Raw genomic sequence first — 141118 nt, forward strand, 5'->3', positions numbered from 1 at the left:
TAAAAATTTCTCCTTTCAAGAGAGAGAAAAAGAAGTGAGGGCAATACTTTCTTCTTGCCTTTATGTGACCCAAAATAACTAATGATTGGTAAAATGTTAGTGGAGGGAAGTTGGAAAGAAAGGTTCTGCGTCTTCTTGAAATCCCAAATGGCAATGGATGACGAGGTCTAGTCTTTTCAGGTATTGAGCAGGGAAACCACAGATGGCCCAGGGTAAATAGAAGGGTGGTTCCAAGGGCAGACACTCTCAAAGGGAACTTAGCTCAGGAATGGAGAGAAGTAAAGAGTAAGGTGGAAGGGGCGAAGAAGACAATGAGCTCAATAGTTAAAAGCTCAGGCTCTTAAATTAAGAGTAGACCCTTACTTTAAGGTACTCTAATGGAAAGAATAAATGCTAGAGGATAAAGTCAAAGAAAGAATGAGTAACATGGGCTGATGTTCCCAATATGTCACTCTGAACACAATTGTGAGAACTATGGAAATAAATAAATGAAGGATTTGTTAAGAAACTCTGGCTAAAGCATGTGTCTAATAGGAGTTCCAGAAGAAAAGCATAGAGGGTATTGCAAAGAAGCAATTTTCATTCTGAAGCACACATGGAAAATCCTGTTAAGGAGAAAAGAGATACCATGAGAAGCCAGCATGGCTGATGGAGGAGGGAGCCGTGGCTAAGGGCAAACCGAGAGCAGCTGAAGTGCTCGCTTACTGGCTGACCTCAGAGTGAACAGAAGTATGCGGGAGGGGGGGTGGGGGAGGGCAGACAACAAACCCAGTCTCTGCCGTTCACTGAGCTTTTCTCTATGCAGACACCACAGACAAGCGGACAAGCCCACTCAATCCTGTGAGACAGGCATTTTTATCAGGATGTTTGTTTGCAAGTAATATTTTTTTTTAATGAAAAATGGTTTAAATACCAACGAGAGCCTTCCAGCCAAGATGGCACTGTAAGTTCAGTTCCTGCTTTGAGTTCTCGCTCTGATCCCCATACATGGCACTCACAGATAAAATGCAAATAGTGAGAACTGAAAAGATATAGCCACTTTCAAAAGTAAGATAAATATCTTTCCAGACTAGGAATGGTAGAAAAGAACAAAGAATAAAGGCTGACTGAGTTACAGGCAGAGATGGCTGGGAACTCTATGATATGAGCTACAAGGGACAGAAAATGCCCCAACATGGGTTGAGTTTTCTAACCCACATTCACCGGGCCTGGGATGGGGCTTCCCTTCCAGGGAAAGGAGCTAAAAGACAAGCTGCCTGGAAGTGTGACTTACCTGTGATTAAGAAGGTGGGAGGTAAGCCACCAGTCTTGGGGGTTATTTAAATGAAACTTAACCCCACAAAGGATAGGTCAAGTCTACTTAAAATTTAGGCCTATGAGTCACCCCCTAGAGAACCTCTTTTGTTGCTCAGATGTGGCCTTTCTCTCCAGCCAACACAACAAGCAAACTCACCACCCTCCCCCTGCCTATGTGGGCCATGACTCCCACGGGTGTGGATCTTCCTGGAAAAGTGGGGCAGAAATCCTAGAATGAACTGAGACTCAGCATCAAGGGATTGAGAAAGCCTTCTCAACCAAAAGGGGGAAGAGTGAAATGAGACAAAAAGGGGAAGAGTGAAATGAGACAAAGTGTCAATGGCTGAGAGATTCCAAACAGAGTCGAGAGGTTATCCTGGAGGTTATTCTTACGCATTAAGTAGATATCACCTTGTTATTCAAGATGTAATGGAGAGACTGGAGGGAAGTGCCTGAAAATGTAGAGCTGTGTTCCAGTAGCCATGTTTCTTGATGATGATCGAATAAGGATATAGCTTTCACAATGTGACTGTGTGATTGTGAAAACCTTGTGTCTGATGCCCCTTTTATCTACCTTGTCAACAGACAAGTAGAACGTATGGAATAAAAATAAATAATAGGGGGAACAAATGTTAAAATAAATTTAGTTTGAAATGCTACTGATCAATGAAAGCGAGGGAGAAGGGATATGGTAGGTATAATCCTTTTTTTTCTGTTTTCGTTTTATTTCTTGTTCTATTATCTTTTTATTTCTTTTTCTGAATTGATGCAAATGTTCTAAGAAATGATGAATATGCAACTATGTGATGATATTGTGAATTATTGATTATATATGTAAAACGGAATGATCATATGTTAATGTTTTTGTTCATTTGTTGTTAAACTTTTTTTAATCAATCAATAAATAAATTTTTAAAAAAAGAAGATGGGAGGAAGCCAGTGCAACCTCCCAGCCAAGAGCTGGGCTAGCCATCCATGCTCTTGGGCCTTTCACTTCCTGTCTTTCCTCGCAGAACCAGAGCCCCAGCTCCCAAAATGAGGTCAGATGCTTGGCTGGGGGCCTCGGTGACTGGCTTAGAGATGACTACAAAAGGTGAGTGTGGGGTTGGGGTCATCGGGGGCTCCCCATTCAAGATAATCTTACAAAACTGGTGCTCCAAAGCATGGGATGACATCTAGCAGTGGGAAAGACAGCCAACAAATCTCATTCTCGGAGATTAATACCCCCCAGGCCAAACGAAAAGAATAGAGCAAGCAGAAAATGTTTTTGGATTTAAAAAAGAAATAACACGGATAATAACAATATTTAACAAAAGCCAGTAGAAATGAAACAAGGTCAGATGGATATTTTTTAAAAGAATCGGTTAAAAATGCTGGGGAAAAAAATACATACAGGCCCTTAATTTGAGATATTTCAATGGAAAGAATAAATGCTAGAGGATAAAACCAAACAAAGAATGAGTAAATAGGTTGATGTTCCTCATATGTCACTCTGAACACAACTCTGAGAACTCGATATATGAAGAATCTGTTAAGAAACTCTAACTGAAGCATGTGCTTAATAGGAGTTCTAGAAGAAGAGAAAAGAGGGGATTGCAAAGAAGCAATTTCCAAAGAGAAAAGAAATCCAACTACATGTTGCTTACAAGAGACAGAGAAAGTTGGAATAAAGGGATGAAAAGAGCCATACCAGGCAAATATTAAAGGAAAGCGGGTATAGAAATGCTAATGTGAGACTAGACTAAATATGAAGGAGAAAAAAACAACAGTAAGAAAGACCAAGAGGGACAATTCACAGTGATAGATGGAACACACGTCACCAAAGAGATATCTCATGATCATGAACATCTGCACATCTAAAATATCTTGTCTCAAAAGGCATAAAGCAAAATCTGGTAGAGTTAGAAGGAGACACTGACGACCACTCAGTCACAGAGAAAGAGTTTAGTGTACTGCCCAGAAACAAATAGATCAGTTGGTAAGGATATAGTTTATTTGAACCATGTAATTTAAAAACTGGAACCCTATTCCCAATAGGCAGGGAATAATAATTCTTTTCAGGGGCACAATTTATAAAAATTGACTACGCCCTAGGTGACAAAGTACAAAGAATTCGTATCACACAGATCAAGTTCTCCAACCGATGCAATGACATTAGAATTCAATTAATGAGAGTAGTTTTAAAATGCATTTAGAAAAGAAAATCACATTCTCAAAAACATAGGTTCAAAAGAAATTTACAATGGAAACTTATTTAGAACTGAATAGCAATACTTATATTTTCATGTAAAATTTGTGGGACAATGCTAAAGTTGTACCTAGAAAACAATCTTAGTCTTAAATGTATTTGTTAAGCCAAGAAAGATTAATGAGTTATAGTTTAACTCAAGGAGTTAGGACAGGGCATGCAAGTTGTAGAATTCTCACCTGCCATGAGGGAGACCTGGGTTCGATTCCCAGTGCATTCACTTCCAAAAAACAAAAACGCAAAAAAAAAAAAAAAATTCAACAAACAGTGCTGTACTAATGGGATAGTCACATGGAAAAAGAATGAAATGTGATGCCCACCATACAGCATGCCAAAAAAAAAGTGATTAAAAAAAAGTTTAACGTGCTGCTACAAAAAGGAACGAAGTCATGAGGCATGCAATGATGTATGGGACATTTGGTGGCATGTGGGACATTTGGTGAGGCAAAATAAGCCAGAAACAAAAGAACAACAATGGTATGGTCTCCTTTAGAAAATGCTTATAAGAAAACAGGGACCTAGATGTAAGCTTTTATAGCAGACACACTAAGTCTGGGGTGGTGATTATTATTTCTGGATTTCAAGAGACAGTTTTATATATATACATACATATATATATATATATATATAACCTGATGTTTACAGAAAAGAACACAGCCAATCAGGTTGGGGTTAAAGTAATTCAGAACACAGGGGTAAGGAAGACATTGTCTATATTTTAGAACCTCATCTACTCTTTGAGACCAAAGGAAGAAAGGTTTATTTCATCTGGAACTGAAATTTTCAAGCTATCTGGATAGCTCATTTGAACAACTGAAATACAGGGAGCCCAGAATAAGAAAGAGGTCCTTCAATCCTGTATAGATTAACAGAATGCCTGAATGCATCCTGGCATATATTAAGCAGATAATCAAAAAGTATTGGCAAAGTCCCTTGAGGGATGTGAGCAAAAATATGGAACTATTAAACTGCACCATCAGGGAATCACCTGATACTGTGTCAACTTTAGGGACACCCAAATCAATAGGCCATGCCCTCAATCATGAGGCTTACTCTTGTGAAGTTTATGTAGGTAGCAGAGAAGTTTAGCCTACCTATATGTGTGCCTAAGAGTTACTTCTGAAGGACCTCTTTGATTGCTCAGATGTGGCCTCATTCTCTTTAAGCTCAACTCTGCAAGTGAAATCACTGCCCTTCCCCCTTTGTGGGACATGACATCTAGGGGTGAAAATCTCCCTGGTGGATGGGGAGATGATTCCCATGTATGAATCCGGCACCATGGGATCAACAGTTCCATCCTGACCAAAAGGGGGAAAAGAAGTGTAACAAATAAGGTATCAATGACAGAGATTTCAAATAGAGTCAAGAGGCTACTCTGGAGGTTGCTATTATGCAAGCTTCAGTCAGATCTTGCTGCCTATTGTAACCTGCCAAATCCCAACCAGGACCATTCCAGCCAATCCTAAAGAACACCTAGGGCAATATATAAGATTCCACAAGGGTTCCAGGCACTAGCGTAACTGTCCAGAAACCTACAACCTCCAGATGGGTCCCTGGGCCAGATAAGTTCTGAAACTTAGAGGGCCCAACCTCTCCAGAACATCAGATAGTTCCATCTCCCTACTCCAGATTATTGACAGAACCTTTCAACATGAAAAAGTTAGAATGACCATGGCCCAAACACCCCTAAAGAGAGGCATGGAAAGATCAAAGGTGATGGTGGAGTTACACAGAGAAGATAGGATTTAACAAATGAATATGAATGCTGAATCATTAAATTGATATTTCTTTTAGTCTCAGTATCTTAGATTAGCTAAAAGTAAAAACCTAAAATTGTGGAGTTGTAACCCATGTCAAATTCTGGAATATGTTCTACAACTAAAAAAAAAAAGAGAGAGATTAACAAAATAGACAAGATGCAAACAAGAAAAAAGATACAATAAGAATTTGAACTCATAAAAGAAAACTAAGGAGAAAAAGGAAACTATGAACAACTTCAAGCCAGTGATGACATGGACAATTTTCTATGAAAACAAACTCAAAAAAACAAGACAACTTAATTAAACCAAAACATTTTTAAAAATATAATGAAGAATCAAAAATCTTCTTTCTCTCCGCAAAGTCACTAAGCCCAGACAGTCACAGACAGAAATTTTACAAAATGTTTAGGAGACAGATAATTCCTACTTGGTACACTCTGTTTCAGAGACGTGGGAGTGGAGAGAGAGAATTATCCTCATTTCATAAGGCTGGGGTGATCATGCTGCCAAAACTGGACAAGGACAATATAAAATCATACCCCAAATCTGTTTATTAATATAGATATAAAAATCCTAAATAAATATTGGCAAATTAATTCCAGCAGGGTATAGATTTAAAATAACCAAATACAAAATTTATCCTAGGAATACAAATGTAGTTGAATATTAGGAAATTTGTCAATATACTTCAACATACAGATTAAGCCATGATCACATCAGTTATATGATCATATCAAGCAATGTAGAAAAAGCATTCAATAACCTGCAACACTTGTTTATGATTTTAAAAGAATGAAAAAACCTCTTGGCAAAATATAATTAGAAAGTAGCTTCCACGATCCAATAAAGGGTGCATACCAAAAACTGACAGTAAATATCATATTTGATGAAAATTTCCTTCTCAGTCAAATCAGGAGAAAGACAAGAATGTCTGCTATTGGCGATGCTATTCAAAATTGTACTGGAATTCTAGCCAATGCAACTGATAGAGGAAGATGTAAATATAAATGTCATTATTTTCTAATGACTTATTTATCTGTATAGAAAAATATTCCACAGATGCTTGCTGAATGAATGCATGGTTGAATGAATGCATATAGCTTGATTCAGGGAGAAACAGTCAAGCAATTTTCTCAGTTCCCTGGAAACTCTAAGCTATGGAAGACCAGTTGATCTGTTCACAGGGCTGTGTCTCTTACAAGTGAGGAAAATACTTTCTATCCTACTGATCCTGTCTTTCTTTACATTTTTAATATTTGTTCATCATGGGTCTTTGCATTAATTTTGGTTTTAAGTATTGAATTAAAATATTACTCATCTTGATTCTTGAGTTTGTTGGTGTCTCCTTCACTTTTGCACCCGAGGCCCATGCCTCTCTTGCCTCACCCTAATTTCCATCCTCGCAGAGGTTGGTGAGTTCTCAGGCAGTGAGGCCGCCCCAGCAGAGTGGATATCAAGCCTCAGGGCTGAGAGACACCTGATCTGTTAAGGGGCCCCCTGCTTTCGTGCCTCCTACACACATACCATCATTGTCGTTCAGTCAGACAGGACATGATGAGGCTGACAGCCTTTCCGACTAGACTGAGAGGATGGGAGGCAGAGCTGCGCCCAGGACCCATTTTCTCCCCAAACGCGAGGGGGAGAGGGCGGTTTCCCTCAGCAGTTGGGGCAGTCCCCGCTGCTCTTCTGCCTTCTGGCTGGCGAATGCTCCAGAGAGACCCAGAGCATAGGACTGTGATCCTACCACTTTCTGAAAAACAGATACACAGAATTCCCAGCTCTCCAGCTCCCTCTCTCCTCCTGACCCCTGCTTGTGCTAAATAGGCAGCCTTGATACCTTGGAGACTAAGAGCAGCCTCAGTTCAAGTCCCAGCTCTGTCCCTCACTGGCTGGGTGGCCTTGGGAACATTATGTTGAGCCTTCCTGAGCCATCGTGCCCTCACCTGTGAAATGGAGATCGGAACACCTGCTTCCCAGGGCTTTTGAAAGGATTAAATCAAAATAATAGCCAAAAAATGCCTGACACATACTACGTGCTCTGTAAATGGTGGCTATTGCCAACAACCAGCACGTCATCAGAGGTATTAAATAAAGACACAAGCCATGTGATGAAAGAGGTGACTGCTTTGCTACGGACAGGAGGGTTTGGCAGAGGAGGTGGCCCTGGAAGTGGATCTGGGGAAACAAGAGGACCTCACTGGGTGCAGAAGGGGCAAAGAGGGTGTCCAGGCCAAGGCTGAGCGCGTTGGACCTTAGGAAGCAGACTGGAGGAGGGAGGGCAGTCCCAGATTGGCAGAGGGATGCACAGGTGTGCTTAGACAGCCGGCTGAGAGTCAAGGGGAAGGGCTTAACGTGTTGTGCAAAGGAGTTGGACTTGGGCGTGGGTTGAGAATGAGGGCGCATTGCCATTTCTTAAGGAGTGTGGTGGGTTGAAAGCTGTGTTTAGGAAAATAACTTGCTAGCTGTTCTGGATGGGGGTGGGGGACAGTTTTCCAGAGACCATCCTGGTTTTCTCTTCCTGCCCACACCTCTCTTCCTCGGGCGTGAAGTAGAGACTGGCCTGATTCATCTCGTGGTCGCCAGTGTCCAGAGTGTGCCCTGGCTCGGTGTCCAGTGAATGGGGATGGAGTCTGGCTTCCAGAAGGCCTAAACCTCCTCCCTCCCGAGCCCTCTCTCCCCACAAGTGTGAGTCAGAATCAAGGGCGAGTAGGAAGAAAGTTCTTATACCCTAAGGGAGAAGAGGCATGGTCTGGATTTCAGAATACTGATTATTAATTTTTCTCAGGACAGCGTTTTCCGTGGATTTTAGTTTCTCTTGCACGTTGGCTGTCTTGCTTCGTCTCTTTGAACCCTCGTTCCTGTGCAGCAATGAGGCTCAGAGCCACTGCCCAGGTCTGGAAGGGCTGGGAGAGGACAGCCTGAGTCCATTACACCCTAGGATTTAGGGGAAATGCTCTCAGGCTCTTGCTCTCTAGATCACCCTACCCCACCCCACTGGTGGCAGTTATCCTCTGGATTAGCCTTTCTTTACTTTGTGAAAATGAAGATTTAAGATTTGGGTTTGACAAATGTTAAAATAAATTTAGAGCGAAATGCTGGTGATCAGTGAGGGGAAGGGGTGGGGGTATGGTATGTATGAATTTTTTTCTGTTTTCTTTTTATTTCCTGTTCTGAATAGATGCAAATGGTCCAAGAAATGATCATGATGATGAATATGCAACTATGTGATGATATTGTGAATTACTGATTACATATGTAGAACAGAATGATCAAAAGTTACAAATGTTTGAGTTTGGTGGGGGTTTTTTGGTATTTTTAAAAAATTTAAAAATTAACAACAACAACAAAAAAAGATTTGGGTTTGAGCATTAAAGAGTGAAACAGACGGTGTGTCTCATGCCTAACTGGCTTAGAAGAAAGAAGCTGTTCAGAGGAATGCAACCAGTTCGATTGAATTCTGCATCAAGGTTTGAGGATCAAAACTGCAGCTATTTTTAAAAGGGTTGCTTTGCTTCTGTGGCAGATGGTATTTTCCTAAACGATGCAACAAAATCTCACATTCTACATGCCCTTATTGCAATGTGACTTCAACATTCCCCCCATTGAGAGGTGGCTTGGGACTGCTCCAAGCAGCAGAGAACAGAAGCGATGCTGCATGATTTACAAGACTGGTTTATAGAGAGGTCCCAGCTCCCACCTGGCACACACGGTTTGGGGCATGCTTACTCTGGAGAAGCCAATCGTCATGATAGGAGGAAACTCAAACTAGCCCACCAGAGAGACCACATGCAAGGCACTGAGACCCTCAGACAACACCTGGCATCGACCACCAGATGTGAGTGATGAGCCTTCAGATAACCTCGGGAACCTTAAGGACAGAATGAAGTTCCTGGGTGTGCTGATGTTAATACCTTTGCATAGTATTCCAAACTCCTCATCCCTCCATCATGTAGCAAAGGAGAGAAGAAAAAAAGGTCGGGAAGCACATGGGATTGCAGCACAAACTTTGCAGTCACCCAAAGCAGCTGTAATGAAAAAAGCCTGTTCTTTGGATGTTTATTGCAGCACTCTACCTGCAAGAAGTATTGGAAACAACCTAAATATCCAGCAGCAGGGGACAGAAAATATTATGCACTGGTATCAAATCTTTGGACAATCCTGATGCCTGTCTGAGAACATCTTAATTCAGCCTGTGTGGTGGCTTGGAACTGTGTCTACTCCAGAAAAACATGCTCAATCTTAATTCAATCCCGTGGGTGTGAACCCATTGCAAATAGGACCTTTTGATGAGGTTTCTTTAGTTAAGGTATGGCCCAGCTGCATCAGGATAGGTGTTAATCCTGTTTTTGAAAGCCTTTAGATGCAAGATGAAATTCAAACACAGGGGAAGAAAGCCATGGAGAAGAGCTAGAAGTCAACAAGACCCAGAGAAGCCAAGAGACGCCAGCATGTGCATTGTCATGTGACAAAAAAGCCAAGGGCCAAGGATCTCTGGCAACCAGACCAAAAATGCCAGACTTCTGGGACAAAGCATCACCTTGCTGATGCCTCAATTTTGGACTTCTCCTAGCTGCAAATTTATCTCCTAACCAATAAATTCCTGGTGTTTAAGCCAATCCACTGCAGCCAGGAAACCAAAGCAGCCCCAACAGTGGCACACAAAGTAGGGGAGCAAGCTGAACAGATAGAACTCTCCTTAAAAAACAGAATGGAAAGTTCTGATTGCTCAATCTTTGTCTTGTCATATATTTAAATCACAAAGTCTTGAAAGACATCCCAAATGTTAATGGATGACTTTATAGTGTGCAGGTTCTTAAAGTCCCACCCCACCCTATTGCTTTTATTTTCTGATTCTTCAACAATAAACATGAATTACTTTTGTAATTAACAGGAAAATCAAAGGCATTTAAAACTTAATTTTTTTTTAAATGCCTGTTCTTTGCCTTCTGAAAGGCTGCACTTTTAGTATTAGAAGACTCTTATCCAATTCAGCACAGAAGTAGCTTATGACATTGATGAATGGGTGAAGTTCCAATATGCATCTTCATTGTTTCACTGTTATCTTCCTTGTTAATGTACACAAAAATATCAACCAACATTCACATTGAAACTAAATCTGGAGAGCTGGTTTTAAACATTTACAGGCACACTGAAGGTTGGAACCCAGGAGGACAAACTGGAACCTGTAGATGTTTCTCATTGCTTCTGGTTTTGGAAACGAGGTGACTTGGAGAAGATGCTGGCGTCCTTTACTGCAGAGCTGCACACACGCCTGGCCTAAGACATGAAGAGGCTGAAGGAGACCCAGCAGGAACTGGAAGAGGTACAGCCCAATTCTTTCCTGTGGGCTGCAACCCTGCCTGGTGTCTTTTACTGACCTTCTGTGCTGGTTTGAAATGATGTATGGCCCCTAGAAAAGCCTTGTTTTACTCCTAATCCCATTTTGTAAAGGCAGCCGTTTCTTCTAATCCCTATTCAGTATTGAATGTTTGAAACTGTAATTAGATCATCTGCCTGGAGATGTAATTTAATCAAGTGGTTGTTAAACTGGATTAGCTGGAGGTGTGTCTCCACCCATTTGGGTGGGTCTTGATTAGTTTCCTACAAAAGAGGAAACATTTTGGATAATGAGAGAGATTCTGAGAGAGCAGAGCAGAGTGACATAGCCACGAGAAGCAGAGTCCACCAGCCAGCGACCTTTGGAGATGAAGAAAGAAAATGCCTCCCGGGGTGCTTCATGAAACAGGAAGCCAGGATAAGAAGCTAGCAGATGATCCCATGTTCACCACGTGCCCTTCCAGATGAAAGAAAAACCCTGACCGTGTTCACCATGTGCCTTTCCACTTGAGAGAGAAACCCTTAACTTCATCAGCCTTCTTGAACCAAGGTATCTTTCCCTGGATGCCTTAGATTGGACATTTCTACAGACTTGTTTAATTGGGACATTTTCTCGGCCTTAGAACTGTAAACTAGCAACTTATTAAATTCCCCTTTTAAAAGCCATTCCATTTCTGGTATATTGTATTCTGGCAACTAGCAAACTAGAACACCTTCTGAGAGTAATGGCTGATGCCTCATTGCTGTCTCCCAAACCTTGTCCAAATTTCTCTTGTGACCACCTGAATCTGGAAGCATGTAGGAAAGGAAATTCTGAGAACTGTCATTCCAACTGAGCTAAGCTGACATAGCCCCACACCTTCCCTTATCTCTAAGACATAATGTAAGGCTGGGCTGTGGACTTAACTGGGTGAGACAGCTATCCCTGGGCCTTGTAGGTCCTATGCTGCTATTTTCAGCATGCAGGTGGGTAAATGCACATGTCCAGGGCCACACTCAGAGCTCTGGGACTGGGCCTGCCCTCCAGACCTGCTTTGCCATTAGTTCTAGAATCTGGGAGTGGGCCCTTCTGGGCACTGGGCTTCTTCAGGGACAAATGGAGTGACCCATATTATGGGTCTTTCCTTGGGGACCTTGTATTAAATACCATGATAGGTATGACAAACTGTCTGAGCTGAAATGGTGAAGATGCTTGGGAAGGAGACAATATGAAGAACTTCCTTCAGTGGGGAGTTTTGGAGTGAGGGAGAGCAGACTCCCTTGCGGGGATCAGCTGAGCACCGTTCATCAGGAGGGGAGGAGTGACTCAGTGGAAGTGTGTTTTTACTCCAGCTGCCCCTCATCAATTGGATGTGAGCTGATGCCTTGACTCCGCTCCATTGGCTGGCTTCCAGGTTGCCTGCTGGCACCTGCCAAGGCTTCCATAGGCCCTGGCTGCTTTGCTGAGCAGATTCAGGGTTGTTAGGGACCAAATCTTTATTTGCTTGGCTGTGAGCTCAGTCAGATGGGCCAATGTCTGCTCAGGTGTCTGAGCTGGGGGCTTGGCAACTCTCCTCCAATGGCTAGGCTGAGAGGCTTCATTCAAGCCAGGCTTTGGCCAGCTGGTCCTCTCACTGATGTCCAAGCCAGCCAAGCCAGCCAAGTAAGGAATGGGGGAAATAGTTCCTAAAGGAGGGTCCCTTGAAAGGGCTGTGAAGGTGACAGGAAAGGGCACTTAGCCACCACCATCATCACTAGGGTTTGGCTCACCTTATTCGTCATTGAAAGGGCACTAGAACCTCCTCCTGAAGACCCCAAGCCATACATAAAAAGATGATGAGGATAACATCAGCCCTTGCCCCATGCCCAAGGCAGATGCCTCTTCACCAGCATTGCCTCTGCGAATTGGTCAAAGTGGGGCAGCTGGGGGCATGGGCAGCCCACCCAGCCCCCTCCTCCCAGACCCTGAGTGCCTCACCTGCCGCTTGCCCATGTCTGTGGATGATCTGGCTTCCAGCTCACCGTGACCCTCTTGTTCTACCTTTGCCCTGGGGTTCCAATAATAGTTTTATTTTCCTGCTTTATTTCCCTGTCTGCCTGGCATCTTGCACTTGCTCTGTGTACGATCTTACAGCTGAGCACTCTGGTCCAGGCTGCCCATCCTGCTTGTGTTTTGCCATTGGAGGATGGTCATTAGAACACAGAATGCCTTTCTGACAAGCCTGGTTCTGTTGTTCGACCAAAATGACCTTTCCACTAGGGCAGGCAGGGAATCATTCCTCCATAAGCATGGGGTCAGAGAAGGGAGAGTTCCCAGGTACCAGGTGCAGCCTTTCAGAAGGCAAAGAACAGGCATTTTAAACAAAAAATTTAAGTATTTTCAAGTTTAATTGGCACTATTAACATATCGTCCTTTACTTTCTAAGGTCTAGACCATCAAAACAAGCCCTAGTTTGTTGTGCTTGCTGATTTCTGTAGGGTAAATACTCCTACCAGGGTGAATTTCAAGTTCCTGAAATGATGTCACTGAACATGGAGCTGGCAAGAGATGTGCAAGCAGAAACCTAAATTACATAGTATTTCCATCATATAGATACAATAGATGCCAATAACCCCAAGAGCACAGATAATAGTGAAATAATTAAGAATTAATAAGTTTTGAGTATTTATTACCTTTGTTTCTAACATAATTTATGTCCTTGTAAATTTATATAAATTTCAGTAATGACTGTGACTAACAATTGGCTTGCAAAATTCCTGACAACTTAACAATCAGCTCTCAGAAGCTGTTATGAGCCAACTCAGGCACACCCCCGGTTCCAGTCATCATCACTGTCACCAGTTTGTCTTTGCTCTCCCCAACTTCACATCCAGCTTTCCTTTCCAGCAGTCAGCCCCCTGAAGGAGAACAACTTCCAGCCAGAAACAGAGGCAACAACCTTTCACAGACCTCCTAACCAGCCTAACCAGCTCCCACAATGGCATAAAGACTGGTTCCTTTAATAAATCCCTTTTTCTATAAAACTCATTGCGTTTCTGTTTCTGCAGACATGGGACGGCAGGACGCAAAATCCAGGCTTGGGCCATTATTCTCAGCCTGGCAAAGCTGCCAGGGGGACAGGGTCGGGGTGGGTCTGACAGGTACCCAGGGGCTGCTCCAATAGCAGGTTGACCGACTCTCCAGTGGCTGGACCCCAGTGCACCAACACGGTCTTGCAACATGAGCAGGCAACACAGCCATGAATCCTAACGGCAACGAGGCAGGGTGGAAGGCTGGACCTGTCCTTTGCTAGCTCCTGTTCACTCATTCATTCATTCACACACTGCCTGTTCTGTATCAAGCCTTGGGCTTGGCTCTGGGGGGTGCAAGTGATAAAAACAGAGGCTTCTTACATGCAATGAGCCCTGGAATGGCACAAAACAAGAGTCCAAAACAAGAGCATGAGTAGAAAATCTAGTTAATAGTGTTATACCAGTATTAATTCCTTAGTTTTGACAAACGTACCATGGGCACATGGCATGTTAACACAACAAGGAGCTCGGTAAAGGATATGCAGAAAGTCTCTGTACTGTCTTTGCAACCTTTTTGTAAATCTAAAATTATTCCAAAATAAAAGGTCTATTTTTAAATGTAAAAGCAAACAAATGAAAAAAAAGATGACTGCTCAAGGTCAAGGCTAAAAGAGATGGGAAACAGGCAAGAATACGATCAGGCTTCCCTTCTAGGAGGGACTAAACTGTTCACCGTAATTCAGATCAGAAATCAAGCCCAAAGCTGTACTCGGGCCCTAAGCTCAGGAACTTGTCAGAGCAGAACAAGGAAGCTCAAAAGGTGAGAGCCTCTCCTTGGGATCTAATGCTGCCTCTCCCTTCTGATAAACACAGTGGGATACCTCATTAGGCAAAGTCAAGCATTTTTAGGGAGCCATACTACCATTTAAAAGAAGCAGCTTCTCTGTGTCCATGGATTGTCCTGGGAAAATTCTCTGTGTGTTCCTATATAAAAAGACAAGTCGTACCCGGTGGCCTTGTCCGAGAGGGCTGCAACTGGAAACTGCCCTGCCTAAAGGCTTCTCCTGGTATACCCCTTGGCAAGCAGAAGGGGGTCCTGTCTCAAAGATTGGGTCCTCAGACAGCTTCCTTACTATCAAGCCAATGTTGCCCTCTTCCATTTAGAGGTTCAAATCTTTTGTCATCTCAGAGGGACTTTGGTGATCCCAACTGAGATCGACCAGCAGGAAAGGATCCTCTGGGGAGCTAAGACACCCCCCCAAGGACAGAGGAAGTCTGGAGAGGTGACAAAACCTAATGTCAGAGAGTTGGTCTCAGCCCCAGGTCTGGCTGACGAGGGTGGAACCCCCATGGAAAAAACATGTGGCTGAGAAGGAGACTTAGAATGAGGGAACCGTTAGGTCGGAAGTCCCAAGGTGGAGCACCCTGGGCTGAGGGTAGCACTGAGGAAAGAGGATCACCACCCGCAAAGAACCATGTTAGCCAGTGCAGGCATCTGCATCAGCTGGAGCTCCGTCAGCACCATGGACAGGAGACATCACCTCGCGCTGGACCAGTGTGCAGCGAACGTCCCCCTGGGGCAGCAACGACAGCGCTGGGAGCTGATCGGATTTCCCACTTCTACAGCTCAAGTGCGTGGAGGCTGGACTGACCCTTTAGGACTAAAGTAAGCCCCGAAATTTTTGTATCCTTCACGCGTCCGAAGAGATTTGCTGAGACTTTTGAAAATCTGGCAAGTGGAGGGGCCGCAGCTCACTTTTATTTGAAGGTATGCGACGTGACCAGACTCACACCCTGCACTTAGGAAGCTGGATGTCCCGCTTGCAGAAGCTCAACTCAGCTCACCGAGAAGCCTTCCCTGATGAGCCTTCCCGAAGCCCCACTTATTCTTCTGTCCCAGGAGGTCTGTGCTTGGAGTTTTGAACCCAAGTCTTGCAAAGCACAGCTGGTTTCTTCAAAATAGAAACAGGGGTCATCACTCGATGAAGGTGGCATGAGCTGGAAGGAGAGACAGCTGATGGAAAGAGGGAGAGGGAGAGTTCCGCTGCTGCTGAATCCTCAGCCCATGCTTTTGTTCCCAGTGGGAGGAGCTGCCCAGACTCTGAGTAGCTCTTTTTTCAGACACAACTCTGATCTCTCTGGGCAAATAAGGGAGTGGACACCTGGCCTTCTTAACCCCTGTTCCCCAAAAGCATTGGTGAAAGGTAATTGATCTGAGAGCACTTGGAGCAGATGGCTCCTTCCCTGAGGTAAGGAAATCCATAATCCTTGCCTCCGAGTGCCCTCCAGTTAGTCCAAGGTGAGCATCTCAGACATCTCAGGATGGATCTGCAGACCACCAGGCCATCGGGACCCGTCAGGCCATCGGGACCTCAGGGCTACAGAGACCTGAGCCACAGCTTATTCTCTGAGACAGGGGCAGAGGACAGGGCTCAGGAAAAAGACAAGAACTTTGGAGTAGGGGAGACCTGAGCTCATTTCCCAGCTGCATCTCTCACCAGCTGAGGGACCATGAGAAAGACACGGTTTCCTCAGCCCTTGAGGGGCACTGACCTCGCTAGGATTAAATGAGACAATGCCTGGTAAGCACTCAGCGCTCAAAACAACCTGAGCTCCTGGCATGTGAATGACACTCAGTGTCCCAGTTCTCTCTCCCTGTCTGCGATTTTATCTACACCACAGCAGTGTGAGGAGGTTGGGACAGATATTTTTTTGGTCCTGCATTTCAGATGAGGAAACTGATAAATCGTTTGCCCAAGACCACACCAAGTGGGTGCTGGTGCCCGACTGAAGCTTTGCATGCCTGCTTCAAGCCCGGGGCTCATATTTCACCTTCCCCTCCCGAGCCCTTCCCCCAACCCCTCACCTGCAGAAAGCGGTCAGGAGATGAAATCCCAATGCCCTCGTCGTCCTTTAAGTCACTTTAAGTGGCATGAAAGAAAGCTTCTCTGAGCGATCAAGTGGCCCGGCTTTTTGCCACTCTTCTCCTTGAGAAGAGAAAGTGCCTGTGCTTCCAGAAGGGCCAACCCCCAGCTCCCTCCCCAGGGAGCTGCTACAGGCGGTTAGAGCGGGAGAAATAAATCCACCTCCAATCTGCTCTGCTGCAGCCCTGAGGCCAGGAAGGCCCTGCTGCTCCGACTCCTGTGGAGGCCATATGGGCAGGCAGGATGAAGTGTGCTTGTGGGAAGGGGGCAGAAAGGCAGCGGCTCTCCGTCCTGTGCGCTGGAGGAAAGCTGGCCCCAGGAAGGGAAGTTCTTCTACCTGCACCAGCAGATGGAGAGCCCTTACTGACTGGCTGCTCAAGGAAAACCATTGCCCTCCGTCTCTGTTTCCTAATGAGGGATGGAAAAGGGGAGGGACAGAGGGAGGGAGGAAAGGAAAGAGGAAAGACAAGCAGACGGGTAGGGGGGGAGGGAAGGGGCAAAGGGAGAGAGAGAAAGACAGAGTCAGAGTGAAAAAGAGAGAAAGTTAGAGACACTGAAAGACAGTGAGATGAATGAATAAACTTTTTCTTTCTGGGACCAAAGAGTATTGGTCAGATGCTGCCCAGGAGCCAAGATCTTAAAACTAGAAGACAGGGTGGGGTGCAAGGGTAGTTCAGTGGTCGAATTCTCGCCTGCCATGTGGGAGACCCGGGTTCGAGTCCCGGTTCATGCACTTTCCAAAAATACAAACAAATAAGCAAAACAAGCAAACAAACAAAAACTCAACAAAATGGTGCTGCAATAACAGGATACTCACATGGAAAAAGAATGAAATATGACCCCGCCATACAGCATACAAAAACAAGACAACTAGAAGACAGCAGTTACATCCAAAGTCACCCCTCTCCCCTGGGGGCATCCACCTCCAATATCTGGTGAATATGTGAGTTACAAGAGGTCTCAGTCCAGGGGAGTGTGGGGGGGCCACGCCTGCTCCCGACCTCCCCTTGGGGTCAGCGGAAGCCTCTACGGCAGCTGCCGCACAGCTCTTGACTCTTCCCTTTGCTCAGACGTGCTTGTTTTAAATCCCCCTGACCCCCAGGGAGTGATCTAGAGGGGACTCCCTAATAAACTCGGCGCCTGCAGGGATCCATCTCAGAGTTGTTTCTCAGGACCCCTGACCTAAGGCACCATAACTCCTGAGAATCCCGTTCCCTGTCTGGGCATCAGTAATGAAGAGAAGGTTCTTACTCTGGCCAACCTGAGATGCACCCTGCCATCCTCTGGTCCCAGTTCTTTCAGGCAGGTCCATCCCTCTGCTCCAAACACTCCTCAGGTGGCTGAAACAGGCGGTCCGGGCTCCGGAAAGCTGTCCCCAAGCAAGCCGCCCCCTCCCCCTTCCACCACGCTGACATGGAACCCAGATCTTCCTGCTTGGTTTCACTGATGTGTCCACTCCCCCCCCCCCCCCCCCCCCCGCCGCAAGCCCCTACTGAAGGGTGTCAATTCCAGAAAGGGAAGGTGTCCCGTGTTCGTGTCAACCCCCTTTTCTCCCACCACAACCGCAAAGCAGCACCCTGACACCAGGGGCAAAGAGACCCACAGGCTTGGATACATTTCTCTCCCATTTTGGTTACTTCTCCTAAAACCTGAGTTCTTTCCTTTGGAAAATGACAAACGGAAGCAGAACCCCCCACCCGCACCCCCAAATTGGGTAATAAAATCACCAATGATTCTTTCCATCATAGACTTTTCTCTATTTTTGGCCAAAAAACAATCCAGCTTTTGTATCACCCTACAGGGGTAATAGCCGAGGACTCTCCCTGGTAGGTAAAAGTCCTTTTTTTCTCCCCTTCTCTGACTCTGATTGAGTTGCAAATCTAATGAATATTGCACCGCTGGGAGGGAAGGAGGAAGTACGAGACCACATCGTAAAATAGGCTGTTGTTTTTAGGAGGGGGGGGGCAATGTCGTATTAACAGGCAAAACACACGTTACTATGACTACAATTTTTAAAAGATCATGAGCAAGCCAAATGTCTTCTATTATTCATAAAGAAAAGATAATGTTTTGCCATCACGGAACGATGTGCCCTGCGTCACAATGCGCTGCCTTTTATCTGGATGTGTGGAAGGCAACAGCAGCTTGATGCATTTTGTCAGCGTTGTTAGCTCCTCCGGAGAGAATATCGGAACACTGTCGACAATGGAGCATCCATAATGCCGCAGACAACTTCTTTCCAAAGCACTAATTTTCTCGGCATTGTGCAATCTAACTCACACGTCAGCTCTGCACATCAGCGCCGCTGTAATGCGATAATCAGCTCTAAGTGTCCTACTTCAGCTAAGACAACAGGCTGGGAGAGGCACCATCTCATGTAGATTTACACACTAGAGCCAGAAGGACTTTTGACTGCCCCCAGCTCCAAGATGCCAAAAAGGAGTGTGGAGGGGGTGGCAGGAAAGTGGAGAGAGGTCAGAGTCAAGAGCTGCTTTGGAAGAGCTCCAGCCTGGAGTAGAACATGAGAGGAGTGACTCAATCAGAAAGGAGGCAGGGTTCAGAGCTGGTTTGGGCTCGTGCTGTGGAGAAGACAGTGGAGGTTTAGTGTTTGACCCTCACACCAGAGAAAAAGGCTGTGGAGACCAACGCACTGACCCCATAGATGGACATGAGCTCTCCAAAAACCCACCACTCTTCAGTTCTGACTTCATTCCATGGGCATTTGAGTCTGGAACCTTCTCTAATGGGAAGGAATTTTCTGATTGGGCATTGAAGGGTGAGTAGGAGTTCTCCAGGTTCAGAGTTTAAGAGGTGAGAAAAAGAGAAAAGGCTGACAGGCAGGGAAAGCTCTGCATGCAAGTGCCCATGGGTGTGAACTAGTGTCTAAGTCCAGGTTCAATGCAGTAGAGAAGGGGTGTGTGGGGTTCTGGTCAGGCTCCTCTGGTTGATCTAAATCAGGGTGTGAGGGGCAGAGATAGGTCACAACCTAGGCCACAGGGACAGAGAAAGGAAGCATGGTTTTAAGAGCCAAGATCATCCTAAAGTGATCACCCTAAAGAAGGATCACCCTGAAGAAACTGGAAGCACAAAGTAGTTGCAGCAGCTACTGGAGACTCCAAATCAGAGACGGTGGGGCAAAATATCCTGGTTTCTACGTTCTCCCACCCCCAATCTTCTGCCAGTGACTGAACTCCTCTGAGCACCACTGATGCCAAAGGCTGGGAAATGCCACCTGCAGGGGTCAGCCCTACCTCCATACCGAGCAGAGCAGATAAAGGGGAAGAACAGACCTGAGAGCAAACGGACCCAGGACAGGCACAGTTGTCCAAGCCCTCTATTCTTTCCTTCAACAGCTCCACACCTGGCCCTGCCCTGGGTGCTGGGGGAAGAGAAATGAATCAGATGCTGTCCCTGCTTCGGAGCAGATGGGAAAACTACACAGAGCATGCCCTGCAGAAACCTTTCCCAGGGAACACTTTCCCCATAGAACACCTCTTGATTGGTAAGACTCAAACATAAATGTCTCAGAATACAATATTTGTGGATAATGTTTAGGTAGAAAACAAAATTGTCCCCAAAACACATCTCCTATTTTAACGAAATACTGCAGGACGACTCCACCAGCCCCCTGTGTGGTCTCCCCACCTCACCTCTTTCCCCTCTCCCCAGTCCATCTTTTCAAAATACAGACCTAATCATTCTTTCCCTCCCTAAAATCCTTTGAGTGTTTCCAGGAGAAAGACTAAAACTCCCCAGTGTAGCCCTGAATGGATGACCTTTTCCTACCCCGCTAACCACCCCTGGGCCCATCTCTCCCCAGCTCTCTGCACTCCAGTCACACCAGCTGCCTTTCGCTGTGCATTCGTAGCGCCTCCCTCCTCCTGCGTCTTTCTCCCCTGCTTTACCAAGTCCACTCCTCATCTTTCGGATAGCAACTCCAGCTCAGAATTCTTCCCTATCTCCCCAGCTAGGCTCAATCTCCAGTGACAGGTTTTTGTAGCATCACCTACCTTCCCTTAATGGCATTTGTCTGTCTTACTGTCTGTCTCCCTCAGGCACAGGCTGCTTCTGTTTCTCTCACCCTTGTGTCCTCAGGCACCAAACAGGGTGCCTGAAGCATGGTAGACATTTAGGAAATACCTGTTGGATGGATGGAAAGATGGGTGGGCTGGTGGAAGAGGCGTGGTAGCACGTGGATGTGGGCCTTTGCAGCGCATGTCACCCACTAGGAGAATTCTGGGGTGGGGCTCTTTTGGGGCTGCTCTCTGGCAGTGTGTGGTGCTTCCTTTGGTTTTTGTCCCACTCTTTTCCCACCACCTGAGGGAAATATCTCTCCCTGTCGACGGGCAACCCCTGTACAGGCCTTGCAGGGAGTGTGGTCTCTGCTTGAGCTAAGAAGGCGGAGTCTGCAGTCACCTTCCCCTACAGAGAGATGTTTGAGCAGGGATATGGGTTCCAACCCATAGGAATCCGTTTTTAATCTGTTGGTTTGCGCAGGAGCCAAAGAGGCTAAATTGGATTCTTCCTCCTCCATAACGTCAGGAAATGAACCTGGTGGAGAAGGCGCGGCAGCCGGGGCCCTAGAATAGAGGCTGTGAACACAATCAGAGGCCTGGGATACTGCTGGGATGAAGAGTCACGTGCACACCCCAGGATGTGGAAATCCCCCAAGCAGAGCCAGCGGGCAGCGTCCTTTTTGGACGTGAGGATGCCCATAAAGGAGGTGACTCACCCCCTCCCCTCAGCCCCAGCGTGCGGCCTGAGGTTGTTCCCAGTCCACAGGACCCACTCTCAGAGGGGCCGTGACTCCTTAAATGGCTCATGGCCCTGTGTCCGGGAAACACCAAGAGCCTTTGCATAATGGCAGAGCTGGATGGAGCCTTTCTCTGGGACACTTCCCAGCCCTTTGTTACACCTCACCCTGCCTGTCTGGAACCGAATTCCAGACCAGCCTGGAATTTTGGGTCCCCATTTATCCTGCCAGTCAACTCTTCCCCCAGACCGTGGCCTCCCCGAGGTGGAATCCTCATCTCCTCCCTGCCTCACAGCACAGCAAGCCCAGAGCTGGGGACCCGGAATTGTCTGGGGACCCTCCTCGTGTGGCAAGTTTACCATAAATGGCTGAGCCTTGGTTTTGCAGATGACGCCACTGCGGTCTCTGTCTTTGAACTGCTCACAGCCTAGTGGTGCAGACGGATGATGACACGCGAGGAGATGGCAATGCGCTCAGGAGGGAAGCCAGAGTAGGCGGAATGATTCAGAAAAGTCAGGGACGTTTCCCCAGGCTTGAGGATGGAAAGCTGAGGAGCAGTCCACCTGGGAATGCTAATAATGAACTTTCTTTAATATAACTTCCCCTTGGCTGCGCATTTTTCTCAGTGATGTACACGGACTATGTCTAATCCTCATACAGCCTCAGTAGAGATTTCTCAGTATTATATCTTTTCTATGGTTGAAGAGACTGCAATACAGAGGCATTAAAAAAATTTTCTCCAGATCACGTAGCTGGTGAGAAGTGGTTCCAGGATGTAGAACCAAGGTGGCTTATTTTTAAGCCCCTGCCTTAGCCACTAGCCCAAGCTGACTAGACAGGAGAAGAGGTGGGGGGCATTCCAGGTCAAGGGGACAGAAGCGACACAGGTGCCCTGCAGAACCGTGGACACAAAGCCCACTTTTTTCCCATAACAGATGTTGAAAATATTATTGATGCGTTTGCTTCCATCAAAGCCAGGAAAGTGAAATTATAATGAATTCTGGTTTTGGTACAATAAAATATTTTAACTTAACGGTGTGAGTGCTCACACACCTCCTTTTCCACTTTCAGTATTTTTCACCTCTAAGGTTCTAGGAAAAGTAATTATTTGAAGGAAATGAATAAGAGTATGTATGGAGAGGTGTGCATTTTTCTTTTTGCTTCTGGCTCCGATATGGCTTTGACATGGAGCTATTGGATCCTGCCTTGCTGTAAAGTTTTGATACTGTGTATCAGGCATGTTTCTGCATTCATTGTGAATTTTTTAAATATGATTTACTTGATTACTGAATTTTTTTACAGCCCCTTCAATTTTACACCCAAGGCAAGTGTCTCACTTACCCAACTCTGGCCTCTGCCCCATGAAGAGCTGTGGATGGACAGCTTCTGGAGCAGCTGGCGTGGGGAGTGTGTGCAAAAAGGTCAAAGGAAAGGGCACTGGAAAGATGCCTTTGGGATCAGATCACAGAGCACTTTCTTCACTGTCATTGGGAGTTTAGATTTCTCCTGCGGGCAATGGTGATCAAAATGAACTGCTTTAATCAAGAAAGTGACAGGGTCAGACTTGAACCATAAAAAGATCATCCTGGCTCTTTCTAAGAGCCAGAGGCAGGCAGACCCTCAAGACACTGATGTGCTGGGCAGGTGAGAAGGGATAAGGCCTGACCCAGGGAGGGCAGGGGCGGGCAGGGGCTGGGGGCGTGCAGACCTGGGCCACAAAGCGAGGGGCATTGCCAGGGCTCCAGGACCGCGCGGCGGGAAGCTGGCTCTGTTGGGCAGACACAAGAAACTGTCCGGGTTCTGGGGGTCTGCACTGCAGCTGACGTCAGGGAAGCTGGATATCCACTGGAAAGAGGCCAGGAAAGCAGTGAAGTTAATCCATCAGAAAAATAGTAAATAAATAAATAGATAATGGATGAAAGAATGGAAGGAAGGACGGGAGAAAGAAAGAGAGAAAGAAAGAAAGAGCAAGAAGGAAAGAAAGGAAGAGAGCAAGAAGGAAAGAAAGAAAAAGAGAAAGAAGGAAAGAAAGAAAAATTCCTCAAAGTCCTGACTGTTCTACACACGCAGTGTTGAATCCATTGGGAAGGGCTCTAATGGACACCAGCCAAAATCAAGCATGGAAACTTCTGAACCGTGTGGGGCCTTCTTGAGCAGAAGAGGCCATCAGAGACAAGTGCACTGCAGACCCTCCTCTCCTAATTTCTCGCTACCGGCATCCCAGTCAGGCACTTCTCATTCCCATCTCCAGGCTCCCGAGCACCGCCCTCCCTCCATCTTGCTTTATGTGAAATGTATGATTTGAGACCATGGTGTCACATGTAAACCCTATGCAATAACGTCACCGAGGACAAAACCCAAGGTACCAACCCATTGTTCAGCCTTCGGTGGATCGGCTGCAAGTTTTCCTTTTGGTCCTCTTCTTGGCTAAATTTTGCACTCACCGTCCTCCTCACCCAACCCACAAGTCAGAGAGGCTGAGCTAAGGATTTGCCTTCAAATTCTTATCCAGGAAACCCCCGTTCAGGTCAAAGGAATAGAGTATCCAAGCAAGAAAGTCTTTAAAGATCATATTAAAGATGGAAAGAAATATCACAGACACTTGCAAACAAGTCTCATTGCAAACAGTGTCCATCAACAGGTAAATGGATAAACAAATTTTATGCATATACATGTATATATGTATGTATTCATATATACATATATGGATGGATGGAGCATGACTCAGCAACAAAATAGAACAAACTATTGATACATGCACAAGGTGAATGAATCTCAAAAGCATTTTGCTGAGCAAAAGAACCAGAAGCAAGAATCCACACTGTAATTCTACTGATGATTTTAAGTTTGCAAACTGCATATCTGATAAATATTACTATTCAGAATATTAAAATAAATCCTTCAACTCAAGAACAAAACGACAACCCAATTAAAAAATGAGCTAAACACTTGAGTAGACACTTTTCCCAAGAGGATATACAAATGGCCAGAAAGCACATGAAAAAATGCTCAATATCACTAGCTACTAGGGAAATGCAAATCAAAACCATGAGATCATCTTTCACACTAATTAGAATGGTTATTATTTTTTAAAAAATTACTAGCATTAGAGAGGGTGTGGAGAAATGTGAACACTCACAAAAAAAAAAACAGATAAAACTAATCTATGGTGATAGATTACAAAGTTGGGGTTACCTTGGGGGCTGGGATGGGGCAGTGAGGCAGAGGATGTTGACTGGTGAGAGGCATGAGGGACCTTTCTGGTGTGATGGAAATGTTCCACGTATTGATTTGAGTGGTAGTCACACTGGTATATGTATATCAAAAATTGATTGAGCTGCATACTTGAGATTTGTGTATTTTACTATATATAAATTATACCTTGATTTTAAAATATATAAAAATAAACTAATTTTAAAAATAGGAAGTGATTGATGTGTGCATATATAAATCTATGTAACGATGTTAAAATGCAAGTTTCAAGTTCAAACTTAATGCCATAGATCAACACTGTCCAGTGGAATTTCCTTCGAGGATAGAAATGTTCTATATGTCCAATATGGTAGCCAAAGGCCATGTATAGCTAAGTAATACCTGAGCTATGACTAGGAAACTGAATCTTTTATTTCCTTTGCATTAATTTAGATTTAAGTTTAAATAGTCACATGTGGCCAATGGCTATATTTTTGAACAGCACAGCATAGATCTTAGATACTAAACTGAGAAGCAAAATCAAGACATGCAAATTTTCCACACTGAATCAAAAGAGAGGCCCTTCACCACAGCCATTCAGGAAGTCTGATGTGTTCGGGGGCAGAATGAATGCTTTGGCAAGGAGAGGTGTTTTATAATTTATCTGCTATTCTCTAATCATCTCTGTTTCCTCTGAGGTCAACTTTTCTATTTATCTTGCTCTTTCCCTTGATTAATTCAGATTCCCCTCAAATGCTTGTGACTCTTTGGTCATCCATTTACTTTCATGAATAAAGTGATTGGGAGACTTGCCCTGAGCTCAGTATCCAAGGGCAGGGCTTGCCATTTGGCAAGTTCCATGATCAGGTATTCACTATTACTCTAAGGGAACCCTCCCCCAAATGCCAGGAGATAGATTACCTGTCTCTGGGGCCACAACTCACACTAGCACCCTAATTCCTCCTAGACATTTTATGAAACTTGTTAAGAAATAATCACTTAGTTTTGTCCTGGGGGTACCTTACAGGCTGACATCTAGTCCACATCGGGGAAACAGAGAGAGGGTGGTGAGAATCAACTCTTTGGGGACAGATTTGGAATTATTCCTCCTGCTTTCAATGCCGTGATGGTTAAGTTCAGATGTCAGTTTGGCCAAATGATGGTGCCCAGTTGTCTGATCAGGCAAACATTGCAAGGATATTTTGTGGCTGGTTTATTAAATCATCAGTCAGTTGATTGCATCTGTGGCTGATTATATCTATGCTCAACTAAGGGTGTGTCTTCTGCAATCAGAGAATCCAATCGGTTGGGTTTAATTCAATCAGTTGAAGGCTTTTAAGGAAGAAGGGAGAATTCACATTTCTTCATCAGCCAGACAGCCTCTCCTGCAGAGTTCATAGAGTTCACTGGAGTTGCCCGTCTCACAGCCTGAGTCTTCTGGACTCTTGCATCCCCACGGTTGCATGAGACACTTGAGAAATCTCATGTTTACAGATATATCTCCCGTTGGTTCTGTTTCTCAGGCAAACCCTGACTGGTACAGATGCCAAGGTTCCAAGGTGGACCTGGAGTTGAAGTAGTACCCCACCAAGGTATTAAAGCCTTGTGCCATGCAGGTGTCACATGCCACTGTCCCACTCAAGACAGCTGACTAGCATGGCACAGGCACCAACCCTTCGGAGTGGGCCCTGACCTTAATATCCAGTCCAGCCAGAACAGGTGCTGCCCATGGGTCATGCTCATGCACATGCCCAGCCTCGGCCAAGTGCTGAGCTCCGCCACCTGGCTGCTTAGCCATACCTGGCACCTTCAGCCCATGTTGGTTGCTACTTTACTCTGGAGATCTGTATTGGGGGAGTCTCTGGGGAAAGTCCCTTTGGGGCCCAGGTGACCCTTGCTTCTGCTACTTTGTACTAAGGTTTTTTTTTTTCCTTTGGTCTCCTGACTATTCCTAAATTAGTGAGATGCCTATACGTAAGGGCAGGCTGGTGCAGTGTTATAATGATGCACCAGTTTAAATTTAGGCACAATGCTCTTCTGAGCCTAAATGAAATCAAACGAGGTATTTGGTTTTTAGTAATAGACCTTTAAAATATTGGTGGGTTACTTGGGCTCAGCCCACCCCACCCCTGGCTATTCTTACTATACCTAGATATTGTAAGAATCTGTGACTATACCTAGATAGCTTCATTTATTAGGAGTTAGAGTCAGAAATTGGTAGTTGAAACTAGAAATAATTTATTTCATGCTCTCATATAAAAGAAGCCCTGAGATACGCGGTGGAAACTGTTCCATAGTAATTAGGAGCGAGGATCTTAGATCTTTCTGCTCCACCACCCTTAGAACATGCTTTGGATCCTCAAGGCCACCTCATGGCCCAAGACGGCTGCTGGATCTTTAGCCATTATGTCTGAGTTCCAGGCAGAAAGTAATCAGAAGGAGAGAAAGAGGAAAATGTCACATGCACTGTCCCTTCTCAAAGTACTTTCCAAGGAACCCTTCTCAACCACTTCTGTTCACAACCTATCAACTAAGGGGCCTGAAAACTTAGGCCCAATGCCACATGGAATAGAGTCAAGGTTTGTTTGAAGGAAAAAGCAGGATATGGATATTGGGGAGGCAACTAGCATTCCCTGTCACGCTCCTATGACAAAGCCCCACAACTTACTCTGGGGCCATCTGAAATGAGAAGAAACCACCCCCAAAACCTACCACTGTGTTGCACCAGCTGAAGCCTTGCAGAAGAATTGCTGACCCTCCCCTGGGCAGCTAATGCAGACCCTGTGCCCCAGGGGCCCCATTCTGGGGACTGGTGAAAAGCTCTAACCTTTTATTGCCTTTCGGCCTGGATCTTCCCATCTCCCCCTCACTGAGTGGCAGGAGGTAGCACGAAAGCTTGGAAATGTGACTTTATAGTGAAAAGTTTCTACTGGGAAGAGAAACTGCTGCTCTCAGCTCTACCTTGAGAAAGGAAAACTAGCCTTCAGATTAATAAGTGGCAATCGCCGTCCTCCATCCCAGGTGCCTCTCTCAGGATTTACTTGAGGAGAAAAGAGTGAGCCCAAGGGTACGGGTGGTGGAATTAGATACTACACTTGAACAATCTGGAGACAGGGATGTCTTCAGGCCTCAAAGAAGTTACATCACAAGGAACTTACTAAATCCCAAGTCAGAATGTGAGAAAAGGGGTTCAGAGGTGGACCTCAGAGGGAGGTGGTCAGATGAGGGAGGCTATGCTAGTCTGAATCTGTGGTGGGCCCCAGAAAATCCATGCCCTTTGATCCTCATTCAATATTGCTGGGTGGGGGCATTTTGATTGTTTCCATGAAGATGTGACCCACCCAATTACAGGTGGTAACTTTTGATTAGATGATTTCCATGGAGGTGTGTCTCCACCCACTGATGGTGGAGTTGCTTGCTGGAATCCTTTAAAAGAGGAAACATTTTGGAGAGAGTCCCTTTTGGTAGAGCCACGAGAAAGCCAGCAGACACCACCATGTTTGCCATGTGCCCTTCCAGCTGAGAGAGAAGCCCTGACTGTGTTCACCATGTGCCTTCTCAACTTGAGAGAGAAACCCTGAACTTCATTGGCCTTCTTGAACCAAGGTATCTTTCCCTGGATGCCTTTGATTGGACATTTCTTTAGACTTGTTTTAATCGGGAGATTTTCTTGGCCTTAGAACTGTAAACTAGCAACTTATTAAATTCCCCTTGTTAAAAGCCGTTCCGTTTCTGGTGCATTGCATTCCGGCACCTAGCAAACTAGAGCAGAGGCCCATTCCCAGTTTGGGGTTCAGAGAGGCTAAGGGGTGTTTAAATTATTTTTTAACTTTGGGGAAGATATGGCTGTGGAAGATGGGACAGCAGCCTTCCAGATGTCAACACAGCAAAGACAAGAAGACACCTTGGTGGCCTGATGCATTGACTCTTTGTCCCTCCTTTTCTCACTTTTCCCTCCTTCTCCCATGGCCCTTACATTTCTTCCCGGCTTCCTAAGGAGGATGGATAGAGGGCTGCCTCTGAGGCTAAGTCAGCTTCAGGTTGGTTCTGCAAGCAAGTGGCTGCTGGTGCCTCTTGCACGCAGCCCACAGCCTCCCACCTGGATTCTGCCTGCACATCACGGGCGCTCAGTAAAAAAAATTTTCAACCAATTAATTTGTGAACAAATGAACAATTGAACGGGGCCACCCGAGCAGCTGAACTTGCTCTTTGAGGGACATTCTCCAGGCTGGGAAGCCACTGATCTACACAATGGATTTCCTTCGGGTCCACCTGGGACTATGCCTCAAAGGTAAAAGCAACCTATAAAATATGTTTGTGCAGTAAAACGAATGATCTTGGTGTCAATTATTTAGAAACAAGCCTCTAATGTGAACAACCAGAAGTGAAGAAAAATCAATACACTTTTTCTCATTGTGTAGAAGTGGAAAACAAGTCTCATTTCACTCTAGCCCCGGGAAGAAAAGGGGGAACTAATGGCTCCTGTCAGGAGCACCTGTCCTGTCTTTCTGCCCAGGATCTGGCTCTGGAAGGCTCTGGTTAGAGGGGTTAGGTGGGTTCTGACATCAGGCCTGAAGTCCCCAAGTAAATCCAAGGGGCACACACATGTGCATACACACATACACCGTAAAGAGGCGTGCACAAATGGTGTCATATGCCCTGTGCATGCATAGACATGGACACGTGCCTATGTATATTCATACACATACATGACCTGTCTACACACACGCATGTGCGAAGATGTCATGTGTGTATTCACACCTGTGCACATATGAAGCGTGCTGGTTTGAAGATGTTATGTTTCCCAGAAAAGGCCTTGTTCTTTTCATCAATGCCTGTGGGTGCAGACCTATTGTGGGTGGGACCTTTTGATCAGGTTGTTTCAATTGAGATGTGACCCACCCAGTTCAAAGGAGATCTTAATCTTTTACTGGAGTCCTTTGAGAGAATAAAAGAAAGAAAAAGTGAAAGAGTGCTGTTCTAGTGTGCTAGCTGCTGGAATACAATATACCAGAAACGGAATGACTTTTTTAAAAGGGAATTTAATAAGTTGCAAATTTACAGTTCTAAGACCCAGAAAATGTCCCAATTAAAGCAAATCTATAGAAATGTCCAATCTAAGGCATCCAGGGAAAGATACCTTGATTCAAGAAGGCTGATGAAGTTCAAGCTTCTCTCTCAAGTGGAAGGCACATGGTGAACACAGCATCGTCTGCTAGCTTTCTCTCCTGGTTTCCTGTTTCATGAAGCTCCCCAGGAGGCGTTTTTCTTCTTCATCTCCAAAGGTGGCTGGTGGACTCTCTGCTTCTCGTGGCTATGTCATTCTGCTCTGCTCTCTCTGAATCTCTCACTTTCTCCAAAATGTCTCCACTGTTATAGGATTCCAGTAAACTAATCAAGACCTACCCGAGTGGGTGGAGACACATCTCCACGTAATCCAGTTTAACAACCACTCTTGATTGAGGCACATCACCAGGGAGATGATCTAATTAGTTTCAAACATACAGTACTGAACAGAGATTAGAAGAAAAGGCTGCCTTTACAAAATGGGATTAGGATTAAAACATGGCTTTTCTAGGGTACATACATCCTTTCAAACCAGCACAAGTACAGAGAGAAAAAACCTCCAGAGATGCTAAGAGAGGACACACAGAAACTCAGAGAGGAGGCCACTGGAACCAGGAGCTGAAAGCAAAGAAATCCAGGAGAGAAGGACCAGCAGACACCAGCCATGTGCCTTGATATCTGACAGAGGAATTCCGGATGTCGAGGACCTTTCTTCAGAGATGGTATCCTCCTGTTGATGCCTTAATTTGGACATTTGTATGGCCTTAGAACTGTAAATTTGAAAGCTAATAAATTCCCATTGTAAAAACCAACCCATTTCTAGTATATTGCATTCCAGAAGCTTTAGCAAACCAAAGCATGACTGTTCACACTCATGTGAATCCATGAGCCCAGGTGCCTAATTGAACACTTACCTTTGGCTCCTCTGACATATAACACTTGCTGAGTTAAACTGCAGGGTTGTTGTTAAAATAAATTTAGCAGATTGAAATGCTGGCGATCGGGGAGAGGGAGGGAGAGGGGGCAGGATATGTATGAATTTTTTTCTTTTTTCTTTTTATTTTTTTTTCTGGATTGGTGCAAATGTTCTGAGAGGTGAACGTGGTGATGAATATACAACTATGTGATGACATTGTGAGTTATTGATTATATACCAAGAATGAAATGGTAAGAATATTCATGTTTGTATGTTGTTATGTTTAAAAAAATGAAAATAAAAAAAGTTGCAATGTTGCATTGGATTGTAGAAAGCTAACAAAAAATCAGATGGAAGGTCTGCAGCCTTGCCAGGAATCTTCTTGTTTCTGCACCCCCATTTGGCCCAAAGGGATTCCCTGGCTTGAGGACACTTAGTCCTTTAGAAAAAAAAATACATACTTAGAAAAGCTTATATAAATATCCACATAGAGCACTCATCCAGGGATACGCACTGTATTAATTTCGTATAGCTGCTGCGACCAATTACCACAAACGGAGGGACTTGAAACACAAGTTTGTCTTAAACTTCTGGAGGTCAGAAGTCCCCACTGGGTCTTACTGAGCTAAAACCAAGGTGTTGGCAGGGCTGGGTTCCTGCTGGAGGCTCTAGGGGAGAATCGTTTCCTTGCCCTTTCCAGCTTCTAGAAGCCACGTGCATCCCTTGGATCACGGAACTTTCCTCCACCCTCACAGCCAGCTGTGTAGCATTTTCAAGTCTCTCTATGGATCTGTTCTGCCTTCCTCTTCTACTTATAAAAGATTTTTGTGCAGGGAACCTTAACGTAAACCGTTGACTATAGTTCATACTACAGTTATAATAATATTCTCGCATCAATTTTTAGCAAATATACCACACTGATGAAAGGTGTTAGTAATGGATGGCAGGGTCTATGGGAAGTCTGTATTTTCTGCATGATTTTTCTATAAACCTACAACTTCTCAAAAAGAGAAAGAGAGAGAGAGAGAGACCCTTGTGGTTACATTGGACCCACCCAAATAACCCAGGATAATCCAGGATGTTCTCTCTTTCAAGGTCAGCTGATAAGCAACCTTAATTCCATATATAATCTTAAATCCCCCTTTCCATGTAACATAAATCATTCACAGTTTCTGGGGATTGGGATGTGGGCATTTTGGCAGGCCATTGTTCTCCCTACTACCCTCACATACATTCACAGCACAGAGGAGAGACCCTTGCAAAGCAGCTTTCTAGATAAGCACATGGGTTGGAGTCAGCTCCATCGTGGCTCTGTTTTCTAAAAATTGTGTGACTATGGGCATGCTTCAAAACCTCTCCAAGCTTCAGCCTCACCATCTGTGAAACAGAAATAATAGCACCTACATTATGGGATCATTGTAAGGCTTTAATGAGATAACACACGCAAAGTGACTGGTAGTGAGTAAGCTACCAATAAGCCATTGTTGTGAAACAACTCACAAAAATCTCACAGGCAGAGCCCGGAATTTGGTCTCTTCCCCATGCTGTAATGGTCACGCCTTTGCATTTGGTAAGAGATCGTTTTCTTTTCCAGCCCTGCAATTTCTGGGCTCTCTATAGTTCCTTGAAATTCTGCTTGCTAACTGGTTGATTCATTCCCCAAGTTTCTCTCTTCCAAATGCAATTAGCAGCAGCCACTCTTGCTTTCAACATCCTGTCTCTAAATCTCTTCACCCAGCTGAACATTTTAGCCACATTTTCTAACTTCCAGGTTGCTGCAAGCAACAGTTTTGCCAAATGTTTCACCCTTACAAAAAAATGAGGCCCTCTCACCAGCTCCTATAACACTTTCCTCACCTCCTCCCTGAGGCAAAGCTGAGGGGAGTGACATCATTGGCTGGGAGGGGGCTAAAAAAGCAGGGACCTCTCAAAGAGATGTGATCCTCTTACTACCTTTCCTACAAAATGCACAGTCTTCATTCAAGCTGCCTCACTCAATGTCCCTTCTTTATAGTCTTGAGAAACCTTCATATCAACATATGAGAGCAAATTCGTTGCATACCACCAAAAGCCTGGAGAGCAGGGTGAGTGAGTGCTCAGACTGCGAAAAAGTATAAACACTCACCCGATTGTGGAGAAGAAAAGAATGTAGACATGATCTAGCAAAAACGGGTGCCCAACCCAAACAAGATGGCCAGCTTACCACGCGATAGAACACCACAGATTTTTATACCCTAAACCTTGCACGCAGGTCCCTCCCCTGCTTCTCCGCTGATTGGATACTCCAGAAGTTACAGCCTACATGGATAATCTAACTCAAATTTCCCACTGAAGTTTCCCACTTTGGATTACGCTTTACATTTCAGTGACCCTGGACTTTACTTACATAAACTTGTTTTTACCTATAGAAGGAAAATAGATATTCTAGGCTGAATATATATATATATATTCAGCCAATTACAGGCTGGCGTCAGAGGCCCTCCCCTTTCCCCCGCCTGCAAGACCAGTCTGAGCCATTTTGCAACCCTTTGTTGGCTTAGTTCCCCTTCTCTCATCCTGGGTCACCTTGTGTGAAAACTAAACAATTTTATTGTTGCCTGTGTGATCCTGGAAGTCACAAACCACTTATAACTCTGTAAACTGTCAGCTAGTACTATTTTATTGCCTTAAAATCGGGGAAAAGGCACCCACTTGCAAAGCCATGCTTAGTGTAGCCCAGCTTCTCCCAGCTCGCTGCCCTCTCTGTTGCCTCACTGAGTTTTAAGGTCTATTTTAGTTTCCTGGCTGCTCAAATAAATACCTTGCAAAGGGTTGGCTTCCACCATGAGAATGTATTAGCTCACAGTTTTGAGGCTAGAAGTCCAAAATTGAGGCATCAGCAAGGCGATGTTTTCTTCCTGAAGAATGGCATCTCTGGGCAGGCTACCAGAGACCCTTGGTCCTTGGCTCTCCTGTCACTTAGCAGTATACACGGTGGGTCTCCTGGCTTCCCCGGATTTCATTGTCTTCTGGTTGCTTCATGTGGCACATTCACCTCATCCCCCTCTCTCTCTGAATTTCATTCTGTTTATAAAGGTCTCCAGCAATAGGGTCAAGACCCATCCTGATTCTATTGCCCACACCTTAACTAAAAATAACATCATCAACCCACAGGAACGGATTGAGATTGAGAGCATGTTTTTCTGGGGTACGCACAGCGCTCCAAACCACTACAAGTCCCACCGTCACCTCCAAGACAGCACGCTTTCTTGTACATCATACAGACCTAGGCGGTGAGAGGGGCTCCTGAGGGAAAAGTCTTTGACCATTCAAGGAGAAACTGGGACTCGATTTTTAAGAAGGGCTCACATTTCTCAGAACCTGCCTTTGGCAGGAAGAAGCTACGGAGTCAAAAGTTTCAGAAGTCTTTTGTTTTGGTTTCTGTGACTCATTTAGAGCCCCGGGTGATAAATGAGGGAAGGTAGTGGAAGCTGGGGAAAGGCAGCAAATTCTCGCTTCGAGGAGGGGAAAGAACAATGCACCACTATTTGCAATGGATTGCCGGAGGAAATTCTTCTTGCTTGTGTGTCATTTGTAATTAACTCAACCTGGGATGAAAAATGTTGTGTATATGGAAATGTTATACTACCCGTATAATAATAAATCGTTAGCAGATGCTACAAGGATGAAGACGGTTATTGATGACTTTGGAAGAGAAGGTTTGTGGGAAATGTTTGATTCAGAGGGAGGACACGGTTCTTCAAATCCCACCTGCTTGTCTGGCACAGAGGTTTCCAGGACCACGCTGAGAAGGTGAAAAGGGTGGTGGGCACTGGCCCACTAGTGGTCCTCTACAGTGGACTTCAATCCGATGAATCCAAGCTGATGGGAACTCTCCTAGAACGAGGAGGTCTGGAGCCCTCACCATGCCCTCCTGCAGGGAAACTGAGTCAAGAGTTCTCACTCTTGATGAAGTCCTGAGTCCTTGGAGGTCTGGGGCCTCGCCCCTCCTGTGTACCCTGGAAGGACACCTGGGCCTAACTGTCCAGCTCAACCAGGAGGAATCAACATTTGATTCGAGGCAGCAATCACTTCTGGTGATCACTCAGTGCCAAATTCTCAAGTCTCTCTCGGGAGTATTCCAAAAATTCAACCCTCGGGCGTCAACACATAAACCTTAGCCTGCAGCTACCCAGCAGCCCTTCAGGTAATTTAGGATCACATCACGTCCCACCCACAAGAGCTTTTGCACAGAGGTCAAAGGGCTCCATTCCTCTGTGCCCTGCCCACATGGGACGAGATAGCACTTGAACCCCCACCCCCACCCCCACCCTACCCCGGCCACCAAATAGTTTAGGAAAGGCACGTGACCCAATGCAGGCTAATGAAACACAACGAGAGGTTTGCTGGAAGACACCGAGAAAAAACCTTCCTCATTCTTATGCAGAAGCCTTCTCTTCCTCTGGACTTTATAATGTGTGAATGGGAAGCCAGAAACTGCTATCTCTTTTTTGCCTCCATAAAAGCAGCAATCTGAAGACAAGGATAAAAAAAGGGGAGCGCACAGGTGAGGGAACTGCAGAAAATGGACATTGGAGCCGTTAGATTAAGCTGACCCTAACGGCGCCTCTTACCTGGACTTTAAGTTATACGAGTCAATAAATTTCCTTATTGTTTAGGCCAGTTCAAGTCCGTTTTTCTCTTATTGCAGCCAAAGTCATCCTAACTGATATATCTCCTCTCATAAAATGAAGAATAAATTTCTCCCGAGTGACCACACTTCCCACCCAAATGTCTCCAGTTGCCAGCTCTTTTCCCTGCTACCTGAGGACGAGTGGGGGACCCTGGTCCACCAATGAGCACCTCACTCCCTCCGAACCCACTTCCCCAGGAATTTTTTTATGTATCGGGTATGTCTCTTTGGTGTTTAAATCTATGACAAGTAAGACTCAGAGCTGCCATGAATCCTGTCACATGAAGAAAGCTGTTCTTAATTGGCACAGCAAACGAAACCAACATGCCCAAGAGGCAAAGACAAGCTTTGGGGAGAAAGAGAGACTTGAGAGCGTTTCCAGCCCCTGGTGCCAACTTTTCCTGAAACCTAGCTGCTTCCCTGCCTTCCCCACAGCTTGACTGATCTGCACTTCCTGATTTTCTGCAAACCCATAAACTGTCCTTTAATGCTAAATCTTGTTTGAAGTCGGGTTTTGTAATCTTACGTCCAGAGAATTCTTAAAAACGTACTCTGTGCCCTACCCCGTGCTATCACCCTTTATGAATTCAGCATCCATGATGATGCTCCTCTAATATCCTGGCCTGACAACTCTCCAGCTCCCTAACTCTGATGACATCCCCTCAATTCCGCTGCCTCTCAGGCCCTTACCTTGTCCTGACCCTCCACCTCCAGTGTCTCAGTCACAGCTGTGCTTGTAGTCACAAGTACATAGTCACAAGTCTTGGAAGCAGAAGACATGAATGCATCCAAGCTCCAAAGAGTGATTTGAGCTTGGAAATCCAGACCTGCCTATTTGCCTAGGCCAAAACCATCCGGCTCCTGTTGCACTCATCTCCCTATGAATTTTGGACCAGTTGCTGCACTCAGTGGTACCCTGGGGTCCCTGGAACCCAGGCATTACAGGCCCTGCCCTTCATGGTCAAGGGCCTTACCCTTTGGTCCATCGCTGGCTTCAGGCTACTGAGCTTTATTGGAAATTAAATAAAATGGGGCTGGTTATTCATTCCACAAACATTCATTGAGCACCAATAATACAGCACAATTTATTGTGCTCAAACATTTATTGAGCACCAATAACTGTCAGAGATGAATAAAACCCAGTTCCTGCTTTTGTCCAGTTCTCATTCTATCGGGGGGATGTGCAGTATTAAAAAATAACATCACAAATAGGCTACTCTGGAGGTCACTCGCAAACTTCAGTTAGACATTGCTACCTACCATAACCTGCCAACCCTAAAGAACATTTAGGGCATTATATAAGATTCTACAAAGGTTCCATGCACTAGGGTAACTTTCCAGAAACCTAAAGCCTCCAGATGGGTTCCTGGACCAAGTTAAGTCCTGAAATGCAGAGGGGCCAGCCTCTCCAGAACATCAACTAGTTCCATTCCACTATCCCATATTATCAACAACCCCTTCCAATATGAAAAAGTTAGAATGGGAAAAACCCAAATACCCCTAAAGAGTGGGAGAAACATCAAAGGTGATGGTTGAGTTTTACAGAGAATATCAGGTTTAACAAATGAGTACGAGTGCTAAATCATTATACCGATATTTCTTTTAGCCTCCAGCTAGAAATAAAAACCTAACATTATGGAAGTGTAACCCATACCAAACTCTGAAATCTGTTATACAACTAATTGTTGCAATGTACTTTGAAATGCATTGCTTTTATGTATATATGTTATTTAAAGAGAAGGAGGAATATAACAGAGAAGATAGGATTTAACAAATGAGCATGACTGCTGAATCATTATATTGATATTTTGTTGATCTCCAGTGTCTAGAAGAAAAATCGTGGAACTGTAACCCATACCAAACTTTAAAAATCTGTTCTAAAACTACTTGCTAAAATGTACTGGGAAATTTATTGGGTTTTTTTTTTTTTTGTATTTATGTATATTTCACAATTTAAAAAACGTCAAAAAAAAAAAACATCAACGCAGTATAATGAATTGTATTTTAAACCTAGAGCATTACAAGAGTCCAGTGGAGAAGCCACATGGGGTTGTTGACTCCCGTCTTTAATCTTGAAGAGTTAACAAGAATTTGGAGGCACGGATATTCCAAAAAGAAGATAAATGCAAGACTGCTAGAGTATTCATTCATTATTCAACAAATATCTATTGAGCACCCACTAAGTGACAGCCACCATTGCAAGTGCAGAGGATACAGCAGTGAACTAAACTCTGCATATCCCTGCCTCTGCCCAGACAAACCCCTAAGACCTCAGCTGCAAGAAACCATGGCACATGCAGAGAACTAACACCTTAGTGAACCTTCCTGCTCCCTCATCCCAGCCACCAAGAGCCATCCATCCGCAGACCCCTATATGAGAAACCCTTCAAATTTAGCCATGTTCAGTGTCATCTTGTTAGTCTCAGGAAATTCTCCCACCCTATTGAGATCTTTGCATATCCTGAGAAATCACTCAACAACGTCATTGTCACTTCCAGGTTTGCACCACCTGCAAAATCGGGAAAGCATCTGCCCCCCTGCATCTTCATCCAAGTCATTTGCAGAAACATTAGACACACTGTGCTGGAAATTAAATAAGCATCATGTGTCAGACCCCTTGTGCTGACCAAGCACAGCTAACCTCCCACTGGCCTCAAACCACTCCATCACCTCCCTCACTCCACATCCTCAAACTCTGACAATGTGCTTCATATAGTTCCGTCGCCACACATGCAGAGTCACCAGCTCTGCCCTTGATGGGTGCAGTTTCTAGCCAGATTTACAAAGGAGGCAGAACAAACCCTGACAGCGGAAGGGAGGAAATATTTCTGAAAGAAGAGGGCATTTAAGTTGGCTCTTAGCAGACACATAGGGGCTTTCAGGGTAGAGAAACGGAAAAGGAATTCTCAAGAGAAGGGCTGGTAATTGCAACACAGGATGCATGCAGGAATGTGACTGCCTGAGTGGGGCTGCAGCTGGGGGGATCTGGGGGAGTTGTAAAGGTAGGTAGGGGCAAGTGGTGGGAGGCTGTGTGCCAACACTCCCTGAGGGGCTATTTAAGCCCATATCATCCTCCAGCATGTCCACAAAGACATCTTAGAGAACTCATCCCTTTGTTGTGGGGCTGAATGAGCCTGAGGTCCCAAGTCCATCACTTCTTGGTAAATAATTCAAAGCCCTGTCTTCATGGGGCCACATCCACCTTTTCATTCTCGGAGCAATGATTTATGGACACTTAGCTCTCTAACACAAAAGACTCGGATTCTGATTTTTTAAAGCAGAAGCACTCCAGATTTCGTACACTGATGGCCATGTATAGAAAATGAAAGCAAGAAGCAGCTATGGGCTCTTTGAAGTAAATATACAAAGACGCTAATGTCATCTAACAGAAGAGAGGAATTAGGCTGCCATCTGCCTCCCATCTCTCCATCCTTGGGGGCAGAGAGGGACAAGAATGCTTTCTGATGAACCTGGGGTTTCCCTATTATAGCTGAACCTCTTTGAATCCCAGAGAGGAAAATTGTCCAAAATCATGCAGGAAGAGTGACAGCATCAAACCACTCAGAGCTGGGTATCCCAGGCTGGTGCAGTTTCCACTTCTTTGAGGCCTCACTAGTTTCCTCAATATCTATTTTCTTTGTTATTAGGACCTGTGATGGCAGCATGATTCAACAGAGCAGATTCTGCTGAAAGGGAGATGTAAGTTCAGCTTCTGGTTCTGCCACTCACAGCTGCCTAGTTTTAGGCAAGTTTCTGCATCTCCCTGTGCCTCAGTCTTCTCATCTCTAAAATGGGGGCAGTAATGAAATGATCTCATAAGGATTAGAGAATGTTTGAAGAGTGCTCCTTGCACACACTCTCACCTTTAATTCACAAATGTGGTGAAGGGACTTCATGTCTTTTGCCTTCTTTTCCTATGGGTTTTTTTGTCTCTTTTATGTTGTACGTGTATGTTTATGAAGCAAAACAGAGACCTAACTTACTTTTTTGTTGTATGTTGTATGATGGGGGTCACATTTCATTATTTTTCTATGTGAGTATCCCATTATTGCAGCACCATTTGATTTTTTTTTTTTTTTTGGTTTGTTTTTCGTTTGTTTTGCTTGTCTGTTTGTTTTTTGGGAAGTGCATGGGCTGGGAATCGAACCAAGGTCACCCCTACGTAAGGCGAGCATTCTAGCACTGAACCACCTGTGCACCCTACAAATATAAAATTATATTTTAAATATATATACCCTAAAATCCTGCCATCTCCCTCCTATAACACCATATTACAAATACTAAGCACAAGCAAGAAAAGCCCAAGATTACAGTATTGTTTGTAATGGTTAAAGAAAGTGGAAATGATTTAAATATCTGTCCATTTCTGAGTGAATAAATCATAGTGCATCCACACAAATGAAGTTCTACACAACCATTATTTTTTAAAGCGTATCATATGTACAGACTTGGAAGGAAGGCCACATCATATTGTAGAGTGAAAAGGGAATTTGCAACACTGTATGTATAGCGTTAATACTAATTTTGACCTTTAAAAGTCATATATGATAAGGATAGCTAATGATTTATTGAATGTTTCATCTTTGCCAGGTACTTATCTAAATATTTAATCCTTAGAACAACCTCCTGAGATAAATTATCCAGTACTTCAAATGAAGAAACCGAGGAACAGAGAAGTGAAACCTTTCCCCTGGGTTCTAGAGCTGGTCTGTGGTAAAGCCCAGAATCGAACCAGATCACCCGGCCCCCACAAAATAAGAGTTGCGTAGGATTTCATTTGTATGGATGTATTATAATTTATTCATTCAGAAAGGGACAGATACTTAAATCACTTCCACCTTTTTTTTAACCATTACAAAGTTATAGCCTTGGGCTTTTCTTGCTTACGCTTACTATTTGTAAGACAGAGTTTCTCTGTGCCTTGGTTTCCATCACCCTCTATACCACTTGTCATAAACATAGAGAAAGGTCTGGAACTGCAAGGAGGAGGACTTTCTCTGCTTCCTTTACTCACTTCTGTATTGTTTGGATTTGTTACAATGAGCATGTAATTGAAAAATAAAAATTTCGTAAAAGCACCCAACCATGCGGAATCCTTGACTGGGACAGGAGCCAAGATGGGGTGGAGAGAACCACAGTGCTTTTCTCAGGCTGGGCTGAGCTCAAACCTGATTTTACATGGATCACCCCATCCTCACCCTCCTTACCAGCCAGGAGACATAGGGGCACCAACTTTGGCAGAAGACGACCTGCGTTCAAATCCCAGCTCCACCCGTACCACCAGTTGGACAGGACTAATGCCACCACTGTGGACTGACCTTGAGGACTGGAGAGAGTGACTGGAACATAGCAGGGGTCAGTACATCCTGGTTTTTAGGGCACGTGGCTCCACACTCTCTGCAGCTGTCATCCCTAGGGACCTGGCAGCTCACGAATGGCATCAGAGGTCTTTGGGCTGACATCATCTGGGGAGATTTTTTTTTTTTTTTTTTTTACATGGGCAGGCACCGGGAATCGAACCCGGGTCCTCGGGCATGGCAGGCAAGCACTCTTGCCTGCTGAGCCACTGTGGCCCGCCCCATCTGGGGAGATTTTATTGTGTCATGGGGTCCACTTCCAATGCTCAGGTTCAAACTCCATTCAGAGACAGAGAAGGATTCACGATGGTATTATAAGTTCATAAGCCTGGTAACTCCCCATGTCTACCCTAATTCTAATCCCCCTCCCGTTCCAAGGAACAAAAGGGACAAGAAAAGAGCTTTCTGGTCCCATCTTGCCCAACAGTCTTGTCTCAGAGTTTGGTGGTCCAAGTCTGACCTTGTGCTTACATAGAAAAAGCAATTTGCCTCCGGTTTCCTTCTCAGTGGACCAGGAAACCATCAGGACCATCGAATGCAAAGCTGAGGCATGCACAGAACAAAGTCATGACATCGGCGTCCAGTACTTTAGAACCTGGATTTAAAGGTATATTGGTGAATACGGGAGGGAAAGGGCTGGGAAGTTGTTTTGGTTCCTTTGAAGTCTTTATTTCAACTTTACTTTAATGGGACTTTGACATTAGTCCTCCAGACCTACCAGGTGATTACCTGGGTCTCCACTACCCCCAGCCCCAGCCCCTAACTGCACACCTACCTCATGGCTAAAGTAGTCTTCATCCCGGAAGGCCCTTGTGAAGTCTGAATGATGGTCTGTAATCTCCCAAGCAGCTTCATTTTTCACTATTGTGCATTTCCACAGATTCTTAGTTGAATGGCACCCTTTCTGAAGCAGCAGCAATGGTGCCAAATGGCACTTGCGTTTCCAGGAAAGCAGCCAAACTCATTAAGTTAATAAAGGAATTTAGCTGTATAGAGATGCCTCCTTCTCATACATTCCCGAGCCCACGCTCTCGAACTTCATCATCAGCCGTTGAAGCTCCTCCTCCATCTGCAGAGTGCTTGCTTCACTGAGTCACCGCGTCGGGCCCCACATCAGGTTGTGGAGGTCAGAGCGTGCCATGTACGAGGTGGGGATGCACACCTCCGAGCCAGGCCAGTGACTCCTCTGCCTCTTCTGCTACCAAAACAGCTCTCCAAGGCACCACTCTCCAAGCCAGAGTGGCTGGCAGTGAAACCTCACAGGTCCTGGTCAGGGTGAGGGACAGGCCCCATCTATCCACCTGGTTGTTAGAGCTGGATTATTTGGATTCACAGCAAGCCTGGGGTAGCAGGTAAACCATCATAACAGCTTCCTGCATGGTCTCCCCACCTGTCTTACCCCTCTCCAACCACGCCCCTCACGGCAAACAGGGTAATCTTTCTACAACACAGTCTGATGGTGTCACCCGTCTGTCATATTCCACCATCAGCTCCTCACCACCCACAGGAGAACAGTTCAAACTCCAAGTTTCAAACTCCCCCCAATACCACTGTACTGGCTTGAAACTGTTAGGCACCCCAGAAAAACCCTGTTCCCTTAATCCTAATCCAATTTTGTGGGGGGCAGACCTGTTGTTTAGGGTGGGACCTTTTGATTAGGTAAAGCTCTGACCCCGCCCACTCAAGGTGGGTCTTAATTAGCTTACTGGAGTCCTTAGAAGACCCGACATGGAGAACAGAGAGTTTAGATGCTTGGAGAGCCAACACAGACGTCTGGAGATGCTAAGCCAAGACGCGAAATCCAGAGTTCGCCCCAGAGAAGCTAAGAAAGGATCCACAGATGCTTGGAATCCTGAGGAAACAGGAAACCCAGGAGCAAAGGGCCAACAGATGTCACCATGTGCCTTCCCCTGTGTGTTAGTTAGATTCAGTTGTCAACTTGGCCAGGTGAGCATACCTAGTCTTGTTGCTGTGGACATAAGCCAGCGGCACGTGAACCTCATCTGTTACCAATTACATCTGCAGTCAGCTAGGAGGCGTGTCTGCTGCAATGAGTGATATTTGACTTAATTGGCTGGTGCTTAAATGAGAGATTGCAACGTAGCACTGCTAAGCAGCTCAGCATTCCTCATCTCAGCACTAGCAGCTCAGCCCAGGCCTTTGGAGATGCAGAAAGAAGTCACCCCGGGGAAAGTTGTTGGAACCCAGGGGCCTGGAGAGAAGACCAGCAGAGACCATCTTGTGCCTTCCACGTAAGAAAGAACCTCGGTGGAAAGTTAGCTGCCTTTCCTCTGAAGAACCAACAAAATAAATCCCCTTTTATTAAAAGCCAATCCGTCTCTGGTGTGTTGCATTCCAGCAGCTAGCAAACTAGAACACCCTGTGACAGAGGAAGCCAAATGCTGTCTTTCCTCAGACGAGGGATCCTTTTGTTGGTGCCTTATTTTGGACATTTTCATGGCCTTAGAATTGTAACTTGTACCTTAATAAAGCTCCTTTATAAAAACCAGCCCATTTCTGGTGCATTGCACTCCGGCAGCTTTAGCAAATCAAAGCAACCACTTACCTCTTGATGTCCCCTCTCAGCACGCCCCCACTTCCCTACCCCTCACTGCAGCTCCCAAAACATGCCCCATGCCTCCTCATTGCAGGCCTCTGAGTCTCTCTCTCCAGGAGCCTGCAGTGCCCTTCCCAGCCCCACTGCTCCCTCTTCTCCTGGCCGATTGCCAGCCACCCTTCAAATGCTCTACTCAGAGATCCCTACCCTGTTCCCCTAGGCTTCCTAGGTCAGGTGCTCCTTAGTGATAGGTACGACCTTATGTCAGAGACCTTAGTACACTGAATTGTAGTCATGAACTCCATTGTCTGTCTCTACAATAGAGTATGGGTTTCCTAAGAACAAGAACTTTGCTCTTTTCACATCTGCATCGCCACAGACCTGGCCCACTGAGGTACTAAGTAAGGGAAGCCAAAAGATGCTGCCTGGTCACCAGTACCTTACCTGCTGGGATCCTGGCATTCCTGACGTCTGTCTCCTTGTGCCCCCTTGAAATTGTTGTGTAGCCCAGAAAAGCCATGTTCTTTAATTCTCATTCAATATTGTTGAGTGGAATATTTTTGATTAATTTGTTTCCATGGAGTTGTGACCCACCCAATTGAGGGTGGTAACCTTTGATTAGATGGTTTCCATGGAGATGTGTCTCCACCCATTCAAGGTGGGGTTGCTTACTGTAGTCCTTTAAGAGGGAACGATTTTGGAAAATGCTTTAGAGCCAACAGAGCCCACACAGTCAGAGACTTCTGGAGATACAGAAGGAAAACACCAGATGTCACCCTGTGCCTTCCCAGGTGACAAATATGTTCTGGATGGCATCAACCTTTCTTAAGTGAAGGTAACCTCTTGTTGGTGTCTTAATTTGGACATTTTCATGACCTTAGAACTGTAAGTTCGCATCTTAATAAATCCCTTTTAAAGGCCATTCCATTTCTGGTATATTGCATTCTGGCAGCTTTAGCAAACTATTCGATGAACTTTGTAGAACTGTCCTTTTCTTTTCTGGGGCCCATATCTCTTCCTCTACCCCCTCTCTTAGCTCTCTCGCTCGTTCTCTCTCCTTGCTCAATGAGAGTCATATCTACTTGTCAAATTGAAGCTTTAAATAGTTTCATTTCTCTGCTCCAAAGGAAGCTTGCACCTGGCTCCATTCACTTCCCTCAAGTGGCCCATCCATCTCCTCTCCAGCCCCATGCTCCTTGTCTCAATTCCTAAACTTTGACTCCACCAGTGATTGGAGAGTGTCTCTTCACCCCCCTCCCCCGACCATCCTGAGGAGGGGCATGGGGACCACCCACGGGGCCAGCCTCTGGTCCATCCCACCAAGGTCTGGCCTCCCACAATGGGATGTCCCACAACTGACTCATTTCCCTTAATAACCCTACGCAGATCAGTCATCTGGATTCAGGCCTCTCATGAAGGATTCTATATTCCCCACTGAAACCAACTCTTGCCATAAAGATTCCTGAAGTTTCCTACTCTCTGAGTGTGTTTCAGACATTCCTTTTCTGAGTGTCAAGATGCAGACAGTAATCAGCATCCTGAAATTACTAACCCCATTTGGGTTGTGGTCTTGCACCACTCCTTAACCCACCCTGTCAGGATTCAAGATCCTTCTTCAGAGGATGTGGAAGGATTGATTCAGCAAGGATCCACTAAAATCACCTCATGGGACTCCTAAAGGCACTGGACAGCAGGAGGCTGAACTGGCTTTTATAGGGAACACCAATAGCTGGTCTGCAGGGATAGTGTGGCCAAGGCAAGGAACCCCTGTGGATAGAATCAAGGACAGAGGTTGACACAGGGACCCCAGGACTGAACCTTCAGCTGATCAAAGCAAGGAGATTGTTACAATCATGGTCCAGTCGGTAAAACTGAAACCATTCTAGTATTTCAAGCACAGAATTTAATACAGAGGATTGGCCATAGCAGGGAAAGAGAAAGCTAAGAAGCCAATCAAGAGTGGGTAAGCAACTCAAAAATAAGCAACAACAGGAAGACAGTGTTCCCTCCAGGGCCGCAGGACACAGGGGTTGATGATGTAACCAAAGTCCAAAAGCCAGGGCCATCCAACAGAAACTAAAACCACTACAGAGCCTTTCCAGCAGGAGAGAAGACTACAGAGGAGGGGCTGTCCACCAGGGAGCTGAAACACCAAGCAGATACACCATTGCCAGAAAATGTCCTTCCCGGCTCTATGGAAACGGCTCTACGGGCTCAATTAATTTTATAATTCTGAAAACACTTCATATGCACCAAATATGTACCAGGCACTCTGCTAGGCAATGGGAGGAAGAGAATATCAAAAAAGACATAAGATATCATCTTATTCTCAAGGATCTCGTGGTTGAGGGGTGGGGTGCAGGAGAGACAGACAAGTACACAGATACTATAATAAGAAATGAACAATGCACTTGAACCCAAAGAAGGAAATCTGCCTGGGAAAATGGGAGAAGGCTTACAGCAAAATGTGAATCTGAACTGGGTCTCAGATGAGAAGGAGTTCATCAGGTGGGAAAAAGTCATCCCAGGCAGAGGGAACAGTCTGACAAAGACCCAGATTAGTGACAGAATGTTGTGGTTTGGGGGACATTGAGGAAACAAGGCTGGAGCGTAAAGTGCATGGGGAGAGAGGTAGAGGTAAGGCTTGAGATGTGGTCTGGGATCATATTATGAAGAACTCGGAATGCCACATGGGCAGAGGGAGACACTGAAGGGGTTTAACCAGAAACATGAACTAAAAACTCTGTGGATACAGATGAAGAATGAGCCATTTAACCTGTTTGGTTCTGTGCATTAAGAACCACTCTTTTGGTCCTGAGTCAGCCAGATCTTGGGTGGCCAGCAGGGACACAGTGAGGCTCCCAGAGGGGCACACAATCACTAAACATGTGTTAGGGACATTCCAGGAACAAGGTCCTGCAGGTTTTGTGGCAAAAACCTGGGAACAAGACAAGAAGGCAAAGAACTCCAAAAGAAGCCAGTTACTAGTAAGCACCCTGGACAGCTCCAAAGACAGCAATGCTCTTAAACTGCTATTCGCTTATGCGAGTCTCTACTACATACAACTAATAAACTATATTAGATGCTCTCTTGTATCTACAATATAGAGATGATCACATGCTTCAGAGGAGTTATCATGTAGGACTAGACAGGCAAGAACAAAAAAAGTGGCATCTGTGGGTTTTATCCTTACATCCATAGACCTCTTTTTTGGGCCCAGCTCTGGGAGAAATGCTGCAGATCAAAAGCACTTAGTCTGATTGTTCCAGGCCACTGCTTCTTTGAGAGAAAAGACCCACCCCATTTGTCTGACATCCATTGGGTGTCAGGCTGTGTCCTACGATCTGCACGAAAGAGATAATGGTGGGAGCCCAAGAACTCCCTGAGAGACAGAAGAAATGCCAATGGGGGGTGGTTTCTCCTTTTCCAGAGTTTTCATCCCTCAGAGTTCCTCTCTAGGTCCTGGACAAGAGTCAAGGAATATCTAGAGACTTCAACCTCCAAATTGCACCTCAACCATCCAACCCTGTGGTCCCTCTGGTTTCACAGAGAGGTTTCTGAGAGCTACGGAGTTCAGAACCAGATTCTCTCTTGTGCCAGAACCCTGTAGATTGCAAAGTTAGAATCCACTGGTTCTGCGTGTGTGTACTTGTGTATTTTTTTTTAATGTACCCTCTTGGCTTGAAGAAGCCCTGCATTGTCTTTTTTTCTGTTGAATTATCACCACCTGGTGGCCCAAGATGAATTTTTTCAAAAAAAAAAGAGAGAGAGAGAGAGAGAGAGCCTGGAGTAATGGGATTTAATGACAAGCTGATACCGTGGATTTGTAGTTTCTAAGGAGGCTTAAGGGAGCTGTCACAAGAAGTCTCGTTAATTCTCCATGCTTAGCCCCAGATAGCTGAGGATTTGACCTGTTCTTAAATTCCATAACACATTCCTGTCTTTAGCACCTCCCACTGAGTAGAAGTTCTACCTCACAGCTAGCCCTAGTTCTTCCTGCTGTAGTTAAAACCTCTTTGCTTTACATATATACACTCAAAGATTATCTGTCCTCTGTATTTTGCTATTCAGAAACTTTGGGGTGAAGATAAGCAGGCTAAGAATCCATTTAGTGCAATAGACATAGGTGTGTTCCAAATTGGCATTGGCCCATCCCAGTTGTGGAGACCAGCACAGGCTCAAGGTAAGCATGCATCCTTTAAAAAGCAGGCTTAGGAGTAACAACAGGACAGCTTGTTAGGGTGGGCCACAGTGGCTCAGCAGGCAGGAATGCTTGCCTGCGATGCCAGAGGACCTGGGTTTGATTCCCAGTGCCTGCCCATGTGAAAAAAAAAAAAAAAAGGAGGATAGCTCCTTAGAGGTGGGTGGGTATACTGGCCAGTCACCCTGAGGGCACAACTTTCAGCAATGTGGGGACAGCGTGCTACTCAGAGGTGAAGGCATGGGCTCGAGTCCTACAGCCTGATTTGGAGTTCTGCGCAAGTGGCCTGTGATAAGCTATTTTCCTTCCCTGAACAGAAGCTACACATTTGCAAAGATGGGACGATGACCCGAATCTTACAGGATTATTAGGAAGAAGAAGGGAACTGGCAAAGTGCCTGGAATGAACCAGATCCCACACAATGGATGTCAATATCTCATCTATCCCTCACCCTATTCCCAGGACTGTCGTGAAAAATTTCAAGTCAGCCCACCTTCTTCTAGAAGGACTCCGTCTATAAATTTACCTACATACCAAGATAGAAGATCAAATCAAAAGTTTATTATTAAGTTGGTACACATATCAAAGGAAATTAATAAACTACGGTAGGAAGGAGATTATATGAAACCAGGAGTGAAGATAATGCGCGGATCGTGGGCTTTCAGTTTGTATTTTGTATGGAATTGTAAAAGATGGCCAAACGTTTGACTCAAAAATCTTCCTAGAAGACGCACCAAAAAGGCACATAGGACCAGTTATCTGCTGCAGCACTTGAAAGAAAAAAAATCTGAGTTGCCAAGAAAAGCACAATTTCTAAACCAAAATATTTTAGTGCTAGTTCCCTTCAACCTGGAAGTTCCTTTTCTAGGACTCTATCCCTTAGAGATGCTCACACGTGGGTACAAAGTTGAGCACTGCAGCCTAGATGGTAACCAGCAAAAAGGAACTAAATTTCCACTAAACTAGACTAATGAATAAGTTACAATACATCTAAACTATGGAATATCATGAGACTACAAAGAAGAAAAATAATGACTTTAGATAGTTATAATAACATGGAAGGATCTGCAAGATACTTGAAGAGAAAAGTATCAACTTGCAAGAAATGGTGTTGACATATGCACAGAATATAGAGAAGTATAATCCCACTTTATGTAAAAACATTAACAATACTTCTCCCTAGAGAGTGAATACAATGTGGGGAGTGTCCTACAGCCATGTGTACTTTTACTCTGTAATATTTCTATAGTGCATGTTTGTAATCATAAAGAATAATTTAAAGAACAAAGAAGGAGCTGCCATTTTAAAAGTTACTTGTAATTAGATAGTATTGTATCCATGTTAAGTTTTCTTAATTTGATCATCGTATGATGGTTATGTGAGACAATTTTCTTGCTGTTAGGAGATGCTTGCTGAAGTTGTTAGAGATAAAAGATGGTGACAAGTGAAACTTATTCTCAAATACCCAAGCAAGACATAAAAATAAAATAATATTATATGGGATTTCACTGCACTGTTCTTGCAAGTTTTCTATGCATTTGAAATAATTTCAAAATAAAAAGCTTTACTAAAAATTTGCAGGTGATTTTTTCCTTCTAGGGCGGAGACTTTGGGGTATGGCGCCAGCGCCCTAGGAGGGCCCCCTGGTGAGTCCTTTTATGCATGTAAGGCAGGAACTGATCATTCTTCTTGGGTGAGACTGAAATACAATTAAGAAAGTCCAAGGAGAATGTTCAGACTAAGAGGTCATGTTCTAGTGCAAATGCCATAAATTATGTTTTTTGCAGGGAACGAGAGGGGAAACAGGGACTTCAGAAGCCCTCGGGGCAATCCCTGGGAAACCCTCAGAACTCTCTGGGAAGAGGAAAATTTCGAGGAGACCAAATTCCAGAAATGACCCAGGTTTGGATTCATGTCACATGTATCTGAATAGAAAAAGAAAATGTCACTTTACCCGGATGAATGTGAGACATGAAGTTAATTTTTAATAGACACGACATTTAGTTGAATAAAAGTAGGTTCTGAGTGTGCTCCTCAAAGCCCCGGAAGCATCAGGAAGGGGATGAGGCCCCAAAGCACCAGAAACAGGCACAAAACTTTGAAAATCCGGTCTCAGAGGGCGAGCGCTGATGGGTCCTCCCGCCACCAAATTCCCTGCTGTTTAAATGCACAGAAAGCACTTGAGTGCCATCTAATGGTCAGGACGAGTAGCTGTTTAGAAGAATTGACAGGAAATCGTTCAACAGACATTCAATGTGTGCTGCATTTATTGTGCTGATATTGTAGGCCAGGCACTGCTACACGAGCAGGTGATACGATAATGAACAAAATAGGCTGAGTCCCTGGCCTCAGGGAACTAACAATCTATTGTCATGCGGGGTGGGGGGCAGGGGGTAGAGGGATGGACAATAAACAAATAAACAAAAACGTCCAGTGGTGATAGTGTAATGGAGAAAACTAAAGGTGGGTAAGGGAGCTAGTGGGAGTAGGGGGTGCTTCTTTATAGAAGGGGAGGAGCAAGCTCTCTGGCTCTCGGAGAAATCATTCCAAGAGGCTGGGAAAGCCAGTGCAAAGGCCCTGAGGTGGGTCTTTTCTTGGTGTTCAAGAGGAAGGAGATGAGGGGAGCCAGAGCAGAGGGAGGAAGGAAGACGGGGCAGGAGCTAAAGTCAAAGGTACAACAGGGAACAGATCATGTACGGGTTCATGAGCCACGGTGGGGACTTTGGCTTCTATTCAGAATGAAATCAGGAGTATTGCAAGGTTTGGGACAGAGAAGTGCTTTAAATAGTTAACTCTGGCCATAGGACTGGGCACTGATAGTAAAGGGGTGACATCAGAGCATCTGGGGGAGCAACTAGGAGGTTATTACTACCCTCTGGGTAAGAGATAAAGGTGGGCTGGACGGGGAGGGCACTCATTGTTGGTGCCAGGTTCCAGATATATTTAAAAGATGACTTGCTCACAGATGGATGGGAGGCTCGAAAGAAGGAAAGTCAAATATGACCGCTGCATTTGGGGCCCAAGCAGCAAGGAGAATGGAGTTATTAATAACTGAAAAAGAGGCTGGAGGAGTGGGCGGAGGTGGTGGGATCAGGGTTCAGATCTGGAAGTGTTGCACTGGAGATAGCCGGACACGCCCACTTGGAGATATTGAGGAGGCCATTGGATAAAGGGCCTTGAGTTCAGGGGAAGGGTCTGGGCAGGAGCTATAGATGGAGTCATCAGCCCTTGGGTGGTGTGGTAGTTAGGTTCAGGTGTCAGCTTGCCCAGGTGAAGGTGCCTAGTTCTATTGCTGTAGACTTGAACCAATGGCATGGGAACCTAATCTGTTGCTGATTACATCTGCAGTCAGCTAGGAGGCGTGCCTGCTACAATGAATGATGCTTGATTTAATTGGCTGGTGCTTAAATGAGAGCACAACCCAAGCAGCTCAGCATACCTCATCTTAGCACTCGCAGCTCAGCCCAGGCCTTTGGAGATGCAGAAAGGAATCACCCTGGGGGAAGTTGTTGGAACCCAGAGGCCTGGAGAGAAGGCCAATAGAGATCACCCTATGCCTTCCCACATAAGAAAGAACCTCGGTTGAAAGTTAGCTGCCTTTCCTCTGAAGAACTATACATTAACTAAATAAATCCCCTTTTTATTGAAAGCCAATCCATCTCTAGTGTGTTGCATTCCGGCAGCTAGCAAACTAGAAGAGGTGGCATTAAGGCTCGGGGACGGGATGAGGTCCCCAAAGGAGTGAAGTGTAAAAGGTACATGGCCTCTAACCCATGAGCTCTGCACTAAGCTTCTATCGCCGGCAACTATCCCAGAAGGCAGGTGCAAGGATGCTCACTGCAGGATTCTTCTGTCCATATCAAGTACGATATAACAAAAAAAGACTTAAGAATGTTGTGTAATGTTCACTACAAAGTGCAGCTATGTAGATATGAGGGTGCACGCACGTGTGTGGGTGTGTAAATGCACAGAGAATGATCTGGGAGGACATACAACGTACTGTGAACAGTTACTTCCATGGAAGGGCCTGGGACTGGGAAGGTGGGAGAAGCAATGTCTGTATTGCTTGAATGTAACGATGACACTATGTTCATGTATTATTTGTGAAATTAAATTAATGGTTGCAACTATTCAATTAAACCTTTAATCTGAACACTGGTCCTGTGCAAAGCACTGTGCTCCTGTGACAGGTTGAATTGTGTACCCCACCAAAAAAATTGTGTTCTTATTCTTAATCCACTCCTAGGGGTATGAACCCATTGTAAATAGGACGTTTTGAAGTTATTTTTAGTGATGATGTGGCCACGTGAAGCAGGGTGAGTCTCCATCCCAGCCCTGCTTCTGAAGGCTTCACAGAGGTCTCAGGGAGAAGCCAACTCAGAAGAACAAGAAGGCAAAAGCACATGGAACCCAGAGGAAAAAGAACACGGCTTTGGCATGTGCGATGTCATGTGACGGAAAAGAAAATGACCAAGGACCATGGGCAACTGGCCCTGGGAGCCCACAATCTTTGGGGAGGAAGCATCACCTTGCCAGCACCTCGATTTCTGGACTTCTCCTAGCCTCAAAACCGTGAGCCAATAAATTTCCGTTGTTTAAAGCAACCTAGTGTATTGGCTTTAGCAGAAGGGAGGCTAAGGCAGCTACTTTTCTAGAGACAAAACTTGGTACTGGTCCTCAAGGAACTCATGATTGCAAAGAAGGAGAAGGGACCAGGTAACGTGTTTACTTGCCCTAATAGCTAGGTCCCAGCTCCCGTGTTAGGCATATTTATTTATTCATTCACTTATTCATTCATTTATTCATATTTATGCATTCAACCTTCCCAACCACTTGGGATGGGAATTCCCTTTTTACAGATGAAGTACAGAGAGGCAGGTGGTGCCCAAGTCACACAAGTGACAGATTAAGGGCTGGAACCCAGGCTGACCAGGTCCAAAGCCCTTGTACTTCCCATTGGACTACCTGGCCTCCAGGTATGGGTGGCGAGCTGCAAGCCATCCTAGGATATAAGCTGTGGGATGGTAGATCAAAGCAGGAAAGGCTTTGTGGGAGAAGTACCATTTGGGTTAGCCCTTAAAGAATGAGTAAGATTTGGACAGATGAAGTTTTTTTTAAAAGACTTGCTTATATTAAGAGCCCACTAAGTGCTCTAGCCACTGTGCTTACTGCATTTGCATGCATTATTTGGCCTATGAAATAGGCCTTATTAGCCCCATTTTACAGATATAGATGAGGCTCAGCTAGTTTAATAACTTGCCCAAGATTACAAAACTGCTAAGGACAGAGCTGGGCCTTCTAACTCCAAATTCCATGTCTTTCTCTCCAAATCCTGCTGTCCTAGAATTAAATGGAATGTTCTAGAAAAAGAAAAGCTTGTTCTGGGAATCCGAGATCTGGCTTCTGCTCCTAGCCGTAGCTTGGCCACTGACCTGCAGTGTAATCTGAGCAAGCGCTCTTGCTTTCCTGGGCCTCTCCTGGCTTTGTGGATTATCCTGAGATTAAAGGTTTAGTTCCAGGATTCCCAAACCCCATGCTTGGTAGCTCAAGGCCAGTGAAGCTTACATGCTCACTCCACAGGCTTAGACACACCCAAACAGAAATGGGGGCAGGTGACCAGGCAGCCAAATTTTCTGCTTGGCTGGGGAGGTGGGCCAGGAGACAGGTACTGGAAAGCATGTCTCTGCTGCTGTTCTATTCCTCTCAGCCTCTCTCGGCCTGGCCTTGACCATCAAGGCCGGGGGTTTCCCACATTATCCAGAATTCTAGGAGCCCCCTCTTCCATGCCAATCTCCCCACCACACAGACAGTCTCAGGATCCTTCATTTAGGGCTTAAATCCCACTGACACCTGAGGGTAGTGCTTTCTGCTCCTGATAAATCTCATTGTTAGAATGTTCTAGGTTGCTTATTGGCCACCAAAAAAAAAAAAAAGACAGTTATATAACATTTTTAAAGGTTACTAAGAGCTTTTGCTTAATTTGCTCCTCTCTGCAAATCTGTGGTGTCCCATTTAATATATGAGCAAACTGAGGCTCAGACAAATAAATCGGCCACACAAGGATCCAGTGTCCAAGGAGGCAGGGGGCGGAAGCTCCGGAAACCTGCCTCCTGCCTGGGCCAGGGTTTCTCCATAACCTCCTGATGCTCTTGCACAACAGACAATGAGTTGGGCAATGTCATGCTTAAGCTGGAGTTCCTAAACTCTGCCTCTTTTGCAAAAAAAAAAAAGCCTGTATCTCAGCTCCCTGCGACAAGCCAGGGGCTGTTCCTCTTTCGGGAGACAATGTTACTAGCCAAGCACTGGGCTTCGTCCCCGTTCCCCCCCGCCCCCCCCCCCCCCACCTGGGCCACACACTTCAGTGCCCCTCGTAGCACAGCAGGGGGCGCAATGGAGCTTGGGAAGCCCCCAAATCCAGGATTTTCAGGGAGAGGTGTTCCCTGGCCCACACTGTCTCCCAATCAGGAGCTGCCCGGACAGGACACGCTGTCCACCTTCCTAGAGAGTTTGCACAGGCCCGGCCCGCAGGCTCAGGTGAGGGCCGCAGGGCTCCGCTTGCCTACCTGGGTGGCCCGCTCCCGGCTCGCCGCAGCTGCCCCAGTCCCGCCCCAGCTGCCCCAGTCCCGCCCCCGTCCCACCTGTGCTCAAAGGCCTGGCCTGGGGGTGTGGCCCTGCTCTGCCTCTCCTGGTCCCGCCCTCCCCTGGCCACGCCCCCACGAGGTTTCCTCTCTGCCGCTCGGTTCCTGCTCAGGCTGAGAGAGGACGCTTCTCCCTGGTGGGTGTCCCAGGGCCAGGCTAGCTCTGAGAAGACCCCAAGAAGGAGGAGGTCCGAGCTGGGTCCTGCACTCTGAAAACCTGAAGGTGCCAGGAGCCCAGGTCCCAGGAGAGGGAAGAACTGAGGAGCACAAAACAGTGAGTGCCACGCACACACTCCATTCACCCATCCTCCCAACCCTTTTCACCTCTTCCCCTCCCTCCCTGGACCCCACCCCAGCACCCCGGTTTCCCCAGGTTTCCCCCAGCTCACCACCACCACCACCATCTACTGGCGCACGCCCTGGGGTTTACCAACTGGGTTGGGAAATCTGAGCAGAAGTTTATCAAGCCAGAGGAATGGTCCCAGTGGGAGAGTTGTACTGGGAGATGGTAGGGGCCAAGGCAAAGGGAGAATGTTTCTCTGCCTGCTTGATGCACCCCCTCACCTCCCCCCAACATCTCCAAGTCCCCTGCAGCAGAGATGTCCGGTGAAGCCCAGCGGCAGTTGGCCAGGTACCCGAAGCTTCTGGAGGAGGAGGAGGAGATGAAAGATATCTGGCTTCGGCTGCCCAGCACGGTGCTCAGAGAAGCCTCCTTCGATGCCACCCTGGATCAGCCAAAGAAGACAGGTGGCATGGAGCTGGCCTCGCGCCTGGCAGCTCAGTGTGGGGAGCAGCAAGCCTGGGACCCAGTCCTCGACACCTGGGAGCAAATGGGCCTGGACAGGCTGTGCACCCACGCCCAGACAGAGGTGAACCGGATTTTAGGTGAGTACACATCAGCCCTCTGCCTGCTACAGAGCTCCCCATCCTCCCCTTTGAAACCCCCACCCTCTGATCCCAAGCCTTCCTCTGGGCAGTGACCTGGGACCCCCCTGGGAGGGGTGAACCCTGAGCCCCAGGCTAAGCAGGCGCTTGGGGTCCCTTTCTGGAGCTCTATGCCCTCTTCTATCCAGATGCCTTCCCAGGACCCAGTGTGGTCCTCAGAGCACCTGGGAGGGAGCACTCCCGGGGCCAGAAAGGGAAGAAGCCCTGGGAGGGACAGGTGGGTGTCCCACACTCTCCTCCTGAGCAAGGAACTTGCTTGCGAGGGGACAGTGTGGCATTGGAGTTATAAGCCCAGAGTTGGGAGTCAGGCAGAAGCAGTTTCCAGTCCCAGCTCGGCCTCACTGGGAAAGTCTCTTTGCCACTCCCTGCCTCTGGACCTGTAAAATGGGTGAGTAAAGCAGTGCCTGCCTCCTAGGGCCCTGTGTAGGTTAAAAGAAATAATCCATGTAGCATGGGGCCTAACATATAATAAGTGCTAAATAAATAGAGTCTTTTTACATTTCTGCTGCCGCTGCCACCGTTACTACTATCCCCAGCCCTGGGAGGCAGAAGCTCTTCACCCTCATGGGCGGCTGAGCTCAGGAAAAGTGACTTACAAAGGGAGAGTCAGAACCAGGACAGTGATGCAAATGTCTTGGAGCCCAGACCCAGACATTTTTGCCAGGCAGTGCCTGTCATTCTCCAGATGAGCCTGAAGAGGTAGCTGTGAGGGGCTTCTAGCAGGCTTCCGGTTCACCCTGAGCTCTCCCAGGGGGATAAGAGACCTGCCTAATATGAAGACTCCCAGCCTCAGTCCCCTGGCTGCTGCCTCTACCCCCTGACAAGCCCCCAGCCTCCTCATCTCCTTCCCACAGACCACGCTTTCTGCTTCCTAGGGTCCCCACATGCACCCAACCTGGAATCCCCCAGCCGGCCCACCCCCACCAACGTGCTGAGTTTCTGCAGCCCTGAGCAGCAGACCCCTCAGGACTCAGACCAGGGGAGGGCTTTAACGTACCTGCCTGACACGTCCAGACACAACTGGAATGGTAAGACTTGCTGAGCAGGCCCTAGGGCCTGGGGTGGGGCTTTGAATCAACCCGTGGATCCCCGCCAGGGCAAGCATGTACCTGCATGGAGAGTTGGGCTAGGGGAAGGACGGAGGAGCCGGGATGGGGTGGTAGGAGCAGAGGGCTCACAAGCGATCTTTCAGAGACCTCCCAACACTGCGATCGCAACTCTGCCCATTTGACAGATGGAGAAACTGAGGCCCACGTAGGGCAGGCAATAAGTTCCACCCACACCGGGTGCCATATGTGACACAGTCCCTGCCGAGGCAGAGCTCAGCTCATAATCTTGGGGAGCTCAGAAGAGCCTTGAAGTCAAGGTCATCCTGAAAGCTCCAAGGAGGAGTCTGTTCCTCAGCCCAACCCGGTTCCTTCCTCATCTTCTCTTAGTTCAGTCTCTCCTATCTTGAGCCACCAAGGCTGCAAACCTCAGCCACTTCCTCTTCCCATCCTAGCATCAAAGCGGCCACCTCTTCCCAGTATAGTACGGCCAGAGAGGGCAGGTCACTAGTCCAAACTCACACAGCACTCAGAGGCAGAGCCAGGGCCAGAGCCTGGAACAACCCATTGCTATTATAATAATTGCCCTCTCCACCTCAAGCCTTCCCCTCCCCCTTGCCTCTTTCCCTTCCTCCTGAGCCCCTTCTCAGACCAAGCCCTGGCAGAGGTGGTTACAAATTCAAGCTCAACTGCCCTCACTTTTCACACTGCCATGTTTTGCTGTGTCACTTCATCCCTCTGTGTCTCAATTTCCTTGTCTGAGCCTTCATACTGCTCAGTTTTCACTCCTCACACCAGCTCCCAACCCTACTGTACAGAATTTACAACACATAAAAAAATCTGTTTACACAGGATGCTGAGCATACAATGTAAACTCTCCTGAAGGTACAGCAGGAGGAGAGGGTTAGATCACTCAGCGGACCACTCACAGCATCTGTCTCCCAATGGAGATCTCTTCTGGTACCCCAGCAGGGTTCTCTCTCTGCCCTTCCTCTATGCCTAGAGGCCTTTCCCTTCTCTTTGAGGCAGAGAAATTCTGCTCAGCCCCCAACTTGCATGCCCTGGTGAGTTTTGTACCTAGCAAGACAGTGCCAGAAATAAACAGGACCCACCCTCCTTAGAATGCCGCTTAGTAATTATTTGTCACTACTTGAAATTTGTTTTTACTTAGTAACTGTTTGTTGTTACTTAGGGGGAAATTTCTAAGCAGTTTATCAAAATCATTCTACCTAATATCCACCGTACTCCCCACCAAGTAGGAGTTTCAGACCATCTAGTAAAAGAATAAGATTGTGTCTTTAGCATTTCATGATTTTTAAAATAGAATTGGTAACACCTGTTTCACAGGATTGTTGTGAGAATTCAAAATGTATAAGCCTGAAACAAAAGGGATGCTCAATAAAGGATTCTTCCTTTCCTCTCGTTCTCCTCCAGAAAACCCATGCTCGTTCCTGGACTTCTCAAGCTCCCCAAGCCATGTGTCTCCGAACCAGGATTCGCCCAATGCCCCGACATCCACAGCAGTGCTGGGAGTCTGGGAGCCGCCATCTCAGCCCAGTCTAAATCCTAGAGAGCAGACGGCTTCTCAGACCGGGAGGATTCTGTTGGAAGGTCCTCAATACGTATGCATAGGTGAGGCCCTGCTGGACTCCTGGAGAGGGGTGGCTGAGGCAAAAGCAGGATAAAGAGTCCCCAGGGGGCTGGATTGGCAGGCTGAGCACAGGGGGCCGGCGAACATCTGAAACATCTCTCCTGGAATCCCACCATAGAAGTCTCCCTGTTGGGTGAAGTTACTGTTTCCATGGGGCCCCTGTTTTAAGATGCAAGTGTGTTATCCGGTATTAAAAAAACACTTCACCTGGTTTAGTGGACAGGGCACTGGCCTGGGGTCAGGAAAGCTGGAGTTAGCTCCTCACCCCCTAGTCAGAGCTAGAAAAGTTTATTAGGAACTCACTGTGTTGGGCCTGTATGCAGCGTTTCACTTGCACATTCTACTTAAATGTCACAGCCGTTTCACGAGGTGGATATTACCCTACCTCGAGATGAGAAAACAGGCTCATGTATTACTCACAGTTGCACAGTTAGTGATGGCAGAAATGGGATTCAGCTCCACTGTCTCTGACACCAGCTCCATATCTTTAACCCCTACAGCCCATTCCATCCTCCATCTGGGCAGCAGGGACAGTCAGACAGAAGACACAGGCACACAAGCTCCTTAATCCCACAGTCTTACCCACTAACCAACACTGCCCTTCAATATTAGGAGAGGCCCCCGTTAAGTCCAGAGGTGTTAAGTTAAAGGAATTCCTTCCAAACCCAACTAGGAATAAACTCATGGAAATCATGGTCCTGAAATGTGGACCAGGCCCATAATATTTTGATTGTCTGGCACACCACCTCATTCAGTAAAGGGAGAGGGAAGAGGGGAAGGGAGAAAGAAAGGAGGGATTATAAACATCTTACAGAAACAGGCAGATGTAACCTTACTAGAACCTTAATAGCAAATCAGAGTCTTAAAAATGAGCAAACAGGGCGGGCCGCGGTGGCTCAGCGGGCAAAGTGCTTGCCTGCTATGCCGGAGGACCTCGGTTCGATTCCCGGCCCCAGCCCATGTAACAAAAAACGGAAAAACAAAATACAATAAAACAAGAAAATGTTTAAAGATGTTTCCCTTTCTTCCTTCCTTCCTTCCTTCTATCCTTCCTTCCTTCTCTCTGTCTTTCCTTTAAAAAAAAAAAAAATGAGCAAACAAATAAGGAAGCAATGCAAAGTAATTAGTTGCTATAAATAAACATGCCATTTGGTTTTGAGCATCCTAGCAACCAGGGCAAAAAGGGAAATATGCTGGTTACATAATATACATTACTCAATAGAAGAAAAAAAGACCAATTCAAAAAAAACACATTTTTCCCTTGTTTTAAATTCTAAGGGAATTCTTCAAATGGGGAACTTGAACAAAAAAAAAACTTGAATCACAGTATCATAGCAAGTATAAAGATCACATAGGATGCATTTTTAAATAAATCAAGAGTGAAGGTTGGCAAACATTTTCTGTAAAAAGCCAGACTATAAACGTTTTAGGCTCTGTGAACCACGTGGCCTCTGTTGCACCTACTCAACTCTGCCTTGGGTAGAGTGAAAGCAGCCAGAGACAATGCATAAAACAATGGGTGTGGTTGTATTGCGATGAAACTGTAATTATGGACACAAAAATTTGAATTGTGTCTATAAGGCACATACCAAGAAATATTCTTCCTTTGATTTTTCTCAACCATTTAAAAATGTAAAAGTCATTCTTAGCTTGCAGATCATATAGAAACAGGAGGGCAGGCCAGATTTGGCCTGTGGTCTAGAGTTTGCCACCCTAGTCAAGAACAGAGTATCAAAATGTAACTTGGTAGAGGTATTGGGCGTGGGGAATTTTTCAAGTATAGCGTGATTCAGGAGGATTTAGGTACATGGCTCAGTAACAGAGTCCTGATTTGGGGACTGGCATTGAGAAGAGCCAACCCCCTCCTGGTGCCCCAGGCAGACCCGGACTCCTGAGCAGGGCCAGCTGCAGCACTGACCCCCGGTGACCACTCTGATGCTTTTAGAAAATCTTCCTGTTGCCAGAAATGTTCCTACAGGACAGAATAAAAGAGAATCTATATATTATGATTTCGGAAGTAGAGATGGCCCCCTGATACCCCATTGGCCCCAGTATTGGAAGTGTAAATTGATCCCCCAAAGCCCCAAGTTTTCTTAGATGCCCACTGTTCTAGTTTGATAGCTGCCAGAACGCAACATACACGAAATGGAATGGCTTTTAAAAAGGGGAATTTAATAAGTTGCAAGTTAACAGTTTTTAGGCCATGGAAATGTCTATTTCCACAAGTCTATAGAAATGTCCAATCTAAGGCATCCAGGGAAATATACCTTGATTCAATAAGGCCGATGAAGTTCAGGGTTTCTCTCTCAAGTGGAAAGGCACATGGTGAACACAGTCAGGGTTTCTCTCTTGGCTAGAAGGGCGCATGGCGACCACGGCGTCATCTCTCCAGCTCCCCAGAATGGTGTTTTCCTTCTTCATCTTCATCTCCAAAGGTCACTGGCTGGTGGACTCTCTGCTTCATGGTTCTGTGACATTTTCTGTTGTGGCTTTCTCGTGGCTCTGTCACTCTTCTCTGCTCTCTCTGATTCTCCTACTTTCTCCAAAATGTTTCCTCTTTTATAGAATTCCAGGAAACGAATCAAGACCTACCTGGGATGGGTGGAGACATGTCTCCACCTAATTCAATTTAACACCCACTCTTGAGTGAGTCACATCTCCATGGAGATAACCTAATCAAAGTTTCCAACATGCAGTGATAGATAGGGATTAGAAGAAGCGGCTACCATTACAAAATGGGATTAGGATTAAAGCATAGCTTTTCTAGGGTGCATAAATCCTTTCAAACTGGCACGCCCACTAAGGTAGGACATGTAACCACCCTGCACTCTGAAGGTCCACCTGGCGTCTCCAGATAAAGTGGGCTTTGGAATTCCAGGTCCATCCTCTCTAAAATTCAGCTAAGTGGAGAGGTATCAAGCACTCAAAATATTTTGAAGGGAAGAGGGAAGCGGTTGGAACAGTAATTCTATGTGGAATCTAAGGGACAATCCTTTACATGTGCTCAGCACCTCCAGGTTCTCTTCTGTCTCCGGTTGGATCCCCCAGAAGCAGACCTAAAACAGAATGATGTTTATAAAGTACATCAGAGATGATTTCCTGGAAACACTGGTAGGAGAGTGGTGAAGTGAGACAGAGAAGGGAAGGAAGCCAAATGAAAGGTGCATTATGGGGCAGGTCAGCCCTGTGGCCCCTGAGGTTGAATCCTCCTGGGGACCTCGGGAAGAGAGTATAGAACATCCAGGTTCTCTCTCCTGGGGAAGAGGGACTCCCGTATGTCATTGCTGGAGGGTCTGCCTGGCCTGTGGCCCAAGAGAGAGCCCTCAGACAGAACCACAGAAGCTTGCAGAAGGACGACGTCAGCATGTTCTGAAATGGTGAGTGCTGAGGCGCCAACAGCATCTGCTCCACCATCCATTTTCTCATTCAATATCATGAGTCCCAATTCACAGATGAGAAAACTGGGGTTCAGTAGGGCTGTTTGCCCAAGTTGTGGGCTTAGTGAGGGTAAAGAGTTGTGTCTGTTTAGTTCACTCTTTATCTCCAGCCCCTAGAATGATGTCTGGCAGATAGTAAGCAAGTGACGAATATTTGCAGGGTAAAAGGAAGTCATGCAGGGAGGATGATTTGGTAGCATCAAGCTCTCCTACCCCAAAGCCCACATTCCTTCCATTGCATCAGAGAAAATATACAGCATCAACCAGCAGCACAGCATGTGGCTAGGAGTGGGAGCCTAAAAGAATTGTTGGATGGGTAGATGGATTGATGGATGAATGAATGAACCAGTCTATACTATACTTTTACGTTCCATCTTTCCTCCCTTACTTAGGAAACTGGGAAAGACACCAGAACCAGAGGAGAAAGAGGTCCTGCCCCACACAGGGTCAGAATTCTCAATCCTGGAAAAAAGAGAATTTGCACCAAAATTTCGTGGACGTGATACTTCTCCACAGACCTCATCCCCCAGGCCATGAGCCCCTGGAGGTGGTGGAGGAGCAAGGACGTTTTATTGAGGTCCAAGACTTATTTGGCCCAGCCCTGGGCACCCAGAAAGAGCCTCACACAGTCATACTGCTGGGGGCTGCCGGAATTGGGAAGTCAACACTGGTCAAGCAGATGAGAGGAGCCTGGAAGTCTGGCCAGCTGTACAAGGACCGCTTCCAGCACGTATTCTACCTCGACTGCAGAGAGCTGGCCCAGTTCAACGTGGCAAGTCTTGCTGAGCTCATGGCAGAAGACTGGGCCACCCCTTTAGCTCCCATTGAGCAGATCCTGTCCCAGTCCAAGCAGCTGCTCTTCATCCTTGATGGTTTGGATGAGCCCAGATGGGTGTTTGAGGAGCAGCATTCTGAGCTGTGCCTACACTGGAGAAAGCAGCAGCCAGTGCACACCCTGCTGGGCAGTTTACTGAGGAAGACCACCCTCCCTGAAGCATCCTTGCTAATCACAGTTCGGACCACAGCTCTGGAGAGACTTGCTTCTTCTTTGGAACAGCCACGTTGGGTGGAAGTGCTGGGGTTCTCTGATGCCAGCAGGAAGGAATATTTCTACACATATTTCACAGATGAAAGTCAAGCAATCAGAGCCTTGAGCCTGGTGGAATCAAACCAAGCCCTCTTGACCATGTGCCTCGTGCCCTGGGTATGCTGGCTGGTCTGCACCTGCCTGAAGCAGCAGATGGAGCAGAGAGAAGATCTCCTACTGACCTGCCACACCACCACAGCCCTCTGCCTGCACTTCCTCTCCCAGGCTGTCCCTGCCCAGCCCTGCACGACCCAACTGAGGAGTCTGTGCTCTCTGGCTGCTAAGGGAATCCAGCAAGGAAAAGCACTCTTCAGTCCGGATGACTTCAAGAAGCAGGGGTTGGATGGGGCCGTCATCTTCACCTTCATAAAGATGGGTCTTCTTCAAAAACACCCCACTTCCCTGAACTACAGCTTCATTCATCTGTGTTTCCAGGAGTTCTTGGCAGCCATATTTTGTGTCCTGGGAAATGAGGAAGAGACAGGCAATCATCCCAGTAGCATCCAAAGGGTGAAGGAGTTGCTTCAAGTGTGTGGAAGGCATGATGCATTTGAGGCAATGACCACGCGTTTCCTGTTTGGCCTTTTAGGTGAACACGGGGCCAGGGAGTTAGAGAACATCTTCAACCACAAGCGGTCTCGGGGTGTGGAGGGTGAGCTGCTGCGGTGGGCAGAAGCGGAAGTCCAACCCAGGGCGTCCTCACTGCAGCCATGCTCTCTGGAGTTGCTCTACTGCTTGTATGAGATTCGGGATGAGGAGTTTCTGACACGAGCGATGGCCTGTTTCCAAGGCATGAGGATGCAAGTTCAAACAGACACAGATCTCCTGGTGTTTGCTTTCTGCCTGAAATTCTATGGAGGCTTGAAGACGTTTCACGTGAATAACAGTAGACAGCATGGACCAGCCACGTGGGACCCCAGTGTGGCTCTGTGAGTACCTCCACCCTGCCCTCATCCCGGCTCCTCTCTGTCGGCGCAGGGAGTAGGAACTTCCTGAGCCCCAGAGGCACACTCGCTAAGCCTTCTGCCAGGCTCTAAAGCCACCAGTGACATCTATTACTTATTTGTTTATTTATTTATTTATTTGCAGTCCTGCCTTGGGTCTTCCAGGTAAGCTTCTTAAACAAAAAGATTACATAAATTGTTTGTGATTGGTGAATATTCTGGGTGTTCCAAATCTCCTTCAGATTAGAGAGTTTACACAAGTAAACAAATCACAAGTTTATCTTGTGATTTGTTATGGTGTCCAGATATCCTTAGGATTTTTTAAAATATATTTTAATGCAATTTCATTGAGATATATTCACATACCATATGTTCTAGTTTGCAAATTGCCAGAAAATGATATACCAGAAACGGAATGGCTTTTAAAAAGGGAAATGTATTAAGTTGCAAGTTTACAGTTCTAAGGCCGTGAAAATGTCCAAATTAAGGCACCAACAAGAGGTTACTTTCACTCAAGAAAGGCCAGTGAAGTTCGGGGTTTCTCCCTCAGCTGGAAGGGCACATGGCAGCATCTGCTGGCTTTCTCTTCGGGCTTGTTGTTTCATGGAGCTCCCCCAGGGACGTTTTCCTTCTTCATCTCCAAAGGTCACTGGCTATGTGGGCTCTAAAGCTCATGGTTCTATCTTAAAGGGCTCCAGTAAGCAACCCCACCTTGAATGGGTAGAGTCACATCTCCATGAAAGCCATCTAATCAAAACTTACCACCTACAGTTGGGTGGGTCAATCTCCATGGAAACAATGAAGAAGCCCCCACCCAGCAACATCGAATGAGGGTTAAAGAGCATGGCTTTTCTGGGGTACACAACAGATTCAAACCAGCACACCACATAATCATCCAACCTATAGAATTAATGGTTCACAGTGTCATCATATAGTTGTGCATTCATTACCACAATCAATTTTAAGATATTTTCATTACTCCAAAAAAATAAAGACATGAAAATAAAAAAGAACACCCAAAACATCCCATATTCCTTATCTTCCCCTACTACTTATTTATTTGGGTCATCATTTTTTTACTTGTCTGCCCACACACTGGATAAAAGGAATATCAGTCACAAGGTTTTCACAATCACTCGGTCACACCAGAAAAGCTATGTAGTTATACATATCTTCAAGAGTCCAGGCTACTGGATTACACTTCAACCATTTCAGGTATTTCCCTCTAGCTATTCTAATGCACTAGGAACTAAAAAAAAAAAATCTATATAATACATAAGCATAACCTCCAGAATGACCTCTGTTCAATATTCCACTGTATGTACACACCACAGTTGACCTTCTGCTTCTCTCTCAATATGCCCTTAGGCCACCTCCATCCACTGCAAATCGTGAATACTGCTGTCATAAACACCAGTGTGCAAATGTCCGTTCCTATCCCTGCTTTCCGTTCTTCCAAGCATATACCTAATAATGGGGTTTCAGGATCAAAAGACAACCCTATCCTAAGCCTCTGTGGAACCACCACCCTCCCCTCCAGAGGGGTTGCACTATTCTACTTCCCAACCCGTGTGGAATAGGTACATCTCTCTCTCCATATTTTCTCCAGCATTTCTAACCTTTCGTTTATGTAAAAAAAAAATTTTTTTTATTGTAAAATATAATATACAAAGCAAAGAAAGGAAAAAGCAATGCTTTTCAAAGCACACGTCAACAAGTAGTTACAGAACAGATCCCAGAGTTTGTCATGGGCTACCATTCCACCATCTCAGATTTTTCCTTCTAGCTGCTCCAGAACGCTGGAGCCTAGAAGGAATATTAATATAGTGATTCAGCAGCCATGCGCATCCGTTAAATCCCATTTTCTCTGTTATACCTCCTCCTTTTCCTTTAATCTTCCTCCTAGTATGTAGGAATTTGTGGGCACTGTTCTGACCTTTTCATGTTGCAAAGGGGTGTCCACACTAAAGGATGGGGGGATGCAATTCATTGATAATCCTGGAGAGGCTGGTCCCTTTGGGTTTCAGGACTTATCCGGCCTAGGAAGCCTCCAGGAACTATGCGTGCCAGGAAGGCAAACCTAGTGCATTAAACCTTTGTATAGTCTCAGTGCAAGGCCTACGTGTTTTCTAAAGAGACAGCAGAAGTGATGTTGATTGGGTTTTAGCAAACCGTGGCAAGTAGCACTGAAGCTACTTGCTTCAGTAAGTACTCAACTGAAGCTGACGTAGAGTAGCCTCCAGAATAGCCTCTTGACTCCATTCAATCTCTCTCAGCTATTGATACCTTATTTTATTACACTTCTTTTCCCCCTTTTGGTCAGAAAGGCATTGTCGATCCCACAGAACCAGGACCAGACCCATCCCTGGCAGTCACACCCCACCTTGTCAGGGAGATTTTCACCCCTGAATGGCTTATACCACATAGGAAGGAGGGCATCTTTTATGTTTATTTTTTATTTTTTAAACGGTTTTATTGATATATCATTCAATCCATCCTAAGTAAACAATTAATGGCTTCCAATATAAACACATAGTTCTGCATTCACAACCACAAAACAATCTATATAAGGACATTTCCATTCCTTCCACAAAGAAAGAAGAAGAGGAAGAAAACGTGAAGAATAAAAAAGAGAAACACCACCACCACCAAGAATCCCATATCCCTTCCTTATCTTCCCCTCTTATTGACATTTAGCTTTGATATGTTGCGTTTGTTGCAATTAAGGGAAATGCATTACAATGTTACTGTTAACTATAGACCCTAGTTTGCATTGGTTATATTTTTTCCACATGCTATCTATGTTAGTTTGCAAGCTGCTGGAATGCAATATAGCAGACATAGAATGACTTTTAAAAAGAGGAATTTAATAAGTTACAAGTTGACAGTTCTAAGGAAGTGAAAGTGTCCAAATTAAGGCACCAACAAAAGTGTACCTTCACTCAGGAAAGGCTGATTGGTCTGGAGCCTCACTGTCTGGGAAGTCACGTGGCTGGCATCTGCTGGTCCTTTCTCCTGGACTCCACTGCTTTCAGTGTCTGTACCTGTGGGGGGTTCTCACTTTGCTTCCCTAGAGCTGGCTTTCTTCTCTTGGCTTCCCTTGGCTCTGTCCAGTTTCTGGCTTGCTTAACATCTCATGGCAACATCTGCTGGACTTCAAGAATCTCCAGACACTCTTGTCTCTGTTCTCCAAGTGTTGGCATCTGTGCCAGCTCTGCTGTGAAGTTTCTGTCGGCTCTCTCTCTGTTGACTCTGTTGCTTCTGGCATTTCTCAGAAATGTTTCCCCTTTTAAAGACTCAGGTAATTTAATCAAGAACCACCTAGAATGGGTGGAGTCACATCTCCATCTAATTAAGAGATTAAATCCACAATTGGGGCTGTCACATCTCCATGGAGATAACCTAATCAAATCTTTCCACTCAACTACATTGAATCAGGATTAGAAGAAATGGCTGCCTCCACAAATTAAATCAGGATTAAAACATGGCTTTTCTGTGGTACATAATACTTTCAAATCAGCACACCATTCCATTTTCAACACCTTGCAATGTTGACATTCATTTGTTCTCCCTCATGTAAAATCTTTCTTACATGTGTACATTTAATCATCATCATTTCTTTTCCTATCTGCCTGTAGTGTTCCCTTTAGTATTTCTTGTAGAGCAGATCTCTTGTTTATAAGCTCTCAGTGTCTGTATTAAAATATTTTAAATTCTCCCTCTTTTTTTTTTTTTTCATGGGTAAGCACCAGGAAGTGAACCCATGTCTCTGGCATGACAGGAGAGAACTCTGCCTGCTGAGCCACCATGGCCCACCATCCCTCATTTATGAAGGACAGTTTTACCAGATATAGAATTCTTGGTTGGCAGTTTTTTCTTTCAGTATCTTAACTATATTATACCACTACCTTCTTGCCTCCATGGTTCCTCCTGAGAAATCCACACAGTCCTGTCAAGCTTCCCTTATGTCTGATAAATGGATTTTCTCTTGCTGCTTTCAGAATTCTCTTTGTCTTTGACATTTGCCAATCTGATTAGTGTCTTGCAGTATGTCTATTTGGATCTATTCTGTTTGGGGTATGCTTCACTTCTTGGATCTGTAATTTTGTCTTTCACAAAAGTTGGGAAATTTTCAGTGATTATTTCCTCCATTATTTTTTCTGCCCCTTTTCCCATATTTCCTCCTTCTGGGACACCCGTAACATGTATATGCATCTACTTCATGTTGTCGTTTGATTCCCTGAGACTCTGCTTATACTTTTCCATTCCTTTCTCTATCTCTTCTTTTGTGTGCAGAATTTCTGTCCTCTAGCTCAATAATCCTTTCTTCTGCCTCTTCAAATCTGCTGTTGTATGTCTCCATTGAGTTTTTCATCTCTTCTATTGTGCCTTTCATTCCCATAAGTTCTATTATTTGTTTTTTCAATATTTCATGTTCTTCTTTATGGTTACCTAGTATCTTCTTTATATCCTCCATCTCTTTTGCCATGTCTTCCCTCAACCAAAGAATGAAGTGGCTGAAGTAAGTACTGTCTTACAGTAATAACGTGAATATAATGGATTAAACTCCCCAATCAAAAGATGCAGATTGGCAGAATGAATAAAAAGCATGATCCAACAGTATACTGCTTACAAGAGATTGACCTTACACACAAAAACCACGGTAGGTTGAAAGTTGGAAAAAAAATATTCCATGCAAATAATAAAAGAAGAGTTGGGGTAGCTATACTAATAGTGGGCAAAATAGACTTTAAATGCAAAACTCTTTGTGATAGTTAGATTCAGGTGTCAACTTGGCCAGGTGAAGGTGCTAGTTCTATTGCTGTGGACATGAGCCAATGCCATGTGAACCTCATCTGTTGCTGATTGCATCTGCAGTTAGCTAGAAGGCGTGCCTGCTGCAGTGAATGATGTTTGGTTTAGTTGACTGGTGCTTACATGAGAGAGCTCAAAGTAGCACAGCCCAAGCAGCTCCACATACCTCATCTCAGCACTCGCAGCTCAGCCCAGGCCTTTGGAGATGCAGAAAGGGATTACCCCATGGAAAGAAGATGTTGGAACCCAGAGGCCTGGAGAGAAGGCCAGCAGAGATCTCCCTGTGCCTTCCCACGTAAGAAAGAACCTCAGTTGCCTTTCCTCTGAAGAACTATATGTTATCTGAATAAATCCCCTTTTATTGAAAGCCGATCAGTCTCTGATGTGTTGCATTCCAGCAGATAGCAAACTAGAACACTCTTATAAGAGAAAAGAAGAACACTGAATATTAATAAAAGGGACAATCCGCCAAGAAGAAGTAACAATCCTAAACATTTATGCACCTAAGCATGGTGACCCAAAATACATTGGCAAAACTGATGGGAGACGACCAACATCACTCCTGTTGACTCTTAAGAACACCTAGGGTTCAAACTGAGATGCTGTAAAGGTTCAATGCACTAAGTTTGCTTTCCTGGAAATTATAATTCCTGGAGGGTTCCTAGACCAGATAAATCCTGAAGCCCAGAGGGACCAGCCTCTGCAAGGTTATCGATTAATCACATCTCCCCATACTTTAGTATCAATACCCCTTATGAATATAAAAAAGTCAAAAAGGGCATTACCCAGAGATCCCCATAGTTTGGGAGAAGGATCAAAGGAAAAGGAGGAGTTTTAACAGAGAGAATAGGATTTTAAAAATGAGTATGGCTGCTGAATCACTATATTAACATTCTTTCTAGTTTCCAGTGTTTTGGAGCAGCTAGAAGGAAAAATCTGAGATGATGGAATGCTAGCCCATGACAAACTCTGGGATCTTTCTATAACTACTTGTTGAGGTGTGTGCTTTGAAAATTATTGCTTTTTTCTTTCTTTGCTTTGTATATATATTCTATTTTGCAATAAAAACATTAAGAAAAATTGAAGGGAGAAATAGATGTCTCTATAATAATAGTTGGAGACTTCAATGCACCACTTTTATCAGTATATAGAACATCTAGTCAGAGAGGATCAATAAGGAAACAGAACACTTGAATAATATGATAAATGAATTAGACCTAACAGACATATACAGAACACTGCACCCTAAAACAGCAAGTCTGCATGGATCTTTCTCCAACATAGACCACATGTTAGGTCCCAAAACAAATCTCAATAAATTTATAAAGATTAAAATTATACAAAGCACTTTCTCTGGCCATAATGGAGTGAAGCTGGAAATCAATTACAGGCAGAGATCTGGAAAATTAAATATATGAAAATTAAACAAGATACTCTTAAACAATTAATGGTCAAAGAAGAAATTGCAAGGAAATCAGTAAATATCTCAAGATGAATGAAAACAAGAACACAAAATATCAGAACTCATGAAATACAACAAAGGCAGTTCTGGGAGGGAAATGTACAGCCCTAAATGCCTTACATTAAAAAAGAAGAGCTAGAATCAAAGACCTAACTGCACACCTAAAGGAACTAGGGTGAAAAACAGCAAACTAATCCCAAAGTGAGCAGAAATAAATAAATAAATAAATCTACAACTAAGCTTACTAGAGCTAATAAATGAGTTCAGCAAAGTGGTGGGATTCAAGATCAACATGCAAAATTCAACAGTGTTTCTGTATACTAATGATGAGAAAGGTGAGGAGGAAATCAGGGAAAAAATGCCATTTACAATAGCATCTAAAAGAATCAAGTATCTAGGAACAAATGTAACCAAAGATGTAAAGGACTTGTTCATGGAAAACTACAAAAGATTGCTAAAGGAAGACCTAAATAAATGGAAAGACAGTCCATGTTCATGAATTGGAAGAATGACCTGAGTTTCATCTTGAAGGATCTACTTTTTAAACCTTCCGTCCCCTGTAGTTAACAACTCTGCATGTATTAGGCCTCTGGGGTGATTTATCCTGACTATCAGGGAAAATAGGACTGCAACTATACAATGGAGGTAGAGTTTTCCTGGAATACAGGACATCCCCTAGGGCGTCTCTTAGTACTACCATGCCCTGTGATTAAAGTCAACAGAAAACTGCAACAACCCAATCCAGGCAGGACTAATAATGAAGGTTTGGGTCACCCCATCAGGCAAAGAACCATGGTCAGCTGAAGTGCTTGCTGAGGGTAAAAGGAACAAGGAATGCTTAATAGAAGAAGATAGTAATAAATATGAACTACAACCACGTGACCAGTTGCAGAAATGAAGACTGTGATTGTGTGACTGTTTCCTCCCTGTTTTGTTATGCATGCTTGCGTTTGACCTAAACAAATATCTTGTTTTCCTCTTATCATATGACATAAGTTGGATTGTTCATGTTGTACAGGATATGATGTTTAAGAGTGAACATTACCTACAGGACTTGCACCCTTTTCTGAAGAGATGTAGTGCATTTCCAGTTGTACACAGGACAGTTGAGTATTGTTAGGCAAAACGTATGTCTGTTATTATGCTCTATTTGGAAATTAAGCGCACTTCAAGGTGAAGTGTATAGCTGTCAAGTTGACAAGGGGTGGACTGTGATGGTTGGGTTCTGGTGTCAACTTGCCCAGGTGATGATGCCCAGTTGTCTGGTCAGGCAAACACTGGCCTGACCACTGCCGCAAGAATATTTTGTGGCTGGTTAATAAACCAGAAGGCTGGTATTTTACATCATCAGTCAGTTGATTGCATCTGTGGCTGATTACATCTGCTATCAATCAGACATGTCTCCCACCAATGAGATAATCCAATCAGTTGGAGGCTTTTAAGGAAGAAGAGAGACTTTTTCACTGCTTCTTCAGCCAGTGAGCTTCTCCTGTGAAGTTCATCCAGACACTTCCTCAGAGCTGCCAACTGCGCAGCTGGCCTTGCAGATTTAGGAACCTTCATTCCCATGGCTGCATGAGACAAATTTATGAATCTCATATTTACGGATATCCCCTATTGCTCTGCTTCTCTAGAGAACCCTGACCAATATACAACAGAACCAGGAACAGGGTCCAGCAGGTGCTACCACATACCTTCCCATGTGTCAGATATTGGCCTTTCTTGAGTCAAGGTATCTTTCTCTGGACACCTTGACTTGAACATTTTTATGGCTTGTAACTTAATAATTTCCCTTTGAAAAATCCATTCCATTTCTTGTATATTGTATTCTGGCTGCATTTAACAAACTAAAACATGGATGATGTTCTTTCATGAACTATAAATGTATGACACTAATACAAGGTATTAATTATAGGGTGGTATATGGGAAATAAACACATCTAGTGTAAACTATGGACCATAGTTAATAGTACTATTTTAATAGTCTTTCATCAGTTATAACAAAGGTACTACACTTTTGAAAAGTGTCAACAATAGGGGTATATGGGTATGCTGTGGGTTTTTTTACAGAACTTTTCTGTAAACCTACAACTTCTTTAATTAAAAATAATAGTATCAGTTTAAAAAAAACATTCTGCTAAGTAAAAGAAGCCAGATGAACAGTTCTGCATGCTGTACGATTCCATTTATTAAAAATGTACATATAAATAAATCTGTAGAGACAGAAATAGATTAATGGTTATGAAAGTCTATGGCAAGATGGAGGGATTGAGAAGTGGCTGCCAAGGGGGTTGAGGATTTTCTTTTTGGAGTAATGAAAATGTTCTAAAATTGATTGTGGTGATTAATGCACAATTCTATGTATATACTAAAAGCCACTGATTGCACACTTTGAAAAAAAAAAACTCCCCTAAGATTTTGGAGACACTGTGTAATATCCTTTAATCCTCACAAAGTCCTCTGGAGAGGTATATATAGTAGTACATACAGTTCTTTTTACAGCTATGGAGGCTGGATGAGGCAGAGAAAAGTGGAATTCATTGCAGGCATCTGGATGCGGAGCCCCTTCGCCTAACCTCTGCTGTCCTCCACAGGCTTGGGGGAAAGACGAATTGAGCTGTGGACATTTCGGCACTTATTAGGTCTGAGGCTTGAGGTGGAAATATCTGGCAAGAAAATAGAGATACCAGTTTGGAACTTGGTCTAGAGTTGGTGTAGTTGAAGCTTGGAAGGAGATGAGACCCCTGAAGTAGTGTGTGAAAACTGAGAAATTAAGTGGGCGGGTTATATGAGACACTCTCCGATGAAGCCATCATCCTCTCCCACTTCAGGTTTTCAAATGTCCCTGCCTAGGACATTCCCTTTCACCATATCCCTTCTGCAAACCCTCTCTGTGTCTTTGCTGTCCTTGGAAGGGAATAGGGTCTTGTGCAAGCCAACCCAAATGGTCATATAAAATTTTCCCATCACAAAGTCATCCTCAATCCACCTCTCCGTGGCTCTGTTCCATCCCCCATCTCCACCTTTCCCTTCTGGGCACTGAGAATCCAGAAGGACTGTGCAAAAGCAGACAAGTGTGCCCGCACTGAAAGAAGGAAGGCTGCGCAAGTCACTGAGTTCCTCCTTTGTGCCAGGCCCTGGCTGGGCACCAAGGCCAAAAACATGAACAAATCTGCCCTGCCTTCAAGGAACTCCCAGGTCGAGGCAGAAAGACACCCAAAACAAATGTTTCAGAGTAAGATGTGACAAAGTGTGATGGTAGAATGAAGAGCCTCATGGAGAGGTGGGGTGCGGGGGCCACTGTGGAGATGGCACTGCCCATTGCACCCAGGCCCTGTACACACAAGTCACATCTCACCTGTCCCTCTCTCCCTCCCTCAGGTTCATGGTGGTCCCGATGACAGATGCTCATTGGGAGATCCTCTTCTCTGTTCTCGGGGTCATTGGGAGTCTGCAGGAACTGGACCTGAGTGGAAACTCCCTGAGCTGCTCTGCAATGCAGGGCCTTTGTAAGACCCTCAAACACCCTCATTGTCACCTGCAGACCCTGCGGTGAGTCTGGCCTGGGTTCTGCTCTGAAGCAGGGGTAGGGAGTAGAGCCAAAGGGAAACTGAGTAAAGCTTTGACAAATACTCATTGAGTCCCTCTCTGGCCATGAGTCTCTGTCTGGCCGTGCACTGTGCCAGGTGCCAGATTTACTTCAGTAAGCAAACACAGACATGATTCTTTCCTCACAGAATTTGCAAGTGGTTGGTATTCAAGGAATCACACTAATGAATATGTAATTACAGCCCCAGATAAGGGAGGCGGTGGCAAAAACTTCTTTGGCATAGTGAGGCATGGAGGAGATCTGAATAAGGCAGAGTTAACTAAGTGAAGCAGGAGAGAATAGTCCCAGGCAGAGGTATCAGCACATGCAAAGGCCCTGTGGCTAGAGGGAGAATGGGGCATTCAAGGAATTAAGACCAGCCAGTGTTGCCAGAGAGTAGAGAGCAAAAGACAAGATGGGGCTACAGAGGCCAAGAGAAGCCAGACCATGCAGGACCCCGTGGGCCATGTTGGGATTTAGGAGTTTTTTTCCCAAATATGATGGGATTTTAGGCAGAAGGCTGGCATGATCAGATTTACATTTCCAAGGTAGAAACTGGGGAACCAGTTAGTCAGAATGCTATAGTCTCTGTGAATATGGTGATAAGTTGGACTAAGGAAAATTGCAGTTGTTACTGCAAGAGATGGGATAGCTGGGACTGCAGAGTTGGGAGTGGAGAGGAAGAGAAGAGGATGGCAAAGAAGAGCCAAGAGAGAAGACTAAGAAGAAGCAGGTAGGGAGGCAGGAGGAAAAGCAGATGGGCAGTGCTGAGGAAACCAAGGGAGAACAGGTTTCAGGAGGCAGGGTGTGTTTGGTGGGAGCTATTGGTTCTGGGAGGTCAAGTAAGATAAAAAGGGAAAACTGCCCATTAGATTAGTGGTGGGAAAGTCATGGATGACCTTCGCAGGAGCAGTTCTTATGGAGTAAACAGGCCAGAATCAGATTAAAGTGGACTGGAGAGGGAGAAGGAGGGGACGAATGAGACCACAAATACAATGTTTTCAAAGACTTTGGCAATGAAGAGGAGGATGTGGGGCTAATTAAGGTGTGTGGGTTTGCTTACATTTAAGAAGGAAAAGACCCAAGTTCAAATCAGTGGAGAGGGGGTTATGGAAGATATAAGAAGGAGAAGGAATAATTGATGTTCTCTCTTTCCTCGGAGGAAGGGATCCATTCAGAAGCTGAGGTAGGGAGACTGGCCTGAGAGCAGTGGAGAGAAAGGGGAACAGATGCCTCTTGCTATGCACATTGGGGAGATGGGGTAGAGGAAGGTAGACACCTCGGTTTGACAGCAGGAAGATAAGGGAGTCCCACCTGATGGGACTTCATTTTTCTCTAAGAAGTAGGAATTGAGTTGTATGCTGAGAGTGAGTTTTTAAAGATTTGGGGAAGGTAAAAGTTTGAAATGGCCATGGCAGAACAGGGAGAATGCTGCCTGCCGGTCAATGTTGAAGGCTATATGAGGGTGGCGAGTGTGCTTCCTGATGGTCCCCACCTGGTACACAGGTACAGAAGGAGTAAGAGAGTGGCAGAGTTAGGGGTTGGCCAGAGGGATTAGAGGTACAGAGGGTAAGAAAGTTCATGGCACTGACATGAGCGTTATTGAAATGATGGGTCATGAATTCAAAGCTAGATTCCAAAGGAAGCAATGAAAAGAAAATGGCGAGTGATTGGGAGAAGGAGAGGATCAAGGGGTTGCTAGTTGGAGAAGGGTCTTCATGGGAGAAGTTGAGCACACAGAGTAAGAAAGCAAATCCAGCCTCGTGTTGTAGCTTCCTGAATCCACGTGAGGCTGTTACACTCTCCTAAAATCATTTCCAAGACCTCCAGAGTAATAGAAAAAGCTTTTGAATGACACTCAGAAATCCCGGTCCTATCTCAAGCTTCGTATCCTAATAGGAAGACCCTAAGCTAAAGACTCCTTACATTAGTATAGAACTTCACACACTCTCCAAAGTGTCTCCCTATGCATTATCTTCTTGGCCCTTCAAGACAGCTTGTGACAATGGCAGAGCAGGGACAGTTCTCTCCATTGATCATTGGAGGCTGATAACAGCTGAGGCTCAGGGAGGTTAACTGACCTGCCCAAATTTCACATAGGTAGAAGTGGGAGAATGGGACATGAGTCCAGTGAGTGGGTGGCCCAGCCCAGATCACACCTTCCTGCCAGGGAAGCTGGGGTCTGAGGAGTCCCAGCTCATTGGGGAGACTGAGGGAAGTTGAGGGTTGGGGGACCCACAGAAGCAGCATTTGTCAACCACTAACCACTAACCATGTGCTAGGCACTGTCCTGAGTACTTGGCATGCATTATCTTCTTTGGGGCTTGCAACCACCTTGTGCGATAGGCATGGTGAATCCACGTTATAGATGAGTAAACTGATAGGTCCCTAGTCTTCAACTAGTAACTGGCAGAGGCAAGATTTGAACCCAGGTCTGCCTGGCTCCAGAGCCTGGGCCCTTCAGCACTCCCTACATTCCCCAAGTCATGGCCTCAGCCTCTTTCCTGAAGAGATCTCAACTAATCTCAGTTGAGGAAAGGAGGTGGAGTCCACCTAGCCCAGCTTTTAATGGTGAGTCATCTGGGGATGAATAAAGCAGCTGTCCCAGGGGAGATGGGCAAGTCAACCAGCAGGAAATGCAACGGGCCAGGAGGGTGGAACCCATCAGCCAAGGAGGGGTGGCCATCTGGGAAGTAAGCCCGCAGCTGTGAGATGTGACAGGGAGGGGCACAGTGCCATGTCTGCAGGGACATCTGCCAGCTGGATCCCTGACTTTCTCAGGTCACACTCTATAGCTGAGGGTTGGGAGCAAAGACGGAAGACAGACATTGTCCAGGGAGACAAAACCAAAGACCAAGACCACCCTAGGAGAACTCCCAGTGGAGGGGCACATCTTTGATATGACTGACCTTGGATTCCAAGCTGGGTAAGAAGTCCAGAAGGCAGCCAGAAAAAAACAAGGGGTAGAGGGAAGGGAGAAGCAGGCCTGTGAGAACAAGGAGTGGCTGGGATTTGAGAGGAGGGCATCTTTGGCATCCAACCACAAGACTGACTGGGAGCCACCTTCTCCTCCTCCCTCCTCATGCGATGTGAAGTCCCCACTATCATCTCCAAAAGCCCCTTCCTGCTGGTGCCTGCTGAGCCTCCATCTGCAGCACATGGCCCTGACGATACCATAGTTCCCTTCCCACCACCCACCAGTCACTCATACCATACCCCAAGGGTAAGTCACCCCAGGCATCTTCCCTTCCCAGGGCCCCACCACCCAAAACCAGGGCAGACACACACCTATCTCCATCAGGAGAAGAGGCTTGCTCCAATGTGCCATCAGGCTCTTCACTAGGGACAGAGGGTGGCAGAGACCACTGGGCAGGAGAGAGGAGGCAAGGCTTTGCAGGGCCTCATAACCCATCTCAAGAGCTTTCATTGGCTCTTCACTGCTGCCTGAATACAGTCTAAATATCTTATAATGACCTTTGAGGCCTACCACTATCCTGATATTTTTCTAGCATTACCCTCAAACTCCCTCTTCCCCCCATGTAGCCTTCATGCCAGCATTGCTCAACGGAGCTCGTGCTGTGATTACACATCCTTCCTGCCAGCTTGAAACGTCCCACCCCGCCCCGTCATCTTGGCAAACTCCTACTCTTTCAGGACCCTTGTGTGTCCTCTCCTTCCCCATTCTCCCCTCTTCTTATCGAAATTAATCACTCAGTCCTCTTCCTTCAGCTACACCATACACTCCCTCAACTCTTGTGCCTGTCATGAGAGCTCCCCTTATTTGTTCCCCCTGTACTGTAAATGTCCTGCATGTTGAAGCCCTACCATAGGATCCCAAGCCAGCTGACTCCGGGCGTTCGGGATTAACAAAGGCTGATATGGTTGACGATTAGACATAAGGATACAGGTGGAACCTTGAGTAAATTAATCACATGAGGTTGATCTGGTGGGTGGGCGGGATTCATGTAAGTCGCACAGGAGAGAGAAGGGGAGGGGTCCTCGGCTAAGTGAAATTAGAATCGCCCAGGTTACTGCAAGCCAGGCAAGTCTTTCTCTTTCCTTTAGTGTCACCCCAGGACCCTCAGAGGACCACAGCTTCTAGAAAGAGTGACCAGACCCCAGTTACCCAGAGGAGGGAGCCCTCAGGACTATGACCTGGGGCCCGTGTGCATCTCTCCTGCAGGCTGGTGGGCTGTGGCCTCACATCCAGCTGCTGCCAGGATCTGGCCTCCGCACTCAGCACCAGCCCCGGCCTGAGGGAGCTGGACCTGCGGCAGAACGAGCTGGACGGCCTGGGCTTGGGGCTGCTCTGCAAGGGGCTGGGTCATCCCGCCTGCCGCCTCAAGGTCCTGCGGTAGGTTCCTGTGGGTCTTTCCCGGGCAAAGGGCTTGGGAGGGGAGGGTGGCAGGGTAAGGGATGGGGGGTGCCGTGCGATTGGACAGGGGAAGGAAAGGGAACAGGGAAATGGATAGTCAACCCAGGTCATATCCCGGCTCTGCCGCCTACACTGTTTGACTCAAGTCATTGTTTTCTCCGGGACTTGACTTTTTCGTCTGTGCAATCGGAATACAATATCCACCTCATGGGTTGTAATGAAATAAAATGCACGTGAGGATGCTGTGAAGCACCGTCCAGATCCCCCTGCAGAAGGGAAGACATAACACCCAGCCACTGGCAGCCCTGCAGCGATTACTTCTGCCCAAGAGAACTACCTTCTCCAAAGTCCCATCCCCTTCCCAGGTGGCCTGAATCCAAAGACTGACCTGTATTGAGGTATCAAGGCCAGTGCCCTCATCCCAAATCTGGACAGCTCTGGAGGGCCGTCCCTGCTTCAGAACTGCCCTTAGAGTGGCTGAGGTTTCCCCTGAGACTGCACCGCAGCCTGACCTCCCCACTGCCCCATCCTGCTTTCCTCCCTCCCCTTCCACTGATGTTGACCCAAGACCACTCCCTAATAAGCACCCTCACCCTAATCTCTCTCTCAGAGCCTGATTCCCGGGGAATGCAGTGGGTTCCAATCAGAGGTGGCAGATTCCAGGGTCCTGTGCCCTGAGGACCTCAGGAAGGGGGTGGAAGGGGACTCCTGGGGGGACCAGGCTTCCTTGTGCTTGCAGGCTAGGCCAGATTCCACGAAGTGACGAGGTGAGCCGGATGTTGAGGGCCCTGGAGGAAGAGAAGCCTCAGCTGCTTGTCCTCAGCAGATGGTAAGGGCTGCACCCAGAACTCCCTCCAGCTGATCCAGGCTGGTCCAGACCCCAGGAGGTCTCCCCCCGATTAGGGGTCGGGGGGAGACACAGACAGAGCCAGGGAGAGATCAAGCTTCCTAGAGAGAGCACAGCAGCCAGAGTGAGGTTTGCTTTTATGTTAGTTTAGTGCAAATACAGTCATGTCATTCCTCTGCTTAAATTCTTCCAATGAGATCAATACAGAGATGAACAAATAAAAGAGTGAGTGAGTAAGTGAATGAATGAATCCTCTGTGCCCAGCATAGTTAGAGAGAGTGGGTGCTGGTACGTGTTGTTCAGCAAAGAACAGAGATGGTTTGGAAAATGGCCACAAGAGGGAGACAAAGACACAGAGAATGCCCAGGAAACACCACCACTGCCCACACCACCCACACACCCCGGGCAAATCCAACAGCACACACGCATAACCCACGTGCACACACACCACACATGTGCACACCCCACATATACCCCATGTGCACGTACATACACACCCACCAGGCACCACACACACACACACACACCAATCAACATGTGTACATCACACACATACAGTGACACACACACACATCTCGTGTGCACACGCACACACACACACCATTCCAAGCTTAAAGGCAGAGCCCAGGGGCAGGAGGGTTGATTGCCGTCCCCGCTGCAGATCCCCCTGGGGTCCCCAGACTCTCCCAGTTAAGCCCATTTCAGCCTATGACTGTGAAGCACCGCTCACCATCTGTCCCCAAGATCCCAGTTTCTGTCTCTCCTGAAATGGAAGGGAAAGGGCTCCCAGGCCTAGAAGGAGGATTCATTCATTCACTGAACAAATATTCCCTGCAGACCCACTGTGTGCCGGGCACCGTGGAGGGCTCTGAGGACACAGCGAAAACAAGTCAGACACAGCTCCAGCCTCCAGGGGCTTGGTGCAGTGGGAAGATGGGCACAAACGACTTACCCCAGGAACCTGTATAGTTAGAGCTGGGGCCAGTGAGTTCATCACCAAACCTACTGACTCTGTCCCAAGTAGCTGAGCTGAGCTCTGACAGGTGGGAGGGCTTAGCTTGGGCCAAGAGAGGGTGGAGTCCAGGCAGAGGCTGTGACAGAGGAATGAGCTGAGCTCCTATGTGAAACTGGGAGGAGGCCAGGGGTCCGGAGCAGTGCTACTCAGTGTCCTGGGGACCTGCACTGCCAGCATCACCATCATCTGGGACCTCATTAGAAATGCAACTTCCCCAGCCCCTCCTGAGACCTGCTAAATCAGATCCCTGGGATTCTGTTTTCAGCAGCCCTCCAAGCAATTTTTAAGCACACCAATTTGAGAACCCCTGGTTCTAGGGGTCAGTGAGTGGTGGGGGCTGGAGGGTAGACGGGGCAAGGCAAGGTCTTTGGGACCCCATTAAGAAGGTGTCTTATCTTGATAGCAATGGGGGTGCTTTTAAACAGAGCCATGTGCCAGCTGCAAACTCTAAAACCAGCTGCTGCGTAGAAAATGGACTGGAGAGGGACAAGAGCAGAAGCAGAGAAACCTTTGGGAGGAGGCCCAAACCACTGGATGACAGGGCCTGGGGCCGGGGTGGAGGCCATGGCAAGGAAGAGAAGGGAATAGAAGAAGAGCTCTTTTGAGGAAGCCCTGAGGTGGGGGGGTCAGCTCTCAAGGTGGGAGAGGGAGGAGCAAAGGGCATCGTGGGTTCTGGCATGGCTGGCTGGCTGGAGAACCGTCACTGAGATGGGGACCAAGGAAAGGTCAACAGGGAGGGGTCGTGGGTTCACATTCAGATGAGTTGGCTTTGCAGTGGGAACATCACTGGAAGGGAACAGCCCCCTCCTAGTTCTCTGGGGCAAAGAACATCTCTGTTTCTAGGCAGCAAAGTGTGGCAATGCCTAACAAGGACCCAGATGGGGGAGAGCTGGGTGATAACACGTCATCACTCAAGCGGCAGAGATCAGAACCAGGTAGTTCGAAGGGGCCGGGCTGGCAGCAGCAAGACTGGAAAGGAGCCGGTGGGAGGGGGGCAGATGTGGAAGGTCATCCCCTCTATTCCCCTGCCTCTGGCATGAGGAGGAGATGCCTGGTTCCCATCCCATGAAAGAACTTTGGCTCCTGGAATCTGGTGGGGAATCCTGCTTCCCTTAGAGGCTGGTGCCGCCCCTCTCAGGCATGGCTATAGCACGCATCAGACTCTAAACCAGAGCCCAGTTGCCCACGGCTCATTCTGGGCTGCCAAGGCCCGGAAACCACCTTTCCCATCCCTGCCCCTGCATCTTTTGAGCCGCGTTCCCCTCTCAACCTGCCCACCAGGGGAGGTAAAGGGAAGAGCAGCACTTCTGGACCCCAGGGGAGGGGAGACAGGTGGAGGCTGGGACAGGGGGGCCCAGGAGCATGAAAGAGGCTGCAGAGGCGCTCCCAGCCTCCGTGGTCCAGCCACAGGGGTGCCAGAGACCAGGCAGGAGACCCTAGAGCTGACCACGGCCTCGCCCGTTCCAGAGGGATGTTCCCCACGAGAAGCGCAGGTGGAGCCCCCCCGGTGGACTGGTCCCGTCCTTTGCAAGGACCTGCACGCAGAGCCGTGGGAGACTGAAGATGACTTCTGGGGTCCTACGGGGCCCGTGGCCACCCAAGTGGTTGACAAAGAGAAGAGCCTATACCGGTGAGCAGGGGCTGGGGGGCTCCGCTTGCCCCCAGGCTGGCCTCCTCCACCCCACTCTGGGTCCCGCCCAGTCAGCACCACACTCACCTCCCACCTGGCCCCCTCCCTTTGCCAAGCAAGCAGGCAGGGTCAGAGCAGAGCTACTGGGCCTGGGCCTTTTATTAGTTAAAAGAAAAAAAAAAATAGTTCTGTTATGAACATTTCCAAAACGGAGTGCAAGAAACCTCCACGTACCCCTTACCCAGCTTCCACAACCATTTTGCCAAACTTGCTTCAATTATTCGCCCTCCTCATGTACTGTTGTAATATTTTATAAATAAGGCATCCAGGGAGCTTCTCTCTAAATATCCCATTATGTGTTTCAGAAATATAGCAAGACGTTTTCTCCCATAACTACAACGCATTTATTACATCAAACAGAATTAATGCCCTTCACATCACCTAATACCAAGTCCATATTCAAATTTCTTCATTTATCTTCTAACCGTTGGTTTGTTCTCATCAGGATCGAAACAAGATCCATGCAAATAGATTTGCTATGTCCTTAAATCTCATCTGCATCTCATTTAATTCATATGCTCCTCTTTTATTAATACTATGGACTAAGCACTATTCTAGTGATTGGGACACTAAAATGCAGAAGGCCTTCTGAAGGCTCCAGTCTCATGATTAATAATGACTAAATCATAATTATGGTCTCTGATACTCATATAATACTTCACCATTTGCCAAACAGTGTCACAGATAAGTCTCAGCCGGGAGATCATGACACTCCCAACTTATATCCACAGAAGCCAGCATCCAGGGACCCCACCAGATCCAGGGACCTCTACCAGATGGGAAAACTTGGGGAGACTTGATTTTCCAGATGGGGAGATTGGAAGCCACTTAAAATCTCTGTAAAGTATGCCCCCAGGTCCAGGGGATAATCACTGATGTTAGCTTATCGTCTGCTATTACTTCGTGGAAAATGGCCCCTTAAAAAGAAGGCATGCTTGCCTATTTCATCATCAGCATCATCGTAAAAAGAACTGACCATCCCCTGATGCATCCTAAGAAACTGTCAGCATACGTTCCCTCACTATTTTCTCACAGTCCTACGAGGCGGGTGCAATCATTAGTCCCATTTAGAGATGAGGAAACTGAGTTTCTGAGGTTAAATGACTTGCTCAGGGATCCACAGTCAGAAAGTAGAAGAGCCAGGACTCAAACCCACACATCCGCCTGACTCCAAAGGCTGGGATTGTAGCCCCTCTACTGTATCCGCAATGCTCAGCACAGGGTCTAGCACAGCAGTTCCGTGCGTCTGGGCCGTGTGATTTAGTATCTGCATCTCCCTGTTCTCCCCAGAGCTCACTTGCCTGTGGCTGGCTCATACCACTGGCCCAGCACGGGCCTCTGCTTTGTGGTGCGATGGGCAGTCACCCTTGAGATCGAATTCTGTGCCTGGAATCAGTTCCTGGACGAGACAAGCCTCCAGCACAGCTGGATGGTTGCAGGGCCTCTGTTCGACATCAAGGTGGAGCCAGGAGCCGTGGCAGCTGTGTACCTCCCTCACTTTGTGTCCCTCCAAGGTAAGCGAGAGGAAGGGAGGGGAGAGAGGAGGCAGTAGTGGGCCTGAAAGGGGCTATAGGATGTGAACCACCAAAGATGGTTGGTGACTAGCCACAATGAGAAGCCATTTCTATCACTGTGAGCAAGAAGAACGAATCCTAGAAGAGGAGGTTTGTGGCTTCATTTGAAAGACTGAGAGAGAGGTATGGAAGTAGAAACAGATTTTCCCTCTTTCCACAGTGCTCTAAACATATCTTGTTTGAAGCACATGTCTCCCGGCCTCAAATTAATTTTGCTTGAGCTTACCTGTGTCTCCCTAAATAGAAAGTTATCTCCACCATAACAATGAAAACGAACATTTATTAAGTTCTGTCTACATAGTGTGTAGCAGTCAAGGTCCCAGTAGGAAACAGATAATATGGTCAGTTGGGATATTTGGGTAAACTTCTCAAACACAGTTTGAGATGTAAAGCTACTCAAGTAAGGCTAAGTGAACTAACAAAGATGGTTGGTGACTAGCAACAAAAGGATGCCATTTCTATTTCTATGAGCAAGAAGAAAGAGTGTCATGGAGTACAGTTGAGAACTGGAGCCATGAACAAAGGAGACATGGTTATAACGGGTTGTGCCGTTATCCTGACCTCTCTCTGCTCCATAGATTTCCCACAGCTTAATTTTCAAAATATAGGCTCGTGAACAAAAATCTCACAAACAGTACGCAAGTGAGAGATAGCAGAAACTAAAGGCACCAGAATCAGCCCGATAATGACTTTGTACAATGGAATTATAAAACAAAAACATAAAATAAGTGTGTTTCATATACTTAAATACATACATAGTCTTCAAAATATAAGCAAGAAACAAGATGCTATTGAAAATAGTAAAGCAGATGTGGAAACAAACAAAATTGACAGAAAATCTGAAAAACGCATGAAAAGAAAAGAATGACATGGAGGGTAGTGTGAGAAAACCTAACATTCATCTCATTGGAATTGAGGAAGGATATGTTAAGAAGAATAGAGATGTATTATCAAAAAAGATCATTGCCAAGAAATTCTGAAAATTGCGGAAAGAGGTAACTTCTTAGAATCAGATACCCTGATCATCCAAAGTAGGAGAGAGAGGGGGAAAAAGTCTGCACTAGGCCCATTATAGTGAAACTACAGGATACCAAGTCTAAAGAAAGAGCTTGACAGCAGCCAAAAAAGAGAACAACTACCTCAAAGGTACTGCAGTTAGGCTGATGACTGGCTTTTGAAGATCAACAATGGAAGACAGAAGACAGTGGAATGGTATCTTCAATGTACTAAGAAAGTAAATGTCAAGCAAGAATTGTAAACTCTGAGAAATTACTATTTAAGGAGATAAAATAGGCATTTTAAAACCAAGATTGTTTTCCATAAACAAATTCTTGCTGAAGAAAATTCTAAAGAATATACTTTGGCCAAAAGGAAGACGATGTGAAGGTCTCAGCTACCTAAGATGGCGTGATAAGCAAAAATGCTGATACATGTATAAATCTAGCAAAACATTGACTGGATAAGGCAGAAATAATAATATCTAATATGTGGGGATTAGAGAAAGAGAGAGGAGAACTACAATATTAGCAATAAAAAGCAAATGTCTGAGAAATCTGAGATCTTTATCTAATTCAAAAGGCTGGTGAAGACAGGGCTGACATTTAGGCATATAAACAGGTTTGACCATCCAGGTTGTTAAAATACTGAAATGCTTCTGAAAGCTTCCTACTTACTGAGACCACAAATTATGTGACAGTGTTATCCACTGTGGGCCACAGAGGCAGGTAATGGGGCCTGGTGTGGTGCAGGCTGACATGGGGTGGCCGAGGCAGCATTGCTCCAACCCAGCCCAGGGGAGCTAGGAGGGGCAGAGCCCTCCAGGCAGCAGGGCAGGGGTTTCCAGAGCTGTGCTGTTGACATGGATGGTGGCTCAGGCTCTCCAGATCTGGCCAGATGACATCGCATGCAAGTCCAGCCAATGCTGAATGCCAGGGACCTAACGTTTATCAATTTAATGGAAAAGCCATCAAAAGAATCCAATGCAATGCTCCAGGTCAAATGGTGACTCAGGCAAGGGCTTCATTTCATCAGTTAATGATTTGATAGACAGTATGTTACCATTTATAGCAGTGGTAAGCACTTTCATAATAGGTACAGTTTAGATAATAAAGAAAGGTAAATTTTTCATTTATGTATTGATTTATATGTTTACTCATAGTGCTGTTCCAATAATTAATATATTTAATATCTCCTCTAGGTAAAGATGCTGACTAACTTTAGACATTAAGTATACACATTAAAATATTAAGGTAATCAATCAAAGAATAAACGTAGGAACAATAATTTACAAACCAGCAGAAATTTTAAAAATGGAATGAGATAGATAAAATGCAAGGGCTTGCCCAGCACTCTGGACCAGGAGAGGCTCATTTGTTGGGGTTACGGAAGCTCAGGAAACAATTCAAGCTGCACGCCAGGCAGAGAGCACGGGGACAGGGGAAATGGAGGCCAGAACCAAGGGGAAAGTCGTGGCATCCCAGCCGAGGTAGAGGCAGTGGGGAGAGATTTGGGAGCCCAGAGTATCCCAGAGCATCTGGCCTGACAGATGGGACTATGCAAGCGTTCACTAGGGAAGATTCCAGAGACAAGCAGGGAGTGAAGGAGGGAGGTGCAAAATGAGTCCTGGGGGCTGCAGAGGCCCATTCATATGGGAAGAAGTTGGGGTGATGACTCAGACAACAAGCTGGGACAAATTATTCTACCCCACCTTACCATTCACAGAGTGATGAATAGAGTCCCTACGCCACCCTCTCTGCCTCTTCCACAAAGCAAGACCTTGACCCAGGGAGACCTCTGTCAGGGAGAGAGGGGCTTGGCTGCTGGAGTCAGTGGGTTCAATAATGCCCTCACTCTGCCTGTGTCCAGCAGTGAGAGAACTTGGTCCACCCTTGGCCTAGGATGCTCAGGGCTGCACTGCCATTCTCCACTCTCCACCAGGTATTCCAAGAAGAAGCCTGGAGCCCAGAGGCGCCAACACAGTGCAAGAGAATATTGTTTGGAAATATTAAAAATTTCAAGATGGTGATAGCAGAGCATTAAATCCCGAGTGTGGAGCAATTTCTGAGCACGGGTTCCCTTGTAACTGTACGGGCGGCATTCCCCATTGTTTATCTCCTTCAGCTCTCACAGATCCCTGTTCTCCACCTGCCCTCCTTGCAGGAAAATGGGTTGGTTCCCCTTTTCTCTGACCCCTTCTCTCTGGGCTACCACTGGGAATGAGGAGTTTTCACACAGCCGCCTCCAGGGGCTTGTCCCCCAGTGCTGTCCCCACCCTGTCCCAGCCCTCTCACCCCCACCACTGCAGTGCCTGGGCTACACTGCAGGGAACCAGTGATATCCCAGGCGCCTCGAAACTGTTGCGTCTGTGGAACCCACACCTTCTGAAGCATACAGTAGACAGTCCTGAAACTCCTCCGGTTGAGCAAAATGTGTCTTGAAAAAATATTAGGACCCATTTTTCCCAGATGCCAAGGGTTGCCAGGAGGAATTGGTCAAGTTGTCTGAGGAAGGAGCAGAAAGAACCCACCAGGCAGTTCGTGAGGCGCTTAGTCAAATGCATTTTATCCATAATAATAGCAAGTAGCCCCTACCATTCCAAACGCTTTGCAGACACGGGCTCGTTATGGCCAGGCACCGTCTCGCAGCTGCTAAGTGCTTTTCCTGGGAGTTGAACTCACGCTGGCAGACTCTATGTTAACTACACCGCTCTCGAGCGCCCCCGCCTTCGTGGGATGTGGGTGCTGGTGTCCCTCTTTGGGCAAGAAAGTAACTTAAGCCCTCGACAGGTCACTCAAGCCTGGAAGGTATGGAGGACACTGGGCAGGGAGGGTGTTAGACCAAAAGCCCAGAGGCAGGGTCTGCGGGAGAGAAGCCCCCGGGCCACTGGGTCACGAGGGCAGGAGTTACCAAAGGCCTCCCCATCAGAGAACCTGTTATGCTTTGGGTCACTGTTCTACTGGCTCTTTGTTTTCCTCCTTGGCCATGGACTCAAAAAACTTCTGTTTGATAAAAGGATGTAGGACCCTGGGCCCCAGACCCTGCCACAGAGACACTCCTACCCCTGGATGGGTTGTTCTCAACATTTCATGTTCAGAGAAGGTTCCAGTCTTTCAGCAGTCATACCTGCCCAGTCACCACTCAAGCTCCCGACCCTTCAATTGGGGAATCTTCCCTGTTGCTTCCCTTCTCTTTCTGTTCCCCCAGCATGAATATACGATTAGGCAGTAGGTTTAGAGAAAGCGATTCTCCTACAGTCTGTGCGAGAAGGAGGTGACCAACCCATCTCAGTTTGCCTAAGGCTTTCCTGGGTCTAGCACTGAGAGCCCTGCATCCCAGGAACCCGCTCAGTCCCAGACAAACCGGGACAGTTGATCATCCCAGCAGGAAGGTAAATTAGAGCTGCACAGCACCTTCCAGAATTTAGCCAAAATTAGCTTGACACAGAGCCAGGGACTGTGATGGGAATGCCCGGATCAAGTCCCAGAGCTGGTGCTGGTTGGGTGACCTCAGAAAAATCACTTCCCCTCCAGGATTTCAGTTCCCCTCTCTGACAAATGAGGACGTTCCAGTGCCCTGGACGGTGAAGCAAGATCAGTCAACTTAACATGGCCCTGCAAAGCAGCACTATCTCTTTGAGAAGCAATTTGGCAAAACATGGCAAGCCACAACATCCCTCATTTCCTTTCATGCACTTTTCTCATCCCTTGGTATTTATTAATTCCAAGGCAATAACCCAAGGGTAAATAGCAAAACTCTCCACAGAAATATGTATGATTGCAGTACTGTTTATCATGGTGAACAATTGGAACAAGAGTCTGAAACAAGAGGTGTTTATAGGATTATAATAGGATAATGCATCCACTAGCAGGGATCATATGCAGTCATTAGAAAAGTCTGATACATGCTTGTGGCAAGTTAAACTGACATGGAAAAAGCAGCATACAAAGCTACATGTACTACAATGGAAGCATAAAAATGTGTTCCTGCAAAGTAAAAGCTGTAATGGGAAAGAGGAAGATGGTGATGCTTGTATTGTTTGGTTAGTGAGCCCGTGAGTGAATTCTTCCTCATTGTTTCAGACTGTGTGCACCGTTAGTATGTTATTTTTCATACAGCAAAGGCAATTAATAAAGAAGAAAATGTAAGTCACGGACTCCATGGCCTCTTCTGAGATTGCCATCACGCTGCAATGTTCTGATCGGTACCCACACAAGCTGAATACTTTGTCCGGCCTGCTGGATGCCCCTGCGTTGCCCAGAAACCATCTGTACTGCAGCAGTTGCCTGGCGATGCACGGATGGAGCCAGGACCCCTGCCTCGAGTCCATTATCCCTCCCACTACCATCCTTCATTGCTCAAGCCCTCTCTTGTGGCTTCACAGTCCCCACCTGGTGCATTGGCCTACAAATGGAGAAGCCTATTCTGGCTGATGTAGGCAGAAAGGAATATACTGGAAGACTGTTGAGTAGCTGATAGACTTAACAAAAGATTAGGTAACCGGGCTAAAAAATTAAATTAAATAAAATAAAGGCAGTGACCAAAGGATCCTGAAAACCCAAAGACACAGCCAAGATCATACCAAGAAAAGTCGGGAGAGACCCCTACTGCAAACACAGCCTCTGGGCTCCAAGCTGTGGTGGCCCCTGGACTTCTGCCCCCACCTCCACTGCCAAGATAAAATCTCTGGTCTTTCATTTTGCTTCATCCTCCAGGCTCAAGGTCCTGGTGGACAGCATCCATTTAGTCAAGTCTTGCTCACAGGCCAGGGAGCAGCAGTTTCCTGCACAGGAACCATAGCTTGCCTCCTGCCAAGACCCACAGAGTGGCGGGGGAGGGGTTCTTCCCCAAAATAAGGATTTGAAGAGTAGGTGGCCAAATATGTAATAAATCTACAGTTTCCTTGGTCACTTCATTTTCCACTGCTCCTCCCTCCTCGTTCTCAACAGCTCCTTGCTGCTACAGACTCCAGGACAGCACACAGAACCATAGACTCAGCATCTTTTCCAGCCCCAGGCCAGGGTCTGGGCCTGTGTATGAACCTGGATGTGTATGGTTAGGCTCAAGGGGGCTCTTGTGGTGTGTCCACCCTAGAGTCAGTATTGCCTGCAGCCTCCAAAAGCCCCAAACCCATGGTGGGTTCTCCCAGGAGTGCTGCTGAGCTAAACCCTGGGATCCCATTGCCCCAGCCAGAGCCTGATCCGGTGAAGGCTCTAAATTCATGACTATTGAATCCATTCTTTGACAGAGAGCCACATAGACGTCTCTCTGTTCCAAGTGGCCCATTTTAAAGAAGAGGGGATGCTCCTGGAGAAGCCAACTAGGGTGGAACCGTCTTACACTGTGCTGGAAAGCCCCAGCTTCTCCCCCATGGGAGTTCTCCTGAGAGTGATCCATGCTGCCCTGCGCATACCCGTCAACTCCACTGTGTTACTCTACCATCACCTCCATCCTGAGGAAGTCATCTTCCACCTCTACCTGATCCCAAGTGACTGCTCCATTCGGAAGGTGACACTGAGAGCTGGAAGGGCCAGGTCAGGGTGGGTTGACAGCAAACATGAAATACAGCCACACAGCTCCCTGGACCGTTCCTAAAGTAGGAATAGGGATGGGCCTTGGATAAGTGGGTACTTAATGGAAGTGTCTTCCCAGTGCTCAGCTAGGGTCTGGTCCCCTGGTTCCCCAAGGTCTCCCCAGGCTGAGTTCCCACCTCCACTGCTCTGGATGAGCTTTTGAAGACTCTTTTCAGGAGTCAAAGGATGGGAGGACTCCAGGCCCAGAATGCTAGCTTTTCCCCCTATTCTCCCTTCTTCTTTAGCAATGACCCTGTTCCCACCCTATTCTGGACAGCCAGACTCTGTATATAGCAGAGGCCAAGCAGGGGTGCTCTCTGTATAGCAGTGCATGGTGTCAGGGGTGCAGGGATGGTACAGCCCCCTCCACCTATACAAACACGCTGAAATACGCCTCACCTTATTCAGACCAGACTCCATAGGTGGAATCTCTACATCAGGCGGCCCCCTTCCTACCTGTTAATGGTTGCTTCCGTATGTTCCTTAGGCCATAGATGATGAAGAGAAGAAGTTCCAGTTTGTGCGATTACACAAGCCACCCCCGCTGACCCCACTCTACATAGGCTCCCGATACACTGTGTGTGGTTCAGGGAAACTGGAAATAATCCCTGAGGTGAGCAACCCAGAGTTCACACCACCCAAGCCCCAGGGGACCAGAAGCCAGGTGGGGCAGGTCTCAGAGCTTTCCAAGGGACAGGGTGATTTGGGGATGGGCAGAAAGCAAGTGGGATTTGGGTTCCAAAGATTGGGGGAAAGCAGGTTAGGAGGGAGGATCACATCCAGGATGGGGAGGACAATGGGGTTTGACTTGGGAGCACTGAGAAGTGCTTGAATTATAGGGTGTCAATGCCCTCCAGTCAAAAACCAGCAGGAACACACTTGTAGTTGAAGTTGGGTTTTATTATTCTTGCAGGTTGAGAGAACACACACCACAGGGAGCCATGGGGTATCTCAATAGGAGGGTGTTAGAAAGAACCCATTATAGGATTTGAGCTTTGACTGGGTAATTGGGGGAGGGTTTAAGGAAGCAATGATTTGCTCTAGATTGGGTGTTGTCAGAAAGCATGAGCAACTCGGTAACTCAGAATCTCAGTGAGTCTTATCTATAGGGAGGGCAGACTAAAGCAAGGATAAAGCTGTAATGGCTAAAGAAGTAGTAGTCATTCATTTAGCAAAAGGCAGATTTTTGGTATACTGTAGGTTGCACAGTGACCTTGTCTGAAGTGGATTTTCCATAAGACTTGTTTATCTATATGTTTTTGAGGAAAAAACATGGATTAGCTATAAGCATCAGCGCAGTTTGTAATAAATTGAGATCTGGCTATGAGCATTAGATCAGTTCCAGGGTGTCAGGGGATGCTTTTCTTTCTTTCTCTCCTTTTCTCTTTCTCTCTTTCTTTCTCAGTCTCCCCATTCAGCCAAAGTCAGATGAAGTTGGGCCACTGGACATTAATTTGTGATATCCAGATCTTCACCACTGCTGAGATTTTGCTGATTAGGATCAGAGATTTGCCCATGGAATGTAGTCTTAGTTGAGCCATGATTAATCCTTCTTTTTCCTTCTGTTGCAAGATAAGTTGTTGAACTTATCTGACTGACAATGGCTGTGCAGTAGCCTTTAGGATTCAGGACAGGGTACATGGGCCAACTGTAATGCAGGCAATTGTCAAAAACAAATTATTACTTAAAGTCTCAAAAGCAGGGGCCAGATTATGAAATTCAGGCAGTGGAAACATGTCTGGAATCCAGGTGGCTTGATTTTCCCCCTAGTCACAAATTGTTCTACTGGTCCTGTAGTATTTATAGGTGCAACTAGAAGTATTCACTATAGTATAAAGTCTCCTTTGGACAGCTTTTAATTTTGTCTGCAGGGTCAGGTGGGGGGTGATAGAGCCAACAGTCAGGTAAATTCAGAGCAGTAGCTCTGGTCTAGGAAAAATATATCAGAGAGTTAATTGGTAGAAGAAGACCATAGGGAGTCAGAAATAATAGAATAAAGATAAAGGAGATAATATGTTAGGGGGTGTAAAAGTGGAATGCCAGACAAGATTTGTAGTAGGAATAAAGGGAAAAGAAAAGGTAATAAGAATCAGAAAATTAACCCATTCCATCCTTTTGGATGGAAGCTGTCCATCTCTGAAGTCAGTGCCTTCTAGAAGATTCCTACAAATCCTTTCCTTAGTTTAATTCTCCAGCTGGATAGATGACCAGTAGAAAAGAAGAAGATTGTGCATCTTCTTAGGTGGGAAACATGAATCCAAGGATCAATACCTTGGCGTTTCACTGCTGTGTCAGTTGTTAGCAAAAGAAGAGAGACATGATTCAGTTACTTGGCAAATATTTACCAAGTGCCAAGTCTGTGCTTTCTTCGATGCTGGAGACAGTTCAGTGAACAAGACAGACTAATCCCTGCCCTTGGGAAGACTACAACCTGGTGGGTTGAGACCTACAGTAATAGTGACCAAGTACCATGAAGTGCTGTGAAGAAGAGACACAAGGCCATGTAGGAGAGTGACATGGGCGACAGCCAACTGGGTGGTCAGGAAAAGCCTCTCTGAGGAGGTAGTGTTTGAGCCAAGACATAGATGATGAGAGGGACATGGCATGGAGATCTGTGGCAAAGGATTTAGAGGCAGAAGGAATGTGTGCAGAGACACAGGTGGGAGTAGGCTTAACACCTTCCAGTGAAAAAAAGGAGACCAATGTGGGAGCGCTTAGTGAGTGTAGCCAAAGAGAGGAGAGAGATGGGGTGTAACAAGAGGCAGAGGTCTTACAGGGCTGGTCCGCTTTGTCAGCCCTGGTTTGGAGTCTGGATATTGTTCTAAGTGCAATGGAAGCCCTCAGAGGTCTTAAACATAGTAACAGCAAGGTCTCATTTACTCTCATAAATATGCCTCTGGCTGCTGGGTGAGGATGAATGATAAGGGGGCAAGAGTGGAAGCAGAGAGAGACAAGGAAAAGACGGTTGAGGTACTCCAGGCAAGTGGTGACTATGGCTTGACTGGAGAGATAGCAGAGGAGCTGGAGAAAATTCAGGGTATGTTTTGGAGGTAGAAGCCAACAGGACTTGATGGATTGGCTGTATATGGGGAGATAAAAGAAGGATTAAAGGTGATGCCTATATCTGGAATCCAAGTTCTCAGTGGATAGTGGTGCTATTTACTGAGTTTGGGGGAATTGGGAAAGAAGCATGTTTCAAAGACGGTGGGAATTAAGAGTTCTGTCTTGATGTGATTTAGGGAAGAAAATGGATATAAATTTTCTGTTGATTGAAAATGGGTCAAGTTTAGGATCTATTGAGAAGACAGTTTTTGGACTGGGGAAATGAGGGTTTGGGTTCAAGATGAAAGAGATGGAGGAAGAAGGATCTGATTTAGGATGTGTGAGCACTACTTTTAAGGATGAGCCCTGACTCATGCATGCAGTATCTAGCTGTCTCTCCAAACTTCTGAATCAGGACTGTGGGGAATTAAGGAAAAAACAGTACCTGAATGTACCAATTGATTTCAGTCTGGGAGATAATCAAAGTGTCCCTATGGGATTGGGGCATTACTAGGAGGGCCAAGGTATCAGGAGGGAAAAGACGTTACTTGCAGGATGGACAGGGGCTTCTCACATGGTGATTCTTTCTCTTTTCAGGAACTGGAACTCTGCTATCGGAGCCCCAGAGAATCCCAGCTCTTCTCTGAGTTCTATGTTGGCCAGTTGGGGTCAGGGATTAGGCTACAAGTGAAAGACAAGAAAAATGGAACTGCGGTATGGAAGGCCTTGGTGAAACCAGGTAAAGCCAGGACGAGTCCAGTGGACTCAGAAGTGGGAGGGAGAAAGTCAATAAAAGTATGTGTGTGCATGTCCATGTCAAGGAGGCCATGTGTATTATCACAATTCATGGATGAGAAGAAACAGCCCAGAAAGGTTAAGTAACTTCAAATTATGGAACAGTTGGTATGATCTGAATTTGAATTCAAGTCAGTCTGACTCCAAGCCCCGATGCTCTTTCCCATGTACCATGCTGTCGACACCCTGCATTGGAATCAACAGATTTTGACCTCCTAAAATTCTTACATCATGGATTACTGAAAGGTTGAGGCCTCTGACAAATCTCTCATGATAGGCTTGGATGTGATATGAAAGAATATGAACTTGATGGTTATACAGTTAGGTGGCTTAAGCCAACTTTGGCAGCATCAGATACTCTCACTGGTATTATTCAGATATATTTGAGAGGGAATCAAATAATAAACTTTCAGGAAAGTCAAGAAAGCTCACACTCTCATAGTCTAGCACTGTCACCCCCAAGAGCCAAAATTTCTTAAATACTCTTTCGGGGAATGGCCAGCTCTTATCAGCTATTGAAATATGATAGGGCTGCATCCTGATCTGCTCCAAAAAGGCTTCACAGTGGGATGGAGAGAGGATGGGCTTTGCTCCTGGGCATGGGTTAACCACGGATGGAGAGCTAACCAAGCCTCAGCATCAGGCATGGGTTTGAATCCCACTCTGACACTTGCTTTTGTTTGCTCTATAACCCATGGGAAAACCACTGATTTCATTTGAGCCTTGGGTTCCTCATCTGTAAAATGAGGATTGTGATGCCTAACCTTCAGGATTGTTGGAAAGATCAAATAAAATGATGTGTGTACATGTCTCAATAAAGAGTAGCAATATTATTCTTTTCCTTCACACTAAGTCAATCTTTTTTTCCTATCAATCTTAATTCTGTTCCTTGGAGCTCACAGAAGTCTAACTCCGTCCCCATGGAGAAGCCCTTCAGGTACTGAAGGTGTCATCACGGCTTCCCTCAAGTCTCTTCTTATTCAACTTAGACATCTTCAGTTCCTCCTGTCATTTCTCTTATATTTTCGATTTTTTTAATTCTTTGCATCCAGTAGACTTCTTCAGTACATGTTCCTTCGTGAGTGGAGTCAGAACTGAGTCCAAGACTTTCCAATGAGCAGGAAGGAATGTGGAACACCCTCCTCCTTCCAGCCAAACAGACCCAGAGTTCCCAGTAATGAACCTGAGCTCCTGTCTCCTCTACTACTTCCCCAGGCTGTGAGGTCACACTGAATTTGGGATCTGCCCAAACTTTCAGGCTTTGTTCCTGTGAGCTGCTAGGAACTTCTCCTTCCTCTCCTTATGCAAACAATTGTTTAAGCCCCTTTATGTTTTGTTGTTTATTTTTCTATTAAAATTCTCCCATTACTCCCACATGCTAAGATTTGCTCGACCCCAGATTCTGACACGCGAATGTAGAAAAACAAATGAGGTCTGCTCAGAATAAGGAGATCTCAACCGGTTTAAGCTATCTAGCAAGGGACTGGCTTGGTTCCCCCACCAGGGACTCTGTTCAAGCCAACCCTGGATAAAACCATACCTAGGGTGTTGTGGGAGAAATCACTGTTGCCTTTTCTGTATATATATATATATATATATATATATATATATATATATACACACATCAGTCTATGACCAGTACCTTTTGGTCTCAGTTTCCCCATGGGCATAGGAATGAATTCACCTAGAAAATCTCTAAGGTCCATCTAGACCCTTGCTCCCAGATTCTATCAGAACTTGTCTGTAGCTTCTTCACAGAATGCAAGTTATCGCAGACGTGGGGAAGAGGTTTATATCGTGTGTGTTAATAACTGGCACCACTACAGATGCTTCTTCATCTCTGTTTTCCCCTCCCCAGGAGATCTGAGACCTGCTGTCATGCTGCTCCCTCCAGCCCTGACAGGTTAGTAAAAACTGTTAGGGACTACAGGAGCCAGTGGCAGTTCTGGAATGTTCTGTCTGGTCCTGGGGGGATGGCAAGAGAGAAAGGAAGAGATCATCAGTATAAACCTCACAAGGGATTAGGCCTTGGAAAGTGGGTGCATGCCATGCCCCCATACTCCCTGCCGAAGGAGACCCTGGCACCTCCACTGGATAGCCTCAGATGGCCCCATCATGGCCACCTCCACCTCTCCTCCATGTTTAGGCATGGAGGCTGCAGACTGCAGTGAGGAGAACAGGGTTACCTCTCTGATGGCCAAATGCCCTTATAGGAAGAAAAGAAAGCCAGAGATGTCGATGGGGTGAGTGTATGGGGCTGAAGGTGGGCAGTTGGAGGCAGAGGCTGTGATGGGAGCTCTTCTTTGTTGATCGCCAGCCTCGATTCTGTTCCCAGATGCCTCAGAGCTGCACTTTGTGGACCGGTATCGGGAGCAGCTGGTGGCCCGGGTGACATCGGTGGACCCTGTCTTGGACAAGCTGTATGGAAAGATGCTGAGTGAGGAGCAGTACGAGAGGGTGCGGGCTGAGGCCACTAAGCCAGACCAGATGCGGAAGTTGTTTAGCTTCAGCCAGTCCTGGGACTGGGCCTGTAAAGATCGACTTTACCGAGCCCTGAGGGAGACCCATCCTCATCTCATAGTGGATCTGTGGGAGAAGAGCAGCAGCAACAGAGACGGAGGGCGGGGTCTTGTTGAGCTTGACCTCTGAAGTCTGAACAGCTGTGTTTCAGTCCTATCTCTGCCTCACCCTCTCTGGCCCCAGCTTCTTCATCTATAAACAGGTTGCCCTTGGAGGTGCCTTCCAGCTCTAAAGTTACAGCTTTGATGATGCCTCTGCTGGATTTCATATGTCCACGTCCACCCAGGCACCCAGCCTACCTCCTGGGTAGGTGGCCACCGGCTGTCCAGGTGGAGCAACAGCATCTCAGAAAATGTCCATCTGGAGCTGGCAAAGGTTCTGCAGACCCTGTGGAAGCCTAACCCAAGAGTCTGGTTGGTGGCCCCAGCAGCCACACCTAGAGCCCCCCTACCTCATCCAGATACAAAGAGGGGTTGGCAAGGTTGGGGAGATGGCAAGGGACTGGTGACTCTGGCTGGAGACAGACTGTGGACACGGATGCTTTGGGGATTTGAATAGCTTGAAGATATCTAAAAAAAAACATGTTTATTTTTTCAGTGCCCCATGTCAGGCTTGGCTTTATTAGTACTGTTTGTGCTCTGCTGTTCTGAGGTCTGGGTGAGTTAATAGAGCCAGGAGAGGGATGAGGGAAGCAGCAGGGGAAAGTGGGGTCTAGGCCTCAGCTTGGTTGTCTCCTTCTGTGGGAAGACTGGCCATGTCCTTGCACTTGGCTTAAGTTCCACCACCCTGTGCTTATGCAGCAGCCTGGGCGTCCCCTTCAGAGCACTTACCATGCTGCATTGGCCCCACTGCTTCCTCACCTGCCTACCTCCACTGGATGCTAAGCTCCCTGAGGACAGGAACCACATCTGACCTGCTCATCAGTTTATTCCCAGCACCTAATACAGTACCTGGCACATGGAGCATAAACAGTCAGGATTTCTTCTTAGGCAAATGGTCGGGGAACTGTGCCCACATGTCTCCGTTAACTCCCTTCCTGACCACCATACCACCCATGTGATACCAGGACCTACTAAAAGCGGGCCACCTCCATGGCCCCAAGGAATCAGTAGTCTTAGAACCACCCATTGTTGTTGAAACATTTATGCAAGTGTTGTCATCAGCTCATGAAAGCAAAGCCTCTTCACACTGCCCCTACTCAAGATATAGAAGCACAAGCTCATTGCATCTCCCTCCCCACCTTCTCCAGCAGTCACTTCCCACTACCCACTTGGACCCCCTCTCCACGTTGGGCCCCCCCCACCTGCTGCCCTTCTCCTCACTGCCCAGCCCTGGTAGGGGTCTCTCCTTTGGCCTCCCTGAATCTGAGCATCATTCCAAGGGTTAAATGAGCTACATGTATGTGCTCAGATCAATGTCCAGGCCACCATTAGTGCACAGTCAGTGACAGGTATAACCTCTTGGCTCTCAGTGGCTGGATGAGAGATGTCATCAAATCTCAAGCTCTCACAGCTAACTCCAAAGAGAATGCAAGAAGGCAGGGACACAAACATCAAAAAATAGAGAAGGGAAAGGCCCACACCTGTGGCATCAGTTCCAGCAGCAGCAGCAGCATGTGCCAGAGGTGCTCTCTTCCTGATCCATTGATTTACCACTCAGGCCACTTTGCTAAACACGTTCAAATACACCTGGTTGACTCCATCAGGATCTCCCCTTGGAGACAAGAGAGTGTTCCTGAACTCTCTATCCCAGCTCTTAGAGCTTTCCTGTGATGGAAGTAGATTCTGGCAGGACATTCATACTTTTGAATATGGCCTTTCCTAAAATCCAGGCAATGGAAGCTATGCTCTTACAGATCAGATAACACTATGTAGAAGGTGTGGAATCTTCAGGACTCTGCACCCCGACTCTGTGTACTTCCAAAGACAGGAAAGCTGTGCACAACAAGCTTGTTTTATCTGAACAGAGTCCAGACCAGGTGCCTGTGTCCACAATTGTCTGTTGGCCGTGGCAGGTGCATGACTTGCATCTGAATTTGATGACCTCAGCCATATTTTTTAGAGCTTGATTCTTCTCCAAATAGCCAAAGCCCTCATGTAAGTCCCTCAGAACCAAGGAAGGGTACTCTAGGACAAGACGATAGGCTTCTATTGCCTAACAGCTGGCATCATGTTGCCCAGAATAGCACCCCATCAATTGATTCTAATGTGTTCCATTCTCCAGGTAAAAATCCACATCTCTCCAGAGGGAGTTCTGATCCTCTCCCCCAAGAAATTATGGGTAGAGTTGGTAGCTCTGGGTCTGCCCAAGGCACTATCCTCCAATTTTTAGCTCCCAGCTGGGGGTGTGACAATTGCTGAGAGTCATGGCACACAAGGTGTCTGGGGGCAGCGTCCAGCTTCCTATTGTACCACCTCAAAGCAGTGCTCAGCTTTTGGGGAGATCCAAAAGGCCCTCACTCCGTTACTGAGGGTATGAGGAAATCTTCCATAGCCTGTCGGTATGTTCAAGAAGCGAGAGGGATACTGGGTAAAGGATGATATCATCCATACTTTAAAACTTCAAATTCTGTGTGAAACCAAAGGGGGAGATGTTTGATTGGTGCAAAATTTATATATTTTTTGGATAGCACATTACTTAATTTAACTTGTGTGGTCAGTTTAGTTGAACACCATAAGTACATGGAACCTTAAACAGGGCATGAGATCTTGTTGGTTTGTCTAGGTTAGTGTGATTCCCTGATATATCCCAGAGTAATCTGGGCGGTGAATAAAGAAGTATCTGCAAAGTCCCCTTCGGGTACTGGGGAGAAAGGAGGAAATATTCAACTTCCCCATTTGGAGAATTTTTGATATTCTTGCAAGGAGTAGAGACAACCAAATCAACAGGATGAGCCCACTAAATCTTGGAGTTCACCCCCTATGAAACTTACTTCTGGAAAGGATAGGCTAAGCCTACTTAAAATTAGGCCTAACAGTCACCCCCAGAGAACCTCTTTTGTTGCTCAAACGTGGCCTCTCTCTCTAAGATGATATGGCAAGTGAACTCACTGCCCTCCCTCTCTACATGGGATATGACTCCCCAGGGGTGTCTCCCTGGCAACATGGGACAGAAATCCATGGATGAGACAGGATCTGGCATCAAGGGATTGAGAAAACTTTCTTGACTAAAAGGAGGAAGAGAGGAATGAGAAAAAATGAAGTGTTGGTGGCTGAGAGATTTCAAACAGATTATTTTTGAATGCAGGTTATTCTTACACATTATATAGATATCCCCTTTTTAGTTTATGGTGTATTGGAGTGGCTGGCGGGAAATACCTGAAACTGTAGAGCTGTGTTCCAGACGCCTTGTTTCTTGAAGATGATTGTATAATGATACAGCTTTCACAATGTGACTGTGTGATTGTGAAAACCATGTGTCTGATGCTCCTTTTATCCAGGGTATGGACAAATGAGTAAAAAATATGGATAATAGGGGGGACAAAGGTTAAAATAAATTGGGTAGATGGAAATGTTAGTGGTCAAAGAGAGGGAGGGAAATAAGGTATGGTATGTATGAGTTTTTTCTTTTTTCTTTTTTATTTCTTGTTCTGGAGTGATGCAAATGTTCAAACAAATGATCATGGTGATGAATACACAGCTATGTGACGATATTGTGAGCCAATGCTTGTACACCACGTATGGAATGTTTGTATGTTAAGAATGTTTGTATGTTTGTATGTTAAGTTTTAGCAATAAAATTATTTAAAAAAAGAAAAGAAGAAGAAGAAGAAACGAGAGGGTCAGATTCCTGGAAGCTGGGCCCAGGTTTGAGCTAATGTGGAAGTTACAACCTGCTAGTGTAGCCACCCCACCCACCCCTGCCCTGTTCTACAAGTTTTACGTGCATTAACGCATTTAATCCTAATGACAACTCTATGATCAAATAGGTACTTTATAATCCTCACTTTACAAGGAAACTGAGGCAGAGAGGCATCAGTCACTTTCCTAGTGTCACACGGAGAGTGGCAGAGCTGGGATTCAACCCCTGGCAGGTTGGCTCCAGAGTTTACCTAACCACCAGCCAAGCTTCTGTCAGGTGGATGGCTCACCATTGTTCCAAACCAAGTAAAAGATTGCTGGAACTTCTTTCAATTCCCCACCATAGAGCCAAGAACATACGCTTGGGACTAGATCATTATTTCTTACTATCTGAGAGACTTCAGCTGACAAAAACTGTAGGCTTTTATTCCTGTTTCTTTCTTTTTTTTTTTTTTAACTCCCTGTAGTACCCACTGAATTCCAAGGTATTCTAATTTTCCTTAACTGGTGGGATGCAGCCAGTTGGTAAAAACCAAGCTATTTTCAGGATCTGTGCCCTGCCTGCAACACAGTTTACCCAAGAATGACAAAAATGACTTTGGTGTGGAGACGGGCCCCATGTTTCCCACCGGAATCACTTGTGGGGTAGTTCCAGCTTTTGCTGTCCCAGGATTAACTACTCCCCAGGATGATTTTGGGATATCCAGTACCTTCAGAGAAACCCGCCTCCTTTCACTTCTGCTTGCAGTGCCAGGCATGTCTGGGGACTGCCTTGCAATGATAAGGGCAGTTCCACAGCCAAGGCGGATAGGCTAGGTCAGGGCATCTTTGAAACAGCCTGCAGGAAGGAAAGCCAGGCATGTGGGTGTAGTGCTGTAATGTGTGTGAGTTGTGATAGTGCGTGTGTATGTCCACCAGTGACAGGCAGCCAAGGACTGGAATGAATTGGAGCCCCCTCCCCTACCACCACCACAATGCATATTAAATTGTAGCAGGAATAGCCATGTTTCCTGCAACTGACCCTTTCCCCCTAGACCCAGCAGACTGGCCACAGAAGAGCTGTTAGCAGGGGCCATTTTCTAGGATAAAAACAGAGTAAGTCAGGCTGCAGTAGGAAAGGAAATAAAACAGATGGACAGAGAGAAGCAGGTTGAGGGATGGAGACCGTGTTTGCCCTGACTGCCCAGTCATCCAATCCTTGCTTCCAGTGTGCTCCTAAAGCCAAGATGCATCTGTACTCTGGTTTCCAAGAGCCATCCTGCTTCCTTATAATTTCCCTTTTTTGCTTAAGATAGTTCCAGTGTCTTTTTTTTTTCTTTCCTGTAACTGGTAACCAACATTCCTATAAAATACACTGCCTTTGATCTCTTGGGAATAAGGCAGAAGCAAAGTGAACAATTATATCTTTGTTTTCCTTCATCTTTCTAGGGTCCCTTGAATCTCTATCCAGCGCCTCATTACATCCAGCTCCTTATGATAACATCAATATTTGGTTCTTTTGACCATTGGTTATCTGGGGCCCAAATGAGTTCCAAATCAGGCACTGTCAGAGCATGAAACGCCCCCTGCACCCCCGAACCTATTATTAGGGGGCAGTGGACATTTGTATAGCAAGAAACTGCAATCTTCGAATTGAGGAACTACAGGGTAGAGTGCTAGGTGGGATAGGGAGCCTAAGATTGAAGAACACATAGGAGAAAGGGTTATAATGTAGATTGTATATTGAATTGTGGGGTAATATGGCGCAGGCAACCCTGGAAGCTGCTGAGTTCTATAGGGAAGTCAAGTACAGACTGCTGGGAAGGTGAAAAGAGATGGCCGGCTAGTAGAAGAAAAGCGAGGGAAGCTGGGGAGCAAGGGTGAGCCCAGATGCATCAGTAAGAGGCAGACAAGTCCAATGGAAGGACTCTTCAGTCCAGCAGGGCCAGCCCCTGTTGAGTAGAGCTTGAGTGTGAGGGCTTCCCCTTGTGCCCTAGAATTTCCCCATGGCCTTTGCTCCCAGGGGCACCTTACTCCCTTCAGAACCAGCCAGCCCAGTCCCTTAGGAGGCACAGCCCCAACCAGGATAGGGATCCCTTCCTTTTCTCAAGGGCAAAGGTCTTCAGTCACCCCAAGTGGGCACCTTCAGCACTTGGAACTGCAAAAAAAGCTCAGGGCTGGTCAATGGGCAGAGAACAAAGCTTTATTGCTCAAGCCCTGCATCATAAAATTTCCACACCACACAATGCCTTGTGGATGCAAACCAAACAACACCCACAAAACCTCTAGCCTCAAACAAGCAGCAATTAGTTGACCAAGTAACTAGCTAGTACCCCCACCCTACAGGCAAAGCCAATGACTACTGAGCCACACGAGCACACACGTGCACCCAGACACCCTTTGGGCCTGCTGCAGGCGCGGGCAAAGGCACGGGGCGGGCAATCAACCAATGTTTGCTGCGTTTAAGCAGTGAATGAAATGTTCTCAAGACAGGATACTCTTTAAAAAGTTGCGTGTAAGTCTCCCCCCTAAGCCCACACCCCAATACCTTCCCCCTCCCGTTTTTTCCATTCACGAGGGCCTTCTGGGGAAGGCCACAGGTGCCCGTTTGATTCATTGCTGGGGGAGATCCTGAGCCCACCCATCTGACTTGCATACAGCACCAAAAAAAAAAGGAAAGAGGCGCTGGCCCCCACTGCCGGCCAGGAGGGGCCAAGGAGGGATCTTTGCCCACCACATCAGCCCACTATTCTAGACCCACTCATCCTAGAGGACACCGAGGATGAGTTTACTACGCCAGGGCTGCCCCACCTTCTAGCATCCTGTTCCACGCGGACTAGCAAACAGACAGGATGATTCTGGGAGGTCTCCCCAAATCAGAAAACATTTGGACCCACAAAATATGATTCAGCAACACTCCCCAAGTAAACCTAGGAAAAATATCCGGGCGCAACTGCACTTTACTCCGGTGATGGTAGTTGCAGTCATCGAGTCGTCTCTTCCCCTGGAGAACTGACAACAAAAGACCAGTGCAGAGACCGATCTAGACACGGAGCAGAGAAGTTTCCCCCCCCCCCCTCGAGAGGATTGAGTAGTGAACACCCCCACACACAGAGCACGGAAGACCAGTGCCTCTCCTGTCTTTATTCCCTCTCAGACCCACTCGTTGGGCCCTTCCTCTCCTGACCCGCCTTGAGGTCTCTGTGAGACGGAGGCGAGAGCGGACCGGGACGCATCAAATGGAAGCGGAGAGCGCGGCCCGGGGCAGGAGGCAGGCGCCAGTGCCCTGGGAGCTGTCCAGATCTCCGGGGCCGCCCGCGTTCTCGCGGAATGGGCTTCCTGTGGCCTCTTCACCCGCGCCCAGGCCCGGTGATGTGAGAGGCCGGCTCGGGAGCTCTGCAGGCCAGGTCCGGGGACAGCCCGGACAGCGACCGATTGGTCCACGAGCGCCGGGGCGTGAGCTGGGCTCTCGGCCTTGCGCCCGGGCGCTGCGGTCAGCGTGCGCAGGGCTGGGCGCGCGGGAAAGGGGAGGATAGAGGGCCTGGCCACGAAGCGGGGCTCGGAGGCCGCAGCGCTGCCACGCAGCAAAGGCCCGTTTACCCTCTGCGGAGCTGCGCCGTCATTTCCCCACTAGCCAGTCGCCACCTTTTGGGGCAGGAAGTTCGGGAAATCGATTCCCAAATCGGGCGCAGATTCCTTGACAGTCAGTTGCGAAATGGGATGGGTCTGGGAGTAGGAGAAAGGCCAGCAGCGAACCAGTTCTAGCGGGAAGAAACTGATCTGTGTCTGCTTTCGATCCCAAATCTAATAGTGACGACTTGATTTTTTGAGTGACAGGGAGTGAGCTGGGAGACCAATCCTGACTCTGCGACTAGATGTGTGATCGTAGAAAAGTCTGAACTTAACCTCTCTGAACTCGTTTTTCAGATCTGTAAGCGAATAACACTACTTGTGTCAACGTGTTGTTTAAGGATCATATGGGCTAACGTGTGTGAAGTTGTTCCTGCAGGATTAGTACACAGTTAGTCGTCCATTGAGCAACCATTAAGCAGTCAGTCAACAAACCTTATCTTCATTGTGCCTTAAACTTCTAGGTGCTAGTGTTAGGGATTCAGGAGGGGCAGAGTATCTACCCTCAAGCAATTTCTATTCTAGTGGCAAGGAGATAAGAAGTATGTAAACAAATACACATATGTGATCGTTTCAGGTACTGTTAAATATTTTTAAACAAATAAAATTTGAGTGTGTTATAGTTGGATGGATGCACAACTATTGGATGCTCTAGAAGACTTTCTGGAGCAAGGTGGCCTTTGTACTAGACCTTTGCTTGTAGACATACTTGCTGTTTTTAGCACTGCTGCAGGCCTGTGCCCTACAACAGAGATTCTGAGACCAACCCTGATGTGAATCTTTCCATACCTGTTTGCCTTCTCTTATAATCGTATCCAATTGCACACACACGTACACGCACACAGGGTTTCTGTGTTATAAAAATAAGATCAAGTATATGAGCTCTGCCCCTCCAGCCCCACACTCTTCTCAGTCTGTTCCTACAGCAGGATGACCTCCTTGTCAGACATGATCCCACCATAGGGTTTTTCTGCTGACCATTTTCTGAGCCTGGGATGATCTCCAACCCACCCACCCCTCCCCACGGCACATCCACACAGCTAACTCCCTACCTCCTTCAAGACGATGCAAATCGGGCCTAGCCTCACCACCCTATTTCATATCCTAATACACCCCTACCTCCCTATTCCCACGCTCCCCTACTCTGCCCTACTTTTAAAATTTTGCTATTTCTTATGCATAAATTGCTGATACATCCCAGTGCCTAGAAGAATACACATGGTTGCACTCAGTCAATGGATGAATGATTGAATAAATGAATTAGTGAATGTATATACATGATTCACACCGTGGAAATCAGCAGAGACTTCCAGTTCAATATGGAACTGAAAAATCCTCTAAAAAAAAACAGTCAAGAAATGGAAAAGGTACAATCCGAAAGCACAACATGAATTGGAGAAAATACAATAATAAATGAGAGATGTCAACAAAAATTTGGAAGATGGAAAGCAGATGAATGAAGATTTGCTTTAGCAGGACAGGGAAAGCTGAAACTCAAGCCTGCAGAGTTTTGGAAGAAGCCTATTTGCACTGCAGAACTCAGGTGGGATCAGGTACTGGAAGTACTGAGTCTCTCCGAAGTGGGGACAGAATGGCTGAAAGCAACAGTATTTGTTGGGAGTCTGTGATAAGAGCAGTTAAATACCCAGATCCCCCGACCCCTGCCAGTGCACAGAACCTGGTCACTCCTTCACCCAGCAGAAGGCTGAATATTTAGTTTCTGCAAAGCCTGGACCAGACAGATTACAGGTTCCAGACAATCACTCACAACTGAGAGGGCAGAGGGAGGTATTGTGGTGTAAAAGGTGAAGGAGCAAGCAACTGAAGGTCCACATCCTCACCAGTGAGCGCCACACACTAGTACCCTTCCCCATCGGCTCTCAGAGTGCTGGCAGTCAGGACTTTAACCCCAACCATTCTACTCCTGGTGCTTACCCAAGAGGAATGGAAGCTTCCATCCACATAAAGCCTTGTACACACATGTTCATAGACGCTTTACTTCCCAAAACTAGAAACAATCCATGTACCCGTCAAAGGGAAGTAGATAAATTGTATTATCTTCATGCAATAGAATATTAGGAATTCTGTGCAGCAGTAAAAAAGAAACAAATTACAAATACGCACACCTATATGGGTGACGCTCAAAATGATTATGCTGAGTTAAGAAAACTAGCTCCAGAAAAGTACCCACTGTATGATTCCGGTTATATAAAATTATTGGTGCAATCTATAGTAACAGCAGATTAGTAATTGCCTGGGGATGGGGCAGCAGAAGGAGGTACAGGGAGGACCAAGATGGAGGGATTACCAAGGGGAGGAAAAAATTTGGCGGGATGATGGATATGTTCATTATCTTAATGTTGGTGGTGATGGTTTCACAGGTGTGCGCATATGTCAAAACATTAAATTTTACACACTAAATATGTATGGCTTATTGTTTGTCAATTATACTTCAATATAATGGGAGGGGAGGGGGGAATGAGGAAGGGAGGGAGGAAGAAAGGAAGGAAAGAAGGAAGGGAGTTGAAAAGAGAGGGAGGGAGGGAAGAAGAGGGGAAACAAGAAATGCCACCAGACAAGTGGTGACCCCATCTCTGCACATTTCAAGTGATGACAAGCTCACTACCACTGAGGCAACTCATCCCATCCCTGGATAGTTTTGACAGTATGAGCATCCTGCTGCAGATGGAGCCCTGCCTTCTTTTTGTAGGAATGACTGTATTTTTTAAATCATGTGTACTGTGATAACTTTATGCTGGCTGAGCAAAGCCCAGTGGCTCCCAAAGAGTTGACACTGAATGTAGGGCTAATGTGTTTTCTCAGAAGTCACACACAGCAACCATAAGCAGAATTTCCTGACGTTTTTGGTTTTCAGCAGCGCCTTCCAAATGGAGCAATCACTGGGGATCATAAAATGAAATACCAGGAAGCGGTAGAAGGTGACTTCCTCAAGAACATGGTGGGGCGATGGCAATGAAGCACAGGACACATGGATCATTCTCAGGAGAACCACCATGGGGAAGACGCTGGGGCTTTCCAGGATCATCGTGTTCAGATGGATCCAACCTCGATGGATTTTCCTTTCTCTTTAAAGAATAGGGAGATGTCCACATGTAGCCCTGCCAAAGAATGGACTCAAGAGTTATGGATTTAATGTTTCCACTGTGTTGGGCATTCTAATGGGGTGGTGCAAGCCCTGGGCTGAGTTCTGTCCCTTTCCTGAGGGGTCACTCCCAGGGAACAAGGGTTTGCCAGGGCCTAAGGCTTTATAGAGGCCATGGGCAATTCTTGTCTCAAGTATGGGAGTGCTATAGACTTCAGCCTTAAGCCACGCACACACTCTGGTGCAGCCCCTAACCCTGGAGCAGGGGAAGGGAGAAGGTCTTATGAACCTGTGATTACCTGCAGGGCGCTTTGTGACCATGGGGGCCCAGTGCATGCTGCTGGCAGGATACCCTCAGGAGACAGGGAACATGACAAAAGAGAGCAAGATAGGAAAGGAATGGTTGGGGGGAGAATAACACTTGAGTGAAAGAGAGTGGCCACAGTATGAATGCTGGGCTATTAGACAGCTGGCTCTGTCCTTGGTTCCCTAGCAACTGCTGTTGAGCAGGTGGTTGCCAGGCAATGAGGGGCCATCCAGACAATTGAATAAGGTCCTCAGTCTGTGTGGGTACTGATCAGAGCATCACAGAGTATTGTTAGCCCTGAACGCACCCACAGGTCCATTTAATTCAATTTTTCATATATTAATGCCTTTTATTGTACAAAAAAATAGCATACTAACAATGGTACACAAAGCCTGGAAAAATGAGAAAGAAATCAGCCCATGATCTCATCATCCAAATAGTACAAGAACTGCCATCTTTATCCTCCCTGTTCCAGTCTTTGTCTACAGCCACACATTTCCATCTTGTTATCATTCTGGCACATGGCATTTTAAATCTTGCTTTTTTGATTTTGATGTAAATCATCACAAGCATCCCTCAAGCTACTTAAGAATTTTCAAAATAATCCTCTCTGCCTATGATTCCATGTAGGAGATGTACCATAATCTAATTAACCATTCACCTCTTGTTCTGACATTCCCTTAGCTTCCAATTTTTTTGCCGTGACAAACAGTCCTGCAATGCACCTCTTTCTGCAGAAACCTTTCCTCTATCCTTTAGGTCACTGTCTTGAAATCAATAGCAAGGAAAGGAATGATTACATCAAAGGACACAAATATTTCTTTGACTTTCTATGGCTTGCCTAATGGCTTCCCAAAGATGCCATTTTCTCAACCCTGGGCAAAATTGATATGTAGTAATCTCACCTCACCTGCTACAGCACTATAATGCCTTCACTTGTACAAAGGGGACACTGAGATCCTCAGAAGAGGAAGGATTAGCCCAAGGTCAGACAGCCAGAAATAACCCTAATTCTAGGTCCCTGGCCTGACCCCACTTACTGAGTTTGTTTGAATTCAGGAGGGCTCTGGGTATCTCCTAGTTCATCTACTAGCTCCTACAGGCCAAGCCAAAGGCTATAGCACAATTCGTTTCTCATTTAAACATTTGAAAGTGTGCTTGTGTTGACAACTACTATAGACTGGAAAGATAAAAAGGGACTTGAAAAGTCCTGGCCTGAAGGAGAGGGTTCTGAGGACTAGCTGGGCAAGTCATCATTAGCACAAAGCCAATGGCCCTTTCTACCTGAACCTGCCTTTGGTTGGTATCAAAAATAGTCACAACAGCCCCCACAACAACAGAAGTGTTTCTGTGGCAGAGTTTGGGTACAGGTCTTTATATCACTTCATTAAATGAAACTTCTTGAGCACTGTGATGTGGCAGGCTAAGTGTAAACAAGGACAACATGGCCCCTGGGAAAATGGAGTTCTTGGTTGTCATGGTCAGGTTCATGTGTCAACTTGGCCAGGTGGTGGTGCCCAGTCATCTGGTCAGGCAAGCGCAGGCCTGTCTGTTGCTATGAGGACATTTCATGGACTTAAATCATGACTACGTCAGCCATATCCACAGCTGATTGCGTTTGTAATCAGCTAAGGGGCGTGTCTTCTGCAATGAGTGATGCTTAATCTAGTCAGTGGAAGGCTTTTAAGGAGGACTCAGAAGAGACAGTCACTCTTCCTGCTTCAGCCAGTAAGCTTCTTCTGTGGAGCTCATTGAGGAACTTCATCAGAGTTACCAGCTTGTGGTCTGCCCTACAGACCTTGGACCCTTACATTCCCACGGTTGCCCAGCCAGCCTCTTCTGAGAGTTCGTTGCAGACTTCATCGGAGTTACCAGCTTGCAGCCTTCCCTACAGACCTTGGACTCTACATTCCCACGGTTACATGAGATGCGTTTATAAACGTTGTATCTACAGATAACTACTGCTGATTCTGTTTCTCTAGAGAACCCTGGCTAATACTGTGGTCTAATGTGAAAGACGGGCAATCAATGGAATAATGACACAGAGAAGACAAGTGCTCTGACTGGAAAGCCTACAGGCTCCATCCTCTCTCCCCCAACCCATGCCCCATGTTTTCCTCAGGTCACTCCTACTGCCACTGCCCCAGAGCCCAGGGGCTCTTTCTTTGCTTCAGACCTTGCCCTCCCTGCCAGGTGGGTCATCTTTATATTTTAGGCTCTGGTGAGCTATACAGAGTACAAGGCTCAAGGAGAGGCAGCAGAATCCACATGTTGAAAAGACAGAGTCTTTAGGAGCACACAACTTAGTTCCTAAAAACCCCTTAACACATTCGAGAAAACTTGGCTTTGGCGGTCATCTCTGTCTCACAACCCACCCACTTGGCTCACCCCTCACTGGAACCCATGGGGCCTGGGAAGGGAAAGGCACTAATATCTGCCTAAGGCATTTTTTGCTGATCCAAAGGAATTTTAGGATTCTTTAGTGGTTGTTGTGGATTGTTGTTCATTTCAGAAGGTCTTGATTCCAGGATGCTTTCAATTTTGGGGAAAACGAAATATATCCTAATGTTTCTTAAGAGTTCAATTTGAGTCAGGGGGTGGAAGAACAGAAGGAGGAAGGAAGGGGAATGGTCTTATTACAACCATTATTTGACGATCTTTTGTCTCTGGTGTCAGCAGAGAGAAAAGAGCAGTAAACAAAAGTGAACAAACTTCTGATAAGGGTTTAACATCCAGAATATATAAAGAACTCCTACAACTCAAAATAACAAAAGGACAAACAACCCAATTTTTAAAAGGGCAAAGGACTTAACACACATTTCTCAAAAGAAGCTATACACATGGCCAATTAGCACATGGAAAGATGCTCAACCTTGTTAGCTATTAGTGAAATGCAAATCAAACCCAGGAGATACCACGTCACACCCACTAGAATGGCTATTACTTAAAAAAAACATTTTTTTTTAACAAACAGAAAATAACAAGTACTGGTGAAGATGTGTAGAAATAGGAACCGTGTCTGTTGGTGGGAATATAAAATGGTGCAGCCACTGTGCAAAACAGTTTGACAGTTCCTCAAAAAGTTAAACATAAAGTTACCATATGACCTAGCAATTCCACTTCTAGGTATCTACCCCAAATAACTGAAAACCAGGACACAAGCAGGTATTTTTACACCGGTGTTTATAATAGCATTACTCATAATAGCCCAAAGACAGAAGCAACCCAACGTTTATCAATAGATGATGGATGGTGATGGTGGTAACTCAACACCATCAACGTGATACAATATTGCTGAATTGTAGACATGAAACTGGGGAAAATGAGACTTTTTTTTTTTAGTGAACAAACATTTCCTCAGAAGAAGATTTCTGTGTAGAAAACAGGGGTCTGTGTATGCTAAAAAAGGTGGTGAGGGGGACAAAGGAAACTTCCCCACCACGGGGGTAAGAGTCCTTAGAAGGTGAGGGTACCTCTAAGTGATGGATGAAGCTGAGAGCTCTGAGTTCTAGTGGAAGAAACTCACTGTGGAAAGTTAACAACTCGATATAGGACCTTGGCTGATGGTGGTAAAGAACCAGTCAGTGCCCAAGTTCTAAATTAGGCCTGGGGTAACGTGCATGAAGGGCCAGCTTCAGGAGTGTGTGACCGGTGCAAATGTGGAGGGCCATGCTCAGAAAAGCCAGGCGTTTGGGGTCACTGTCTTGAAATTTTTAATCATTTTATCTTTGAACTTGTGTTTTGTAAGGGAAATCCAATGGGACAATGGAGCATACACTGGGATGCTTGGAGCCTCAGCTCGCTTGCAATTCTGCCTCCCACATCCCCACATGTTCTCGGCTGCCTGCTCCCCAAACCCTTGGAGCCCTAGGCTCCACCCAAGCCACCCCTCTCTGCCCCCACTTGGGAACCATTGCTGCCCTCCAGCCCCAGCAGGGGCTTAGGCTAGGCCGGCAGAAGCTAGGGGTTGGGTGTACTCTCTGTGGCACCTCAAGGCAGGGGCCACCATCTCCACCCCATGCTGGCAGTGTCAAGGCTTGTTCATCAGGCAATTCAGCAGGACCGAGCCTGACCCAGGTATCTAGCCTAACCTGTGTGCAGGTTAAAATCCTCTTGGTGGTTACCTGTCCAGCGTGGATTAGGGTGGTAGGCCCAAGAGAAGGGAAATGGCTGATTTGACTTCCCAGTCCCCAGCCAGGGCACACATGTAGATCCAGCAGCTGGTGAGGGACAGAATCCAGCAGCCAGTGGACTGCCCTGAGTCTCGGGTCACCCCAAGGGCCTGTCCTGGTCTGCACTCAACTCTGAGTATCTAATCACCTAAGGGAGCATGACGTTAACCAATGAAAACAGTTGTCACAGGGCACTGCAACAGTGGCTCAGTGGCAGAATTCTCACCTGCCATGTCAGAGACCCGGGTATAATTTCCGGAGCCTGCCCATGCCAAAAAAAGAACAACAAAACAAAACATCAGCTGTCAGATCAAGAGATAACAGAAGAAAGGAAACATCTTTATATTTTAGTACCTTGAGCATCACTTTTTTTCCTGCTTTGGGAACAAAAGCTTCATTTTACACCAGACCTTGCAAATTATGTAGTCTTTCCTGCATGTAGGGTCATGGCTTCCCAGATGCCAAACAGGCACAGCCAGACAGCATTCAGCAAGGATTCTTGGAAGTTCCTCCTTCCATCCCTTTCCACTCCCACCCATACACACACACCACTGCCAAAGAATGTTTCCTCAGCTGGGCACAAACACTGTGGCTAAAAGTGGTCTTTGTGCACATTGCTTCTTGCTCTGAGGACAGATTCTAAAGGGAACAAATCCTGTCTGGCAGCAGGGTGAGGCCAAAAATATGATCAGGGGCTGGCGAGATTTGGGCTTTGGAGTTGGGCAGGCCTGGGGTAGGCAGAAAAGGGGTTGGGAGGTGTGGCTCTTACCCTTGGGTCACAGGGACCTAGGCCAGAGCCCCAGCACTGTCCGTCATAGTACAGATCTTGGACAAGTTCCTTCACCTCTCAGTCTCGGTTTCCACATTGGAGAAAACACTGGTGCCTAACGCATGGGAGCATGAAAATTGTGAGATCATCTCTGTAGAAGCATTGAGTTCAGTTCTTAGCACACAGTCAGTACTCAGTAATTGGTCTCATCTATTTTTATTTCTATTATTATTATTAGCATTAGCTAGGTCCTGAAATTCCTCAAAGGGATTTCTCACCAACATGGTGATTTGACCACTGTCCATATCTCCCCTTCAGCTTGGCAGATTCAGATCTCTGGCTCCTGTTCACTCTGACACTATATCCTTCTCCCACGGGCAAATCTCTCTAGATGGAGGAGTAAGACCCACCAAGATACACCCCGGGAACAGAACTTCTCCAGGCTGAGGCCCCTCTTCCACCTTTGAAAGGCACGTGTAGTCTGGGCAGATCCTAGAAGCAGGAGCTAAAGGCAGTCTTTGTCCATTCGGGGCCTTTTGGTGAATTCTGGCTCCAGGCCCTGGACTCTATGAGTTTTTTCCTGGAATACTCTGGCATGGAGCAAAGAGTGAAGTTGCAGCTATGGTGCTAGAGGTCCCGGGACCCTCAGGTATCTGTCTTTTCAGGGTTATTGGGTCCCAAGACCTCTGGCCTGGGTCAGGCGGAGTTTTGTCATTGTTGGGCACAGGCAGAGCTTCTGCCAAGGTGAGCCTATCAACACTGCCAAGTTCCCTCCATTCGAGGCAGATAAAAGGAATTCCTAACAAAGAAATCCTCTAGAAACCCCCTGGGCCAGAACCAGAGTTGCATTGCACTATATTCATTTCTGTTCAGATGGACCAGGTGGAAAAGAGCAAGATGTCCTAGGGACACGGTGTCTTGGCTGTCTGAGCTCCGAGTTCAACCTCACAACTTCTAAATGCGCAGCCGCAGATCCCTGCAGTGGAGAAAGCACATCTCACCTTCCCCCACAGCCCCTCCCCAGTAAGTCCCGCCTGCAAGGCCAGTTATCCTGAGACTCTTTCCTACCCCCTAAACCCACAGCAAGTGGTGGCATTCTCGATGGTTTGGCCTCACCCACAGCTCCTCCATGCCACACCACACATCCATGGTCTCATGCGCCTCTTCTGATCTGCAACTTGAAAAATCCCTTAACCTTTGGCCTTAAGCTTGGGTAGAGAAACTAAGGCTCCAGATACTGACCTTATCCTGACTCAGAAGCATTTTCTGAAGAGCAAGATCTGGCTAAATACAGAGGGGCACAAATGCCTATCAATAGTAGAACAGATAAATTCTGGTATATTCATATAATGGAACGCTTCCATAGCAATGAGAATGAATGCTTTGTAGCTACATGCAGCCCAATGGATAAAACTCATGGAAACAATGTTGAGCTAAAGAAGCTTATATCATAAAAATGTACATAAAATACAATCCCACTTATACTATGTTCAAAATCAGGCAAAACTAATCCATGGTTTTAAAAGTCAACATGGTTGAAATGTAATCCAGTAGCCTTGACTCTTTTGTTTGTTTTTTGTTGTTGTTTTGTTAGTCTTGACACTTGAAGATGATTGTATAACTATATAGCTTTTACGGTGTGACTATGTGGTAGTGAAAACCTTGTGACTGAAACTCCCTTTATCCAGTATACGGACAGGTAGGTAAGAAAATAAAGGCAAAAATAAATAAATAATAGGGGAGATAAGGTGTATGGCATGTTTTGGGTGTTCTTTCTCACTTACATTTTTATTTTTATTCTTTTTTGGGGGGATAATGAAAATGTTCAAAAATTGATTGTGATAATAAATGCACAACTACATGATGATGCTGTGAACCATTGATTGGATACTTTGGATGATTGAATGGGATATGAAAATATCTCAAGAAAATTTCATTTTGAAGAATGTCAATGTAATGGTTCCCCTTTGTAAGGTGGTAGGGAATAGAGAGGGGCTTCCTGGGGTACTGACAATGTTGTTTCTTTGTCTGGGTACGTTCAATTTGCAAAATTTCATCAAACTATGCATTTAAGATTTTTTTATACTTTCCTATATACGTGCTATACTTCCTTAAAGAATCTAAAAAGTACAAAATGACAAAGTGCTTGGTTCTCTGCCTTTTTGGTCAAGATTATTCAACAAACCATCTGTGCTGGTTTGAAAGGATATATGCCCCCTAGAAAAGCCATGTTTTAATCAAAATCCCATTTCATAAAGGTAGAATAATCCCTATTCAATACTGTGTGTTTGAAACTGTAATCAGATCATCTCCCTGGAGGTGTGATTTAGTCAAGAGTGGTTGTTAAACTGGAATAGGTGATGACATGTCTCCACCCATTTGGGTGGGGTCTTGATTGGTTTACTGGAGTTCTATAAAAGAGGAAACATTTTGGTGAATGAGAGATTCAGAGAAAGCAGAGAATGCTGCAGCACCACGAAGCAGAGTCCACAAGCCAGTGACCTTTGGAGATGAAGAAGGAAAATACCTCCTAGGGAGCTTCATGAAACTGGAAGCCAGGAGGAGAAGCCAGCAGATGACACCATGTCTGCCATGTGCCCTTCAGATGAGAGAGAAACTCTGATGGTGTTCTCCATGTGCCTTCTCACTTGACACAGAAACCCTGAACTTCATCAGCCTTGTTGAACTAAGGTATCTTTCCCTGTATGCCTTTGATTGGACATTTCTATAGACTTGTTTTAATTTCTCTGCCTTAGAACTGTAAACTAGCAACTTATTAAATTCACCTTTTTAAAAGCCATTCTATTTCTGGTATATTGCGTTCCAGCAGCTAGCAAACTAGAACACCATCAAAGGGAGGTCCTGAGAGAAGAGGTGTTAATGGGAAGACCTAGAAAATCAGATCTGGAAAGAAGCAGTCTTGTGGTTTATATCAGAGGTACCTAGGGGTCTTGAAGAAAATGTGGATTCCTCTGTTTACCCCTGGATATTTTGACCAGAAGGTCTTTGGTGGGGACCAGGGCGATGTACTCCCGACAAGTTCCCTGGATAATTCTGCTCTCAGGCAGGTTTGGGAACTGCTCTAAGCTACTCCATGACACACGGGAGTCCCAAAGTAGGTCAAGGACATTGGCCCAAGGTCACACAGCTAATTTAGTGAAAGCCTCAAACTCTTCCTAAGGACAGGATTCACCCCAAGCCCAATGGGGGATAACCCCACTCTCCAGCCCCTAACCCCATTTACCAATAACGAAGGGATTTGCCAAAGAGGGATGTGGACCTTGGCATTTGCTGTTTCCTCTGCCTGGAATTCTTTCCCCAAACAGCTGCAAGCTTAACTCCCTCCCCTCCTTCAGGACTTGACTCAGATGTCACTTTCTCAGTGAGGCATATTGCAACCCCATTACTATCCCAATTCCCTACCATCCCCTTCCCTGACTTATCTCTCTCTAACATAATCTGTATTTTAATTGCTTTTCTTAGTTTGTGTTTGTCTTCTGTGCTACAATGTAAGCTCCCTGAGGGCAAGAGTTCCATTTCTTACTCTCTCCCTAGTAGGTAGAACCTGACACTTAGTAGGCACAATAAATCTTTATTAAATGAATAATAATTAACACTAAATATTGCTTTTACCACCTGCCAGATATGTTTCTAGGCGCTTTACATTTATTGACCTAATCTTCCCAATGAGTCTAGGAGGTGGATCCTGTTACATTCCCCCATTTTACAGATGGGGAAACTGAGTCACAGTGGGGCTGTGACTTTACCTGCCTAAGGTTATGCAGCTTAGCTTGCACATGTTGAAGGCGGACTTTTACCTAGGCCATCTAGCCACAGAGTCAGTTCTTTCAGCCACTCAGCCAAACTGTCTCTGTGACCAACAACCTTGGCTCCAAGTCCAGTTTATCAGTGTCCCGAGGACCCAAATTTCAGGAGGTGGAGGTAGGGGAAATAGTTACAAATTATCTGTGCATAAGGAGCAGGCATGAATCTCAAGAATATAAGAATTTTATATGTATTCTTTTCTTTTAATTTATTTTGTATTATCAAACCAAAACAACATACAAACATGAACATTCTTAACATACAAACATTCCATGTATGTACACTCAAAGGCTCACAATATCATTATATAGTAGTATATTCATCACCATGATCATTTTTTAAAAATTTGCATCACTCCAGATAAGGAAATAAAAAGAAAAAAGAAAAAACTCACACATACCACATCCCTTACCCCTCTCTCTCATTGACCACTAGTATTTCCATCTATTCAATAGGTTTTAACCTTTGTTCCCCCTATTTTTTTTCTATACCCCTTAGCACTCCTGTGCTGGTTTGAAAGGATGTATGTCCCCTAGAAAAGCCATGTTTTAATCTAAAATCCCATTTAGTAAAGGCAGAATAATCCCTATTCAGTACTGTATGTTTGAAACTGTAATCAGATCATCTCTCTGGAGATGTGATTTAATTAAGAGTGGTTGTTAAACTGGATTAGGTTACGACATGTCTCCACCCATTTGGGTGGGCCTTGATAAGTTTCTGGAGTCCTATAAAAGAGGAAACATTTTGGGGGAATGAAAGAGATTTGGAGAGAGCAGAGAATGCTGCAGCTCCACAAAGCAGAGAGTCCATGAGCCAGCAACCTTTAGAGATGGAAAAGGAAAACACCTCCCGGGGAGCTTCATGAAACCGGAAGCCAGGAGATAAAACTAGCGGATGACACCATGTTCACCATGTGCCCTTCCAGCTGAGAGAGAAACCCTGATTGTGTTCGCCATGTGCCTTCTCATTTGAGAGCGAGACCCTGAACTTCATCCGCCTTCTTGAACCAAGGTATCTTTTCCTGGATGGATGACTTTGATTGGACATTTCTATAGACCTGTTTTCATTGGGACATTTTCTCGGCCTTAGAACTGTAAACTAGCAACTTATTAAATTCCCCTTTTTAAAAGCTATTCTGTTTCTGGTATATTGCATTCCAGCAGCCAGCAAACTAGAACAACTTCCTTTCATTGTTCACTAGAATTTCAGTCTACTCAATTTCTTTTAACATTTTTCCCACTATTATGTATTTTTAATCCATTTTTTTTACTCATCTGTCAATATCATAGATAAAAGGAGCATGAGATACAAGGTTTTCACAATCACATAGTCACATTGCAAAAGCCATATTATACATTTATCTTCAAGAAACATGGCTACTGGAACACAGCTCTACAGTTTCAGGCACTCCTCTCTAGCCTCTCTAATACACCTTAAACTAAAAAAGGGGATATCTATAAAATGTGTAAGAATAACCTCCAGAATAACCTCTCGACTCTGTTTAAACTCTCTCAGCTACTGACATTTTATTTTGTCTCATTTCTCTCTTCCCCCTTTCGGTCGAAAAGATTTTCTCAATCCCTTGATGCTGAGTCCCAGCTCATTCTAGGATTTCTGTCCCATACTTCCAGGGAGGTTTACACTCCTGGGAATCATGTCTCACATAAAGAGGGGGAGGGCAGTGAGTTTGCTTCCCATGTTGACTGAGAGAGAGATAGGTCACATCTGAGCAACAAAAGAGGTTCTCTGGGGGTGACTCTTAGGCCGAATTTTAAGTAGGTTTAGTCTATCCTTTGCAAGGCTAAGTTTCATATGAACAAACCCCAAGATTGAAGGCTTGACCTATTGAGTTGGTTGTCCCCACTGCTTGTGAGAATACCAGGAATTCTCCAAATAGGGAAGTTGAATTTCCTCCCTTTCTTGCCATTTCCCCAAGGACACTTTGCAAATACTTTTTCAGCCACTGTTCAAATCACTCTGGGATTTATTGGGGCATCACTCTGGACAAACCTACAAAATCTCATGCCCTATTCAAGGTTCCATGTACTTACGGTGTTCAATTAACCTGTACATATAAATTATAGTAGGAAATGCACTAGTCATAATATAAATTTTGTATCAAACATTTTTTAATTTAGTCTCACACATAAGTTAAAGTTTTAAAATATGATTTACTATCTATTTTTAACACCTTGCAATATTGACATTCTTATCTTCTTCCTCATGCAAAAACATTTTTAATTTGTACATTTAGTCACTATCATTGCACACTCTAGGCATTCCTAGATTTTACCATTTCAGTCTTTATCGTCTATCTTTCCTTCTGGTTTCATTTATGCCCCCCAGCCCTCCTCCCTCTATCATTCTCACATTCAGCTTCCTTCAGGTAATAACATTATTGTGCTACAATGAGGTAGTATTGTGTATCTATTTCTGAATTTTTACAATCAGTCCTGTTGCAGAATCTATATCCCTTTAGCTTCAATTATCCAAAATCTACCCTAATTCTATCACTTGATGGCCTCGGTTCTTAACTGAAATTCTCCAAGTTCATTCATTATATTTATTTTTTAAACAAAAGGTTAGTTGAAGTTTCCATTCCCCAGGACTGGCGGGAAACTCTAATTTTTTTTTTTTTTAAATCTCCTTCCCTCCTTCCCTGTTATGGTCAAGACACCAGGAAACCAATAAAGTGCATGGGAAAGGGGCATGTGACGTTGGAGCCCACATAGGTCACCAGACAGCATGGCCTCTCAGTTCTCCACTTGCCCCACCTTCAGCCATGTGAGTGAGGTCATCCTAGATCACCCAGCCCACCTGTCCGACAGATGAGAGACCCCAGGAAAGATCAAGAGAATCTCCCAAAAAAAACCCAGAATTGTAGAAAAAATCAAATGGTTTTTGCTTTGTTTTGTTTTGTTTTACCCATCTGATACCTAAGAAATGATCATTCAACGTAGTTTTCTGTTTTCTACAACTATAATATATATATATACCATAAAATTCACGCATTTTAAGTATAAAAGTCAGTGGGTTTTACAAAATGTATCGAGCTGTGCAGCCATCACCACACTCTAGCTTTAAAACATTTCTATCCCCCTAAAAAGTTTGCAGTGAATCGCCTGTCCAACCTAGGCCCCACGCAACTACCAATCTGCTTTCTGTCTCCATATATTTGCCTTTTCCAAACATTTCCCATAAGCAGAATCATACTATCTGTGGTCTTCGCATCTGCTTTGTTTTGCTTAGTGTGATAGTTTTGAGGTTCATCATTGTAGCATGTATCGGTAGTTCACTCCTTTTTAGGGCTAAATAGCATTCTGTTGTAAGGATAAACCCAACTTCATTCATTTACCAGTTAATGGGCATTTGGATTGTTTTCCGTTTTCGGCTATCATGAATAATGCTGCTAGGAACATTTCTGTACTAGTTGTTGCATAGACATGTGTTTTCATTTCCCTTGGGTAGAAACTTAGGAGTGGAATTGCTTGGTCATACGGTAAGTGTATTTTTAATGTTTAATGAAACCATCAAACTGTTTTCCTAAGTAGTTGCACCATTTTACATTCTCAACAGCAAGGTATTAGGGTTCTATAGTCTCCATGTCCTCGCCAATTAAAAGGTCTTTTTCCTGGAGTTGTTAAACTGTGGGAACGCGAGTTTGCTGCTACCAGCAGCCCTTCATCTGCTGAATCATTCATTCAACAAATATTATCTGAGCACCTATCCCTACCTGGTGGGCTCTGGCTGGGCCAGAAGTCCGTGATACAACTGTAAGATGGAGGGAGACAGTGCTCTGGTAACCTTGCTTCTGTGCCTTGGTCCTGGTTACCCCTCGGCTTTTCAGTTTCAGGGACAGTGAATTCTCTGACAGCAGTTTGAACCGAGTCAACGCCAACTGGCAGGGCCTGCCAGTTTAACCCTCTTGCCCACTGGGACACGAAGAAGTCCAAATGCCAGTTCACCTCCCACTCTTGGAGATAACACCACCAGCCATGGAACCTTGCAATGGAGGTGTCAGGAGATGGTGGTGCCCAGTAGCCTGCGGTAATACAAGTGGAAGCCAGAGAGGGACCTGCTGGATGCAAAGGGCCTTGAGCAGTCAGAGGGAAAAACTGGGCTCAGGCTAGGAGGGTCTTTGAAAGGACTTTTTCTAGTCCTACGTGAGATGCCCAATAGGATGGAGTTCGGCGTTTGTGCATAAGGGGCAAGAAGAGAAAACTCAGTATGCAGAATTAGATGGAGAGAGAGAGGAGGAGGAGGAGGAGGAAGAAAAGGGGAGAGAGAGATATAAATGCACCAACATATTAACCACGATATCTCTGGGCGTTAAGGTTATGGGAGGCTTTATTTTGTTATTATTTTTGCTTACGCTGTTTTCTAATATTACGCTTTCTACGAAGATAATGTATTAAACTTTTTTATGCATTAAAATTTAAATAAATTTTTAAAAAGCTCCCACAATAAAAATTTCTATTAGAAGGAGAAGGAAAGCCCCTGGGGAGGCTCTTCACGCGGCTGGAATCCTGACCTGCTGCGTTTCAGCTTCACGTGGACCGGCCTCTTGGCTCCCAGCATCTGGAGCGCTAAGTAAGCCCCCTTTTCGTGCCTCTGGGTCCCGGCTATCGACTCACGCCCCCCTCCCCAGTGCGCCCCCCGCCTGGCTGCCATGGAAACAAACCAGGCTGCGCAGACAGTTCCGAGCCGCGCGTGCTGGGGCAGGAACAGGGCGAACCAACCTCTGCAACAGGCTGGGAGCGGAAGGAGGAGGCGGGGGAAGCGGCGCTTCGCTGAGAGGCCCAGCGGACTCTGCAGAGGCCCCCCGCCCCACTAGCTCCTCCCCCCCGCCGCCCCCTCCTGGGTGGTCGAAAGACAACTGCAGCAGCTACCGCAGCTGCCGCCGCCCACTGCGCGTTCAACCCCGCCGCGGCGCAACCACCAAGACTCCGCAGGCCGCCCTGCCCGCGTTGCTCGCCAATGGCTGACGGACCCTTCCAGCGCAAGCCCTGGGGCCCCGAGTACATTCGCCGAGACCCCGACTCGGACTCCGAAGGCCTGTTTGACAAGCCTCCCCCGGAAGAGCCCCCCGCAGCCCGCGCGCCCAAGTCCGTGTCGGGGGGCAAGAAGGCTGGTCGGCGCTCCGGCTGGAAGGCGCAGGGGGGCCGCGCGGGGCAGCCCCTCAAGGCCGCCGGCCGCCCCCCGCCCCAGGAGGAGGCTCCTCCGCAGGACGAGGGCTGCTATCTCGACCACTTCCCGCACCTCTCCGTCTTCATCTACGCGGCCATCGCCTTCTCCATCACCTCCTGCATCTTTACTTACATCCATTTACAGCTCGCCTGAGTAGCCCCCCCCCGGGGGGGGGCAGGGGAGGGGGGCGCAGAGCCGAGAGGGAAGAGGGAAAGGGCTTGGCATTTTGCGTTTTGGGGGCGCGCTGCAACCCCTTCATCTAGCTTTCGATGCTTTGTTTCTTTTCTTCTCTGCTTATCACTATCTTTGTCTAATTGCCGATCAGTAGGAAGGTTCAAAGCAGCTATCGGTAACGGAGTAGGGATGCTATTTGCCCCTGGAGATTTGGGGGGAGGGACACAGCCCCAACGTTTAAAATTCCGGGGTGCGGTTGAAGTTGTTTGTGATTAAGATAATGTCCCTGGAGCCTACCTCTTCGTAAAGTGGGGACGCGCAGGGAACCCATCATTTTGTGTTTGGGGTGCGCACAGCGGACCCAACCTTCTGTTCTTTAAGGGATGAGCAAGACCCCGGCCTGCAGCCTTCCAGAGAGGGCCTCGCAGGGAGGGTCGGCGCCCTGGCCCGGGCTGGGCCGGAGCCCTGTGATGCTGCAACGCCCTCAGGGGGAGCCAGTTCTGCCCGGGAGCTGGCGAGGGGAAAGCACTCGGAGAGCGGGAACAGGTGGAGCGCGCAGCCGGCGCAGCGGGAGCGCTAGACCCGGTGAGTGCTGTTTGCCGAGGCAGCGCGCCGTGCCCCCAGGGGCTCCGGCTGACCTAGACTGTGCGTTTTTCCTGCCTTAGGCTTTGCTGCTGCTGCTGAGTCAGACCAAGACCCACAGCTGTGGGACTGCCTTGCCAGGAGGCCACTCTCCGGACGTGTCCTGGACTGCGAGGGACCCGCTGCTGCAGACCCACGCTCTGCGCGGAATGAGACTGGGGGCCCTGGCTGGGCCGGTGTACGGGGGTGGGGGGGGGGTGGGAGTGGGCGGGGGGCTGACCTTTGGAATGCGGCGGCGGCTTCATCCTCACCCCGAGTTCCTCCAGAGCTGTGGGATCCAAGACGAGGGGGGTGGATTTGACATTAAAAAGAGGTCCTCTTGAAACCCGACCCCGAGGGGTTTGTATTTCAAACCCAGAAGGCCTAATACTAGAACCCACCTGGGCAGGTTATTCACCCACCTGCACATCTGTCTTTACCCATGAATGTTAAATGTCAAAATACAGCCCTCTAACACTGCATATATTTTACTCGGAAATGTCTGTAATTGTGGTACCTCTGATGGAATAAAGCTCTTCTTTTTCATGCTCCTTTATATTCAACTTTCCATTAATTTCCAATCATGCATTTGGCCCTTTAAACTTCCTAGTCTGCTCCAAAATTTACCCCATTATCTTCACAACATTCCTACTGTCCCTCCGTAATAGACTTCATGCCATTATCCGGCATTCCATGGTACAGTCAGTCACAATATAGACCCCCTAGTGGCATCTCTCTACATATCAGTTCCCCATAACATGCCAGCATCCATCCCTACCACCCCCTAACAGCAGCAGGTCTGCCACTATCCCATTAGGGTATTACCCACGTACCCTCACAATTGAGCCTTCTGCTGCCTCTATTGTCAGGACACTTCAGCCCTTGAACAGTCCCTCCACTAAGCTCTAGAATTTGCCCCTGACTCACCCACATGTGTCTTTAAATAAGTTCACTGTTTTCCAATAGCATTCCAATTTCCCTGTCATTCCCCCATTCCAGTTTCCCATCATCCCTTATCATTACTGTACCTTCATATTTTACCCCTCTCCACTTGACTTCAGTGCCCTGAGTATGATATCTACTGTTCCCCGGGGTCAGCCCATACTTAAAGTCACTGTTTAATTACAGTCATCCGCTCAATAATCAGTGGCACTATTCCCCAAAATTAAGTCTCTACCATGATAGATATCTGTTCTAGTTTGCTAGCTGCCGGAATGCAATGTACCAGAAACGGAATGGCTTTTAAAAAGGGGAATTTAATGAGTTGCTAGTTTATAGTTCTAAGGCCGAGAAAATGTCCCAATTACAACAAGTCTATAGAAATGTCCAATCAAAGGCATTCAGGGAAAGATACCTTGGTTCAAGAAGGCCGATGAAGTTCAGGGTCTCTCTCTCAAGTGAGAAGGCACATGGCGAACACAGTCAGGGCTTCTCTCTCAGCTGGAAGGGCACATGGCGAATACGGTGTCATCTGCTAGCGTCTTCTCCTGGCTTCCTGTTTCGTGAAGCTCCCCGGGAGGCGTCTTCCTTCTTTATCTCCAAAGGTCGCTGGCTGATGGACTCTCTGCTTCGTAGTGTCACTCTCTCTGAATCTCTCTCTCCAAAAAAATGTTTCCTCTTTCATTGGACTTCAGAAACTAATCAAGACCCACTCAAATGGGTGGAGACATGTCATCCCCTAATCCAGTTTAACAACCATTCTTGACTAAATCACATCAACCAGGGAGATGATCTCATTACAGTTTCAAACATACAGTATTAAATAGGGATTATTCTACCTTTATGAAATGAGATTTATGTTAAAACTGGCTTTTCTTAGGGGGCATACTTCCTTTCAAACCAGCACGACATCCCTCACTGTTTTTCCAGATTTCAATCATGAATACTGGATCTTCAGTATTCAATCTTGAATACTGTCCCTGAATAATGAAAACCCACTGAATCCCAACAGTTGGAAATTCATATATCCCAAATTAGCCCTTATTATACAGACCTTCAGAGGCTACATAGATACGGGCCCCAATATCCTTCCCTCAGCTAATCCCCTGATAGTGGACTCCTCCTATTCCTGAAACCAAACTTCCCTTTTCCTTTACCGTTTGATAGATATTTCCACAATGTCATGACCTGTCCTGTACCACCAAATCTGATTCTCCATTTTTTACCCCAAATTCCAACATCGGTTTCTTATGGCTGTAGCATTATTAGATTCCATTGTCTCCGCAATCCTAACATTAGCTCGCTCCCTTAAGTATCTCCCCCTGTTTAATCCCCTTATTTCAGGATTCATTGTGTTTTTCCCCAACCTTGGATTCTTACCATCCCCCCATTATTATACTTCAGTCTTTCCTAACATTCACCCCATCACTGCCACTGTTAGAATTAGGCTGACCCCATATCAAACTCTGACCATCTTTTCCCCACATTCTAACCTGTTAGCCTGTTATTTTTCCCCACACTCTCCTTGAAATTCCTGGCTCCACTGAGCTCTAATGTTTGGCCCCTATTTTCTAACCAGTATTAAATTTCCACTGCTCCTACATAATCAAAAGCTGTAGCATCCTCATAGGTCTGATCTGGTGAATTTTCCTCTTATATAGCTTTTTATCCTGTATTTTAGTTTTCTAATACCACTGGAATGCAATCTACCAGAAATGGGCTGGCTTTTAAAAAGGGATTTATTAAATTAAAAGTTTATTGTTCTAAGGCCATAAAAATGTCCGAACTAAGGCATCTAGAAAAAGATACCTTGACTCAAGAAAGGCCAGTGTCCGTCACATGGGAAGGGACGTGGCTGGCTTCTGTATCCTTTCCCGGCTTCTGGTTTCAAATGGCTCTCTTAGCCCCTGTGGATCCTTCTGGATTCCAGTTTGCTTAGCATCTTTTGGGAATGCACGTGGTGATGTCTGCTGGCCTCTGCATCTCCGAACATCTGTGTCTAGGCGTCTGTTCTGTTGGCACTCCAAGCACCTCCAAATATTTGCACCTATGTCGCTTCAGAAGCAGCTGTGCACTTCCACAATGTCTCCCTTTTTTAAAGGACTCCAGTAATTCATCAAACCCACCTAAAGTGGGCAGGGTCACATCGCCATCTAATTAAAAGTCCTCACCCACAATTGTGTGTGTCACCTCTCCATGGAAACAATCTAATCAAGGTTTCCACCCTAAACAATATTTGCCCCCCACGAGATTGGATTAGGAAAAGAACATGGGTATCCTGGGATACCTAACAATTTCAAACTAGCACATCCTGTGACCAGGATATTTGGTCTCTTGCTCCCCACTGTCCACCTAATGTCAGGATTACCACCTCCCAACACTGAACTCTAAATTATTCCCTAATTTCTGGGCTACCTATAAGAGGTCCCTTTGCCCTAAATATGAAGGCTTTCCCTGTCCACCAAGTACTAAATATCCTTTTCGGGATTGAACCATGAAAACAAAGTGTCCTCTTTTTTTAGGTTCTGGTGCCATGTTGCTCAAAAGTCAAATTCTAGAGAGTTTTATTGCCCTGCCTGGTGAACAAAAGAAAGAACAGATTCCTTAATAGGCAGTCTTGTGAAAATAGAATGCAGTAGGAAAGAGATCCTTTCCCAAAGGAACATCAAAGTACTGTGTCCACAGCATGTATGCTGGGTAGGCGAAAATAACGAATATCCCCAAACCTGAATTTCAGTGAATTGCAAATGATGAGGGGAGAGCAATTATTTTGGACAATTATCCTATTGTGTATCAGTGGTGGGTAAATATATGAAGTCTGTGACGGAGGTAGTGATTTCTGAATGTCCTGGGACAGCAGGAAGTTAAGTTGGAGGAGACTGTTAGAATTTAGCTATTGGGGCAGAAACTGATTTGGGAAGAAAATAGATTTATTTTTTACTAGATTTATTTCAATGTTTGTTCTAGTTTGCTAGCTGCTGGAATGCAATATACCAGAAACGAAATGGCTTTTAAAAAGGAGAATTTAATAAGTTGCAAGTTTGCAGTTCTAAGACCGAGAAAATGTTCCAATTAAAACAAGTCTATAAAAATGTCCAATCTAAAGCATCCAGGGAAAGACACCTTGGTTCAAGAAGGCTAATGAAATTCAGGGTTTCTCTGTCAAGTAAAAAGGCACATGGCAAACACAGTCAGGGTTTCTCTCTCATCTGGAAAGGCACGTGGCAAACACAGTGTCATCTACTAGCTTTCTCTCCTGGCTTCCTGTTTTATGAAGCTCCCCGGGAGGTGTTTTCCTTCTTCATCTCCAAAGGTTGCTGGCTCATGGACTCTGTGCTTTGTGGTGCTGCAGCATTCTCTGATCTCTACGAATCTCTCACCTTCTCCAAAATGTTCCCTCTTTTATAGGACTCCAATAAACTAATTAGGACCCACCCAACTGGGTGGAGACACGTCTCTACCTAATCCATTTTAACAACCACTGTTGATTGAATCACATTCCGGGGAGATGATCTAATTACAGTTTTAAACATACATTACTGAATAGGGATTAGAAGAAATGGCTGCCTTTACAAAATGGAATTAGGATTAAAACATGGCTTTTCTAGGGTACATACTCCTTTCAAACCAGCACAATGTTTAATTGCTTATTAGGTACCAAACACTGGAAATAGTGATTAGCAAAACAGATGCAACCCTTGACTTCATGGAGCTCATTTTGTTAATGGAATTTACCATGTGGCTTAGTGTTTTATATAGTATAATTCACTGAATTCTCACAACCCTATGTGTTAGCTACTATTATTCTCCCAATTTTGAAGATGAGGAAATAGGCATAGGTAAGGTGATTTATCTAAAGTCACTGCACTAGTGATAGAGCTGGGTTTTCAACTCAGGTACTGTTTCTGAAGTAAGTATTCTTATTAACTTTCAAATGGCCTTATTGAGATAAAATTCACATATCATACCATTCACTCACTTAAAGGATACAGTTCAATGACTTTTAGTATATTCACAGAGTTATGCACTCGTCACAATCAATTTTAGAGCATTTTCGTTACCTGAAAAAGAGACGCTGCACCCCTTAGGCATCACTCCCAATCCATCCATCTCCCCCAAACCTAATCTACTTCCTGTCTCTATAGAATTGCCTATTGTGGACATTTCATATAAATGAAATCATGCAACATGTGGTGTATTTATGACTGGCTTCTTTCACATAGCATCGTGTTTTCAAGGTCAAGCCATGCTTGACCTAATAATGTCAGTACTTCGTTCCTTTTTATGACAAATAATATTCCATATACCTAGTTTTGCAGGCTAGATGCCTAAAATCAAGGGGAGGGCAAGGCTGTGCTTTATCTGCCAAGTCTGTAGCGTTCTGTACTGGCTAGCCACAACTCTGGGGTTCCTTGGCTTGCATCTCTGCCTCTTTCACATGGTGATGTCTTTGTTCTCCTCCCGTCTCTTTCTCTGACTTCTGGCTTCTCTGTGTCAGCATTTTCTTCCTAGAAGGCATCCAGTGATGCAGATATAGGCCTTCTTTGGTTCAATTTAGCTGCACCTTAACTAATAATATCTTCAAAAGGTCATATTTACAAATGGGTTCACATCCACAGGAATGCAGATCAGAATTAAGAACATATCTTTCTGAGGCACATGATTCACTCCTCAACAGCTACTATGGACAAGGCTGCTGTGAGCATTTATGTACAGGTTTTTGTGTGGACATATCTTTTGGGTACATACCTAGAAGTGGAAGTCCTGGGTCATATGTTAACTCAATATTTAACCATTTGAGAAACTGCCATGCTGTCTTGTGAAGCAAATGCTCCATTTTACATTCTCACCAGCAATGTCTAAGAGTCCCAATTTCTCCACTTCCTCAAGTTCTTTATTTTTTATTATTGCCATTCTGGTGGTTAAGTGGTATCTCATTGTGGTTTTGATTTACACTTCCCTGATGGCTAAGGACGTGCCCATTGGCCACTTTTCTCCTTTAGAGAAATGTCTATTCAGATCTTGGCCTGATTTTAATTGAGAAGGCTCATGCCAGAGATAAGATTTGCAAAACTATTCTCCCATTTCATAATGGTGTCCTGAGAAACACAAACGATTTTAATTTTGATGTCTATTTACCTATTTTTTCTTTAGTTTACCTTTTCTTTCTTGTGCTTTGGTGTCATATCTAAGAAACCACTACCTAATCCAAGATAATGAAGTGGTGTGGATTTTGTCAAATGTTTTCATTGCATCTGTATAGAGTGTGGATTTTTCCCCTTTGTCTTATTGATATGGTGTATTGCACTGATTTTTTAGATGTTAAACCAACCTAGCATTTCTAGGCATGGTAATCCTTTTTATATATTGCTGTTTGATTAGTGTTAGGATTTTCGCATCTATATTCATAAGAGACGTTGGTCTGTAGTTTTCTTGTGTCTTTGTCTGATTTTGGCAAAAGGGTAATACTGGCTTCACAGAATGAGTTGGGAAGTGTTTCTTCCTCTTTTATTTTTTGGGAAATTGTGAAGAATTGGTTATCATTCTTTAAAATTCAATGAGACCATCTGACTCTGAGCTTTTCTTTGTGGGATGTTCTTTCACACTATTCAATCTCTTGTTGCCAGTCTATTAAGATTTCCTATTTCTTTTTTAGTTAGTTTCAGTAATTTCCATCTTTCTAGGAATTTGTCCATTCATGGTATCCCCTTGTAATTCTTTTTACTTCTGTAAGGTCATTAGTAATGTCCTCTCTTTACTAGTACCAGGCCAAGCTGTTTCCTTCATTGGCTGGCTGTCACTGCTGCAGATAGTGAAAAAAAGTTATCAGGGCTGTAGACTATTTTGAGGTATATGGGGGCATGAGCTAAAGGAATAGATACGGGCACATTTCCTTCTCTTCTTTTGTCTCGAATCTCCCTCCTGCTCTCTCTTAAAGACATTTGCCTTTGGACTTAAGACCCACCCAGATAAACCAGGATAATCTCCTTATCTCAAGATGCTTAGTTTAATTCCATCTACAGAGATCCTTTTTTCCCAAATAAGATAACATTCAGTTTACAAGAATTAGATGGGGACATATCTTTTCGGGGGGGGGGGGAGGCACCATCCAACTCACTATACCATGAGATTTTGAATAATCTACAAATGTTAAAATAGAAACATTTCAATTGGGTACAAAGTCATACCCAGAGAAGAAACATACCATGACACAGAGAGCAGACAAGCAAGAACCAAACCTATTAAAGCATATGTATTTAATATACAGAATTTAGAAAAGGACTGTTTGATAATACACATATTCCACGCAAATGCAGGCTTTCTAATTCTATGAGCATTTAATTGCAAAAACCTTAAGTTGCCCCTCCTCTACATGAAGGAGAAACTCCAAATTCTTTTGTTTAGGAAGACATGGAGGGTAAGCAATACCTTAAGATCAATATTGTTATTTTTCCCCCTTCCCTGGGTGATCTAACATTTTACAGGGAGTAATTACAAAAAGAATTATCAGGCTCCACAAAACTTAAGCACAAGACTCAGCTAAAATTTCCCACTGCGGGCACTAAATATTAGATGCTTAGAGTGTGACTAAATTAAATATTAGCTACACAGTAGATTTCAAAACTAACCGAAGAATAAAAAAAAAATTTGGTATGAAGACCTAACAATCAATTCATGTAAATTTTGTATAAGGGATGTTCCATACTTCTTTTTTCTATTCCAATGGGATCTGCTTCTTTATTGTCCAAGATCTTCTATTCCTGGGGTCCAAGACAGTAAATTTCTTAACATCACTAAGGCCTTGGTCATGGAAAGGATTTGTTTTGGAATTAAAAACAACTTTTTTTTTTAAATCAAAGATCAAGGTTGTCTTTTCTGCTACTTGCTTCTTTCCACTAGGTATCAACTTCCTCATGTAGAAAAAGTTACCACGCAAGAGCAAGCATTCTATATTGGTTGCCCCACAGTAATGGATGGCTAATAAAGGAGCCACTTATTAGACTTTTTCTCATTTGGCCTCAGCCAAACAATAAGCCATGGGGCTCAAAGTCAAATGGAATCATGACCAAGGTATATCTTCACAAATATCTCTGGCCAGGAAATAATTTTACTTCTTCAATCATGTCCCTGCAGAAGCCATTACTGCAAGAATCCATTTCCACCAATTAGAGGCCTCTAAGGAGCAGATGCTTCAAGGTCTAGTGCATAAATCCTTTAGGAGAATGGGCGAAGAAAGAAGAAGATGTGGAATATAAGAAAGAGTGAACAGAGAAAATCCAATAAACTATATAGTCACAAGAGTAATAATCATTTACATACCTCCTATACCTTCTACTTTCTTTTTGTTATTTATTTAAAATTTACAGTATATTCAGTTTTTTGCCTTCCTTTTCTACATTGTCTCGAATGTGTTGTAGTTTCCTAGAGTTTTGGACCAGGGACACCAAACTCTCTCTAAAATCACTAGTCCCATGATCTCTGCCAACATTTTCAAGCTCATCAAACAAAGTCAATGTCTGTTTGAGTTTGTCCTGAACAATTTTTTGCTCTTCTAATTCTGCAAGAAGAGCCTGATGAGTGTACAATTCAACTCTATACTTCTCTTCTAACTGCTCAATTTCTTTTTGGAGACTCTGGAATTCTTCCTCAGTATAAGGATGCATCTCCTGGGATTTATCTTCAGGAAGCAAGATGTTTGGGGGAATGCGCAAAATCAACTGCAAAAACAGCTGCTCCATTTTGCCAAAAAGGTTATCAAAACGTCCTTTCATGAAGCATAGAAACTTCTCTGTGCATTTACGAATCTGGACGGGGCTAACTTCACAGTCCGGGATGCCATCCAGCTTCTTTAGAATAACCTGTTCAACAGCCTGCATCACTTCAAATAGGTAGTCTTGAAATGCAATGTAGATCCGAAGCATGCAAGTTTGGGGTGTGAAGCCAAAGAACTGGGCCTCATACGTCATTGGATCAACAGACATCTTGGCTTATTTCACTAGGAGACTGCAAAAAATCTGTAATGTGAAAAGAAAAAACATTTGGATAAAAAAAAATTAAGAAAGAAACAAGCCACATTATGGAGAGCAAAAAAAAAAAGAGCAAGCAAGCAAATAAAAAATAAGAAGCTTGTATTTCTTGATACATAATGCCCCTTCCAGCCCAGTTGTGACATATACGACCACATGGATGAAATTTAAAGACATTATACTGGGTGAAATAAACCAAACAAAAAAGAACAAATATTGTGTAAATTCACTGACATGAAATATAGAATAAGCAAACTCATACAGTTAGAATGTAGAATATAGGTTACCAAGGGCTGGGTTAGGGGGTAGGGATGAGGAGTTACTGCTTAATTTGTATAGAATTTCTATTTAGGTTGATTGGAAAGTTTTAGAAATGGATGGTAGTGATGGTAGCACAGTATTGTGAATGAAATGAACAGCACTGAATTATATATGTGAATGTGGTTAAAAGGGGAAATTTTAGGTGTTACTAGAACAAAAATTAAAAGATAAAACAAGATTGTACAACATAGTGAACTCTATTGTAGTTGATGGACTATAGTTAATAGTACAATTATAAAAATGCTTTCATGAATTATATAACAAATGTACCTTACTGATGCAAGGTTTTAATAGGATGGTATGTGGAAAAATATACCCTAATGTAAACTATGAACTACAGTAAATAGTACAATTTTAACATTCTTACATCAATTATAACAAAGGTACCATGCTACTGCAAAGTATTAACAAGACGACAGTATATGAGACCACTGTATTATTTACATGATTTTTCTGTAAACCTAGGATGTATCTAACAAAAAAAAAAAAGGAGTTTGTATTTCTTGATACAAAGTTACTTCCAGCCTCACTATTGCCTCTATGAGGGGCTTTCTATCTGTCTACACAATTCCTTTCCCACTCCTCATTATTCATTTACCTCACCTCTTATTTACTGAGGACTTTGGCATAAAGCTGTCTTGAGTTCAGTTACCATCTTAGATAACTATGACGTCTAGACATTACCCCTAGTGACTCAGTTCCCTGAGTTTTAGCGACCTTCATCTCCACTCCTTTAACACCTAGCTCTTGATATTTGTAACTTCTCACCTCTACTGCTCCTACTTTTTGACCACAACTTCCTACGCTATTCCTCCAACTCTCATTCACAGTCACATTATACCTTAATCTTCAGGACTTCCAGCCCTCTGACCCTCTTTCCTTCTCTGTCTCTCCCACTGCACTTCCATCTCTATCCATTTTAGGCCCCAGGATCTATTAACTTCAACTCCTGGGATAGTGAATAGTCTGGAAATACCAGAGGAAATTTCAGAGATCTTATAAAAATTGTCAAGAAATGTTATTATATTGGTCAGTCAGAAACTTCCCCAGGAAAGGTAATTGTAAGGCAAAACACTCAAGGGCAAGTCTCAATGAAGAACTAAGGCTCTAATAATTAAGTCTAATGGACAGGTACAGGGACACTCACTTACATGCTAAAACCCCCGATATACATACTTCTCTCTCCAACGCACTCCCACTCACAACAATTACTCCAAGTGGTAGAGCGCTTAACATTTTGAAGTGAGCTTAGCATGAGATTTGGTGTTCAGGGCGTTAACCTATCAACTTCTACTTAAGGATATTACTTTTCGCGGGCCTGTCTTATCTTCCCTGCTAGGTTTGGGGTTCCTAAAGGCTGAGTGATTACGATTTGATCAATATTTGTATCTCCGCGAATTTCGTCGATGAGAGCCCGAGACAACGCTGAGCAGACCCAGAAACCGCAGAGTAGGAACTACTTCCGGCTGGCTGACAGGCTTCCGTCAGGCACTGCGACCGCGCTGCATGCCGGGACCTTCAGGTCAGAGGTCCTCGGCCAGGCCAGCGAGGCTGCTCCCATCAGCCGCCCGCCGCCCCGCGATGATGACTAATCCAGTTCCATCCCTTTCCCGTTCCTCCGCAGAGAGAATGCAGCTCCGCAGCACTTACCGAAGCGATCATGAGGAGGATGAATTTGACCAAACACCGGCTTCCCGCCACCACCTTTAAACCACTGTGTGCTGTCTGAGATGAGAGGCACGGCTGGCTGCCGAAAGTTCCGACTGCTTCTTGCCTCAGCGAATGAGAGCAAAGGCGGGATGCAACCGCGCTCCTGGTTGGCCGGCTCTCCGTCAGAGAGGGGCGGGGTTAGATTGGTGACGTAAAGAGGCCAGTGGGGGAAAGCTAGCTGTGGCCGGCGGGGATTGGCGGAAGGAACCGGTACTTTGTGTCCCACAATGTTGGTGGGTGGAGAAACAGGGCTGGGGGAACCACGGAGACGCAACTCGTGATTGGTGGATATGCTTTCCCTAGCTGTCTAGCGATTTGTGGCTGGATGGCTGCGCGGCGTCCATTGGATAATATCGAGTAGACTAAATAGAGAGACACTCCCCCCTCCCACACCCACCACTTAGATCCCGCCCCGCAGCTGGGGCGACTGGCGGAAGGGGAAGTAGGGGGCAGGCGGTGGTGGGAAAGATGGCGTACCAGAGCCTCCGGTTGGAGTACTTGCAGATCCCACCGGTCAGCCGCGCCTACACCACCGCCTGCGTCCTTACCACCGCCGCTGTGGTGAGCCTGTGTAGCGCCAGCTTCTCATTGATCCAGGCTGGATATGACTGAGTCTTAAGGAAACTGGGGTTTGGGCCTCGGAGATACCCAGAGGGGCTGGTCCCAGCCTTGGGTGGAGACACACAGGGTTTGGGCTGTTCCCGAGAATGCTGACCCAGGGACTCAAAAGGGGAGGGCTGCGTGTCAGCTTCTGCGAGTCAGATGATGGCCGGACGTAGCGGATCAGAGTTGAGGGTGCCGCCCATCTGGGAAAGTGTTCAAGAGCTCTGGCTATGGCCAGGTGTGCCATCTGCCATGGTCTCCATAGGAGAAAGATGGTCCACATGTAAAGAAACTTAGATGTCGGGTAGAAAGTTGGAAATTGTCGAGAGGGAAATGTGCTGAAATAAAGAGGGTATGCGGATATAGGATTTGGCTGGAGGCACCCAGCCCTGACACGTAGCAGGGTTTGGAGTCTCAGTTCTTTAGTTGTGTAAGAGTGTTACATTGTTTCACACAGTTGTTTCAGGTGGTGCCCATGTGACGGGTACATTGGTGGCAGCTGCTCTTACTTGCACTGTATCTAAACTATCACCACCTGCCTGCCATGCTGTCCGGTCAGCCTCAACTATTGCAATATAAAACAAATTTCTATTTTGTATTAAGTACTGGGAATATGAAGAGTTGTGCCAATTTTAGAGAATTCTTTATCTGCTTCCTCTAGCCTAAGAAGAAAGCCTTAAAGGAATAATTCAGCCTGAGTGATTGAGAGCTGGAATTTGCTAGTTCTACTAATCCTTTATTGTAATGATTAAAATTTGTTCTTTTTAATTTGCTTAAAAAAAAACTCTTTTTCTGTTTCAGCAATTGGAATTGATCACACCTTTTCAGTTGTACTTCAATCCTGAATTAATCTTTAAACACTTTCAAGTAAGTGGCCCATCACAATCATGATTAATTTTCAACTTCTTAACTTGTTTTTTTTACTTTTTAGTAGCAAATCCTGTCATATACTGTCTCAAAAAAAATCCAGTAGGAACTTTTGATTGTAAGTTCTTATTATGGGACTGTAGAGCACTGACTTTGCAACCTGATTGGGCTTCAGAATCACCTACGGAACTTTTAAAGGATTCTCAAACTCCTTATCAGGTACTAAATCAGAATCACTACAGATGGATTTTAAGAATCCGTATTTTATTTTTAAAGTTCCTTGCATGATTTTCATGTGTCCAGTTGCTGTATTTGAGAATTAATGATTAGCGTTGTAATGTGAAAAGAGATTTACTAGCTAGCTGCCCAGAGAGAGTCTCACAAGATGGTCATATTTTATCTACTCACCACCTAGGCACGCTCACCACTATGGTGTTATCACCATAGTCCAGTTTAGAAGTTCGGTTCTATTAGTGCTTTTGATTGACCCATCTTCTGGGAATCAGATCATACTAACAAAACTCCAGAAGCCTGACATCTAAAGCAACATACCAGTTTAGTAGATCACAGTGGGAGATAGTCTTTCCCAGTGATAAGAATGTCCACAAGAGATGTATTCTCCTGCTCTAGGATGATCATACATGCTATAGTTGAAGTTAGGAAGAGACCCAAAATTCTGTCAGTACACATGCTTATTTTCTCTGTCTCTAGTATGTTTCATTTACTTTATACTCATTAAACTCCAGCTTGCCTTTCAAGACTCAACTTTTGTGTAGTTCTCTTTGATTCATCCTCCTCTGTGTCCTTGGGGTAACTGAAAATACTCCTTTTACAGTATCTCTCCTTCTATACTTGGACTTATATGTTGTCTCTTCACACGGATGAGGACTCTAAAGTCCTGGATATAGTTGGTATATACAACTGAATTGTTTTAACTTTAATAGCTACCAATTCTCAAGAACTTTTGATGTGTAAAGCAGTCCTGTGGTCTCTTGTAACTGTTTTCTTTCACTCCTGGCATGCCTTTGCTGGGAGCTGCCGATCTATCCACTTCATTGCTTCCTGCTGGCTTGCTTGGCTTGAGTTTGCCTGGAATTAAAACTCTTGACACCTTGAATCTGCATTTGGATTTAGAAGTTCTAGATTTGACTTCCTCCACAAACTGTGTGTCCTTGGGCAAACCAGTTTAAAGTTATCCAAGTCTCTTTCTTTCCTCATCTGTAAAATAGGGATGGTGGAACCAGCCTGCTTGTCTCATATGGTCATTAAGACAAACATGAAGTAGTTGAATATGTTAAACACTTTAAAATTCTTAATGCTCTGCCATTGTGAGTAGTTATTTTTGCAGTGTGGATGAGTTGGATAGGGAAGTGTCTGTATCGGGGGTTCCAACATGTAAATGAGTGTCCTTTTAGCTATCAGTTAGACTCTAATTATTAGAGCGTTAGTTCTTTATTTGTTGAGACTAGCCTTTGAGTATTTTGCCTTAGCGTTACCCTTTTCTCTGGAAATTTCTGACTAAAACAGAAACATTTCTTGACAATTTATATTAGATCTTTAGAGTTTCCTCTGGTATTTCAAGTCTGTTCACTAGATTTTGATACTATATATATATATATGAAATTACTGTTTTCTATTCTGTATATTAAGTTGGTCTTTCCAGCAAACTTTCCGTAATTTGGCTGACCATAGAGTATGAGCTTTTTATTACTATTTTTTTTAAGGCAATCACAATTTCAAATATTCTTTCCCATTATCCTTATAAATTTCAGGGTCAGCCAAATCCTGTGTACAAAATTCTGCAGCACAAAAGTCCTGTGTCAGATTGTAAGTCCAAGTTTGTTCCGAGCCTAGTATCACCATATCTGTAACCTTTCAACAGTTGTCATAGTCTCTTCTGTTTTAAATGTTTTTAAAATGTTTTCTGGTGATTTTATTTAATCCGTCTTTCTCTTGTTTCTTTTTCTAACAGATATGGAGGTTAATTACCAATTTTTTATTCTTTGGGCCAGTTGGATTCAATTTTTTATTTAATATGATTTTTCTGTATCCTTTATTAAGTGGGGTCAGTGTTGGAACCTTTTATTTAGGAAATAGAGTATTAAATTGAACCTGTTAATCCTATTACTTATTTTTATTACCATCTTAGCTATAATTTCTTCTGGGTTATGGCTCAGTATTACATCGAGAAGTTGGTCAGACAGTTATGTTTTAAGGGTGATTGTAGGCCACTGTTTGTTCAAATGGTAGATATTTAACAAGCAAAGATATCATTTCTGCCCTTAAGTAGCTTACAAGTCTGGTCAGGAGATGGGGAGAAGTGATTAGTTGAGGCATACTTAAACAAAATAGCATCAGCAAGTCCAAAGTGATTAAACACAACCTGAGTACAGTACAGTCCTGGCAGGGGGTTGGGTGTGGATTCAGGAGGTATCTCCTTGGAACTTGGTTCTATGGGTTGAAAATGCCATAATGTCTTTGGGGGTTGCCATGTTCAGGTTTGTGAAACTGTGGTCACATGGTACTTGGGACCACTGAGCAGGGGGCACTTCTTTTCTACCACCCCCTCTGGATTAAGAAAACTGAGGGTTTAACAGCACAACTCAGTCTGCAGCGGACAGAGGGCCTTGTAGGGGTGAAGGGATATATTCCCATGTCTCCTATGTGAGACATTTTAGTAAGTTTCTAATAAATAGGTTTTTCATCATAACTTAATTATTGACTGAGGAATAGAACTGCTTAACTTACTTGGCCAGGATAAACTACTTTATCACACAAGGATTCTCGATGGGGATTCTTCCAAGATAGGTTGTGAAAAAGCAAGTATGGTGGAGGTTGGGGTGTGGCTGATCATGAGAAAGATAATACACATTTGAAAGGTTTAATAGGTGACCGGAATCATATTTACATAGTGTTTGGATTAGTTCCCCAGCCAGGGACGGTTTTTGTAAAATATGATACTGGTTTTAACCTTGGCTAAAACGCCTGGTAAAAGAGTAAAGTAATCACACTACCATTCAACATTCTTAAAGAAATGAGGGCTTGAGTTCTTATAAATAATATTGAATCCAAATGTACTTAAATGATTCATTGTATTTTACTTTCTTCATATTTGTGTATTTAACATTTTCTTAACTTGAAACTTAAGATATCGTTACTGTCGAATGCTAGAAGAAGGCTCTTTCCGAGGTCGGACAGCAGATTTTGTATTTATGTTCCTTTTTGGTGGATTCTTAATGACCGTATCCTTCAACAAATAGAATAAAAGCGGGAAAATGTTAAGGTCAGATAAAAGTAGACTTCCAAATTTTAGCTTCAGGGTACTACCATTTATTTTACAGCATACTTTAAGTGACAACTTTTCAAGCGTAGAGGTGAGAAAGAATGCTTTTCTACTGTGAACAAGTTAAAGGAAGCTTTAATCCAGGTGGGTTACTATTAAGCATCTTTGTTTTATCATAGTTGGTAGATATATTTCACTTTAAACTAAGTAGGTAAGACATTTATTTGGCCACCATCAAAACTGATTATAAAAATTTTTTGATCTTTATGACAAACTTAGATGTAGTCTTGTTTCATGAGATAGTTTTGCTCCGACTGGCTTTATTCGTCTCTGTAAAGGTGCTAATGGTGAGGGAGCTTTAATGCAATTATTGACCAAGAAATTAGCAATTTTCCAAAGAGGCAAGGACTTCACAGCTAAGGCAGAATATTAGTTTGAGGCCAATCCAAATGATTTGGCTGATGTAGATTTCTGCTTGGTTGCTCTAAAGATGTAGCCACTACTCAACTTTTCAAATTCAAACTTTTCATAAGAACAAAGTCCTTAATGCTCTTGCCTAGTGTTCTGTATTAAACTTTTAATGTTGATATTTTCCTTAATGCCCTTTGCTAGCTTTTTGGTTTGTTTGTGAGCTTAGTTTTCTTGGGCCAGGCCTTTACAATAATGCTTGTCTACGTGTGGAGCCGAAGGAACCCTTACGTCCGCATGAACTTCTTTGGCCTTCTCAACTTCCAGGCCCCCTTTCTGCCCTGGGTGCTCATGGGCTTTTCCTTGTTATTGGGGAACTCAATCATTGTGGACCTCTTGGGTAAGAATCTCATCACGACTTTTCCTACTGTTTTACTTTTAAATTTATTTTGTCACTATTTTTCATGTTTATTTTGTCTGGCCTTCATGTATAGCTGTTGTAATATTGTTTGACAGTTATGTGCTGAAAGACTCTAATATTCTTTAATTTTTAAAATTATACTGGTATCATCCTAAATTTAAACAATTGGGATTGGTAGGTCCACCCGTAATTCAAATTTTAATCATCTCCTCTATCCTTCATTTCTCGTTGCCTCTAGGTATTGCAGTCGGACACATATATTTTTTCTTGGAAGATGTATTTCCCAATCAGCCTGGTGGAATAAGAATTCTGAAAACACCATCTATCTTGTGAGTATTTCATACTAGGTTTTTTAGTTTGTGAAGCTGCTGGAATACAATATATCAGAAATGGAATGGCTTTTTAAAAGGGAGTTTATTAAGTTGCAAGCTTACAGTTCTAAGGCTGTGTAAATGTCCAAATTTAGGCACCAACAAGAGGTTACCCACACTCAAGAAAGCCTGATACCATCTAGAACAGTCATCAGCTGGGAAGTCACATGGCTGGCATCTGCTGGGGTCTTTGGATTCTGGACAACTCTCTCAGCTAGGAAGGCACATGGCAACGTCTGCTAGTTTTCTTTCCTCATTTCATAAGGCTTCCCCAGGGACGCCTTCATTTCACATCTCCAAAGGTCTCTTGCTGTGTGGACCCTGTTGATTTTGAGCTTTTTCCAAAATGGTTCCCTTTTAAAGGGCTCTAGTAAGCAACCACACTTTGAATGGATAGAGGCACATCTCCATGGAAACCATCTAATCAAAAGTTACCACCTACAATTGGTGGGTCACATCTCCATGGAAGCAATCTAAAAGATCCCGCCCAACAATATTAAATGAGGATTAAAGAGCATGGCTTTTCTGGGGTACCTGACAGTTTGAAACTGTCTATGTATATTTCCCTTGCAGACAAATTTGGACAAGATCTATGATGTCCAAATCGTAGGGGCTGCCATAGCTCTTGGCATAATTCAGTAAATATTTGCTGATTGTTCAGACTGCCAGCAATTGAGAAGCACTTGGACTGGGCAGGAGCAGACAGGGCCAGAGTGAGATTAACAGACTCAGGCATCAGGGGAGTGATTTGGTAATGACCACTAAAACCTCCTATCCCAGGGAGGAGCTTGTTTTCATGAAAGCTGCGATCCAAGTTTAGAAATTTGAGGTAGCAAAAATGAGCAAAATTGTGACCAGAGGAAAGTTACTACTGGTGGAATTTCTGGTTTTCCAAGCAGGTGGTAGAGATAAGCAGTGAAGTAGAATGGAAATAGCTTTGGGACTAGAAATCAAGGGTAGCTCTTCCACCGACCAGCCATATGATCTTAAGCAAGTCCCTTTTTTTTTGCATGGGCAAGCATCAGGAATCAAACCTGGGTCTCCAGCATGGCACGTGAGAACTCTGCCTGCTGAGCCACCATGGCCCGCCCAAGTCCCTTCTTATTTTGCACATTAGTTTCCCATGGTATAATTTTGATTTATGAGACCCCTTTCTATTCCAGAATTTTGTGTCCTTGGGAAATAATATATAGAAAAAGTCTTTATTATAAAATGTTTGTTCTAGAATAGTTAAGCGAAAAGAAGGAAGTAAAATCATCCATAATCCCTCCTGCTTAATTATGACTGGTTGCTATTGTTAACTTTTTTGGTATGTGTTCTTTAGTCTTACTCTGGCACTTTCTTAAAATGCTATTTCATAACCTTTTTTTTTTTTAATTAAAGAAAAAAAATTAACCCAACATTTAGAAATCATTTCATTCTACATATGCAATCAGTAATTCTTAATATCATCACATAGATGCATGATCATCATTTCTTAGTACATTTGCATCGATTTAGAAGAAGAACTAGCAAAACAACAGAAAAAGATATAGAATGTTAATATAGAGAAAAAATAAAAATAATAATAATAGTACAAAAAAAAAAAAGACAGACAGACAAAAAAAAAACCTATAGCTCAGATGCAGCTTCATTCAGTGTTTTAACATGATTACTTTACAATTAGGTATTAATGTGCTGTCCATTTTTGAGTTTTTGAATCTAGTCCTGTTGCACAGTCTGTATCCCTTCAGCTCCAATCACCCATTATCTTACCCTGTTTCTGACTCCTGCTGGACTCTGTTACCAATGACATATTCCAAGTTTATTCTCGAATGTCCCACATCAGTGGGACCATACAGTATTTGTCCTTTAGTTTTTGGCTAGACTCACTCAGCATAATGTTCTCTAGGTCCATCCATGTTATTACATGCTTCATAAGTTTATTCTGTCTTAAAGCTGCATAATATTCCATCGTATGTATATACCACAGTTTGTTTAGCCACTCTACTGTTGATGGAGATTTCGGCTGTTTCCATCTCTTTGCAATTGTAAATAACGCTGCTATAAACATTGGTGTGCAAATGTCCGTTTGTGTCTTTGCCCTTAAGTCCTTTGAGTAGATACCCAGCAATGGTATTGCTGGGTCGTATGGCAATTCTATATTCAGCTTTTTGAGGAACCGCCAAACTGCCTTCCACAGTGGTTGCACCATTTGACATTCCCACCAACAGTGGATAAGTGTGCCTCTTTCTCCGCATCCTCTCCAGCACTTGTCATTTTCTGTTTTGTTGATAATGGCCATTCTGGTGGGTGTGAGATGATATCTCATTGTGGTTTTGATTTGCATTTCTCTAATGGCCAGGGACATTGAGCATCTCTTCATGTGCCTTTTGGCCATTTGTATTTCCTCTTCTGATAGGTGTCTGTTCAAGTCTTTTTCCCATTTTGTAATTGGGTTGGCTGTCTTTTTGTTGTTGAGTTGAACAATCTCTTTATAAATTCTGGATACTAGACCTTTATCTGATATGTCATTTCCAAATATTGTCTCCCATTGTGTAGGCTGTCTTTCTACTTTCTTGATGAAGTTCTTTGATACACAGAAGTGTTTAATTTTGAGGAGCTCCCATTTCTTTCTTTCCTTCTTCAATGCTCTTGCTTTAGGTTTAAGGTCCATAAAACCGCCTCCAATTGTAAGTTTCATAAGATATCTCCCTACATTTTCCTCTAACTGTTTTATGGTTTAGACCTAATGTTTAGATCTTTGATCCATTTTGAGTTAACTTTTGTATAGGGTGTGAGATGCGGGTCCTCTTTCGTTCTTTTGCATATGGATATCCAGTTCTCTAGGCACCATTTATTGAAGAGACTGTTCTGTCCCAGGTGAGTTGGCTTGACTGCCTTATCAAAGATCAGATGTCCATAGATGAGAGGGTCTATATCTGAGCACTCTATTCGATTCCATTGGTCGATATCTTTATGCCAATACCATGCTGTTTTGACCACTGTGGCTTCATAATATGCCTTAAAGTCAGGTAGCGCGAGACCTCTAGCTTCGTTTTTTTTCCTCAAGATGTTTTTAGCAATTCGGGGCACCCTGCCCTTCCAAATAAATTTGCTTATTGGTTTTTCTATTTCTGAAAAATAAGTTGTTGGGATTTTGATTGGTATTGCATTGAATCTGTAGATCATTTTAGGTAGGATTGACATCTTAACTATATTTAGTCTTCAATCCATGAACACGGTATGCCCTTCCATCTATTTAGGTCTTCTGTGATTTCTTTTAGCAGTTTTTTGTAGTTTTCTTTAT

At 45.3% G+C, this 141118-nt stretch overlaps 4 protein-coding genes across 9 annotated transcripts in view; 3 read left to right on the top strand and 1 right to left on the bottom strand.

The window, feature by feature from the left end:
* The first annotated feature begins 54004 nt into the window (after positions 1 to 54004).
* NLRP1 (NLR family pyrin domain containing 1) lies at positions 54005 to 95911 on the top strand. The gene is made up of 16 exons (XM_077165631.1): positions 54005 to 54183; positions 54494 to 54794; positions 55730 to 55882; positions 57335 to 57532; positions 61381 to 63004; positions 72678 to 72848; positions 77069 to 77239; positions 78000 to 78089; positions 79966 to 80057; positions 80590 to 80752; positions 82103 to 82326; positions 88631 to 88890; positions 89443 to 89568; positions 92595 to 92736; positions 94651 to 94695; positions 95128 to 95911. The coding sequence occupies exons 2-16, from the start codon at positions 54509 to 54511 to the stop codon at positions 95439 to 95441; spliced, it is 4059 nt and encodes a 1352-aa protein (XP_077021746.1). The 5' UTR covers positions 54005 to 54183; positions 54494 to 54508; the 3' UTR covers positions 95442 to 95911.
* Positions 95912 to 119809: 23898 nt separating this feature from the next.
* SMIM48 (small integral membrane protein 48) lies at positions 119810 to 121059 on the top strand. Its single transcript, XM_077163117.1, has 2 exons — positions 119810 to 120843; positions 120924 to 121059. Exon 1 carries the CDS (start codon positions 119875 to 119877, stop codon positions 120235 to 120237), a length of 363 nt encoding a protein of 120 aa, XP_077019232.1. The 5' UTR covers positions 119810 to 119874; the 3' UTR covers positions 120238 to 120843; positions 120924 to 121059.
* A 6999-nt stretch (positions 121060 to 128058) lies between these two features.
* On the bottom strand, positions 128059 to 132241 carry MIS12 (MIS12 kinetochore complex component). 5 transcript variants are annotated; one of them, XM_077165635.1, is made up of 3 exons: positions 131817 to 132241; positions 129139 to 129833; positions 128059 to 129031 (listed from the first exon to the last, which is right to left on the bottom strand). In XM_077165635.1, the coding sequence occupies exon 2, from the start codon at positions 129798 to 129800 to the stop codon at positions 129180 to 129182; it is 621 nt and encodes a 206-aa protein (XP_077021750.1). In that variant the 5' UTR covers positions 129801 to 129833; positions 131817 to 132241; the 3' UTR covers positions 128059 to 129031; positions 129139 to 129179. The 5 variants fall into 5 exon arrangements, with proteins under 5 accessions (XP_077021750.1, XP_077021749.1, XP_077021753.1 ...); XM_077165634.1 differs by having other exon boundaries at positions 128059 to 129833; positions 131817 to 132017; XM_077165638.1 differs by lacking the exon at positions 131817 to 132241 and adding an exon at positions 131474 to 131654 and having other exon boundaries at positions 128059 to 129833.
* The window catches only part of DERL2 (derlin 2), a 17899-nt gene continuing 8927 nt past the window's right edge, over positions 132147 to 141118 (top strand). Inside the window, exons 1-6 of one of the 2 annotated variants that reach the window (XM_077165632.1) lie at positions 132158 to 132437; positions 133281 to 133346; positions 135319 to 135392; positions 136495 to 136588; positions 137242 to 137437; positions 137697 to 137787. In XM_077165632.1, coding sequence (XP_077021747.1) covers positions 132345 to 132437; positions 133281 to 133346; positions 135319 to 135392; positions 136495 to 136588; positions 137242 to 137437; positions 137697 to 137787 — 614 coding nt within the window. In that variant the 5' untranslated portion in view covers positions 132158 to 132344. Of the gene's footprint in view, positions 132438 to 133280; positions 133347 to 135318; positions 135393 to 136494; positions 136589 to 137241; positions 137438 to 137696; positions 137788 to 141118 lie in introns of both variants that reach the window. The other variant, XM_077165633.1, reaches the window with a different exon arrangement.

The sequence above is a fragment of the Tamandua tetradactyla genome, chromosome 6, assembly GCF_023851605.1.
Source record: "Tamandua tetradactyla isolate mTamTet1 chromosome 6, mTamTet1.pri, whole genome shotgun sequence".
NCBI classification, from domain to species: domain Eukaryota; kingdom Metazoa; phylum Chordata; class Mammalia; order Pilosa; family Myrmecophagidae; genus Tamandua; species Tamandua tetradactyla.

Bases quoted from the DNA above. Each gene is read 5' to 3' on its own strand.
- SMIM48 (XM_077163117.1), top strand. From the start codon at position 119,875: ATGGCTGACGGACCCTTCCAGCGCAAGCCCTGGGGCCCCGAGTACATT.
- NLRP1 (XM_077165631.1), top strand. From the start codon at position 54,509: ATGTCCGGTGAAGCCCAGCGGCAGTTGGCCAGGTACCCGAAGCTTCTG. The intron at 88,891-89,442 runs GTGACACTGAGA...TATGTTCCTTAG, and splicing joins GTGACTGCTCCATTCGGAAG to GCCATAGATGATGAAGAGAA. The intron at 89,569-92,594 runs GTGAGCAACCCA...TTCTCTTTTCAG, and splicing joins AACTGGAAATAATCCCTGAG to GAACTGGAACTCTGCTATCG.
- MIS12 (XM_077165635.1), bottom strand. From the start codon at position 129,800: ATGTCTGTTGATCCAATGACGTATGAGGCCCAGTTCTTTGGCTTCACA.